Genomic DNA, 144179 nt, shown 5'->3' on the forward strand with positions numbered 1-144179 from the left:
TATAACTGGTATCATGGTACACCAACTGATTCCATTCTCATTTTCACCTCAAGGTCTTTCCACTGCAGCACAAAAGTAGCCACAACTGAAGTGTCAGTCCGATGAGGGGACAAATTCTGCATATTAGCATGTGGTATCAAGGGATAAGGGATTATTCCCCCAAGCTAGACTTCGATACATCATACAGCCCTCCTAAGGTTACAAGAGAGTGCTACCCCTCCCAACAAAGGCAGCTGCCCAGGCAAGGCATGAACTCTTGATCTTGCAATCTTGAGTCCAATGCTCTACCACTGAGCCACCCCATACCCCATGTGGTATCAAGCACTCCTCTTGAGGGATCACTTTACTTAACCTTTAAATACCTTTATTCAGCCAAGGAAAGCTTCCCATTCATAATGTATTTCAGTATATTGTGAAAGCAGGACTGAAAATATTTGCTGATATTTCCTCAATTGTTTGCATCAAGCAATAGTCATCTGTTTGTATTGTCTCCTGTTGTGTTCAGTGCTGCTAGGATGTGAAACTATTTCATTTCTTGTCATGATCAGTGCACCAGGCAGCAAGTGGAAGTTCCACATTCCAACAGCAGTAGACATAATAAACAGTATGAGCATATGTGTATCTGTATTTATGAATGTGGCAATAGCTTCCTATAACTACAGTCTGTTTTTTCCTTGGTCGGCCTGCAGGACAATATTCTTACATGATTACATTCGTAGTTAATGATAAAACAACAGCAAGTGAAAAAAGTTTATTTTTCCAAGGCCTTGATGTTAGACTCTTGAAGCACGGGGAAGAACACAAAACTTCCAGCCACTCACAGTTGTAACACTTTACTAAGTAACCTTCATTGACTGTTCTCTCTCGTGCTTCCACCACCTACCACCAAACTTTCTCAAGCATACAGCACATTACATTTATCAACAAGACATACATGAAAACTTTGGGAAAACAAGTACTATGTTTATGCTTGAGCAAAGTATTATGTTCCTGAGCAGGTGCCCATCTGCCTATAAAGGGAACATAAATTTGGGTCTTGGCATTAAGGAATGTTGGTGTAAAAAATCTGGAAACAAAAGACACTTCTTGGTTTTTACTGATTAGACCATAACCATATTCCTGAGGGCTCGAGAGGTTCCCCAGAATCTCTTCCATACCATTTTATTTTTCCATATGGCACAGTCATGCTCTCCCTTGTATTTATGCAAACTACATCAACATTAAAAAGGAAATCAGCATGCAGGAGAGCAGTAAGGTGCAATATGTCAAGATACATCACTAGGAAGCCTCCCAAGCTCAGAAGAATACTGGCCCAAATCAGTTAGGCAACAAATACACGTTGATAACTGCATTTACAAAAACACCCGACAATACAGAACAAAAGCTTCAAACTCGTCTGAATTATCAGCATGAATAAAAGTGGGGAAAACAATGGAAAACTGTCTTTTGGGGATTAAATAATATGGAAGTAATAAAATAACTGAGGCTGTGTTTATCTGGTAGAAGCTGATGCCAAGATTAACTTCAGTGTATAACCCACAAACTTCAGCTGGCAACAATGTTAACCTCTTCAATCTGGTGATGTACACTCCATTTCATTCTTTATACCCCAGACAATTATATTCAACTTAATTACCCCATCTTCTGCATGGGCAAAAGGGATGGGATGATGAAGACTTCCCATACTTAGAGGCTGATGATGGCTAATGTAGTGGTGTATGGTACGTAGGAGGACTACTAGGCCTTGGGAGTAGGCTGTGAAGCCTTTGCCCAGTCAGACACATAAAAAAAATAAATAAATAAATAATAATAATAATAATAACCTTTCTAGTTCAAAAAGCCTCTCGCAAGATAACACTGTCTGCAGGTGGCAAGAGTAAAATAAGTTCGGTCATCAGCACGGAGTGGTTGCAAGTTTTCCATCAAAAATTTGATTTTGTAACCATAACATAGATTAATGTGGATTCCTTTCTTTTAGGCTTAATCTGTTTATATTAACCTAATCCACAGTTGCCAGGATAACATTAAAATCCACTAAAAGTACAGTATTTCAGAACTGTAATTATTCAACACTTAACAGAATCCACATTTATCACGATAACATGAAAAAATCACTAAATGTACAGTATTTCAGAACTAAAATTCTTTTCCACATCTACATATTTTATTCAAGCAAAGGCCAAATGATCACTCTGCTAAGAGAAAACCAGGCAATCAAAGGCATAATAATGGCCATGCTTAATTTTTAAACTCCTGTGGGTGCACCTGGATATTTAATACCTGATTATTGTATTTTCTGTATTCTGATTATCTAAAACAAATCTAACAAGGGGAAACTGGCAATTCAGATTCTTGGTGGAGAGCCACCTGAAGTTAAAACCCTTGAATCTATATGACATGTTTTTGCTTTATTCTTGTTGCACCCAGACGATTTAATTCAGAATAAAATTTTGAGTAGACTCTGAACTATAGGTGTTAGATACAGCCTTCATAAACCCTGCAATATGAGAGGCCTTTCTTAAGCCGAATAAAAATTTCTGGAGTAGGAGAATAAACCCAAAAGGACATTATGTACTTTCAAGGGACTAAGGGTTATGTTTATGAGCGTGACCAGTGACTGAAATCCACTTAGTACGAATCTCAGCGTCCTAGTGATCTCTACCACAGTTCCCCGTCCTTCTCCTTGGCGGGCACCTCGATGACCCGGGGTTTGTCGATGATGCGGGCTGTCCGGTTGCCTTTCTCCACAATGCCAATGATCCACGCCTGGTACCCCTCCTGCTTCTCAATGTCCTTGCAGTACGCCGCCGCCTGCTCCCGTGGTAGGCAGATCAGCAGGCCACCAGATGTTTCAGCACTCAGCCCCTGAAGTTACAAAGAAATGTTAAGACTCATTACCACCATCATCTCATCTTTCCCATACACACACAAGTTAGCTACTGGAATATTTCATAACCATTAACAGACCTCTCAGTAAATCTGGGCCACACATCCATTCACTCACTGTTCATCATCATAAGCAACATAAACTTTTTTCCACCTAATGACAGGGTGGGGTAGGATCAGAAACAAGGAAAACAGAACATACAACTCAGGATGAACTACCAACAGCAAAACCATTGACACTGGCCACATTATCACCCAAACACCATTCAAGCTCCTGCAGTCCTGGCTCTACCTCGCAGGTCAAATCATCTGCACATTTTTCCCCCCCTCCTAAATGCAAGTTACATACACCTCTCAGATAGATTTCTTCAACTCTCAAGCTAACAAAGGGTTACCAAATCACTGTTCATACTCTGACACATGGATACTAGGGTGGGTCGAAAAACTAAACAAGGATATTTTGAAGCCCAGAACACCATATTCACATAATTTAACTGTATTATTGAAAATCTGCCCATGCTCCTCCAGTAACTTAGTACAGTGTATGCTTGCACTGAATGAGCGCAGTAATAACTTTACGATAAAACTAACTTTGGCAGCTTTGACAGTGACGATGCTGATTTTGACGGCTTTGCTCCCAGTTACACAAATGAGTTGTGCTTGTCAGTTGCTAGTTTTTTTTTTTTTTTTTGCATTCATTTATACCCTGTCTTGGAATGATGGCTACCTGCAGCACGAGGGAAAAGGTCAAAGATTCCGTATTTGGTTTACCTCGTAGTCTTCCAGTGCATCAGCTACCTACATGCTAAGATGTCATTAGAGAATATTTGGAACACAAAATGACAGATCCATTATCAAGAACGCAAGCCCACACTGAAACTATTGCTGACCAAGTAGCAGAAATATATGAGAAGGCATCGGTTCCTATAAACAGCATTGTCATCCATGTGAAATGCTTGATAACAAAAGCTCAGGAGGTAAGAAAATACTCTGCAAAAAACAAGATTTCAAGCACCTACTTGGAGAAGTTGACCAGCTGTGAAGTACTATTGGACACCTGCTGCTGTAAATGCTACAAAAATGTTGATGCTCTAGAGAGGTGTAAGTGTTGTTGTGCCAGGGCTTCCAAGATACCTCCTGAAGAGTGGCCTTTTTGGGTGGACCAAAACAGTTGTAGGAATATGTACACTGGCAAAGTAAACATGCAAAAGGCAGCAAAAAATGAACTTGACGCAAAGAGACAAATGAAAAGAAAGCTTCAAGTCAGTTCAGGATGCCATGCATGATGAAGATGTAAGAACAGCATGTAGGGATGATATCAATGATTCTAGTTGTATCAGATGATCAATATTATGTTGATGGTGCTGCACAAGCAGAGAGAGGCAAGCTGGGTCAGAAAAGACTGGAATATCCTGAACTATGTTGTGTATCAGACCAATATCAAATGAGCAACAGAGATATATGCTCCACAGCAAATGCTGCACTGAAGGACATGAGTATTCTTGCTGAGGAAAACAAACTTGATCCTAGCAAACTTCGGTGTCAAAGATGATACTGGAGGGATATTGCTGTTCAACAGCATCAAAGTGCCATGACAAAGATAGTTTGTCTGGGTTTTGGCAGTAAAATTGACAAGACTGAGTAAAACCCCTCCTGGAGAGAGGGTCATCATCAAGGAAGACCACTACTCAGTAACTGGCTTCCCTGATGCTGCTTAAATAGATCATGTCTCCCCTGAAAGTGGAAAAGCAGCGGATATGCCAAGGAGATCATGTCAGTTGTCCATGAGACCGATTCAGCAGAATCACTGCAAGCTATTGTTTGCAATGGCACGAACATAAACACTAGCAAGGAGAATGGGGTGATTCATGTGCTGGAAACCCAGCTGGAAAGACCATTACCATGGCTTGTCTGCTTGTTACATCTCATCAAAGCAGCTTTCAGACGGTATTTTGAAGCCAACGACGGTGCAACGATGGGTCCAACTGGCTCCAGAGGGGAAGTGGGTATAGTCTCACCAATCTAAAACCAAGGTTTGGGTGGAGTCCAGCCGGGGATTTCCCAGTGTACAGCGCTGCCTTGTTTCCTATACTCTGATTGGCTAGTGGCTGACCTGACACCGTTAGAGCTTGCCGCTCACATCTCGCCACCTGGCCTGACATGACTTCACCCACTTCTGTGTGTGTGTGTGTTTGTGTATGTGTGTGTGTGTAAAGACAAACTGATTTAAGTTATAAATATAACCAAAACAATGAATTTAAAAATCGCATTCTCTCTCATATAATTTATGATTCCTAGTATGGGCCCGGATGTTGCCGCTTGTGAGTGTTTTAACTTATTTATTTCTATTAAGATAATAGCGTATGTTTTACCGATTCCTTCAAATTATATTATAAACGTAATTGTTACATTACTTACCCAACTTAGAACTACCATGAAAGTCGGTAAAAGTAACTACATTTTTTCAGCAACACTGTAAAATATGTATGCCACGTTTCTTTATTGATGTACAAGAGCCATATGCATTACAAGTTTACCTTCCTTTGATATGCTAGAATACTTACGTTTATATTGTATTAGTATGTGTGTACCTATCTGTGATGCCTATTACATATATAACAGAATCTACTCATCGCTCGTTTAGGAAGTATGGCATGGCTGCACCCAGCGCCAGACCCCACCCAAACCTTGGTTTTAGATTGGTGAGACTATAGATCCCTTGAGTTCGATCCAAAGGGTCTGACAATTGTAGACTATGAATGGGTCTGTGAAAAAACTTGCACTCTACCAGATGAAGTAGAGAAGGATCTCAGCAAAGATCAGCGATACTGCACTGCACATGTGTGTCATTGCAAATCGGAGGAGCCGAAGGAGTGGTTTTGAAACCACCTGTGCACCCAGGGCCACTGGGCCATGCCAAATGGCTAACTAATGCCAACCGTATACTGCGGCTCTACATGTCATCAGAAGAGCCATCTCCAGTATTGAAATTACTTGTTTCATTCATTCTCAGTTTTTACACGCCAGCTTGGTTCAAAGTGAGAGTGAACAGTTCATGTCAGGATGGTGTCAAGAATTTCTTCTATATGGTGGAACTGTTGTGAGAACTGCCACCAGAAGATCAGGTTATCATTCGCCCAATACTCAACATTAACAGTTACTTGTCACCCTGAAAATATCCTGCTGCTGGCTGTTGCTAATGAAGATCCACATGTTATGTTGCATGGTTGCTGTACTCATTCAGCAAGCGCGGGAGAATGACAGCGACGATGTCAGAGTGTTTGACAAATCTGCTTTGAAGATAGATTTCGAGGCCAAGAACTACACCGAGCTGATGCAGCTACACAAATCACCCACCACAATCCCTTGACTTTTGAAGAACATCACAATGGACGAGAGCCAACCCACAATCTTGGACCAGCGTTACCCTTGTCACTCTCAAGGTGTGGAGCGTTGTGTCAAAGTTGAAACATCGACCACGCAAAAAGTCTACGGGCACCAGGTGTGACATGGCATGCCTCAGCAATGTAAGGGTTTTGCAGAGATTTCCCGAAGCATGAGAGTAAAAAAGATTTCTGATCAGAACACACGTGCCCGGTTCATGATTATGTTTCTTAATGAAATAGATCGGGAATGTGTTAAGTTGTTTGTCACTGTTTGGTGTTTCATATGCATGTGTGATTTGTATTTTGTTTATATTGGCAGAATACTGTTTGTATGTATTGAATACAGGCAAGCAGATGATTTCAAGGTTCGTTCAAAGCTAAATCGTGTGAGAAATCCTCTAACATGTATCATTGAAATTCTTCCCTTTTGTCATAATTTTCTTGATTTTGGAGTGAAAGTTGCTGGAGTAAGCGTACATAATATAACGAAAACGTTTGCGCAGTGGCATAGAGACTGTGAAGGAGCATCATTTCCACCATGTTTCAATCTAGCAACTCTAAGTTCACAGGAATTTGACCCACCCTAATGGATGCATGTAATTCATCTGCCTATTGCTAAACACTACCTAACCCCACAGTTCATTTGTGATAGGTTGAGTAGATGGATGAGCAGCTTTACCTGTAGTAGATGGAACATATTGCCACAGGCCTTGGCTACTGCGGCCATCTTGGCAATGATGGGGAGGTTGTGGATGACAAACGACACTTCATTCTTCTGGTTCTTGGCCAGGTTCTGTGCGTGGCCGAGAAGTCCGAAGCCTGTGACATCAGTAGCACCGTGAGCGTTGTATTTGTGCATCAGTCTGGCAGCTGAAATACAACAAAAAAGGTTATGCGTCATCATGGCAAAAAAAAAAATAATAATAATAATAAAATAAAAATAAAATAAAAATAACTAATTGGTTGATAACTTTTCCAAGGTGACCTATATTGATTACAAATGCTAACATGTCTAATTCTTGGTTGCCAGATACTATTCAACCTCTGACTAGTTCCCTTATCCTGGGGTTTTTATGTAATATGTATCTCACTCCATATCTTTTATTCCTGCTTATCTTTGTTCTGCAACTATGGACTCTGCCTCCAACATTAATATCCCAATCCTCTTGTGTAATTAGCCTCTTCCATTCCCTAATGACCTGATAGACTGCTGATGTATACCGTATGCATTATAATACCAATACACTCTATACTGAGCTATTCCTTACCACAGTTTCCTATAATGTCAGAAATGGGTGGGAATGATGAGTGCTGTGACTACTATACAGTACTGAGTTACATGATAGAATAAGGCAAGGGCAAGTACTCTTTATAAATTACTGTACTTACCAACACAAGGGACTCTGAGCTAAATAAAATAATCAAGTAGAAGCTAGAACAAACCAATTAAGATGATACCAGTACTACACTCTCTCTACAGTCTTCAGGCATTAATAACCTCCCTGCATTCATGTATAAAAAATCCAGTAAAGTATAATACATTTGCTAACCTGTCCTATTAAGCCGGGCCATAGAGTCCATGGCCCTCTGGTAAGCCTTGCGTACATCATCCTCGGACACCACCAGCTTGATGCGGTTCCACCTCTCGGGTTGGTCCAGCCACTGGTGGGCGTTGACGGCCACCTGCGTCCCCAGGGGTTTGGTCAGCACCAGGACATCACCCACCACTGCACAGTCTGGCCTGGTGGGGGTATGGCAGAGATATTTATCTCACACAGGAAATATTTTGCTTCCCATGCACAATGTTATTTCACCTGCCATATTTACAAGTCTCATGAAATGTATTATAAAGTTCTGGGGTCAGCTTTCACATTCTTCAAACACATATCATTATCATGATCATCTTACAGATCTCTTTTCCTACCTAAGGATGGGGTGAGGCAGGCCAGAGAGCAATAATCACACACATACACAAACAGACACATGACACACATACACAACTTACACAATAAATTCGTTAGGCTGACATACAGTAGTGGCCACACCACCAATGGTACACCAAGGGTTCATCACAGTCTGTCCTCCGGTTACTGACGTGTTGGCCTCCAGAGCAGCATCCTGAAACAAAAACAAATAGCATCATCATCATCAACCAGATCTCCTTTCCCATCCTAGGGCAGGATGAGAAGCAGCAGTGTCCAGACAGCCCAAGTTTGCCCAGTTCAATTGGCCACACTTCCATGCACTCATCATTCAAGCTCAAGGAATCCTGGCTCCGTCTGACAGGCCAAAAGGTTTCCGCTACGTACCGTCACTTTACATACACCTAACCGATTAAGTCAAAATAAATAAAAATAAAGTAATAATAAGACTAAGAATAAATAAATAAATACATGACAATTTTTTACTTCTTGAATCAGCTTATGCCTTTGTCGGCTGTCCTTGCTACAATCAGATTAGCCTACATTCAACTCTAGAAAGACCTCTCAAACTTTGGTGGGTAATTAAATCTAAATCTAAATTTCCTAAACTAAATCTAACTCTTTCTATGCTATACCTAACTCCTCCTAAGCCAAACAAGTCTGAAGAAGCTAGAAAAAAATAAATAAATAAATAAAAAGGGTTAACCAGTATTATTATTTGGGGTAAATTAGTTATCACCCTTATCGATGGCAATGTATATTTTAATAGGCAGTTTTTTAAATTTATTGAGGATTTAACAGCATCATCTCTTCTTTAGTGATTTATTTTTGGATACGGCTGGTTTATATCCTTCTGTACATTACTTATGCAGAGAATGGTGATTTTCAAGGGATTTATATAACATGGAAAAGGATGAGAAGGTATAATATGCAGAATAAATCAGTTAGGAAGATGTGTTAGGGAGCTTCCTTTACTGACGAGTATCCTGGCCCAAGCAGTTACCTCCATGATTAGATCCCCCATATTTCGGTGTTATTTTACAAGTTCCCAATGTGTGGTTCAGGGATATTACCACCATAAATGTGTAGTATGATATCAAACTCTAAAGTAAGCATTCTGCTGCAGCAGGTTAGGTTAGGTTAGGTCCAGAAAAATATACTGCACAACCTAGGGGGTATAGTGGCAACTTGTAAAAATTGACCCATATTCCACACCTAACTGGAGCGCCTTAACCCACTAGACCACTATTCATCACACAACGAGCTGGACGGCGTACCTTAAAACCACGCATCATGAGGGGAATCACCACATCCCGCTCCTTCTCGGTCATCTTGGTGGAGACGCCCAGCAGCATCAGCATGTTGTCACAGTCGGTCACACCCATGGCAAACAGATCGCTCAGGACGTTGGCACACGCTATCTTGCCTGGGTCAGAAATGTAACACCATCAGTCACCAAGAACAACAAGATCTGGGCTATCTGAACTTGGTGACATTTGATATTAGCTATTTTTATCTGTAGAGGCCACGGTTCTTTATAAACTATGAAATGCCTGAAATGAGTGCACAGTTGTCCCAATATTAGATCCTAACGAATGAATACCATGCACAGTATCAATACATATGTTACAGCAAAGAATGGAAAAGTATTATGAGTTAGGGTCATGTAAATAGGTGACAGAGCAACCTGATTACAGAGGACAGGATGAAACAAAGGGTTTTCTTTGATGGCATTCTTGTAAATTAGGTATCTGGCTACTGAGATATTACATAATAAAAATATTTTCTGTACTGAGAGCTTACCAGTGAAGTCATCAATACACTGTAAATACTGTACTTTATCTTGACCACAATATTTACATCCGATAACATTAACTTTTCTGACAGTCAGGAATTATCCACAAGGGGTTGATCTAGTCTATAATCTGCACAAGTAATAGGCAAGAAATCTCTAGTTTGAACCAACAATATATACACATGATACAGGCTAATACTCACCCATCATATAGGGGTCATCCACAAGGGGGTAAAAGAAATCCGTTGTCTGTACCAGAGATAGTCCACCGTGTCGTAGAGGCGTGACACTTGCATCCATACCAATACCTACAAAATTGGGCAATATTAAAGTCCAGTGATATAACTTTACAATATCATAACCACTGCAGGACCAATTTCTTCACTGCAGAGTTTATTCTGGTTGAGTATGTACAGTAATCAGATATGGATTTTTTTTTTTTAATTTGTTTTTCCTTCCTGTTCATCTATATAAAAAAAAAGTATTAATAATGGTAAGACTCTGTGGGAAAATCTTGAACTTTAATTACTGGATAAATGACTTGAAACTCTTAAATACCTGACATCACTGCAATGCTAAATAAGAAAATGACCCTATTTTTAACTGAAATATTGATTTATATTGTGACTGAGATACTGATGCTCAATTATAAAAGAAGAAGGCAAATACTGCACTAATTACACAATAATAAGGTTAACTTGGTATAATATGCACTAATGGCTAATATACTGTTGGACACTACTGCATTGCAATGAAAATACTGATGCTATTTAAAGAGAAGTAACTCCAGGGCTAATTATACAAAAAGGAGGTTAATCTTGTATACTGATGCACTGATGCCATATAAACTGCTGTATATTTGTCCTGACAGTAGCTATGAAAATTACCCTATGCAAAAATCAAACTTCAGGACCTAACTTATGTATATTAGTCTAGTTCAGTGATTATTTGACATATCTTGCTATACTGTACTACATTAACTATCACTGGTACAAGACATTAAAATTATATGATGCTGATGTGGTTAGTTACAATTGTTTACCCAAAAATACTTATGCAAATTCAACTTATAGTATTAAACTGAGGGAAATGTTATACTACTTTATTTTTTTGCCAAGATTGTAATGATTTTTAATAATGAAAAGGAAAACGTATCAATTGAAAAACTAATTTCCATATATACTGCTTAAATGAAGTATTTTCCCAGCTAAAAGGTGAGAAAGACAATAAACAAGTTAATACGGTGCTAATGTTGCAAAAGCTGGGGTAATTATTCTCACATTTGGCAACTCATCCCACGTGGATTATCGGCCCCGCTATATGGAACAATAAAACAATCAGGAACTAATAATTTAAACCAGTGATATATATTCCTTTTCAAAACTGACACCTAGCATGGATTTTGAAGAGAAAATACGTACATAAAACGAAAATACATTACTACAAAACTACGTAAATACTGCGACGCTAGTAACTAAATTATCGTAAATACAAAACATTCTTTTAATTTAACGTCATAAACATGCAACTTGTGAAACTAATCGGAACTGATGGAGTTAATATTACGTAAAGTTACGGTAGTTACTCTGATATATGTAAAGTTGTAACTGAACAATAGGCCTAACTCAAAAGCTTGACGCACGTGGGCATCTTGCATGTACACAAAATTACTTGCAATTAATCAAACCAACTTCAAAATATGGTAAAACGAGTCAATACACCATAAAAACAAAGCCAAATGATTTCATTAGGCCGTATTAATTGCCACACGCTATAAACTGGGCACATAAGCTCAAATATGGGAATATTTAGCGGATACGTTAAAATATGGATACAAAATTTGAAGTACGCCAAAACAGGGCTACCCAATTTCGATTCCTGCAGAAAGCTCACATGCTAAATTTCCAAATGGCATGCAAAAACTGGCTAAAGATCAGTAGAATTACGTGAAAAATTAGCAGCTACACATTGCTACGGGGTGAAGGAAGGTAAAATGTGACCGGCACAGTTGCATGACAAAGTACTTACCAATTCGAGTGATCGGCATGTGCATGAAATGGGCGTGTTCATGTTCATGCCCCGATCCGTCATCTTGCAGCCCCTCCAGGAGACGCGTGAGCACCTCCTGAGGGACCTTACACCCTCATCCTTTCAAATCGGCGAACCTCGTGAGTCGGAAATTAGCATCCAACTCGTGGGCTACAGGATTGAATGGTCGACGAATGGTTAAGGTTTGTGGCGTCCCCCCTAGTTCTAGCTGTGCTGCTGCGGCCAGGGCGTCCTGTGGCACCTGTGTGGGTTCTATATACACCTCCATGTCTATCGCACGTGATGCCCTTTGGCGGATGAGCGAGCTTGGAGTCTGGAGTCGAGCCGGCACCCCTACAGGTTCTCAGAGAGCCTCAAAATGGCGACTCCCCGACCACCGGATTCCGCAAGGTCCCGGATGATGCGCACCCCAATGGCGGCCCCTGATTGGCTCCCGGGGCCTGTGACGTCACTGCGGGGAGCGGCTCGTTTTAGTCTGGGGAGCACGGAGAGCAGGCGCCACTGCAGGGGTGGGGAAGCCAGACCCTCTCACACCCTCACTCATTTAAACACTTTCTCATGCACCTACTCCTATCTTATCTCATCTGCTTAGGGTGATGATAAATGAAAGCCCTAATCTACCTGTGGCGGTAGGATACATCCTCCTCCGTTTACTGAAAGATTACCTATAACTGCAAATAGTTTTACAACTCACAGCCATACCTTCGGGAAACTAGACAGGATTGCACACACCTTTCATCTTTTACACTCTTGCCTACCAAAATACTGCTAATCTTATCATATTATGACTATGCTAATTATCATCTATAGGGACGTATATTCGAACAATACTGGGAAATATTTCTCTGGTTGACTTGAGAATTAAAAACCTTAGTGTACTGTGTGAAAGGACGTTTCTGGGATTTCATTATTTGTTGTTTGATATGTCAGTAATGATTGTTGTGATGGGATAGTATGTAAATATTTTGAATATACTGTAGTCCCTGATAGGCTATACGAAGAAAATTTAGTCGGAATGTCACAGGAATGCATGATCACGACCATAATATGCGACATGATAACATTTGTTCATTTCATATGTGTGATGCAAAGTCTGTCTTCCTTAACTTCTATAACAAATTTCGTAGTTAGTGCTGATGATATTTTATTAAACACTATTGTTGGGATGTACAGTATTTCTTGTTAGAACCAATGGCTATTTACGGAACGAGAGGACATTTTTCAAATATTCGCGGGCTGAGCGTAGGTATGGCCGCGTTCCCGTTGCCATAGAGACGGTGTTTGTTTAGTCTCGATCAGATCCCTTGCTGGGGCAAACATTTTTCTTCTTATAGTGTTTGTTTTAAGTGAATAGCAACAAAGAAAGTGTATATTGCTAATTGTTAAGTTGTTGGGCACATGGTAAAGAGGAACATGATCAAGAGGAATACGGGAAATCTGAAATATTCGAAGTTTAAGTCAAGGTCGCTTTGTGGTTGCGAAGGCAATGTTTATGGTTGTCATGTGAAGGAGCGCGTTGTTCGGACAAGCAGCCATTGCGCAGGTCTTTCACTGAGAATTCAACAGGCGGGCATTGTGTTTGGTGCAGAACAGTCCGGGGCCTGAGAGGGTCACCATACCTGCCATTTGTGTAAGCTTGTGAAGGCGACCCAGCTCTAGATTAAGCCCTGTAAGTATTGATAATTTAACCTTCCTTACCATATGAGGATAACTATGCAGTCATTTCGATTAAACCTATCCATCATTTTTTTTTTTTTAAGTTGTAGAGCATGTAGATATTTCGTAATCATACGAATATTATAACTATTGTATGTCAGTTTGACTAGATAAGCGCGAGAGAAAATTTGGTGTAGAGATGTGATAAATTGTGCCTTTTGGGTCTACTTGAATTTCAGACATGTCACTTCCTCCTCCGTATACATGCATATTAAAGCTCTTATTCCAAGGATTTCCCTCATCAGAAGAAAATCGTCCTACATAAGCCTGAATAAAGATCCTTCAGGGACGTCCATACAAGTGAAAACGAAGATCAAGGTAGTTTTTAGTTACCCTTTGATTCAGGCTTTCTTATAGCCAAACAAAAACGCCTTGTGTTGAATAGTAAAGCATTAAGTGCATCAAAACAATCACGAGTGTTAAAGTGTGCGATAATAAATAGTTCTCTATTTACTTTATTTATTATGTGGACTGATTTTAAACTGACAGAGCACGAAGTATATTGTATTTGATGTTTTTAAAAGTTGTATCAGATATCCAGTAACTTGCTCTATGTTTGCTATAGCCTACTAGACTCTTGTCCATACTCGTTAGTTAAGGAAGCTCCCAAACACCTCTTCCTCAATGATTTATTTTAAGATATTGGTAGTCAGGAGACTTTTGTGTTTTATGTATGCAGTCTAAAGCGATGTTTGAAGGATTTATGTAACACAGAATAGGACAGTAAAGTGCAATAAGCAAAATAAATCGTGTAGGAAAAGGTGTTAGGGAGATTCTTTGTTGACGGGCTTTAATATCAGAGTTCATCTAGGGATTATTACCAGAATCTCTGCAGACTTCACCAGGAGATAAACCCTCTCCAAGCCATCCTCCCACGTGTATTAATTAATTAGATACTGAAGTGAAATATAGATAAAAATTTCATAAGTACAAAGTTGAAAGTATCTGAATGTCCGTCTTTACATTTTGACACTAGATGAAGCATTTTGTAAAGAATCTCCAGTGACCACAAATGAGGATGCGTTTTTCTTTTCTTTTTGTTCTTAGTACATCAGCTTAAAGAGAGAGAAGTTTTTGATCGAGTTCTTGTGTTGCCTAAACGTTATAATCCCATTTTTCATTCCGTTTGACAGCGGAGGCCCATTGTATTGGCCGTGTTGTTTGGTGTGTTAATTTTGTGCAGTATCCATAAGGTGAGAAAAAAGGCGGAATGATAATAATGATCTTCGTATCAGGATCGTGCCTCACATGATTTGCTAGCGGGGATTATGTCAGATTATGAAAATTATTTAAGTTGATGGTGGAAAATTATAGTAGTTTGTTGTTAAAATGATGATTGTAATGGTGGCTGTAGTGACTAGCCTATACTTTTTTTTCTCTTTCTCACCCAAACTTGGCCTAGATCTTCGTCCTTTGCAGCCTAATTCACGCAGCTCCATGGCAGAAAATGCTACGGCCCTACATCCTCTCCATAGCACTTGTGTTTGGCATCATAATCGTGTTAATCTGTTATAACTCATCATTCAAAGGGGAGAAATGTGAATTTTTGGCCAAGTTTGAGTAATAGGAGTTTAGTGGTAGTTGTGATGTAGATATACTGTTTTTACTCTTTGTTCAGATATTCGTCTTTCTAAGGATTTGTTTCACGTACGTCAGTGGCAGAAAAAGGCATTGCTACTGCTCTGCATCCTTTTCATAGCACTTGCATGACTAGCATCATATTCAAACGTTAGTCTGCTACCACAGTTCAGATTTTGGGGTGGAGAGATGGCAATGTTAGGCCAAGTCAGCGTAAAAGCAGTACCGATATAGTTAATAGTTATAAGAGTTGTGAGATGGGATCAAGTTTTGAAGCCTTGAATGGTTGTGTGGTTCATCTTACTCGGCGTGTTGTTTAATTAGTTTTCGTAGTTTTGTGCATTATCTTTAGTCATGTAACTGTAAGCTTTTTCATGCCACGTATGACGAAGTGCTGTTGCTCTCCCACGGTTGTCTTCAAAAGCAGGGAAGTTCGATTGACTGAGTGATGGTAAATCGCCGTTGGTTGATCCATGAGAAAGACTAGATTATTCTAATGTGGGGTAATATTTTGTAATCGTGGCAAAGTGTAGTAGCTTATTGTATAGAGTCTAATTATTATAAAACACTGTCTTGGCAGTAAATTTGCGCCATTGATCGATTAGTGAGAAAAATTGCTCGAACTTCCCGCCGATGAGACGCTTTCCCCTGATACCAGTATTATTTCGCCACAAAACACGAGGCGTCATGCGGTGCTGGCTCCAGTAGGATGCAAGAGTTTATTCATCAGCAGAGGAGTAATTGAGGTACGGTATGCTTACTTTGGAGTTTCTGGGATACTTAGGTTTGTTTAAACGAATGAAACATCATCAAGGTTATATCAGTGGGTTATCCTTGACCAGGGATGATGACAGTTACGCAAGATTCAAAACTCCATCCGCCAGGAGAAATTCAGACTAAGCTTATTTTTTGGAGTTTGTAGGATAAAATAAGGGTTAGCTGAGTAGTTTAAGATGCAAGAGCAGGCTGTTTGATGGATTTTTTTTTTTTTTTCATTTTTTAAGCCTTGTTGCCTATGGGGAATCTCGAATTTCTGTCGGGTTCTTGAAGTTTCGGGATGATTGATGGGTTATTCTTAAGTTGTGGGGATTGCCAGAGAGTTTTCTGGAGCAATTAAAGTTTTGGGATTGCATTTGACATTGGCACGAGATTATTTCGGCTCGTATTCTCGGCAGTTTATCGAACTGTTACTTTAGGGTGTGAGGGATTATTATTATTTATTTTTTTAGCTTAACGATAATCGGCAAGGTACAAGAAAGAACCTATTGATGCAGAAAAATATTATGTAATTTATGTGTTGAGATGGCAGTAACCTAATTAAAAAGACATCGTAGTTTAGCGGTTAATACAGTGAACAACAACAACAAAGGGAACACGAAATTAACTTTTTTTTTTTTTTTTATAACTTTTAGGAAAGGATATTATGTTTGGTGACAGGCAAGTTTAAATTATAGCGAACAAGCGTTCAATCTTCACCCCTTCAGTACCATGACGACTTTTCATTTTTCAGTTTTTATTTTATTACTGCCACTCGATTGTTTCACCTTTTCTGTTTTAATTAGCGAGAATCATGATGACAGTTGGACCAGTAACGGTTTTATTTATGTATGTATTTATGCTCATTTTTGTCACTTGACGGACTGAAGCTAACAAATTGACAAGAATATTTAAAAGTTTGGTAACGGTCAAGGTTAGGTTTACGTGAGAACTGAATCGGTTAGGTTACGTAAGGTTTGAGATGGTTCGGGTGATTTGGTTAGGTTTGAATGTTAGGTTGATTTTTGTAGTTAGGTGAAATTTGTATGCGCTACATTTGCGTTAGATTAGGTAAAGAAATAGGGTAACTGGCTGATATTTGTCACGAAGGAGAGAGCTGGAAGGAGTAAAGGGAGGCTTATTGCGAGTAGAGTGGGTAAGAGGAGTAGTAGACGAAACAGAGTATATATATACTGTATATATATGAGAGAGAGAGAGAGAGAGAGAGAGAGAGAGAGAGAGATTACTTACATTTTTCCTGACGACACACAACCACCTCTGATCTTCTCTGCGCGAATAAGTGACCAGATGGAGTAAACACCCTATCTCAATCTAATCAGTGTTTTGTAACGTGAAACTGGATAAAGGGTAGTGTATGTGAGGGAGGGGGGCTTGGATTGGGACGACCGGGTGGTGATAATGACAACCCCTTCACTGCGAGGATGCCCTGTTACTTTAGAAAGGGTTTTTGTCATTTTTGCAGCTTATTTTGTGATTTCGTGCAAAATAAGTGATACGGCCTTGCATCTCATAGCACTTCTTCGTGACTATTTTGCTGCCTCTTACAGCTCATGTTCTTTAACTAGGTAGAGGGTTTCGTCATTTTTGCAGCTTAAAATATGATCTCAAGTCGAATAATACTGCTACGCCTCTACACCCTTCTCAACATTAGTGACTAGTACCATATTCTAGTGTTTATATATCTTTTTAATGTAACTCAGGGTTAAGATGGAGGGATGACAGTTTTACGCCCGGTTAAAATGAAGTCTCTGTCTTGCCAGATGCCATAATCCCGTAAGGGGTGACCACAAACAAATCGCCTCCATGTCGCCCTGTCCCCCGCCATTTCATTGCCCTGCTCCCAGCTTACACCCCCCTCAATGACCGTCCTTTTCCCGTTTATTTCCCATGCGTTCAGTGCATCATTTCCTTAGCACTTCTTTGTGACTACCACCGTATTGTAGTGTTAATAGCGTTCAAAATGACGGATGGCAATTTTACGCCCGGTTAAGGTGAACAGAGTATAGGTAATCCATTCAGCTAGAGTGGCTTTGGGAAATGGAGGGGTTAGAAAAAAAAAAGGTTTTGTTTACGTACACATGCACATAGACACACGTACACTCTCGCAATAAAGTATGGGCACCGTTGGCTGCGATAGTTGTGAAAATGAGCAACGTCTGCAGACACACGAGTCAATAAATGTGGTGCCTCAAAACATGTACTACCCAGTAAGTGAATCATTGTGCAAGTTTGAGTTCTAATCATTACGAAATTTAATATGTGCACTAATAATTACAGGATGCCCCATATACCACAATGCTTCATCCATGTTTCAGAATGATACGTGTTGTAAGAGTGCCGAAACTTTTTTGAGCGTACATATATACATACACGCACACATACATACATACATACACGCACATACATACATAGGCTACACGTTTGCGGAGAGAGAGAGAGAGAGAGAGAGAGAGAGAGATACCATTAAGGATTTTTATAGCCCCTGAGTGTTTCGATAAGGCATTTGTTATCACACAGTTGAGATAGTGCAGTAGAACATCCGATTTCCACACGGGACCATCCCACCTACGCTGCTATGGAGGTAGTGTGGTGTTTTCTGATTGGACTGTACTTAATGTCTGATTGTTTTGTTAATGATGGTTCAGAGCGAGTGAAGGTATTTGACGAGGAGGGTGAATGTGGATGAGGTGGAAGGAGAGGAAGGCCGAGGATGAGGTGGAAAGATGGAATAGATAATGAGTGTTTAGGTACCGGAGTGGAGGGGTGGAAAGAGAAAGACCGAGGATGAGGTGGATAGAGAGTGGATAGGTACCGAAGTGGAGGGGTGGAAAGAGAAAGACCGAGGATGAGGTGGAAAGATGGAGTTGACAGGTACCGGAGTGGAGAGGTGAAAAGAGAGAGAAAGACCGAGGATGAGGTGGATAGAGAGTGGATAGGTACCGAAGTGGAGGGGTGGAAAGGGAGAGAAAGACCGAGGATGAGGTGGATAGAGAGTGGATAGGTACCGGAGTGGAGGGGTGGAAAGGGAGAGGAAGGCCGAGGATGAGGTGGACAGTGGAGAGGAAGACCGAGGATGAAGTGGATAGAGAGTGGATAGGTACTGGAATGGAGAGGTGATTGGTGAGGGATGGAGGGAGGGACGCCTGATGGTGGAGGCGATGTGTTCATAACCACCCCTTCTGGGATTAAGGATTCTGGCCACAGATAGATAGATTCCGTCAATAGATAGATTTACAGATTATCCTGAAAATCCATCGGACATCATTAATCTATTGAATTTTATATCCAGCCTCTTATATATGAAGGAAGAGACTGACTAGGAGAATGGTTGGGAGGAGGAGACTAAAAACGAGACGAAGGTAACAGGAAATGCAAGAGTATGTAAAGAAGGATGGTGTGTGTGTGATGAGAAGAGGGATCGTTACTGAGTAGGGACCAAAACATCCGTAGGTTCCTATTTTGTGACCGATCCTTCACGAAATGCGGCATCAGGCAAGGAGATTGATTTATTGTTTTTGATGTTTCTTTTTTTTCTTCTGGCAGTAAATATGTAGATTAAAAAATAAGAAACTGCAAAATTCACAAATAAAATAAAACAACGGGCACTTTTGATAGCGCACTCATCCAAGCGGTATTGTAAGGGGAAAGAATTATGAACAGGGGATGGGTGACTCCGCGGGGATTCACCCCTGGCTAAAATCCGGTCTGGGTGAAGGTCTGCCCCTGTTTAAAACGTGTTCCAAGGTTAAAAGAGAGAGAGAGAGAAAAAAAAAATGTCGCCTCCACCCTGTAGCTGCCTGAAGGTTGATGAGGTTTATCCCAGTAAGTATTTTTGCCCCACAGTATCGACGTAGGGAAGGTGTCCAGCTCCGTAAGTGATCTGGAAATAATAATTGTCTTAAATACCATTAGGGCTGATGACTTTACCAGTTTGTACAGTTGGCTACACATGAACCGGGGATGGTGTGTGTGTGTGTGTGTGTGTGTGTGTGTGAAGTGGAGGTCTAGCAACAGATTCTAACGTTCATGCATCACAGTTACTTCAGGTTACTTTACTATTTGACACCGTTTCTTCATGTCAGTGCCACCGACAAACATGTGATTATGTCAGGTTTGTCGAGTGTGCCAAAAGCTAGAGCTGTACAACACATTGATGCTGTCCTAGGTTCCTATGGTGCCAGCTGTGTGTGTGTGTGTGTGTGTGTGTGTGTGTGTGTGTTATAATACCACCAGGGCTAATGACTCAACCAGTATTTCTTCTTCCCACAAGGACTAATGACTCGCAGCCAGTATCAGTGACTCTCAACCAGTATCTCATCTTCCCACCAGGACTAATGACTCAACCAGTATCAATGACTCTCAACCATTATCAGTGACTCTCAACCAGTATCAGTCACTCAACCAGTATTTCATCTTCCCACAAGGACTAATGACTCAACCAGTATCAGTGACTCTTAACCAGTGACTCATCTGCCCACAAGGACTAATGACTCAACCAGTATCAGTGACTTAACCAGTGACTCATCTGCCCACAAGGACTAATGACAACCAGTATTAGTGACAACCAGTATCAGTGACTCAACCAGTGACTCATCTGCCCACAAGGACTAATGACTCTTAACCAGTATCAGTGACTCAACCAGCATCTCATCTTCCCACAAGGACTAATGACTCAACCAGTATCTCATCTTTCCACAAGGACTAATGACTCTTAACCAGTATCAATGACTCTCAACCAGTGTCTCATCTTCCCACAAGGACTAATGACTCAGCCAGTATCAGTGACTCTTAACCAGTATCAATGACTCAACCAGTATCAGTGACTCAACCAGTATCTCATCTCCCCACAAGGACTAGTGACTCTTAACCAGTATCAATGACTCTCAACCAGTATCTCATCTCCCCACAAGGACTAATGACTCAACCAGTATCAGTGACTCAACCAGTATCTCATCTTCCCACAAGGACTAGTGACTCAACCAGTATTAGTGACTCTTAACCAGTATCTCATCTTCCCACAAGGACTAATGACTCAGCCAGTATCAGTGACTCAACCAGTATCAATGACTCTCAACCAGTATCAGTGACTCTCAACCAGTAACTCATCTTCCCACAAGGACTAATGACTCAACCAGTATCAATGACTCAACCAGTATCGGTGACTCTCAACCAGTATCTCATCTTCCCACAAGGACTAATGACTTACCCAGTATCAGTGACTCAACCAGTATCAATGACTCAACCAGTATCTCATCTTCCCACAATGACTAGTGACTCAACCAGTATCAGTGACTCTTAACCAGTATCAATGACTCCCAACCAGTATCTCATCTTCCCACAAGGACTAATGACTCATAACCAGTATCAATGACTCAACCAGTATCAATGACTCTCAACCAGTATTAGTGACTCAACCAGTATCTCATCTTCCCACAAAGACTAGTGACTCAACCAGTAGTAGTGACTCTTAACCAGTATCTCATCTCCCCACAAGGACTAATGACTCTTAACCAGTATCAGTGACTCAACCAGTATCAATGACTCAACCAGTATCAGTGACTCAGCCAGTATCTCATCTTCCCACAAGGACTAATGACTCAACCAGTATCAATGACTCATAACCAGTATCATTGACTCAACCAGTATCAGTGACTCTTAACCAGTATCAGTGACTCAACCAGTATAAGTGACTCAACCAGTATCAATGACTCAACCAGAATAAGTGACTTAACCAGTATCAATGACTCAACCAGTATAAGTGACTCAACCAGTATCTCATCTTCCCACAAGGACTAGTGACTCTTAACCAGTATCAGTGACTCAACCAGTATCAGTGACTCTCAACCAGTCTCATCTTTCCACAAGGACTAATGACTCAACCAGTATCAGTGACTCTTAACCAGTATCAATGACTCAACCAGTATCAGTGACTCTCAACCAGTAACTCATCTTCCCACAAGGACTAGTGACTCTTAACCAGTATCAGTGACTCTTAACCAGTATCAGTGACTCAACCAGTATCAGTGACTCTTAACCAGTATCAGTGACTCAACCAGTATCAGTGACTCTCAACCAGTGTCTCATCTTTCCACAAGGACTAATGACTCAACCAATATCAGTGACTCTTAACCAGTATCAGTGACTCTCAACCAGTATCAGTGACCCTTAACCAATATCAGTGACTCAACCAGTGACTCATCTTCCCACAAGGACTAGTGACTCACCCAGTACCTCATCTTCCCCACAGGAGCCAGGCGGGGAACATGTCGAACCCCGTGAGTGATCTGGACCGCCCCGCCGCTCAGGCCTGGGGCGGCGGGGGCAGTACCGTGGGCGCCCCTGGCATGTCCGGGGTGAGGCCTCGAGGTGCGGACGGCCTCGACACCTACGAGGTCGACAACAGCGAGGCCATCAGGTCAGTGTGGTTCTCTCTGTCCCCTTGTTAAGCAGCACAGTTAGGGACCTTGGTGTAAACATGATGGTTGAGGGTCATTTTCTTGAAGATTGTGGCTCTAGGATAATGGATAACATGGAGAGGATGGGGAGCGAGAGATTGGCTAGGAGAGGGTACATGTGAGGTGGAGGAGGGGAGAGGGAGGGGGAGACCGAGGATGAGATGGAGGGATGGAGTGGAGAGGTATATGAGGGAGGGGGGTGTGAGCTGGGGGAAGGACACGGAAGTGGCAGGGGACAGGACGAAATGGAGACGTTAATATCGCCTCCATGTCGCCCTTTCTCCTGCTGTTTCGCTGCCCTCTCCCCAACTCACACACTTCTCTTTCATTCTTCACTCCAGACCTCCATCATCCTCTGTCCTCCCTTCCTCCCTCCACCTCACTCCTGGTTAGTCTCTCGCTCTCCATCCTTTCCACACGGCCAGACCACCTCAGTGTATTTCTCCTAACGCTTTCAGTCACATCCACTCCACAACGCTCCTTCACTTCCTCGTTAGTCAGTGTGTCTCTCCATTTAACTCCACATTCTCCTCTCAAGTAACTAAATTCCACTGCCTTATAGAGTTTCATGCAACAACTGGAGAGAAAACTAATCCATCTGCCTTTCCACAGGACCAAGGGATGCTGGTACAAGTTCACCACCTGTCTCTCACGTAAGTACACGATTTCGTCTAATTTGGCGAATGTAATGAATATAGGGTTGTCCATACATTACGCAGCCCAGGTCTCGTGTCTTGGGCTGTTACTACTGTCCACCTACACAATATTCTACTTCCCATAATCCTGTTCATGCCTCTCCCTGTCTGTCTGTCTGTCTGTCTCTCTCTCTCTCTCTCTCTCTCTCTCTCTCTCTCTCTCTCTCTCTCTCTCTCTCTCTCTCTCTCTCAGTTTTTCATAATATCCTTCACATATACTACCAAACCTACTCTCTCTCTCTCTCTCTCTCTCTCTCTCTCTCTCTCTCTCTCTCTCTCTCTCTCTCATAATATTCTTCACACACTACCATACCTCCTCTCTCTCTCTCTCTCTCTCTCTCTCTCTCTCTCTCATAATATTCTTCACATACACTACCATACCTCCTCTCTCTCTCTCTCTCTCTCTCATCCTTCACATACACTACCATGCCTCCTCTCTCTCTCTCTCTCTCTTTCTGTCTCTCTCTCTCTCTCTCTCTCTCTCTCTCTCTCTCTCTCTCTCTCTCTCTCTCTCTCTCTCTCTCTCTCTCTTAAATTTAAATACTTTGACTTTGGGAATGCTCCGAGTCTCCTTGGTTATGAGTAAATATTTGTAGATTTTGGATATGTCTCTATTATTGGATTTTCTTTAAAATTACTTTGGATTTGCTTTGGGTTTCTTTGGATATTCTTAGATTGTGTGTGTGTGTGTGTGTGTGTGTGTGTGTGTGTGTGTGTGTGTGTGTGTGTGTGTGTGTGTGTGTGTGTGTGTGTGTGTGTGTGTGTTTGAGTAGTTCTAAGCCCTAAGGATTTTCCATTTAAATTGGGTCTGGTTATATTTAGGTTTTAAGTTGGGGGAGAGAGAGAGAGAGAGAGTTTAGTAGGGATATATCTAACCCCTTCAGATCAATAGTCTCCCCCATGGTGAAGAAAATGTGTGTGTGTGTGTGTGTGTGTGTGTGTGTGTGTGTGTGTGTGTGTGTGTGTGTGAGAGAGAGGGAGAGAGAGAGAGAGAGAGAGAGAGAGAGAATGGTACGCTTTATATATATGTTTTTTTTTTATTTAGGTTCATACCGTGGATTAATTTGTAAGACCAATAAACTGTTATATATAAAACTAAAAAAATAAAAAAAAGTGAGGGTTTAAATCCGTTTTCTTTGGGCGTCATGTTTGTTGTGGTACTTGGGTATTCTGAACGTGAACCCAGTGCACTAGAGGCTGAGGTTGCCATTCTTCCACAGTTCACCATCCACCTTTCGGGGCATAGGGAGGGAACTGAGGGACGTTTGTATAATTGTATAAACGTAGTGTAATGTGTGATGTGGTGTGGTTTGGGAAAGAGAAGGGATGAGGATGTGTGTGGTGTGGTTTGGGGAGGGGAAGGGATGAGGGATGTTTGTGTGGTGTGGTGTGGTGTGGTATGATGTGTGGTTTGAGAAGGGGAAGGGATGAGGGATGTATGTGTGGTGTGGTGTGGTGTGGTATGATGTGTGGTTTGAGAAGGGGAAGGGATGAGGGATGTGTGTGTTTGGTGTGGTGTGGTGTGGTGTGTGGTATGGTGTGGTGTGTGGTATGGTATGATGTGTGGTTTGGGAAGGGGAAGGGATGGGGGATGTATGTGTGGTGTGGCGTGGTGTGTGGTGTGGTATGGTATGATGTGTGGTTTGAGACGGGGAAGAGATGAAGGATGTATGATGTGGTATGGTATGGGGAAGGGACGGGGAGACGGATATTTGCAATACATTGGTGGGGTATGGTATAGTGTGGTATGATGTGGTGTGGTGGTGTAGGAGGGGGAAAGTAGAAGAGAAATGTGTTGGTATGGGAAGAATGTGAAGAAGGATTTGGTGTGGTGGTGTTGTGTGGTGTGATGTGGTTAGTATGGTGGTGTGGTGGTCTAGGAGGGGGAAGACAGAGAGAGAGAGAGAGAATGTGGTCGTGTGGGAAGGATGTGAAGAAGGATTTGGTGTGGTGGTGTGTGGTGTGGTAAGATGTGGTTAGGCTGTATGGGAGTGTGGTGTGGTGGTGTATGAAGGGGAAGATGTGAGAGAAATAATGTGATGGTGTGGTGTGGGGAGAGGAGGGTGTGAAGTATGTGTCTGGTATATGGTGGTGTGGTATGATGTGGTGTGGGGATGGGAATGTGTGAGAGAAATGGTGTGATGTGGTGGTGTGGGGAGGATGTGACGAGTGTAATTGGTATGCTGGTGTGGTGTGGTGTGGTGTGTGGTGAGGTAGTAGGATTGTGTAGGTATGGTAGTGGTATGGTGTGGTGTGATAAGACAGTGCGGTGATAGGGGTAAGGGAAGGGGCGTAACCTGTGTGATATAGTGCAGTGGTGTGGTATAGTGTGGTACGGTGTGGTATGGTATGGTGTGGTGTTATGGTGTGAACTGGTGTGGGTAGGGAATATTCTGGAATAGGGATAAGGAACGAGGGCTGTACAATATGGCTGGTATGAGAAGGCAAGAATTATAATTATCTGGTGTGATGGTGTGGTATGACAGTAGGCCTAAGGAGGGGGGCCTGGTGTGGCGTGTGGAGGGAAAGAGGGCAGGCTGTGGATCTATTCTGCCTTTAATATTTCGTGACAACTCCTCTTTAGTGATTTATCCCCCATATTCTATCTATCTATCTATTGCCAGACGCCATAATCCCATAAGGGGTGGCCATTTGACATTGAGTTATTTGTTTTACGGGGAGGGGCACTAACCCTCCACCAACCCATTTATTGACACGTAGGGAGCACGTATGGTTTGGTTATATGGTTACCACCCAGCGTTGTAAATAGTTTCTTGGCTTACACGAAACCATTTGGCTTGTCACTCAATGTAAAGCCACCTGTAAAGGAAAGAAAAGCAATAAAAGGTGACAGGAAAGATGGGAGAAATAGGAAGAGAGGAGGGCAGGCACAGAAAAAGAATGATAAAGACTAAGGAAGAAGTAGGCAGCACTACATCAAGTGAGTGGATGATGATTCCCCATATTACGTCTCTATATCCACTTATATTTTACGTGCAAACTGTGTTGATATTAAAACTAGATAAATAAAAGGCAGGACTAAATAATTCGCCAACATAAGGTGTTAAGAAGCTCCCGTGTCATTTAGAAACCCGTATGTGATTTGGCAGGGAGGAAATGGAGAGAGAGAGAGAGGAATGTGTAGTAATCTGGTGTGGTGTGGTGTAGAATAGGTGCTGTGTGGTGATCGTGTAAGTGTGGTGTGTTGTGTGGTAGTGTGGCGTTGTATGTAGGCCTAGGAGTGTTGTGGAAGGCGGTATAGTGTGTAAGTGTGATGGTGTGTAGTGTGTAAGTGTGATGGTGTGATGTGTGTAGACCTGAGTGTCTAGAGCAGTATGTAAGTGTGATGTTAAGTGTTGTGGTGTGAATGAGAGGAGTAGTGTAATGTATGGTATGTTGGTCTGGAGTGGTATATAAGTGTGGTATGTCTAGTATGAGTATAGTATAGCGTAGTATGTAAGTATAGGATGTGTTGGTATATAAGTGTGGTTATTAGTGTGACGTATGTAGGCTCAGATGTGATGTAGTAGTGATAATATGATGTAGTGTGGTAGTGTGACGTGTAGGCCTAAGTGTGGTGGTGTGGTGTGGTAATGTGACGTGTGTAGGCCTTAGAGTGGTGTAGAATGTAAGTGTGGTGGTGTGGTGTGGTAGTGTGGCACGTAGTGGTTGTTAGGTTACAGTTTGCTTGTGTTAGTATTGTTAGGGGCAACACACCTAGCCAGTCTCTCTCTCTCTCTCTCTCTCTCTCTCTCTCTCTCTCTCTCTCTCTCTCTCTCTCTCTCTCTCTCTCTCTCTCACACACACACACACACACACACACACACACACACACACACACACAATTAATTTAGTATATAAGTTTTCATTTGTTAATTGAATATGTTTTATAATTTTTATCAGTTTAGCCTATCGTAGCTCTCTCTCTCTCTCTCTCTCTCTCTCCTCCATTTTTATTAAGTTCAGGGGTGATGTGTCGAGCTGAGGTAGTTAGATATAGCCTTAACAAACCAGATTGACACGGGAGAGCTTTTTTTTAAGCAGAATTTAAAAAAAGAAGAAAATATGGAAGATAGAGAAGTAGCTTGCCTAAATAAAAATCCGGGTATATATTATCCATCTGTCTATCTATCTATCTGTCTATTGCCAGACGCCATAATCCCGTAAAGGGTGGCCATTTGACACTGAGTTAGTTGTTTTACGGGGAGGGGCACCAACCCTCCACCAACCCACTTGTTGACACGTAGGGAGCACGTATGGTTTGGTTATATGGTTACCACCCAGCGTTGTAAATGGTTTCTTGGCTTACAGGAAACCATTTGGCTTGTCACTCAATGTAAAGCCACCTGTAAAGGAAAGAAGAGCAATAAGAAATGACAGGAAAGATGGGAGAAATAGGAAGAGACGAGGGCAGGCACAGAAAAAGAATGATAGAGGCTAAGCAAGAAGTAGGCAGCACTACATCAAGTGAGTGGATGATGGTCGCCACCACCTACCACTATGTTCACTTTAACTTGGCCCAAAATTTCGTCTTTGTGGCTCAGTGGTAGAAAAAGACAGTGCTGTGGCCTTCATCCTTTTTATATCACTTCTTCGTGACTAGCATCGCATTCTGGTGTTAATGTGTTGTTACAACTCAGCATTGAAGAAGGGACGATAATATTAGGCTAAAGTAACAGTATTTTGCCCGAGGGTGGGAAAGGAGGTCCGGATGATAATGAATGATGAATTTAATACAAGTGAATATTAACGTTCTGTAAATAATCATATGCATAAATGAATTGACAAAAATTGGATGTCAGGGAGGAATGATATAGGCCAGTAGTGCAATTATGACAACAGAGGCGATGATTGGTGTAGAAATTAAAGAAAATGCAAGAAAATAATATAATAGCAATAGTGAATACAAGGTGAATATTAAAGTACTATAGATATCCGTAAATAAGTCGGCAAAAATAGGGTGTTAGGGAGAAAGAGAATAGGCCAGTAGTTCAAGGATGTCAACAAAGGCCGTGATTGGTGGAGCGGGGTTTGTTGTGGGCCAGTCACCAGGTAGCATCACCGTGACGTCACTGGAGTGGTTGGATACGGTTGGGATGGAGGAGGGAGGGAATGAGGCGGAGAAAGGGGTTGGAGGAGAAAGGAAGAGAAAAAGGGTTGGGTGGAGAAAAAAGGGGTTGAGAGGAAGAGAAAAAGGGAGGGTGGGGGAGAGGACGAGAGAGAAAGAGAGTTGAAAGGATGGAAGAGGAAAAAGTGGATTGAGAGGAAGAGGGAGGAGGAGAGAAAGTGGAGGGGAAGAGGATGGAAGGAGGGAAGGTTGAGAGATGGAGAGGGGGGTTTGTGTGGGGAGAGAGAGGTAGAGAAGAGGAGAGGTTGAGGAAAGAGGTGGAGAGAAGGGAGGTTTAAGGAAAGGGGATGAGAGGGGAGAATTTGAGGGGTAGGGGAAAGGGGGTTTACAGGGGGTGGAGACTGTCGGAGGAAAGGGAGGGAGGGATGAAGGAAAAGTTGAAGGGGAAGGGGGTTGAGGAAGGGGAGGTTGAAGTGTGTGTGTGTGTGTGTGTGTGTGTGTGTGTGTGTGTGTGTGTGTGTGTGTGTGTGTGAGCAAAAATCCAACCTGATACCATGAACTACTTTTTTCTATAGGTGGTTGTGGTGGTGATGATAATAATGATGATATGATGATGATGGTGGTGGTGGTGATGATATTGGTGATAATTTTGATGATCTAAAAGAAAGTGTATTTACAGATATAGATTTTAGTTCTACCTTTAACTACGGTATTGGTACAGAAATGCCAATGGGCTAACAATGGTATTATTTGCTTTTCCTATGAACCTCAAGATCCACTTATTTTATTTATTTATTTATATACTGCAGTGCTGTTTAGTAGGGCTACGAAATTTTGGTGTGCTCGCCTCCGATTCTTTACCATTTTCACTTTAACTTGGCCCAGATTTTCGCTCTTTTACCGCTTATTTCACATAGCTTAGTGAAAAATACATGACACTACAGCTCCTCATCCTTTCCACAGCACTTCTTCCTGACTAGCGTAATATTCTAATCTATTACAACTCAGCATTCAAGGTGGAGAGACGGCAATTTGACGCCAAGAGAGTAAAAAGGATATTGTCTGTTTTATTTAAGTTATAGATGGAAATAGTTCTTGGTATTTCCAGTGGATGAGAAATTTGAGATAATTAAAGTCGCTTCAAGGTGGGTAGAATTAATGACGTCACGATACTGAAAAGGGTATTATTATTATTATTATTATTATTATTTTACCTCTCCACGTCTCTCTTTTCTCTCTCTCTCTCTCTCTCTCTCTCTCTCTCTCTCTCTTGACATTACGATACTGAAAAGGGTATTGTTTTTTTCTTTTTTTTTAACGCTCCAAATCTCTCTCTCTCTCTCTCTCTCTCTCTCTCTCTCTCTCTCTCTCTCTCTCTCTCTCTCTCTCTCTCTCTCTCGTGACGCAATAGTGGTATAATAGCGAAGGTCAGTAAGATAAGGAAGGAGCGAGAGAGAGGGGGGGTGAGAGAAAGTGGAGAGGGGGGAGGAGGAGGGAAAAAGTGGGGAGGGGGAGGGGAAGGAAGAGTAACTGATTTATTAATAACTTCGTGACGGTCCCTTCTTTATTAGCCTTCTATCATTACTGGTTTATTATTATTATTATTATTATTATGACCACTGTATTTAACTACACTGCTACAACTACTACTGCTACTACTACTACTACTATAACTATTACTACTACTACTGTTACTGCTACTACTACTACTGCTACTACATTATTCCATATCACTGCTTTGTATGTAGCACCATATTCTAGAGGTAATTTCCTTTTATAACTCAGTATTTTGGATGGTGAGAGGGTAGTTTTTCGCCTAGTTATGGAGAGAGCAAGCGGAGAATTTTATTGTGATAGTGATGCTTGAGAGTGATACAGAATGGTGACGGAGAGCCAGAAGAGTCTATGAGAGAAGAGTAGAGGTGAAGCTTTAACCCAGCGTTTAAGAAAGTTGCATGATGTGACCCCTATCTCTCTCTCTCTCTCTCTCTCTCTCAAGCAGTAATGGAACTTTATAAGACAAGGAAAGTTAATATCTACCTTTTAGTATTTTTGGCGGGAAATTCTGACAAGGCGTTGCCCCTTTTTACTTTCCAGTAGTAGCAGTAGTAGTAATTTAAAATATAAAAAGACGCAATGTATCATCATGGCTCGCAGTGTAAGATCTTGGCGGGAATTTCAAATATTACCGCTGCGCTGTATTTTATTCCAATTCCCCTGCTTGCTATTGTGGGAGTAATAGTAATAAATGGCAGTAGTAGGAATTTATAACAGAAAACAGTTTAGTAGTAGTAATAGTGGTAGTAGGAGGAGGAGGGGGGAATGGTAATTTTCGGCGGGAAGTTCAAATATTAGCGCAATCCGATTTCCCTTTCGCTTTCTTCACCTCCGTACTATGTTTTTTGCCCCTCCTCTCTTATCTGCCAGCCACACCACCACACACGCACGCAATGGCGGTCAGGCACGAACAGATTAACCCTTGCCCGTTATTCTTGTCCTTAATTCCCCTCCTACGCACACGGAATTAGCCAGTCTTTTGTTAATCCGCCATGTTCTTCCTTGTACTGTTTTTCCAGAACTCGTAATCTGCTACCCACTTTATATAAAACAAGGATCGATATTCTCGTCGGATATTGAAGCTCCCTAACGCCTTTTCGTATGCAGTTTACTTTGTTTATTAATAAACCTTCTTACCTTCATCGATGTTCTAAATCCTTCCAGTATCGCCATACCCCATAAGTTACGTACAAAAGTATATTAACCAGCCAAATCCGAAAATAAATCGTTAAGGAAGAGGTGTTAGGGAGCTTCCTTAACCGGCAGGAATACAGGTTAAGATATTCAATTCATAATCGATGTAGTGCTTCCTTCAGGTGACTCTACACTGAATGTCAAGCGTTTAAATTCGAGAGGCTGTTGGGTTGTACTGCTCACGTAATGTCGATCAGGGGCGAGGGACCGCTCACTCAAACCTTCAACTTCTGTACTGATTAGCCTAGCCCTGGACCCCTACGCCCCTGATCAAGCAATAAAGGAGTAGGTGATGTACACATGAAAATTATGAAAAGCTTTATTCACTTTCGTAATGAATAAACTAAAGATTGATAAGTAGTAGTATTTTAGTGTCCTCATCTGATAGCGTATTTTAAAATTTTGTCGGCTACGTAACGCCTTCTTCTTAGTGACTTTTTCTGGACATTTCACTTCAGTATCCTCTTTTATTGATGCAAACTTTGTCAGTACTGAAAATAGTTTGATAAAATGCAGTGGCAGAGTGTATGATAAATCGCTGAGATGTATGTGTTAGGAACCTACAGTGACACTCGAATAGTTCTTGAATTTGGCTCTCGTATCTTTTTTTTCTTCTTGGAAACAATTTACAGGCTCCTGGCCTTTGGTTCCTTGCATTAAAAAAAGAACACAGGCTTTAGCGTTAAAAATGGTCCTAGGAGTGAGAGAGAGAGAGAGAGAGAGAGAGAGAGAGAGAGAGAGAGAGAGAGAGAAATAGTTTTATGTAAAATATATATACTTGTGTGTTTTGTACGTGTTTGATAAATATATTGAGAGAGAGAGAGAGAGAGAGAGAGAGTCACTTCCAGGATTGTCATCTAATATTGCAACCCATGAGAGAGACAGAGACAGACAGACAGACAGAGAATATTGCAACTCATGAGAGAGAGAGAGAGAGAGAGAGAGAGAGAGAGAGAGAGAGAGAGACAGACAGACAGACAGACAGACAGAGAATATTGCAACTCATGAGAGAGAGAGAGAGACAGACAGACAGACAGAATATTGCAACTCATGAGAGAGAGAGAGAGAGAGAGACAGACAGACAGAGAATATTGCAACTCATGAAAGAGAGTGTGTGTCCAGGATTTTCACCTAGTATTCCAAACCGTAAAAACCAACTAAATTATTCAAAAACTGGCTGATGGTTGGTGGGTAGAAGTATTATGTGGTTTTTCTTTTCTTTCCCCCTTTTTTTTCCATTTTTTTTTTTTTTCACAGCAGGAGAAAATGTGATTGTTGTTGACCTTCCAAAATGTGTGTGTGTGTGTGATTGTATTTTTGTGTGTATTTGTGTACGGTTTGTGTGTGTGTGTGTGTGTGTTTAATGTGTGTGTGTGTGTGTGTTTAATGTGTGTGTACTGTATATTTGTGTAGTGCATGTGTGTATTTGCTGTATTTGTATGTATATTGTGTGTGTGTGTGTGTGTGTGTGTGTGTGTGTGTGTGTGTGTGTGTGTTTACTGTGTATGTGTTTATGTATTTGTGTAGTGCATGTCTGTATTTATGTGTTTGTATATGTATTGTGTGTGTGTGTGCCGTATATGTGTGTGTGTGTGTCTGTATTTATGTACGGTAGTGTTTGTATGTGTACCGTGTGTGTGTGTATGTATGTGTGTTTGCTCAGCACGGGGGTGGGAACGGACACTCAGCAATTTACGTGCCGAAGTTACACGTGTTATGCATTCACCCGCTTCCACGTAAATGCCACACCACCGACTCTACTGATCACCGCTTTATTACGTATCTTATTACTTTTATTACCTTCCTTTATTATTCTTTATTTTCGCTGCCTCTGGACGACTTTACTCAGCTTTAATATGGATTTTTGTTGTTGTTGTAGAGGCCACTGAAGGCTTTATTAACCCCCCCCTATTTCGAAACTTTCCTCCCCCTATTTCGAAACTTTCTTACTCCCATTTCGAAACTCCTCCCACCCCATTTCCAACCTCCTCCCACCCCATTTCCAACCTCCTCCCACCCCATTTCGAAACTCCTCCCACCCCATTTCGAAACTCCTCCCACCCCATTTCCAAACTCCTCCCACCCCATTTCGAAACTCCTCCCACCCCATTTCGAAACTCCTCCCATCCCATTTTGGAACTCCTCCCATCCCATTTTGAAACTCCTCCCCCGCAATTTGACATAAATCGTCTGGATATGGCAATAGACGGGTTTTTGTGGGATTTTTTTTATTTTTTATGAGCGTTCGGCGTGCTTAGTTTGCATTCCACGGTACGTCCAGGGAGGGAGGAATGGAGTGTTTTGCCCCCGTGTGTGTGTGTGTGTGTGTGTGTGTGTGTTTGTTTGTGGGTGTGTTTGTGTGTGTGCGTACGTGTGTGTGTGTGTGTGTTTCTACGTTTGAGTTTGTGTGAATGTGTAGGTTTGTGTGTGTGTGTGTGTTCAGGCATGGATTTGAAGGGGGGGGGCTTTGCAGGGCGTACACCCCCCTATGTCCGGCAAAATAATGATAATAACAACTTGCAACAAAAGCATTATTATTTAACCAAGATACATACAATAAATATCGCACCTGCATTTACCTTAATTATTTTATTACTGTGATTATAACAGGTAAAAATAAAAGTGATATTTGATGTTTGGTTAAATGGATTGAGTAGTAAGGTAATTATACTGTTAATCACGCCCCCCCCTGTTTTTTTTTTGTGCTGGATCCGCCCCTGATGTTTGTGTTTGTGTGCTTTATGTGTGTGTGTGTGTATGTATGTATGTATGTATTTGTTCATTGTGTGTATGTATGTATGTATGTATTTGTTCATTGTGTGTATGTATGTATGTATGTATTTGTTCATTGTGTGTATGTATGTATTCTTTTTGTGCTTGCTTTTCTGTGTATATGTGTATGTATCTATTTATATGTGTTTGTGTGTATGTATGTATGTATGTATTTGGGCTTGTGTGTATGTATGTATTCATTTATTTGTGCATGCTTTTTATGTGTATGTGTATGTATGTATTTGCTTGTGTGTATGTATGTATTCATTTATTTGTGCTTGCTTGTATGTGTATGTATTTTTATGTATGTATGTGTTTCCATGTATGTATGTATTCATTTATTTGTGCATGCTTGTATGTGTATATGTGTATGTATGTATGTATGTATTTGTGCTTGTATGTATGTATGTATGTATTTGTGCTTGTATGTATGTATGTATTCATTTATTTGTGCTTGCTTGTATGTGTATGTATGTATGTATTTGTGCTTGTGTATGTATGTATGTATGTATTCATTTATTTGTGCTTGCTTGTATATGTACGTATGTGTATGTATTTATGTATTTGCTTATGTGTATGTATGTATTCATTTATTTGTGCTTGCTTGTATGTGTATGTGTTTGTGTGTATGTATGTATGTATTCATTTATTTGTGCTTGCTTGTATGTGTGTATGTATGTATTTGTGCGTGTGTATGTATGTATTCATTTATTTGTGCAATCTTGTATGTATATGTATGTGTGTATGTATGTGCGTGTGGGTGCGTATGTGCGACCTTGAACAGACAACAGGTGCCGTGACTTTCCATAGCAATGGTGGTAGTTGTGGTAGTTAGGGATTGTGGTAGTTGTGGTTGTTAGGGATGATTGTGGTTGTTAGGGATGGTGGTAGTTGTGGTTGTTAGGGATGGTGGTAGTTGTGGTTGTTAGGGATGGTGGTAGTTGTGGTTGTTAGGGATGGTGGTAGTTGTGGTTGTTAGGGATGGTGGTAGTTGTGGTTGTTAGGGATGATTGTGGTTGTTAGGGATGGTGGTAGTTGTGGTTGTTAGGGATGGTGGTAGTTGTGGTTGTTAGGAATGGTGGTAGTCGTGGTTGTTAGGGATGGTGGTAGTCGTGGTTGTTAGGGATGGTGGTAGTCGTGGTTGTTAGGGATGGTGGTAGTATTGGTTGTTAGGAATGGTGGTAGTTGTGGTTGTTAGGGATTATGGTAGTTGTGGTTGTTAGGGATGGTGGTAGTTGTGGTTGTTAGGGATGGTGGTAGTTGTGGTTGTTAGGGATGGTGGTAGTTGTGGTTGTTAGGAATGGTGGTAGTTGTGGTTGTTAGGAATGGTGGTAGTTGTGGTTAGGAATGGTGGTAGTTGTGGTTGTTAGGGATGGTGGTAGTTGTGGTTGTTAGGAATGGTGGTAGTTGTGGTTGTTAGGGATGGTGGTAGTTGTGGTTGTTAGGGATGGTGGTAGTTGTGGTTGTTAGGGATGGTGGTAGTTGTGGTTGTTAGGGATGGTGGTAGTTGTGGTTGTTAGGGATGATTGTGGTTGTTAGGGATGGTGGTAGTTGTTTTTCGGGATGGTGGTAGTTGTGGTTGTTAGGGATGATGGTAGTTGTGGTTGTTAGGGATGGTGGTAGTTGTGGTTGTTAGGGATGGTGGTAGTTGTGGTTGTTAGGGATGGTGGTAGTTGTGGTTGTTAGGGATGGTGGTAGTTGTGGTTGTTAGGGATGGTGGTAGTTGTGGTTGTTAGGGATGGTGGTAGTTGTGGTTGTTAGGGATGGTGGTAGTTGTGGTTATTAGGGATGGTGGTAGTTGTGGTTGTTAGGGATGGTGGTAGTTGTGGTTGTTAGGGATGGTGGTAGTTGTGGTTGTTAGGGATGGTGGTAGTTGTGATCAGGGATGGTGGTAGTTGTGGTTGTTAGGAATGGTGGTAGTTGTGGTTGTTAGAGATGATGGTAGTTGTGGTTATGGTATTAGTGGTTGTTAGGGACGATTGTAGTAGTTGCGGTTGTGAGGGACCATTGTAGTAGTTGCGGTTGTTAGGGACCATTGTGGTAGTTGTGGGTGTTAGGGACGATTGTAGTAGTTGTGGTTGTGAGGGACGATTGTGGTAGTTGTGGTTGTGAGGGACAATTGTGGTTAGGGATGATGGTAGTTGTGGTTGTTAGAAATGGTAGTACTGTAATTGTGGTTGTGTGTTAGTTGTGGTTCTTAAAAATGGTAGTAGTTGTGGTTGAAAATGGTAATAGTTGTGGTTGTGTGGTAGATGTTATTAGAAATAGTGGTAGTTGTGGTTGTATGTTTGCGGTTAGGGATTGTGGTGGTTGTGGTTGCTCTTCCATCCTTTTATTTCAATTTCCCTTCCATTCTCCTTCCCTTGTCCTGTGTTCTCTTCATTTCCCTTCCCTTCCCTTCCCTTCCTATCCCTTCCCTTCCCTTCCCTTCCCTTCTCCTTCCTTCCTTTCCTCTCCTACCCTCCCCTTCCCTTCCCTTCCCTTCCCTTTTTCTTCATTTCCCTTCTTTCCATCCTCGTATCTTCTTTCTCTTCCCTTCCTTCTTTCCCTTCCCTGCCTGTCTCTTCTCTTTCTTCCCCTCTGCCTCCCTTGTCTCCTTTCCCTTCCCCTTCCCTTCCCTTCCCTTCTCTTCTCTTCCCCTCCCTTCCCTTCCCTTCCCTTCCCTTCCCTTCCCTTCCCTTCCCTTCTCTTCCCCTCCCTTCCCTTCCCTTCCCATCCTGTCCCTTCCCTTCCCATTCCATCCCATCCCATCCCTTCCCATCCTGTCCCTTCCCTTCCCATCCTGTCCCTTCTCTTCCCTTCCCATCCTGTCCCTTCCCTTCCCTTCCCATCCTGTCCCTTCCCTTCCCTTCCCATCCTGTCCCTTCCCTTCCCTTCCCATCCTGTCCCTTCCCTTCCCTTCCCATCCTGTCCCTTCCCATCCTGTCCCTTCCCTTCCCTTCCCATCCTGTCCCTTCCCTTCCCTTCCCATCCTGTCCCTTCCCTTCCCTTCCCTTCCCATCCTGTCCCTTCCCTTCCCATCCTGTCCCTTCCCTTCCCTTCCCATCCTGTCCCTTCCCTTCCCTTCCCTTCCTGTCCCTTCCCTTCCCTTCCTGTCCCTTCCCTTCCCTTCCCTCCCTTCCCTTCCCTTCCCTTCCCTTCCTGTCCCTTCCCTTCCCTTCCCTTCCCATCCTGTCCCTTCCCTTCCCTTCCCTTCCCTTCCCTTCCCATCCTGTCCCTTCCCTTCCCATCCTGTCCCTTCCCTTCCCTTCCCATCCTGTCCCTTCCCTTCCCTTCCCTTCCCTTCCCATCCCATCCTGTCCCTTCCCTTCCCTTCCCTTCCCATCCCATCCTTTCCCTTCCCTTCCCTTCCCTTTCCTTCCCATCCCATCCTGTCCCTTCCCTTCCCTTTCCTTCCCATCCCATCCTGTCCCTTCCCTTCCCTTCCCTTCCCTTCCCATCCTGTCCCTTCCCTTCCCTTCCCCTCCATAACACCTTTAGTACACAAGCATGCACGTACTGTAGACCCTTCCCTCCCTCCCACTATCTCCCCTCCTCCCCTCCTTTCCCTCTCTCTTCTCTCCTCTCCTTCCCTCCCTCCCTCTTGTCTCCAATGCAACCACATAAACATTTCATACTCCCCCCTTCTCTCTCTCTCTCTCTAATCCTGAATCACTACCACCATCACTACCACAGTTATCACGAGTCATGCAACCACCACCATCATTACCACAATCAACCATAACTACCAGTCAACCACAACTACCACAATTGTTACTACCAGTCAGCCAGACTACCACCTTCATAACTATCACAATCAACCATAGCTACCACCTTAACTACCAGTCAACCATAACTACCAGTCAGCCATAACTACCACAATTGGCCATAACTACCACAATTGGCCATAACTACCAGTCAGCCATAACTACCACAATCAACGATAACTACTTCATAACTGCCTCAGTCAGCCATAACTCCAACAACCATAACTACCACAATCAGTCATAACTACCACCTTCATAACTACCAGTCAGTCGTAACTACCACCTTTATATCTACCACAATCAGCCATAACTACCACAATCAGCCATAACTTCCACCTTCATTACCAGTCAACCATAACTACCACAATCTAGCAGCATAACTACCACCTATCACCACCAGCCGTAACTACCACAATTTACCACAGCAACCTCCTCCATAACTATTTTTTTTTTATACCACAGTCACACCATTAACATCAACCATACGCTCAGTCATCATACCACCTTCTACGTAATATTTGCTACAAGACGATTTAATTGAAAGTAGGCAAATCCCCCCAACAGAGAGAGGGATTAATGAACGCAGTATCTAAACCCTTCCAGTTCAAAGAAGTCTCCCCAAATTTGAAAAAAAAGAAAAAAGAAGAAAAATATTGGAGCTTTCAAAATACCGTTAAATATGACATGCGTGCGCGAATTGAGTTGACGGGCATTAATTTTAGCGTACGCCACAGTAATGTAAGTTTAATAGGTGTTATTTTCACGTTCACTGGATTATTTTATAAAGTTAAATTCTCAGGTTAATATGGTTGATTTTGAAGGTCTGGATTATCAATGTGGAATTAGCCTCAACCAGTCTAATGTTTGTTTGGATATTGCATAGTGAAATCAGATTATTATTATTATTATTATTATTATTATTATTGTTATTATTATTATTATTATTATTATTATTATTATTGTTGTTGTTGATATTACTGTTATTATTATTATTATTATTAGTTGTAGTCGTAGTAGTAGTATTGTGCTGCTACTGCTCTTACTATTTATGATTCTGGTACTACTGTTGTTATTGCTGTTATTGAACCCTAGATAAACATTAATTCTTTCAGATTTAGGACGTCTTGCATACTTTTCCTTACTACTAACAACTTTATTAAGCTTAGGAAGGACTGCTATTGGTGTGAAGATTAGTGAAAGGTATACAGGTAGTATTCAATATGGACGGTGGGAGTTAGCGCCGAAGTGGTGACATGTAGAGAGGTGTATGGTATGTAGGAGGACTACTGGGCCTTGAGAGCAGGCTGTGAAGCCTATGCCCAGAGTCGGACACATTAAAAAAAAAAAAAAAAAAAAAAAAAAAAGTTATGGAAGAACAATTGGTGTGAAGGTTAGTGAAAGCTGTATTTAACCCCAATCAGTCGCCGAAAGTCTCTCAGGCTGAATAAAATCGTGTGGTAATATGAATAAAGCATAATAGAAGTAATCGGATGGAAGGGGTAGATTCATCCTCCTCTTTAACCCTCCTTAGGCACACGTGGGTCTGACAGACCCGGGCAATTGTTTCGATGGTGTAGTTCAGTAACTTATAGATGCCTGGGATCCCTGTCCTTCTCAATAGCTTCTTAACTTTTCGTGCCCATGCAGGGTGTAGGGGGGTTACTTTCGTCTCTATGTTTTTGCAAATATATCACTCAGAATTGCATGTCTGGTCTGTGAGACCCAGATGTATCTGAGGAGGGGGGATAGTTTTTCACTATGATTTTGCAAGTTGATTTTATGTCGTGTGGGAACCACAACGCCCATAATGAAGGTCTTCCATCCCTCAAGTTGTGACACAAGTGCTAGGCTCATTGAGTTCTTTGTTTTTCGTGTATGGTGACTAAAAAAAATAGTTTGGCATTTTTTCATAATTAAAAAATATATATATGTAGAAATCAATGAATTAAAACTTATTCACATAGTTTTGTAACTGACAAGACATAATACATTATAGGATATTCAGGAATTCATTATATAAAACATGTGTGACATTAAACATTACTTTAAAGTTGGGTCTGGCAGACCCAGGTGTACCGAAGTTGTAAGCGAAATTAGGTCTACCTGAGGAGCGTTACGGTGGCGTCTTTTTGTTCTTACTGACTCTAGTCGATTTTATTTAACTTCCTTAAAAGATCTCATACCGAATAGGTTAGTGAAGCTGCGTGTAACCCCTCCAGCTGGAAAAGTCTCTCCCAGGCTGAAGAAAATCGTTGAGGTGTTGGGAGTTAACTGCTATAAATGTCATTGGAATCGTTGGATGTTATTGTTGCCGGTACTGCTGTTGTTGCTGCTGCTTAATCCTGGTCTGTGTGCCACCACTTCCCGGCTTCGTCAGCGCCACGTCACGGGAGTACAGTAGTTACAAAAATAGATCACCGTACCCTTACCTGGATATCACGTGAACATATCACCATTATTTATACTGTTTTCACGTAGATTCGAAGCCTCATCATCCACGTGAGAGATGCCTTTTTGTTTGTAGTACCATTCAGCCACAAAGAAACGTGATCTACCGTTTGCAGGGTGTACTCCCCCCGTGTTTTAGCGCCTTGCCCCCTGACCATTGTGTTGTATTAGCACAGTATCACAGGCGGTGTTAGGGAGCGTGAGTACAACTATTATATTTATTGTTGTGTAACGTATCATTATGGAGGGGAGGGGAGAGGAAAGAAGGGGAGGGGAATGAAGAGGAAGGAAGGGAAGAAGAGGAGGATGGGAGAGAAGAGGAAAGGAGGGGAGGGGAATGAAGAGGAAGGGAGGGAAGAAGAGGAGGACGGGAGAGAAGAGGTAGAGGAAGGGAGGAGGAAAGAAAGGGAGAGGAATGAAGAGGAAGGGAGGGAAGAAGAGGAGGATGGGAGAGAAGAGGTAGAGGAAGGGAGGAGGAAAGAAGGAGAGAGGAATAAAGAGGAAGGGAGGGGAGAAGAGGAGGATGGGAGAGAAGAGGTAGAGAAAGGGAGGGAAGAGGAGGAGATATGAAAAGAAGGAAGGAGGGAAATGAAGTGGAGAAAAGTGGAAGGGAAAAAGGAAGATGAAGGAAAGGGAAATGGAGGAGGGGAGAGAAGGGAGGGAAAATACATGGAAGGGAAAAGGAAAGGTATATATGACTATGGAAGGGGAAGAAGTGTGTGTGTGTGTGTGTGTGTGTGTGTGTGTGAGAGAGAGAGAGAGAGATTTAACCGAGTGGAATCAAAATTTTCGTATCATCATCCATCCTGTCACTCTGTTCCTTCACTCTAAAAGCCCCCCTCCCCTCTTAATGGCAGGCATGCAACACCCGTCTATTCACACAGCCTAATCCCTTTCCTCTATACCTCTAATGCAGAAATTAATTGCGAGTCACCTGTGGATTGTGTGTGTGTGTGTGTCGTGACTTGCACACCCCAATTACCATGCGATCATGCAAAGCCAACTGGTCATGCGATGGTCATGTAAGTACTGTAGGTATGTCTGTAGGTAGGTATGTAAGTATGATGGTATGCAGGTATTAGCTCTTTTGGATGAATGGTTGATGGATAAGTTTGTGGGTAGTGTGTGTGTGTGTGTGTGATTGGTATGTAAGGAGGTAGGTCGGTAGTATATGTAGGTAGCAAGGTGGATTGGTTGGTAAGTATGTTAGTAGGAAGGTAGAGAAGTGTGTTCCTTGTTGGGTATGCTGGTAGGTAGGTAGGTAAGTATATTGGTAGGAAGGTGAGTTAATTGGTAAGTAGGTATATGTTGGAAATTTGATAGGAAAGTGTGTGTAATTCACCGGGTCGGTCAGGATTACTTGATGGTCGTGATCGTCAGCTTTTACCCTCCCGGAAGGGAGCTGAGAGCTCATATAGTCCGATCTAAGGGCAAGGCTGTAACCTTCACACACGCACACACCCTTCACCTTGCTCAAGGGGGACAGTAACCACACACTTCGTCAGTGAAACTTTTCGCAACCTGAGCGAGGCGCGAACTCCCGTCCACCAGTTGGCAAGCGAGAACGTTACCACTGCACCAACGAGCGGTGTGTGTGTGTGTGTGTGTGTGTTAGTATAAAAAGCGCACACATTATATAACTAATAAGCGACAAGGATAACAGGGATAGATAACAGCGATACAGGAATTATACAGGATTATGTCGTGTCCTTGGAGGCATTTGCAGAGCTCTGGCGGGCTGCTACGACCCTTCTTCGTAGTTAATCTCTCTCTCTCTCTCTCTCTCTCTCTCTCTCTCTCTCTCTCTCAAGGAATAAATGGATTAGCTTACCTTTGTTTAATCTTTGGCGGGTACAATTTTCGCGAACTTTCTTTTTGTTGCTTTGGAGCGAGAGAGAGAGAGAGAGAGAGAGATAGAATGGGTGTAGGTAAATAAAACCGTCTTCCCAAGTTAACCCACTAGCGCCCAGTGTCTTCAGTATAGGACGGAACTGGGCATTTTCAAAACCGAATAAAGAAGGGAACCCCGGGGAAGGGACCTATGAGCTTCGCGACTATGAGCCGACAGGCGGAGGGCGGTACGGCCAGCACCCTTCCAGCAAAAGCCCTCACACAGGCACTCTGGGAGCCAGTGGGTTAAATAAAATCGTCTTCCTACTTTAAATACAATCGTCTTCCTAAATTAAAATCGTCTTCCTAAAGTGAATAAAATCGTCTTCCTACGTTAAATAAAATCGTCTTCCTAAATTAAATAAAATCGTCTTCCTAAATTACATATATTTGTCTTCTTAAACAATATCGTCTTCCTAAGGTCAGTAAATCGTCCTCCTAAGGTCAGTAAATCGTCCTCCTAAACAATATAAAATCGTCTTCCTGAGTTAAAATCGTCTTCCAGAGTTATATAAAATCGTCTTCCCAATTTAAATAAAATCGTCTTCCTAAAATAAGTAAAATCGTCTTCCTGAGTTATATAAAATCGTCTTCCTAAAATAAGTAAAATCGTCTTCCTAAAATAAGTAAAATCGTCTTCCTAAAATAAGTAAAATCGTCTTCCTAAAATAAGAAAAATCGTCTTCTTAAAATAAATAAAATCGTCTTCCTAAATGAAATAAAATCGTCTTCCTAAAATAAGTAAAATCGTATGGAGCTGACAAGAACAGACTAGACTCCCTTTTTTTCATCTAACGGAACTGGACAACTCTCACAACTTTAGGACTATGTCGTGGGTACGTGAAACTGTGAACCTTAAATTTCAGTCTGGCAGTAGATAGGTAGATAGATAGAAATTTCATAGGTAGGGATGAGACTCCTTGGTTACTATCTATTGAAACTCTAACTTGGCCCGTATTATCATCGTTTTGCAGATTATACGTAACTCAATGGCAGAAAAAGGCAATACCACGTCTTTACATTCTTTCCAAAGCATTTCTTCGTGACTAGCATTATGTTTCAGTGCTATTGTCTTGTAATAACACAGCATTCATGATGGAAATGGGAGTTTTAAGCCAAGTTAGCGTGAAGGGAGTATACCCCCAACAACCTTCCAATCTGACTACAGTTAAACATAAGCCGAGCTGATGTTGGGTGAAAACTGAGTCGACTGCAATGATGTTATAATCCTAAAATGGCTGGGCTGCGGGTTCAGGATTGTATTTTTTTTTTAAGAGAATGAAGGGAGGAAGGAAAACCAAAGGAAATAAAAAAATATAAAGATACTATTTTTGACGATAACTGTAATAGATGCCATAATTTTTTTTTTTTCCAGTTTTTTATTCTGATGTGATTGTGATGTGTGTGGCAGCTGTGCGATAGAATGTAGAATTATAAGCAAGCCATCTTCTGCCCAACTTTGGCTGATTAATCTTTATAAATATGGGCATTGGTGCATGAGTTATTATTCCACCTTTACTTCTTGGGTCATTTACCTTTATCATTACTGCTGTCATTTTTGCGTCAGACATTAGCAATAGGTGACTAGTATGATATATTGTTGTTGCCTAACCCAGTCCGCGTGGCCGAGTAGACCCGTCGATGACAGGTAAGCAGCTTCTGTGAGACTTTCATACTGGTACAGTAAATTCGCCGTGCTGGGGACGGTGCCCCTTTGTGGGCAGACAACGCCCCGCCAGGGCCGGATCATGTTCCTTCCCACAGCGAGGTGCAGGGAAATATAGAGATTTGGTTCCCGTGTGGACGCCGCAGCTGCTCCACCCAGGGTCATTATGCCGCCACGTGTAGGCTCCTCTTCAGCCCCATGATAAGACATTCAACCCCTAAAGCAAGCCTAATCCAAGAATTAATTTTTTATCTTAAGACGAAGAGGTAGAGCGAGAATAGTTGTTTTTTTTTGTGTGTGCGTGTGCATGAGGGAGGGTGGTGTGTCGTGGGAAAGGGTCGTTACTGAGTAGAGACAGGTTTGGAGGTCAGTTTTGAGAGGCTTGGATGATGATGATGATGATTATGATGATGACGCGTGGTGGTGGTGGTGAAGATTATGATGGTGCAGGTGGTGGTGATGCTTATGATGATGCAAGTGGTGGTGGTAGTGATTATGATGATGAAAGTGGTGGTGGTGGTGGTGGTGGTGCTGCTGGTGGTAATGATTATGGCGATCCAAGTGGTGGTGGTGGTGATGATGGTGATGAAGGTTATTAATGATGATTGTGATAATGAGTATGGTGGTGATGATTACGATGAGATTGATGGCAATGATCAAACTACTCTTGCAATATGAGAAATTGGATGACGATGATTGATGATTGATAACGATGAAGATGATGATGATGGTGGTGGTGGTGATGACAAGTAATGGCGGTGGTGCGGGTGATGATCAAACAGCTGTGATAAATAGGATGATGATGATGATGATAATAATAATAATAATAATAATAATAATAATAATAATAATAATGATGATGATGACAGTAGCAGGTTACATTTCGTGATAATTTTAGGCATGAAGGTAGAATTAAAGGCAGTTTGTTATGCTGTGTGACTTAAACTGTTCCTTTGTCTGGCTTAAGGTATGTATAACTGTTCTGGCCAAGCGGTTTATGTCATTAAATCTAGTATGACGTCAGTGAGAGAGAGAGAGAGTGAGTGAGTGAGTGTGTGTTTGAGAGAGAGAGAGAGAGAGAGAGAGAGAGAGAGAGAGAGAGAGAGAGAGAGAGGAGGGGAGTTACAAGTAGTAATTCTAAGGTGTTATAACCTGTACTGAGGAGGTGGAGTTAAAGAGTTTGTGTCTGTGTGTGTCAGAGAGAGAGAGAGAGTAATTACCCTTTCCCTTAATTACAGGTATGTGGGCGACCAGACAGTTGACCAAGAACGAAGACCGTGATTTGTACGTACGAACCACCTTGAGGGAGCTGGTTGTTTATATAATCTTTTTGACTATTCTCTGCATCAGTAAGTATCTAACCTAATAATTCAGCTCATTTCCTACCTGACACAACCTAATCAAACCTAACCTGACCCAATCTAACCCAACCTAGCCTGACCTAACCTGACCCAATCTAATCTAACCTAACCTGACCCAAACTAACCTTATCTAACCTAACAGGACTTAACCTAACCTAACCTGACCTAATCTAACCTAAACTGACCTAATCTGACCTTACCTTACCTAACCTGACCTAATCTAACCTAAGCTAGCCTAACCTAATCTGGCCTTACCTTACCTAACCTGACCTAATCTAACCTAATCTGACCAAACCGTACCAAACCTAATCCAACTCAGTCTAACCAAACCAAACCTGATCTGATCTAACCTAGCCTAACCAGACATGGCCTGACTTTACCTGATGTAACAACGTAATCTTACCTAACCCAACACCGTTCATATCTGATTCAGTCTAATCTAGTATAGCCTAACCTAGTAGTACTCATTGTGTGGCAGATGAGTACAAACCATCCCCTTTTCAGCTGTTAGTAAAAAGAAAAAAGAAAAAGTTATATATAAGAATACCTGTACTATTTTTTTCTTTAACAGTAGCAGTGTTTCTAATAATTTTCCTGCAAAACTCATCATACCATTTAGTAACTTTTCTCACTAATAAATAAAGTTTACATAGTGACTATTACTGGAGTTTGTGTGTGTGTGTGAATACCATAATTATGTGAGCGTACAATCTGTTTACATTATCTACCTGTGGACAGACGCCTCAATCCCATAAGGGGTGGCCACAGACCAATCTCATCCATGTCACCCTGTCCCCTGTCATTTTGCTGCCCATTCCCCAACTTACACCCCTCTCTCTCATACACCCCTCCCTCCATCCATTATATTGTATGAGCAGTAGAACCGTTTAATGTACAGCAGATGTATAGTATCCTTACATATATGCTTCATACAGCGTCAGTACCACCTCAGCTGCTGTCCACGTCCATCTTTTCAACAGCTGTGATTAAAGTATATACAGTATATTGTACGTTAATTCCTTGCTTATGAAAGAACTTCATGGCCATTTCAGTTTACTCTAAGTTACAAAATTACTACCGAAGCTACTTGCTTACGTATAAAGTTTGATTTAATATATTCTTTAGTTTACAGTATCAGTGTATTGAACAAGCATTGATACAGTATATATAGAAGAACAGCTCCACAGATACATATAGATTTTGTATAGGTAGGCAGGTTGATAGGCCAGCAGGCAGATAATTATAGTGTGTAGGTAGATGAGTAGGTATTCAGGTAGGTAGGTAGGTATATTAGTAAGTAGATTGGTAGGTAATCAGGTAGGTAGGTATATTAGTACATAGATTGGTAGGTAATCAGGTAGGTATATTAGTAGGTAATCAGGTAGGTGGGTAGGTATATTAGTAGGTAGATTGGTAGGTAATCAGGTAGGTAGGTAGGTAGGTATATTAGTAGGTAGATTGGTAGGTAATCAGGTAGGTATATTAATAGGTAGATTGGTAGGTAATCAGGTAGGTAGGTATATTAGTAGGTAGATTGGTAGGCAGACAGGAAGGTACATACAGTAGGAAACTAGGCAGATAAGTGCAATATACAGGTCGGTTGGTAAGTTGAGATATATGCATAGGTCAGTATATATTTAGATAGGTAGGTAAAAAGTTTGATAGGCAGCTAGATTGCAGGGTAAACGTAAATATGGATAAGTACGTATATAAATAGGTACGATAAGATGCTGTATTTAAGTAGGTTTGTACATAAGTCGATAGGCAGGTAGACACAAGGTAGATGGATGTGGGTGGATTCATATGTGTTCCAGACTCTGTTTATACCAACCCAGTGCTATTGATTCTGTTGCTAGTGCTGCCTTGTACCCATAGCCTTGTCCCTGCCCCCCAACACACTGCGCTGAGTTATGCAGGCTGATGCTGAGTTTGTTTAAATTTGGAGAAAAATAATAGTGACTGACATTGATTTAGGGAAGAAACGTTGATAAATACTCCAAGATGGTTTGGCCACGTGGAGAGGATGGAGACTGAGAGACTCCCCCCCCCCCTTCTATCATAGATTTTTGCCCTCCATCCTTCCATCTCATCCTTGGTCTCCCCCTCCTCCTCTCCTCTTGCACCTCACTCTCATACACACTTCTGGTCAGTCTCTCATTGTCCATCATCTGCACATGGTCACACCTGGTGCTAGCAAAAATAAAATATAAAATAATGTCATTGGATTAAAGGGGTTAAGTACTGTAGTTAAACACCAAGCAGTTTTCCTGAGCCAAGAGAAGTCATCGCAGTTGTTGTTGTTGTTGAGCTGAGAGAAGTCCTTGCAGTTGTTGTTGTTGTTGCTGTTGTTATGGTCTCGGGCACATCGAAAAGATGAACCAGTGTCTCATGCTGTAGTTGCCACCTGCAGTCCACCATCTCCCTTCAGCACAAGAGGCCTTTTCTGTGTTGCATAGAATTGTCAGGGAGTAGAAAAAAAGAAAATAAATTCACAGGGTTAACCTTTCAGTCCAGTGACATTTTTTCCATTTTATTTTTGCATGAGGGGAAAAAAAAATGCTGAAAAGGGGTTAATAGCAAAGAATAGTGTCCCGAAGTGCAACTTACAATGCGGATTTACTGTATTCTCCCTCACTCTCGCATTCATGTTCAGTATGACATCCCAGGTAACTTACAACCACCACTAATCATACTCACCTTCACCCTCTCTCCCCCCCAGTCACCTTCGCCATGACCTCTCAGACAATGTACTATTATACGAAGGTGCTCAGTGACCTCTTCTTGGATGCCCCCTTCCCGGATACCAAGAACACCTTTAGGGGGTCAACGCAGGTCCTGGATTTTTGGCGGGTAAGTAGAAATGTGTGGAATTATTGTGTGGCATATTTAACTGGAGAGATTGATAAATGCTGAAATAAAGGTGCATTGTGGTGTTGATGTGGATGTGATTGAAAGTGGTAAGAGAAATACTTTGAGGTGGTTTGGTCATGTGGAGAGGATGGTGAGTGACTAACTAGAAGGGTGTATGTGATTAAGGAAGAGGGGGAGACCAAGGATGAGATGGAGGGATGGAGTGGAAAGATAATGAGAGAAAGAGGTGTGAGTTGGAAGGAGAGCAACAGTACAACAGAGGACAGGGTGATGTGGGGGCATTTTATGTGTGGCCACCCATTATGGGATTGAAAGACCTGAGAATAGATAGATAGATAATTTTTCAGTTCACATGCTGTGTGTAGTTCTCCCACATTGGTACTTTTCTTGCATTGTTTCTAGGTCCTATTTCACATCATTGCAAGGTAGGAAAAAGAATTGTGATTGTGAGAGAACAGCATAGATTGAAAAGAAAGAGACAGTATGAGACAATGTGTATGTGTATTTTCTTACCCAGTTTTATTTTGATGGGGCTGAAATTTTGGTTTGAACTGATTCCACTGTTTAGAAAATCATAATTATATGTCGCCTCATTTACATTCTCTTGCTGTAAAATCTACAGTAATTTACACAAAGATACACTGCTACCTGTCAGAGTGATTTATAGTTCCCCCAGTTTACATTACAGTACCATATTACTGTACTGTATATGGGAAAAGTTACAATATTTTGAAACACATCAGCAACATAGTACAAGGATTGGCAGTATATATTTCCCACTGAACCCATTCACATCGGTGGTTTATTAGTTAAGGTGATTCCTGTTTCCTCGGTGATTTCATTCAGCTTTATCTAGCAATGAAGGGGTTTTTGAAGGCTATATCTAACTCTTACAGTTTGAGAAATCACCTTTCTTGAATAAAATTGGAGATTGCAAGCATAAAATTAAAAATACTGTTAGTTTGGATTCGTAGTGTTGGATAATCGCCTTTTCCCCAGTTCTCAGAAAATGTGCTACTGGATGGTCTGTATTGGGAGTACTGGTATGATGAGAAGAAGACAGAGATGGGGGAGGACGACCGGAATATATTGTACGAGAACCGCTTGCTTGGGGTACCACGCTTGAGACAGGTAAAAAGATGGTACTGTATTTTTCTCTTCTCTTCACCTCATCCTTTCTCCGTTCTCTCTCTCTCAAAAATGCTAAATAAATAAGAGTGAACAGTTGATTAGAAAAATGTAGAATGTGCATTGTGACAGAATTAGGCTTTACTAACCTGTCATAACCTAACCCGGTTGAATCCAGCCTAACCTGATCTGACCTAACTGTGACTATAGCATGGTATAATCCAGCCTATCCTAACCCGTCCTAGCCTTCTAACCTGTCCCAGTCCATGTTATCCTACTAAGCAGACCTGATTCATCGTTACCAAAGTTAGTTTTGTGTAATCTAATGTAACCATGTGTAGCCTAACCCAGGATTGTGTAACCCAGCCCTGTCACACCTAACCCAGCAACCTTAACCCATTGTAACCCCATCCAGTCCAGTCTAACCCAGCCTCTCCCAGCCCAACTTAGCCAGCCCTAACCCAGCTCAGTCAAAACAGTCCTGAACACAGCTCAGCCCAAGAGAACTCAGGAAAAACAAACCACAACCCAACACCAACCCAATCAACCTCAGGCTGACCCAATCCAGTCCAGTCAAACCAAACCTCAACCCAATCTAACATAACCTCCTCTCACCTGACCCAGCCCAACTCAACTCAAACCAAACCAGATCAAACCAAACCAAACCAAACCACTCTAAACCTAACCCAACACAACCCGGCCTAAATTAACCACCTAACCCAACTGAACCCAACCCAACCTAATTCATCCCCCCCGCACACACACAGTTACGAGTGAAGGACAAGTCATGCACCATCCCGGCGGAGTTCTCAGGGAGCATCAAGCAGTGTTATGCGCAGTACTCAAAGGGTGTCGAGGATACCGAACCTTTTGGCAATGGGGACAATTCTTCTGCGTAAGTGTGGGTGTTTTTTTATCAACCCAAAGAAACCCTCACATGTACGTATCGGTTGTTTTTCTCATCCCAGTGAATTCCTCCATGTACGTATCTTTTTTTCCCTACTACCCATGAATATTTCCGTGTATGCATCTCTTTTTTTTTTTTCTTTCTTTTTTTCTGTGAATCCTTCCATGTATGTTATTAGTCTTTTTTCATAACCCAGTGCATCCTTCCATGTATTTGTTAGCCTTTTTTCCTTCGCCCAGTTATTTCTTCCATGTATGTATTGGTCTGTTTTCATAACCCAGTGAATCCTGCCATGTATTTATCAGCCTTCTTTTTTTTCTTCTTCTTCACCCAATGAAATCTTCCATGAACGCATCACTTTTTTTTTTTTTCTTAACCCCCATGAATATTTTTCACTTTATTTTTCTTTAATTTTGTTGCTGGCAGACTATTTTATTGATCTCTCATATTGATGGGGCTCATTGATGCTGTGGCTAAGTCTTCATTTTGTTTTGTTTCATTTATAAAGACTCCAACATGCTTGCATGCATTGGCCTTAGTCACCTTATGGCGGCTGTCCATGCTGCGCGATCTCTAGCAGCCTCCTTATTCAGTCCCTTATCCTTGAGGTCACACTCTATGACCTTGTCCCAGGTTTTTTTTCTGTCTGCCTCTCTCAGCCTTACCCCCAGTGGTAACACTTCTTACTTTCTGCGCCTAGTTGTCATCCTCCATCCTCTCCACATGGCCAAACCGTTTCACTGTACCTCTCCTCATCACAGCTCCAATACACTCCAGTCCCATCCTTCCTCTCAACTCTTCCATCATAAACTTAGCCCCCCAAGGCCTTGCACTCAAGGACGCACTGCACATCCACCTAATCACTGTCATTTCTGTACATTGAAGCCTGTGAATATCCTCTTCCTTTACTGCCCAGGTTTCATTACCATACAGCAATACACTTCTAACACATGCCATATACAAAGATCCTGTAGCATGGAAGAAGAGTCCCTCTCAGTGTCAGGAGAGGCAGTGCTGTAGCTCTGAACTTCTTCCAACTACTCATCACCCTAGCCACAGAACTAGCTTCAGCCTCACCTCCAGCTTGTAACATGTCTCCTAAGTAACAAAACTCTTCTACACGCTTGAGACACTCACCAGCAAGATCAGTCCTTTCATGCCTGACAGTCTCCACATGCTTTCCCTGACACATTGAATATATTCATCAGGAGATAGCAAGAATAGAATGAGTAGAACATCTCCAGTCACTGTCTATCTGTTTGTCAGTCTATCTCCAGTCTCGAGGAGTAAAATTCACTGTCTAACTGTTATAAGTAATGGATATATTTACCTGATTGCTTGGCCTTTTGCTGTTTATTTCACATAGCTCAGTGGCAGCTGATACAATGGACATTCTTTCCATAGCACTTCTTCATGACTAGCATAAGTTAATCTATTATTGCAGCTCAATAGTAGAAAAAGACAATACTTAGCTCTACATCATTTTCACAACACTTCTTTGTGAATAGTATCATAAGCTAATCTATAGTTAAAGTTTAGCACTGAAGATAAGGATAAGTAAAATGAAAAGAATAAATTATAGCGTTAATTTATATATACAACTGAGCAGACAAGATAAAGAGAGATGGTAATATTTGGCCAAGTTGAAGCAGAGAGTGTGATTTTTTTATTTTTCACTTATTTATTTATTTTTCTACAGGTGGGTCTATCATTCTGAAGAGGCGTTGGATGGGTCGAGCCACTGGGGAAAACTCACTACATATTCTGGTGCTGGTAGTGTTCAGGTACGATGATGGTGGTGGTGATGATGATGATGTTAACTGTTGTCTTGTGCTGGTAGTGTTCAAGTACGATGATGGTGGTGGTGATGATGATGATGATGTTAACTGTTGTCTCTGTCTGTCTGTTTACCTGTCTTGGATATGGCTGGGTAATAGTCTTTTGTGCATTGTTTATGCTGATTGTCAATTTTGGAAGAATTTAAGTAACACAGAAGAGGGGAGTAAGGTGTAATAAGCAAAGTAAATTGATTAGGAAAAGGTGTTAGGGAGCTTCCTCATTTGACAAGAATACAGGCCTTTCTCCCATTGCCTTCCTCCTACCCCCCTCCCTCACCCTCCACACTCTTGGACAGGAACTGGGTCTGAACAGGAGTGAGACCCAAAGCATTCTGGCAGACCTGAGGAAGAACCTTTGGATTCAGCGAGCCACCAGGGCAATCTTCATCGACTTCACTGTGTATAATGCAAACATCAACCTGTTCTGTGTCATCAAGTGAGTACAGTACAACATAGTCATCAACTATAATTTACTCAGCTATGATGATGGCTCTTCTTCATTTATTTCTTTTGCTATTAGGCAGTTTAATTCATCTTTGGAGAGCCTCCTGTTTATGAAGTGGTTAATGAAGGCCATAGCTATCAGTCTCTTGTGGCTGAATCAGTAGAAAGGTGGCCTGCAGTCTTAATGGACCCAGGTTTGAATCCCAACTGGGGCAGGGAACAGTGTAAGGATTTGAATTTCATAAAATCAGACTTTACTGATCTGCCAGAAGACCAGCAGACCTGTCATAAAAATACTTCCACTAATACCAATACACCAGTCCTGTATGAGACAGCCTTAGCATGTATTCAATATGGATTGTGGTTGTTAGTGCTGAAGTGGTGACATATAGAAGTATATGGTATGAAGGAGGACTACTAGGCCTTGGTAGCAGGCTGTGAAATCTATGCCCAGAGTCAGACACAAAACAAAAATAAATAAAATAAAATAAATAGAGTAGGCCATTTATAGTCCACTTTCAGTCCTTATGCACTTTACTGTGATGGCATTTGTAGTTTATTGTTGCTGCTGCCAGGCAGTTTTGTTCAGCTGCAAACATCAGTCTCTTCTGCATCATAAAGTAACTACAGCAAGGCCTTGTTATATATGCCTTACTTACTGTTATCATTATTATTGTTTTATTTATTTATTTGGTTGAAGTAATAGTAGTACATGTATTTGTAGCCCCAGATTTGTCTGAAGGTGAACCTAGTGGACTGCATGCTGAAGCTGTCGTCCTGCTACAGTTCACCATCCTCCTTTTAGGAGTCAGAGAGGGAGTTGAGGGATGTATTTGTTTAGGGTAAAGTGAGATCCAGAAAGTTTAAAATTCAGGAAGAGTTTACGATCCAGAAACAATTTAAAATCAAGAAACAATTTACTCGCAGGCTGGTGTTCGAGTTCCCCCCAACTGGCGGAGTCATCCCGTCGTGGTCCTTCCGCACGGTCAAGCTCCTCCGCTACGTCACCCCAACCGACTACTTCGTCATGGCCTGTGAACTCATCTACGGGTTCTACATCCTATACTACATCATTGAAGAATCACTGGAAATTAAAGCTCTCAAATGCCAGTACTTCAAGAGCTTTTGGAATATTCTTGATCTACTTGTTATTGGGGTGAGTTGTGTGTGTGTTGGTGTGGATGTGTGGGTTAGTTTGTGTGGGTGTGGATGTGGGTGTTGGTGTGTAGGTGTGTTTGTGTGCTTGGGTGGGATTTCGTATATGTGTATTTTTGCAGCGTGTGTGTACAGTATATTTGAAGGTGGACATACGAAATGAAACATATGAGGGAGGGAGGTTAGGAGTAGTAACAGGAGGCTCACAGCAGTGACAGAGAGACTTTTAGTAAGGGGATGGAGTGGTGATAGAGGCTTGGAGTGATTGGGGAAGTTTGTCATTGAGAGGCTTGGAGAAGTGATAGAGAGGCTGGAAGTTGTTGTTGAGTAATCCCAGTAATAGCAGCACAGTAGAATTGAAGTAACTCCTGTCACTTTGGTCAAGCCGACCCATCAGCTGACATTCTTTTTGGTTGACAGCACCGTACTATAGCTATGAACAGGGAAGTGTGTGGAGACTGTGTTCCTAGATAGAGGCCCCATTTGTGTCAACACCCAGTGAAGAGGGACACCATAGTAGGCCCCACATCACCCTGCTATTTGGTTATATGGGTACCACCAAGCATTGTAAATGGTTTTCAAGGTTACAGGGAACTATTAGGCCTGCCACTCAGTGTGGAACAACCTGAAGTGGAAAGACAAGTAATAACAAATGACAGGAAGGATGGGAAAAATTGGAAGAGAGCGGGCAGACACTAAAAAAAAATGCTAAAGGTGAAGGAAGAAGCAGTCAGCACATCAAGTGAGTGGATGATAGAGGCGTGGAATAATGGAAGGGAGTGGAGATAAGCTTGGAATATTCGTGAGTGTTGAAAGAAAAATCCGTGGAAAGAAAAGGGAGAACAGGATGGAAAAATAAAGGAATAAATAAATGAAAACTAATGACACCTACCCTGTATTTTCAGCTGTCCCTGTCATGTATTGGCTTTCAAGTGTACACATTCCTGACCATAACTGACACGCTGGAAACCCTCCTTAACAATCGCAACAAATTCGCCGACTTTGAGAGGCTGGGTTACTGGCAGACGCAGTTTAACAGTGTGGTGGCTGTGTGTGTCTTCTTGGCCTGGTTTAAGCTCTTCAAGTACATTTCCTTCAACAAGACAATGACGCAGCTTTCATCTACACTTTCAAGGGTATGTACTTCCTCTGTTGCTCAGTTGCTTTCTGTATTTTTCATATGGTCAGAGATTTTCAGGTATATGTGTTTAGTTTTCATTGATGGTGATATAGTTAGGTATATCTGCATGAGTATGGTTAGGCAGTGATTTGTACTGGTAATAACTGTTCCTTGTTCCTTCCACAGTGTGCCAAGGATGTAGCTGGCTTTGCCATTATGTTCTTCATTGTGTTCTTCGCCTTTGCTCAGCTTGGGTATCTACTATTTGGAACACAGGTGAATGTTTTCCAAGTATTTTTTCACCACTGTAGATAATCATCCCACAGCAACTGCCCTTCCCAGAGTGAGCTGAGTTCACCCTACCACTGTACAGTGTGGTCATTACATACCTCATATCAAGACTCACCAACATTGTACTCTCCTCTCACTATAATGCAGCCCCTCACATTACATCACATATTCTCAACTCATTTATAGTCAAGGACCAAAGTTCATCTACTATATAATTCACCTCATCTGCTTTACACTTTACCACTTCTCTCTAATATCACTAAGAAAGACTTGGTACGTTTCTTAGCTTTTGGATGATTCTTTTTTAACGTGCGTCAGGGAGGGAAGTGACGGACATAGCCTAAGTGTGAAATAGAAACAGTGGAATGATAGAGGAACTTTACTGTATCTCATTCACTACAGCACAGTCCAAAAATAACATAACCTGACTGGATATCAAGTGCCAGGGTGACATGGCTGTAATTTCACACAATCAGCTTCACGTCCTCATTTGATAGTGGCCACATCAGTAATTGTACTTTCATTTCTTTAAGTTTGGATATCTTTATTTGCAGTGGGTCTGTGTTGTCATCTTTTCAGGGAGATGAGGTACAACTTGTGATTGAATTATTGGCAGTGGGTACCAATTTTATATGTGGGAGGGTGGCCTGGGATGGATGAGGGATGGGGTTGTGGAGTATATGTGGGAGGGTGGCATGGGATGGATGAGGGACAGGGTTGTGGAGTATATGTGGGAGGGTGGCTTGGAATGGATAAGGGACAGGGTTGTGGAGTATATGTGGGAGGGTGGCTTGGGATGGATGAGGAACGGGGGATAGGAGTAAATGTGGGAGGGTGGCATGGGATGGATGAGGGACAGGGGATGGGAGTATATGTGGGAGGGTGGCATGGGAAGAATGAGGGACAAGGAAAGTAGCGTGGAATGGAGTGAAGAACAGAGTAAGGAATATACAGCATGTGGGAAGGTGATTGGAGCAGAGTGCATGTTTGTATAAGTTTGTGATTGTTCTTTACCCACAAAATACTGACCACACGATGGGTTAAGCACTAACGCTTGTTCCATTCCCAGAAAATCACATCCTTACCAATGACTACATCCTCTGTCTCTCCTGACTTAGCAGCGAGGTTTGTATTTGTGTCGGTTAAGGAAGCTCCCAAACACCTCTTTGTAAGCAATATATTTATTACACCTTACTGTCCTCTTCTGTGTTACATATATCCTTACAATATTACCATACGCAGCATAAATAACATACAAATTGATATTAACCATTATATCCAGAAGTAAATTCCTAAGGAAGAGATGTTAGGGAGCTTCTATAACCAAAGAGAATAGAGCACCCAGGCCTCACTACATATTCATGCTTTCCTTGTCAGTCATGCAGATGGAGTGAGGGCTGTGGTTAGGTGGTTGGGATGGAATGAAAGGCCCTGTTAATGAGTTGTTGTGTCCCCAGTCTTGTTTGGAGATGGACCAGGTGGACTGTGGCTGTGAAGCTGAAGCTGCTCTTTTTATGCAGCCTATTATCCCCCTTCTTGGGAGATGAGGAGGGAGTTTAGGGAAGTTTGGATAACCAGACTGTGGAACTTTCCGATTAAAAACATACCACAAGAAGGCAGTGGGATAGGTTAAAGGATTATGCAGTGTGTGGGAGGGTGCTGTGGGATGTTATGGCATAGGTTAAAGGAGTATGCAGTGTGTGGGAGGGTGCTGTGGGATGTAGTGGCATAGTTTAGAGGGATATGCAGTGTGTGGGAGGGTGCTTTGGGATGTAATGAAAAACTAAACCACTGCTGAACATCCCAACAGGTGGCAGACTTCAACAACTTCTACAATGCGGTGTTCACTCTCCTCCGAACCATTCTGGGAGACTTCAACTTCTATGAGATCGAGGCAGCCAATCGAATCCTGGGTCCCATCTTCTTCCTGTGCTACGTGTTCTTTGTCTTCTTTGTCCTGCTGGTAAGGTTTTGCAGGTCTGGTGGGTTGGGGAGAAATTTTTGTGTTGCTGTCCTGTTCGTAAGCACAGCAGTTTTATTTATTTGTTTGTGTCACTACTGTACCCTGTTCACAACCATTTACATCCATTTTTTTTTTTTTTTTTTTTTTTTTTTTTTTTTTTTACTGTCTGATTCTCATCCGCTTCTTTTTCTGACATCAGATAATTTATTCAGCTTAATACATGGGACTACTTTCTCCCTTTATTCATGTCCCTAGACAGTAACAGTGGAAGTTTTCCAAGACAGGGGGGAGGGGGCAAAAGTACAGCCAGTGTGAGTTTAAGTACAGATTGTACTGTATATATGAAAGTAAAACTCCAGGTGAAGGAGTAAGAGGGATATCCAGTATGCTGGAAGGAATGAGGTGAAAAATTCATGAAGAGATGGAACAGAGGGAGGATGCTTATATTATGGTGTGAAATGCCACCCCTTGAAAGTTCTCAGAGGGAACGACACATCAGACGTAGAAATAGAAAGTAATTATGCTACCTCCATATCACCTTTGTATTTGAGATTTTTTCCCATGTAAATAGTGGTTATCTTAAAACTAACATATTGTCCTCATTTATTTTGGCTGGAGAGATTGTGATATGATCAAGCCTTTGTGAAGAATAACATGCCATAGCATATGTATTCAGATTTCTTGTTAGTGTTGCTTAGCATATTTGTAATGAGTTTAGAATGAGATGTGGGGAAGGGACAAAAACCTCCATTTGCCCCTGTACAAAAAATTCAGGGGAACATCTGTCCCCTTAGCCCCTGCACTTTGAGCACCCATGTCCCCAGAGATCAAAATCTTGTTCTGGATCCTGTCTACCCGTTTTGATCACAACGTATGGTGTTATTATGCTGATGATGACGATATCGTAGAGCACTGTAAACCCTTGATTTTTTTGTTCAAAGTCAGCAGTTAATTCCAGAAAAATTACCTATTAATCGCTGATTTGACAGATACTGTACATAAGTACATAGAAGAAGCTTATCATTGTGGTTCATATTCCTTATGTGTGATAACTGGGTCTCTTAGGTTTCCCTCCACTTATCTGTTCCACCTCACTCTTGGTGTCTTCTCATGTTCTCCACTTAACCTTTCCACTTCAGTCTTGGTGTCCTTATGTTCTCCACTTAACCCATCCACCTCAGTGTAGGTCACTCTCATGTTTTCCTCCACTCAGCCCATCCATCTCAGTCTTAGTCTCTCATTTTTCCTCCACTTAACCCTTCCATCTTAGTCTTAATTTATTTTTCCAACACTTAACCCTTCCACCTCAGTTTTGGTCTCTCATGTTCTCCTCCACATAACTCTTCCACTTAATTTTTTTCTTCCTCTCTTCATTCATCAGTCAGTCTGATATAATTCATCCACTTCAGCTTGGCGTTTTTAAAATATTTCCCTTAGCTCATTGGCAGAATAAGACAATACTACAGCTCTACCTCCTTTCCATAGAACTTCTTCATGACTAGCATCATATTCTCCTGTAAATTTCTTGTAATCCCTCAGCCTTCAAGTTGGAGAGATGGCAATTTTAGACGAAGTTAAAGGAAGTAGAGTATAGTAGTGTATTCTTGTTTCCTATTGATTTAACTGTTCTCCATTCATCTTAATTTGTCCCAAATTTTCATTCCTGTACAACTTATTTCATTTGGCTGTGTGACAGAATAGGACAGTACTATGGCTCTACATCCTTTCCATAGGATTTCTTCATGACTGGTATTATATTCTTGTGTCAGATTCTCAAAAAATTTAGCATTCAAGATGGAGAGATGGCAATTTTGGGCCAACTTAAAGTAAAAAGAGTATAACTTACTTCACCTCTTTCCAGAATATGTTTTTGGCCATCATCAACGACACATACGCAGAAGTGAAAGCGGAGATTGCCAGCCAGCGGAATGAGTTTGAGATTGCCGACTACTTCAAGCGCGGCTACAACAACATGATGGGGAAACTGGGCAAGCGTGACAAGCTGATTGACATCCAGAATGCACTGAAGTTGTCCGACACCAACTGTGATGGACTCCTTACCTTTGATGAAATTAGAGTCAACCTGAAGAAGTATGTCTGCCGTATCTATCTGTTTGTAGCCAGATGCCTCAATCCCATAAGGGGTGACCACAAACAAAATGCCTCCATGTCACCCTGTCCCTTGCCATTTTGCTGCCCTCCCCCCAGCTAACACCTCTCTCTCTCATATACCTCTCCATTTCATCCTCAGTCCCCCCCCCCTCCCTCTCCCCCCTGTACTTCACTCATGTACATGTGCAGTATCCTCATTAATCTCTCGCTCTCTGTCCTCTCCACGTGAATGCTTGAATAATCGAGATATGGTTTCCGATGAACAGGTTAACTGATGAAAGATAGGAATGTATGGTTTGGTTGAAGTGTTTATGGAGGTGTATAGTGCACACAGAAAGAGTCCTTACTTTTTAAAATTTAAATTGTTATGGAGTGAGTGAAATTCTGAAACTATTCTCTGGTCTTCTTTATATTTGTGTATACTCTGTCTACTAATACAGCATAAAGGTATTTACATGAAAAATGCTGAATATCTAGAAATCTTGGTTTTATGAAAAATTACAAACTGCAGCAACACTGATTTTCTTTCTTTTTTTTTTTTTTCTTTTCTTTTCTTTCTTTTTCTTTTTTTTTTTTTTTTAACCACAGTTGAAAAAATGGTTACAGCTTTGAGTCACTGTGGAGCTCATTTTTGTGTGGGTCATTTAGCCTATGAAATGCACCTTGGAATTTAAAGGCTCGAATAATGAGTGAATGGATATGTGACCCACTATTCTTCAGCTTGACTACTCTCCTCATGTTACTGGAACCCTTCCACCTGATCTGTTAATGGGAAAGGTTAGAATGATGATGATTCTAATCCTTGCAACCTGAAGTGACTGACCTTTGCTGAACTTATTGCCTATAGCCAGATTAAAGTACTGTACATCTTACATACTCAGGCTGAAGAGGTTAACCTAGATAATTTCTAAACCTTTCATTTCTGTTCTCCTCAGTGCAAGAAAATTGTCACCCATGGGCAACAAGATCTGGGTTTTTGTAATTTTTAGTTTACCTTAATTCTTTCAGTCTGTATCGAGGATGAATTGTATTATAAGGGCTGTGTCAGTTGTATACCTTTCTCCTTGTGTCATATAGTTCTTTGGGTTGAGGGCAAATTTTTCTGTGTATAATAGGGCCTTAAACGGGTAAAATATATATATGAATACATAAATATATCCCTTCCCACAGATGTAACTTCTCTGACATGGAGATTGAGATGTTCTTTGCTCGGTACGACACGGACGGGAATCGCCTTCTTGAACAGGATGAGGTTATGCGAATGCTAGCAGACCTTGAAGGGCAGAAGGTTGAGTTGGAAAGTAAGTTTGTCCTCTTATTCTCTTGGTGTGATGTCATAAAGCAGATGGATGTGCATAGGGTAGATTTAGTTGTGTCTGTTACCTTTATTTTTTTCTCATCTTTGATTCATAGGAGACACTTAGATATTTACCCATTTTATGACCCACTACCAGCATTTTGTGGGGTCTGGGTGATTTACCTTAGATATAAAAAGGCTGAGGCTCAGGTAGTCACTACGCCAGGTGGTAACTATATAACCAGATTATGGCGCCTGGTAGTTTAGTGGGAAATTATGGTGCTCCAGTCGGATTGAGCCAATGCAGGTTCATATTCAAGAGATGGTTGGGGTTTATTGCTCACATAATGCAACTCAGGGATGAGTGAGGCTGGTCACTTATCATAAATGTCAGGACCAATTTACCTAACCCTGGGCTGCTACGCTCCTCATGGGGCAACATGGATTAGATGATGAAGGAATGAATTGTCTACATGTCTTACACTTTAAGACCATTTTTGGTTTTATTTACTTATTTAAGCATTCTTAGGGAAGGGTTGGGCTCATGATGAAAATATCCAAATGTGCAAGTACTGTACTGTAATCCCAATGACTTGTACTGTGTTTGTTCATTAGAAATTCATCCATACAAACATGGTAATATGGCTGATTTGGAGGCACCCTTTACTCTGGTGCCCAGCCTAAGGAATGACATTCTTCTCACCACATCATCCTGTGTAACCATATAAGCATAGAAATAGCTCACATAGGAGATAGTATGACATCCTGGTCATCTCTGTCAAGAATGTCACAGCATTGTGGGAATCGCTAGGGTACTGGGGGATTACAGTGCAGACATTTCATTACAAATCATGGGGCAGGTTTCTGTTTTTTAGGCATTGCCAGTAACATGAGTAGTGTGAGATGAGTCACCTCCACTCCACAAATTATCAGCAGTGGAATGTGACCTGGGTAAACCAGTATTCCTTGCTGGTGCCTCCATCTTTCATAATGCAGGAGAAACTTAGGTTTTTGGCCATATGTGTATGTTGTCTGTAATAACAGAAAAATATTATAAATGAAAATTTAGACTGTAAAAAGTGTGGAACTATAAATAGTAAAACCAAAGTAAAATAATAATTGAACCATACGTTAAAAAAAATTAATATGAATGCCAAATAAAAAAATAAAAGAAAAAATGAAAACTACCAGAAATATAGGTAGACATACTGTAGTGAACTTTCCGTGACTTTAAAAAAGAAATTCAATCTTTGAACTCATTAACTTCCTTCCTTACAGACAAACCAGATGAGCAGCGTAGTAAGTCTAAACTCTGATATAAGTTTTCATGTTAATAAATGTGGTAGCTTAGTATGGTACTGGCTTATTGGCTTCCTTTTTTGGTTTTCTGATGCAGTCATATACAGTAGTTGCTGCTGTTTGCTTTTGCCAATATAAACTAATGCAGGAACTCTACCCTGATACGGCTTAAGTTATCCATCCTAATCTAGCCTAATTTATTCTCTTCTTACCTTACTTAACCAAACATATTCTGTCCCTATCTATGTGACCTAACCTGTTCTATCCTAACCTAACCTGACCAACCTTATTCTATCCTAACCTCGCCTATACTTACCTAACCTGACCTGACCTATGCTAACCTGTCTTATCCTGTCCTGATCTTATTAACTAACCTGTCCTGCTGACTCTGTCCTAACATATCCTATTGTTTCCTGTTTTAACCTAACATATCTTAAGCTGTCTGACCTTATCCGCTCTTCTTTTGACTATACAGCTATGCCGAACTCTTTCAAAAATATAACTGTCAATTGTTACTATGGTTTTGTAACATTTCTCCTCTTCCTTGAGATGGATACAGGTCTTTATAGGAAGCTGGGTCAACATGGATTACAGCCATTTATTTCCTTTTAGCAGCTGTTTTGGGGAATTGCAATACTCTAGCAAACAAGTGTAATAAATCTAGCAAAAATTAATGAAAAGTACACCTAACTGAAGGGATTTAGGTCAGTTTCCTACCAAGTGCCATACCCAACTCAAGGAAGGAGAGGAAATAAATTTTGGGCTTCACAAGTTGATATATGTATTGTTGTGTTCATTTTGGCGGATTAATTCGCTTCCATATTATGTTAAATAGAGCTGAACCCATTTAGACAAGGGATATCTTTTGCCTTAAACTCTTGCCATCTCATTTATTTATTTGTGTATTTTATTATTATTATTATTTTTATTTTTTATTTTTGCATCACTTTGAACTGTAGTTTTAGATATTGCCTAAATAAACCCATTTAGTATGAGGGGCCGAACCCAAACAAAATTGTCTGGTAGCAACAGGAATAAAGGTGGTGGAGAGGAATGCCTTCATGTGGTGGCACCAATACACTGGGTGACTCCACTGCCAAGTTACAGTATACAAATGTCTATCAGTTCCCTCCCTATCCCTTAAAAGAAGAATAGTGGACTGTAGCATGGAAGTTTCATCTTGCAGTTCACTGGGTTCACATTCAGATGAGCTGAGGGCCACAACAAGAGTACAAAGAAGCTAAAAAAGAAAGCCAGGAATCAAGGGGTCAAATTATATTCAAAGTATGTTCAAGTCTTTGTCTTGGTATTTTAATTAATTTATTTGTTTATTTTTATTATTATTATTATTTTTTGCTAGACAGTGCTGAAGATATATTTGTTTACATGTTGGGCAAAATGTTCTGCTTATCATATTGTGTTTACTGTAGTTGTAACATATGTACCTTATATTAAAACAAAGCTGTTGAGACCCCATTCTACCCCTGTTGTACAGTGGCAATGACTTCTGTTGTTAAGCTGCCATGGTCTTTTTATTGTAATCAGTCAATCAGTCCATTTTTTCTTTACTTATTCTGTGGCTTTAGTATGCATATGCAGTCCACTTCAGAAGCTTTGCTCCTCCTCTTGACTTTCAGTAACCCATAACATCATAACAGTTTAATCCTTTAACCGCGGGTGTCATCCCAGAATGACATTGCAAAAACTGGACCATACCGCGGGTGTCATTCTCAAATGTTTGTGAATATTTTGAATACCGCGTGGTTTTTCCGTGCGCCAATTGTTTCAAGGGAGAGTAGTTATTAAGTTCTTTCACTCCAGCCGACCCCCACCTCCCTCCTCCCACCCCCCGGGCCCCACACCCCACCCCTGACCAAACACGCATCAGTATCTGTCCAGCTGTGTGAGTGACAACACTGCTGATGTGGCAGTGAAGTGCGGGCAATTACAGTGCCTTTTACCTGCCTCAGTGAACACAGATTGGGTGTTTATCGTATGTGCAGTGTTCATATATGTTATAGAAGTATTATCAGAATGAGGTTGGCATTTGGTAATGGTGTGTGAGCGAAAAATAGTGATTACAACACCGCTGATGTGGCAGTGAAGTGCGGGCAATTACAGTGCCTTTTACCTGCCTCAGTGAACACAGATTGGGTGTTTATCGTATGTGCAGTGTTCATATATGTTTATAGTATTATTATCAGAATGAGGTTGGCATTTGGTAATGGTGTGTGAGCGAAAAATAGTGATTACAACACCGCTGATGTGGCAGTGAAGTGCGGGCAATTACAGTGCCTTTTACCTGCCTCAGTGAACACAGAGTGGGTGTTTATCGTATGTGCAGTGTTCATATATGTTTATAGTATTATTATCAGAATGAAGTTGGCATTTGGTAATGGTGTGTGAGCGAAGGTAATGGCGTGTGAGCGAAAAATAGTGATTTTAGATCGCTCACTTCTAATGGCACTGCCCATCCAGTGATAGTCAATGAAATCATGAAACCCACATCATTGCAAAGCCGAAGGTTAGTACTTTCTAATGGTACCTTATTTTTCGCGCTAGATTTATTCTGTGCAGAGTTATAAAGGTTTAAAGTTTGTTTACATTTTGGCTGGAACCCCCATGGGAGAGGCCAGTCGGGGCAAAACAATGCCCGCGGTTAAAGGGTTAAGTAGAGTTGTCTGCAGTCATTGTGATCTGTTTGGTTTGTTAAATGCTTATGTAAAACTAACCCTTTCTTTTAACTGCCAAATCTTATACAGTGTTACAAACTACTGGTGGAAAGCAAGGGGAATGGAACTTTTGCAGGCAACCGTACATGCCCATTATTATTGTCTGTTTTTTTGTATGCTTCCCCCCCCCCCTTTCCATCAGAGGACTTAGAACTGCAATTACACTGTCTTAGCCTGTGTATCTCCCCCTTCTTTTCTGTAGATGTTGGATGCATATGGACAAATGCCAGTATTATTTTACGTCTGGAATTATCACATCTTAATTAAAATATTAATTTGTTTGCCTGAGTATTGTAAATGCAGTGCATCCATATCAGTGAAAGATGAAAGTTAGGGAGAGAGAGAGAGCGTCCATATCAGTGAAAGATGAAAGTTAGGGAGAGAGAGAGGGAGAAAAAAAAAAAAAGTTCAAATCTAATGTAATTTTTGGATCAGTTCTCTAATTTACTCATCAGTATGCTCGTTTTACATTAACTTGCCCTAAAATTGCCATCTTTCCACCTTGACTACCGAGCTGCAAAAAGAGAGGAATCCTCAAATGTGATGCACGTCATGAAGAAGTGCTGTGGAAAGGATGTAGAGCCACAGTCTGATCTTATTGCTGAAAAAGAACAACTAACTGGGCCAAATTAAGGTGAAACGACTATAGCTAATGCCTGACCTTGACTTTAACAATGCCAACAGAACAAATCAAGCACGAGGAGCGTCCCGGCAGTGCGTCACGTAAGGGCGGCAGTGAGACCAACACACGCCCCACTTCAGCTGCTTCCTCTGGCCATGGCTCCATTGCTTCTGTGTCCTTTGAGGAGTTCTCTGTGTAAGTGCTATTTTCTCTCTCTCTCTCTCTCTCTCACCATTTTCTTACCCTACCATCCCTCTTTACATGACCAAAAGTAGATGATTGACTACCATTGATTCTTGAAGTACCCCCATGAGAGTGAAATGTGGGTACAAGCTTGGCAACTACCCACACAATCACCACACATAGGCAAGAAGCTCAAGTATAGGAAAACAGAGTCAATGTCCTAGTTGAGACCAGCATATTATTACAGACCTTACTTCACAGTCAGAAATTTTCCTCCCCAATGGTTTCCAGTAGCTGTTAGGAGGTAATAAGTGGTTTTGGCTCTTGGTTTAGCTCCCTTTCCATGCTAGAAACTACTGGGAAGTAATTAGCAGGTTTAGGCACTTAGTTTAGCTCTCTGTCCTTGCTAGAAACTACACATGCTTTGCTTTCTGTCCGATGGATTTGACCCTTCTCACAATTTTAAAACTGTCATAGTTGCATGAATTTTGACGAACCTTAGTTATGGGGTAGGAATGAGTCTTCCTGGTTACTTTACTTATTTTACACTAATTTGGCCCAGTTTTTTCCCTTTTGCGGCTTATTTCACATAGCTTAGTGGCAGAATAAGGCAACACTGCTCGTCTGCATCCTTTTCATGACTAGCATCATATTCTGGGGTTAATATCTCGTTACAAGCCAGCATTCAAGATGGAGGGATGGCAGTTTTAGGCCAAGTTAGAGTAAAAAGGTTATAGCCACATTCATCCTCCGATCTGACTGCACTAGGACATCAACTGGGCCAAAAAAGGGGGTAACAGATTTTTATCAAAGTAAACGTCTATCCGTCTATCCATCTCTATGGCCTGAAGCCCTAATCCCCCAAAGGGTGGCTGCAGACAGAACACACTGGAGTCACTCTGTCACCCACCATTTGACTGCCCTCCCCCCAGCTAACTCTCCCCTCCCTCTCCCTCCCTCCACTTCACCTACATACACCCTCTTAGTCAGTCTGTAATATAAAATTGGTGTAGTCTGCAGCGGCGTGTGGACCGGCTCGAGCACAGCATCGGCAGCATCGTGAGCAAGATTGACGCTGTGTTGGTGAAGCTGGACACCATGGAGAAGGCCAAGACCAAGCGGCGCGAGACTATGAGCAAGATGTTGGACACCATCACCGAGAATGATGGCAGTGAGTTACCTGTATTGCACTTGTTGCCTGTTGTAGATCTGGTTAATATATTCATCACCATATTTTCATTGCTGTACATCATCATCATCATCATCAAGAGTCATCAGTATCATCATCATCATCATTCATCGTCATCATGTCATCATCGTCATCTGTCATCAACATCCAATATATTCCTGTGTACAAAACAGGTTTCTCTCTTCAGTCAACATCATTCATCATTATCAATCATCCTAACTTATTTCCACCCACAGGGGAAAAGATAGCATGGGGTAAGATCCAGACATAAGGAAAGAAATAGCCTGAAAGTGGGAGAACCATCAGTTTACCCGGGGAAATGATATGATTAATTTTATTCATGGTGCCCTGCAGATGATTTTATTCAGTTTTGGAATGATTTTTGTATTGTAGGAGTCAGTGACTGTTGTAGCTAACCCCTTCCAGTTCAAAAAGTTCCTTCTAACTGGAATAAAACTGTCTTGTGCTTGTAGGAACAGAGTACAAAATAAGTCATCACCGTAATAGTAGTAATATTAGTAGCTGTAGCCTCAGGTTCAACTGAAACATGAAGCTGGTGAACTGTAGACTGAATATAATCATCTCTGGCAGTTCACCATCCAGCTTTTGTGGGATAGGGAAGGAGGTGAGGGATGTTTGTATACTCAGGCAGGTCCATTGCCTGGGTATATTGGTGCCACCACATGAAGGTGTCCCTCTCCAGCACCAAATCATCATAGGGAAGTGATTAATCCATAATGTCCATACTCCTTGTTTGGTACTCATTTTCTGTTCCCATTTCCACAGTGGATGACACAACCAAGAGGAAGCACATGGAGAAGATGGTGCGAGACGAACTGGAGAAATGGGATGGTGATGGTAGCCCGTCCATGGTAAGTTAACATTACTTGTTTGGCTTACAAAATTATTACAAGTGAGCAAGCAATGTTTACTCTCAGTTAAATTTGGAAATGAGCAGTGCGGCCCGACCCGACCGCCATGCCAAGCAGAAGCTAATAACTATATTCATGTTAAGTGGAGTTAAAAATCTTTCTGCATGTGATACACTCATTGAATAAATTTTGTTATCAACTAAAAACTCACCCATTATGGCATAGGGACCCCTCAAATCTCTAATTTTCCAAGGGAGTGTTCAGCTCTAATCATGTGTGTGTGTGTGTGTGTGTGTGTGTGTGTGTGTGTGTGTGTGTGTGTGTGTGTGTGTGTGTGTGTGTGTGTGTGTGTGTGTGTGTGTGTGTGTGTGTGTGTGTGTGTGTGTGTTTTTACCTAGTTGTGACATACAGGAAATGAGCTACGCTCGTGGGGTCCCGTCTTTCTCATTGAGTCAAATTTTGCTTTGAACTCGTTTAAATTTTTAGACTAGACGATCTCTTTGTCCAGGCTGTTCCACAGGTCTGTGCATCTGTGTGTGTGTGTGCGTGCATGAGAGAATGTCTTTTGTTCCAGTATATTTTTCATTGTTCAGCTACCATCATGAATAAGTAATATATCAGAAGGAAATTGTGATAGCATGACACTTGCTCGCTCGTCACACGGTCACAACGCGCACTTTACTGTAGGTAGTTAAGAGATGTGCATATGGTGAGGCACACAAGATGGAGCCAGGAGTGTAGGGGATTGAATGAAGGTCTGGCCCATTTCACTGGTCATGCTGTTTAGAGTTCTGCCATTTTTATACATTCCTTGTCTGGATCCTGCCTCACCCCATCATTAGCTGGGAAGAAAGATCAGGATGATGATGATGATGATTGAAAAACACAGCCAGGCTCATAATTATATTCTTCAAGGTGTATGGGAGTCTAGCCAGTAAGAGACTGACTGAAGTATTCAGAAAACCATTTATTGTACTAGGCAAGGCAGTCACTCCACTTTAGGCTTTGACCACCAGATCATCATATATGTTTGACTCTTTATAGTGTTTACAAAATCAGTGATACTGCAGTCAGAATAACTGATTTACCTGTACACCTAAGACCATCCATACAAAACTGTTCCCAAGATCTTTTGAATTATAGATGTTATTTCTAGGAACTATTTTCACCAGCTTCATTGCCTCTGTAGCACTTCCTCCTTGCTGGTTGATTTCTGCAGGACATTATTTTTTCCCATATGTTGAAAGGTATACGAGGGAGGGGGGGAGTGAGCTGGGGGGAGGGCAGTCAAATGGTGGGTGACAGAGCAACTTGGAGGCGTTTTGTCTGCAGCCACTATTTGCAGGATTAGGGTGTCGGGCTATAGATAGATAGATAGTTAGATAGATGTTATTTATGTAAATGCTGACCACATTAAAAGACCTAAATAACCTACTGGTACAAAAGAATACCAGGATGTTACACGAGGTGCTACCCAAAAGTTCCTATAATTTGAATATTGTAGAAAAATAAGTTTCATTACCTCCCAGTTCTCACCGTCGCCTTCGAAGTAGTCTCCTTGGGCATGTATACAGTGGTCCCAGCGTTTTTTCCATGAGTCCATGCATCCCTGGAAGGCTTCAGGCGTGACGATCTTGAGCACCTCCTGCGATTGTCTGGATCTCCTCAATTGAGTCAAATTAACACCCTTTCAGTCGTAATTTCAGTTTGGGAAACAGGAAAAAGTTGCAGGGGGCAAAGTCAGGTGAATAGGGTGGGTGGGGAATGACTACCATGTTAGTGGAAGCCAGGAACTGCCAGACAACAATTGATGTGTGGGCAGGGGCATTGTCATGATGCAGGACTCAGTCCTTGTTCTTCCACTGTTCATGACGTTTGCAGCGGATGTTCTCCCTCAGACGCTGCAAAACTTCACAGTAAAACTTTCCACTGACAGATAGACCAGGTGGCATGAATTCCTTGTGAACAATCCCTTGGATATCGAGGAAAATGATCAACATCGACTTGACATTGCTGGGAACTTGACGTGCTTTTTTCGGCCTCGATGAATTGGGAGAATTCCATTGCAATGATGCTTTGTCTCCAGGTCATAACCATAAACCCATGATTCATCACCAGTTATGACCTTGGAGATGAAGGTGGCATCATCTCTGACCTGATTCTTGAGCTTCCTGCAAACTGCAACGATATGCCTTCTGCTCGTCTCTCAGCAGTCTTGGCACAAATTTTGCAGCAATGCGTCTCATGCCCAACATGTCCGACAAAATGCGTTGCACGCTTCTGTACAACAATCCAGCGATATCACAAACATCATGGATTGTTCATCTACGATCTGCAAGGATTGCCAGACGAACATTTTCGATGTTTTCTGGTGTTGTTACCGTTGACGGTCATCCAGAACGGTCATCGTCTTCGACGGTTGTTTGTCCATCCTTGAAATGCATGTACCAGAAAAATATTCTGCTTTGGGACATGGCATTGTCACCAAACGCTTGCTGAAGCAACCGGTGAGTTTCTGCAGCCGTCTTGTTGATCTTGAAGCAGAACTTGATGCAGGTTCTTTGTTCCATGAGGTCCGCCATTGCAAAACCGCCAAACCACCCACACACCTAGTGACAATAGTAAGCGTAGTTCAACAACATGTCCGCTCACAGACATGGCTGGGGCCACACTGACGCCCAAGGGGTGCTCCTGACTCCTTCTAGCGGCAAAAGGCAAAACTGCAAACGGTTGGCTCCTCTGTTCAAATTACTGGAACTTTTGGGTAGCACCTTGTATACTAAACAGTTTGCCAAGGATCAGGTACTAGGGAGTCTCTCAACCTCTTCAGTCCAAAGATAGCTTTATTCTGGCTGCCTCAGGACTTTTATTAAACTTAGGAGAAAATATTTCAACTGGAGAGATTTAATGTAGCTTTAATTAACCCCTGCTATACTCTTCACTTTACCTTGGCCTGAAATTGCCATCCCTCCATCTTTTAATGCAGAATTGTAGCTATAGGTTAACATTAGAAAATGATGGCAGTCATGAAGAAGTGCTACTGTAAGAATGTAGAGGCACAGTATTGTGTTTTTCCACCACTGAGCTCTGTGAAATAAGCTGCAAATGGATGAAAAGTTGGGCCTAGTTAAAGTGAACGATCTGCAGGATCTCCTAAGCTGAATAAAATCACATGGTAAAACTGACGTGTTAAATTTGGAAAATGATTTTTCTGCACACTATGGGAAAGTAGGAAATCCTAATGACACAATTTATGAGTTACGGAAGAGGTGTTATAAAGCATCCTAAGCTGATGACGATCTCTGTTTTAAAATAAACAGTGGTAATGAGAGTTGATGTAAAAATTCTTAACTTCTCAGTGAATGTATACTTCTTCTGAAGGTAAAGTTCTTAGTTTACTTTCTAAAGATTCTTAAAGTTTACCACACCAAAAAGAATAATTATCATATGAAAACAAAATAACCTGATGTGTAACTGTGGCTGAGTCAGCTTTAATGTCCAGTACTGTACAGTCAGCCCTCACAGTAAGTCAGTGATGTCTTCCATAATATCACAGCCTTCTCCAAGTAAATGGCAAATCAGCTGTACAAGTAGTAAGTAGCAGTGGACCTTACTGAAAAGTCATCTGTCTGTAATTTATGTGAACTTAGTATCGGTAATAAAGAATGCAAAACAACATGACTTTACTAGGGCTTACTGATTTACTGGTATACTTCTTATATATTTATTTTAATTAAATAGAAATGCTTTATTTAACTCAAGCCATACTCAAAACACTGCTTACTGATATTTGTTGCACTTCCACAGGCAAGGAAGTAGATGAGGCCAGCTTGAAGCAGACACCTGAAAGATGAAGTTCAAGATGCATCACTAATACTGATATACTCATGTGTGGCATTGGTTTGAAACACAGTTATAGGATTACAAAGCAGTTTATAGAGTGCAGGGAGTTAAAGAGAGATTTAAGACATATGAATTATTTTACTGTAGATAATTATATGAAATGGTATGATTTATATTTATTTTTATTAGCAAGGTGGTTAGTAGGAGGATGTATTTTATGTAGTGTGCAAAAGGTACAATTTAACACAAGTATCATTTATAGAAATTATTCAGTCCATAAACAAACAAGGTACATAATTCCCAAAATCAGTGCATTTTCTTTAAAAGCACCAAGTTCAATAATTACCAAGTTATGTAATTAATTTTAATGCTAGATTACTAAATTCAGCATACTTGTGTGATGGGAATTTACATTATTTAATTAGTTTACATAGTTTTTATTTTTATTTACTGTTTTTTTGAATTTGCTAGGTGGCCTAGTGTAGCAAGGGATGATGTGAAGTTCAGGATATATCAACCAGTGTATTTGTTAACAGAACCAGTGATGGCCTTGTTAGGATGCAGTAAGGCTCTCCTCCCTGACCAGGTTGTAATGAGCGGATTGGCAGAGGTACGTCTCGAGGTGCAAATACTAATGTGCCACTTTGTCCTCGCTTGCCTGATCTGAATGTCTTATGTCTCAAATGTACAAATAGAAAGTAATCCAGCCAGAGCACATGCAGACATTTAGATCAGCCTACTCATATATTGTCATTCGCGGTACTGAAATAAATGATGTTGAAATAATGGAAGGTTCATTGCAACTGCCAGCAATCAGAGAGGAAAGCTGTTTGTAGAATGGCAGATAACCAGTGTTTGTATATTCTTTTCCTGAGGTCTTATTATATTTTAGTTCAATTCCTGTACCGCAGTGCTTTGATACTGCTGGCATATTTGATAACATTATATGAATATCAACATGGCTCAGTATTAATTTAATGAACAACCTTCTGTGGAAGTGCTCATGTAATTCACAATGTTTATTTCAGTCATTACTTGTTATACCCGTTTTACTTTACCTTGGTCCAAAATTGCCATCTCTCCTTCTTCAATGCCAAGTTATAGCAAGAATATTAATCATGAAGTAGTGCAGTGGAAAAGACATAGAGCTGTAGCACTGATTTTTTCTGCCACTCAGTCACGTGAAATGAGCTGCAAAAAGCATGAATGTCTGGGCCAAGTTAAGGTAAAAATGGTTCAGTCCTGTTTAAGATACACAGCAATAATTTATGTTCAGAATACAAATCACCAGAGAGGATATTCCTGTGAGGTTGGTTTTGAGGTTCTTGGCATATCCTCCAGGCAGTTTTTATGTTACTTATATATTTCCAGTGTAAAAGACAAGTAAAGAATATGAAAGCATGATGTAGGTATATTCATCATCATCATCATCATCCGGACCTCCTTTCCCACCTTAGGGCAGGGTGAGGAGTAGCAGTGTCCAGAGAGATGTAAAGAGGAGTATATGCTATGGAGCCTCCCAAGTCTAAAAGAACACTGCCCCTGGTCCACTACTTTGTACTACCCTGTTTACTCTTTTGCTCTAACTTGGCTTAAAATTGCTATCTTCCATCCATTAATGCCGAGCTGTAATGACAGATTAGCTTAAGAATATGGAGCTAGTCATGGTTAAGTGCCATGGAAAGAATGCATGAGCCTTAGTCTGCCATTGAGCTACATGAAAAGAAGCTGTAAGAGGACGAAAAACTGGGCCAAGTTATGGTAGAAAAAGTAGTGATACCAAATCCCACTGATTTTTTTTTTCTTCTTCTTCTTCTTTTTTTAACTGAACAGAGGAAGGAAAAACAAATGAATAAAAATATTTCCTGTAGCTTAGTTAATTACTGTTAGGTTAGAATAGTTATTTATTTTGTGTAATATAATTTGGAGGAGTTATGTTTTATGAATATTTTTACACTGTGATACAAAATATGCCATAGTCAACAGTAGTAAGTATGATGTTATTGCCAGATGCAGAAAGTCAAAGAGTTCTTAGTTGTTATTATCATGGGAGGGAGGGCAATGGCATTAAGAAACGTTGCAACATGTTGAAGTCATAGCTTGTCCTGTAAACCAAGCCAGTTTCACCATGACTGAGCTCAATAAAGTGGTCTGCCTGAACCTTGATAAACCCCAAGCTGCATCCATAGAAACGATAGGGATAAGTGCAGACCAGACCTAATGTGAAAAATATGAGTTTCTCTGTGAACTCAATATACTAGTGTGCAAGAACCTGGATAAACCTCTAAGTGCATCCATACAATCAAATGGGGGTAAATTAGGTGCAGATCTGAGAGTTAATGTGAAAAATATGCATATAATGAGTTTTTGGTTGAAGTATGGTGTTAAATTAACATCCATAGAGACCTTCCCTAATTACTGTAAAATTGATACTGGATGCTGTATCTTCTTATGAATTCTTTGTGTTGAAGGTTTTGTGGTTTGAGAGGTTAAAGTGAGTAGTTACAACATAATCACTGTCAGTACATTTATATAAACTGACTGACTGTCCGGGGTGATTAAAAAAAAAAAAAAAGGTTTAACACTTTGGATAATATTGGGTATGGTTATCCTGTTCATTATGATGATGTTGTAATTACTTAGTTTATTCTTCCAACTCCAGACAAATCCCCTACATTCAACTCACATGAGACCTTTTGTAGATAGTTAGTGAAATCTACAGTATATCTAACCACTTTAGTTCAAGTCTCCCATATGAGATTAATTATCCCTGGCCACCAAGTACTGACTCTCATGTCCCTTATAAACAACCATGAAAAGAAAATGCTTTAGTTATGCTGGAGGTACTGAATTTAACTTCATTTAAGTGTTAAATCTTTTTTTAATTGCAGTATTATTCCCAAACTTATATTCGTATAAAGAGTGAGTTAGTGTGCGAAACAAATGTGATTTACACAAAACAAGTACTGTACCCATCCCAAGCTGTGTTAGTGAAGATTTCGAGTCAGTTTATCCAGGTCAATAATTATACAGTAAACTCAGTTATCTGGCATAATTCAGCCAAGCCCTACACAGACACTGCAAAATGGCGGATATTGCATAGTACCCCCCCCCCCCATCAGCTTAGTATACAGCACCGAGCCAGTTATTGCATTATTATCCATCTCAACCCTCTGTCCTAAAAACTCTCCCAAGAGCAAAAGATGAAAATTAAGCATAAAATACAATAAAGTAATGATAAAATTCAGTAATACAGCACCAGCTGGCTACCATTTACAAGCTGGTTGATACACCTCAATGCTGGATATTGCATAGAACCACCAGCTACATCCCGTTTCAATGCCGGATATTACATAATTTCACCAGATATTGCCAAGCCAGCAGCACCAGACATTGCGTTGGGCTGGATTTTGTGACAATAGATAATTGAAAGTTTACTGTATACAGATACAGTTATTGTTGAAATGTAGACATGATGGTGTATCCAAAATAAAGATTTTAATTTTTCCAATGTATAATGTTCCCATTTCCAATATTCTGCATTCCATTTCATATTTGTAGATCCCATTTCACTGAAACAGGCATAAATTGGGTTATGACAGACCTACTTGATTATTAAACTCTTGTCTGCCTACGTTATACTAAGGCTGCTGAGCTCTTAACTGCTTTAGTCAGATAATTCTCTCTCTCTCTCTCTACACGGTGTCCCCTTGTCATGGTTCACCTCCACCATATGAATTTTCGTGTGTGGTGGGAACGGCTCGGTTGATGTTGTCAGTATCTACCCTGCATCATTTACCTATTTCCCAGTTCCACTGCTACAGTCACACCCACACCAGCAGACTGAGCTACCCCTGCAACACATAAGGCATTGCCATATGTTTCCAGTGAAGCTCTGTTTGCAATCCACTCTGTACATTCTTGCTACTCCCAGATGATGTACAGTACTCAGTTTAGGAATGTGCACAACTATACCCTTTTTACTTTGACCTGGCTTAAAATTGCCATCTCTCCATCTTAAATGCCGAGGTATAACAAGTGATTAGTGCTAGAATATGATGCCAGTCATGAAGTGCTACAGAAACGATGTAGAGTCACAGTACACTATACTGTTATTTCCTGCCACTGAACTATGTGCTATATGCTGCATAAGGATGAATATTTGGGCCAAGTTAAAGTGAGTGAACTATAGTGATGGGGTTAGTGAAGGCTGTACCAAATTCTTCCAATCTGAAAACTTCCTCTTTTGCAGAATAAAAAAATTTGGAGGTAACATGACAAAGAAATATGTCATCATTATTGGCGTTTAACTATCCCCGGCGACTTGCACATCACTGCTGTAGCACAAATGAATACTCTCAATGGTAGCTGTTACGTGTGACGTAGCCAATCCCCATTCTTTACTACAGTTCCAGTGTACTCGTAAACTGCAATATGCAACGCACACTGTCCTCTCTGTTTTCATCCCATACACCATAATAAACATGTAAGTGTATTAAATATATATATTCAGATTGGGAAAATTTTGGAATTAAGGGATTATGAATTATATAGTCTTTATTAACAACTTGGTGGTGGAGGGGGCTTAATTGTCCATTTATATAACTGCCTTCAACTACCTCCGTTAGCAGAAAGTGTGGATGAAAGGGAAGGGGGAGGTGACAGATGGATATTATCATTATCACGTATCAAAAGGAGCTTCAGATACGCATATAGTAGTTAGAGAAGGTTTGTGTATATTTATGAAACCTACAAAATAACAGATTTATCTTAGATAAACGTTTTTCCAAAAATATTTAATGTAGAAGAGCAATGATGCAGGGAGGAACGAGGGTGATGGAACAGCGTCGATAATGAGCGGGAGGAGACGCTCTTGCTCCGTGGGATTATAGGTTTGTATTTTACTGTCATTAGTTATGTTGTGGGGGTATAATATTTGGGATGATGTAGAAGGTATTAACAAGTAAATGAAGGGCACTCTGATGAGAGATCATGTTGTTGTTCATCATTATCTTGATGCTATCCTTCGAGGTTTCAAAGCTCCGAGCCTCCGCGAATCCAAGACCCATATACGGATGTTGCCCCAACCATTCTCCACACTTGCTGCAACTAGTCAAAAATAGTCGGTTTGTTTTCACCTTTATTAAGCTCAGTTGATGGTCAGGATCAGATTGGAGGATAAATTTGAATAGTAACCAAGGAGACTTCCAAATCGAAATCTCATCGAATTTCATGCTGCCATGGCTTAATTCAGAGAGGACTAGTTTTGTCAGATGAAACCACCGGCCTTAGGAATGTTACGAAGACCAGTACAAAGATTCGAATTGAAGAGGTGGTCAGACTGGCAAGGTTTGATTCCATGTGCTCCTCTTCACCCCAAATAATGCAACAAATGGGGACGTGGATAGAAATTTGTTTGTTGCAGAACATTTTCTGTAGGGAGATGAAACTTGAGATATGGTCGGAGAACTTTTTGCAGTAGGTATTATTATTATTATTACTTTTATTATTACAACTACTACTACTGAAATACCAGCACCAGGAAGACCAGCACCAAGGGGAAACCACAAGGAGGCACGGAAAGGGCCCGAGCCAAACGGACTTACGTCCCGTCACCAGACACCCCTCTTCCCCTCAACGAAGCCCGTGGGGAGTACACCACAAAGCCGCACTACACTCTGGCCAGGCCAGCACTCACTAGGATCAGTGTAGGAATTGCTCGTGGAGAGTCCCAGGTAGAACCACGACGACGGCCACCGTCCACGTCAGGGAGAAGACGGCCACCGTACGCTTCTCTTCTACCATCCCCTGCAGGATCGCGGCGACGGCCACCGTCTGCACTGGGAAGGGAACGGCAACCATCATTCTTTCATCTGCTGTCCCAGGGCAAGGCAGAACCGTGGCGATGGCCACCATCTGGGCCAGGGAGGGAACAGCCACCGACTGTCCCTCATCTGCCGCCACCACAGAGAGCAGGATCGCGACGATGGCCACTGTCCGTGCCGGGGAGGGAACGGCCGCCGTCCTTCTCTCATCTGCTATCCCAGGGTAAAGTGGAACCCCGGCGGCGTCCCGTGCCTGTCAGGGAGGGAACGGCCACCGTCCATCTCTCATCCACTACCCCTGTGACACCCCTCAAGGGTGGCATCCCTTGCTTGTCTCATCCCTCTAGGGACCGAGTGGGACACCCTCTTGCTCTCCCCACAGAGCCAGCCCCTTAGCAGAGTTGCAGCTGGAAAGGATCTGCAACAGTGCTGTAGTGAGTCTGGGGATACACTCCCTGCAGCCAGCACCCCTACGTCGCCCCTCGTTGTCGGACTCCCAGAGGAAGAGACGCCGCAGGCAGCCCCTGATAGCCTCTCGACCCGAGCGAGGCCACAGCCCCCAGCTACACAGGGGCGTCCCCAGGACTCTCGGCCAAGACCTCCCCAGCCCCATCACCGAGCAGTCCTCCCCCAGGAACAGGCACAAGGAAGTGCACCTGCTTGCCCTGTTCAGCCCCAGTCCTGAGGGCCGACCTACCCACCAAGGCCCCACCAGAGAAAGGCCTTCCTGTACACCGCCCAGCAGCCCACCTCAGACGACCCTGCCCCTGACGGTGGTCCGGTGTCTACTGCGGAAGAGCAAGCCTGACGGGACCCCTCCCACATCCTCTGGACCCGGTCTTGAAGGGAACCCCAGACCAAATGCTTGTGCACAAAGAGCAAGGAGTTGAACTCTGAACACGTAGCATAACACTGGTGGCTAGCGGTAATTCTTCATCCGGTCAGACAGCAACAAGGAATGAAGGGAAAGTTTAACAAAATGGCGACCAAACCGCACACACAACTGCCAAAATTCGACCCCGAACAATGCGACATAAACACATACATGTGCATGATTAAACCACAACTGGACATCGGATTCAACCACGACAGGGAGAAAATAACATTCACTCTATCACACTTGGGAAAAGTGGTGTCAAGCATCGCCACGAAGATCGCCCCGGAGCTGACATGGGTGCAGTTCACGCAAATCGTGACCCAAGGAGTCATGCAATCTCTAGGGAAAGACGTCGCCTTATCTCAGCTCGACACCCATACCTATGATGGCAACCTGGATGACACACTTATCCGGCCCGGCGACTCGTCACCGCCGTTTACCCGGAGACCGACACAGCCAACTGAGAGCAGAATATCTTCAATACTCTGTTGAGGATGCTCCCCTGCACCATAAGGGAACATTTCACAATATATGACCCGACATGAGACCTCGACAAAGATGTCCAGCTGGTTAGGTGGCTTCTAGCTGCTCGCTACACCCCACAGCACATCAGTGCAGTCTGCAAATTCCCAACGCACAGGGCACCACCCCCCACCCATGCAAGCCCTTCAACAACACCCACTACACCCAGGGCACACTCTATCAAAAGATGCCTCACCCCTAGGGAAAATACTAACCACATTTCTATCAACCCATGGGAATTCTCCGCCTGTAGTCACTGATGCCCTATTCACATACATGAACAGCTAAAAGCTGCCCAGCACAGACCAACCACCCTAGGGCGCTGCAAAAGTCTCCTCTCTAGTTGATGAGGGTGCCGAGGACAACGCCTCACCCGCCGACAACACCGATCCCGGGGAAGTGGAGCCCGAAGAAGAAGATGCCCCACAACAGCTGGATTTTTAGGACCACCCCTGCACCTCCCCACAGTGACTGGGGCCACCTTACAAAAATACCGCCCCCCACTCTACAACAAGATAAGACTGAATGGAGTAAAAGCGGGGCTACTGATCAACATGGGAGCAGCCAGATCCTGCCTCTACAGTCACTTCTACTCCCACCATGCCTCAGCTTTCAGCCCGCTTCTTCTCACTTCAGCTCACCTTGTAGACGCAAGGGATGGCTCCCTGCCAATACGTGGGGAAACCTGGGCCCTGCATGCCAATACCCACAGCAAGTATCCTATCTATCTATCTATCTGTATACCTAGGCTGCTTCCCCCAAGGAAAGGGAGGTAGCCGAGACCGGACAACACACTCCCCATTTACTCATCCATTCAAACACATTCATTCACATCTTAGCCCCAAAGGGGAGAACGGACAGATCCTCACTGCACCACACCGCACAAGGGTCAACTGCGCAATGCAATCAGTGACATCCGCAGCAGGGCCCGACAGCAGAGCTGGTTTACCCCTGCCACATCATAACAGACCCATCCCCTTACCCGCACCTGACCTGACTAGCTGATTAGACCAAATGCGGGAGAATATCCCCTCAGGGCTGCGTCATCATTTATTCATTCACAATTTCTCTCCATTTATTTCTGTCACGCACAGCCACTCTTCCTTGCTCAACAGACATCCCTCTTGCATCCAGCGCTCTCTTCACACTGTCCATCCATCCTATTTGTGGTCTTCCTCTCAGCCTTACACCTCTCACATCAGATCTAGTTATCTTTTTCACTGATCGCTCATTATCCATTCTCTCCATATGCCCAAACTATCGCAACACCCTCTGCTCAACTCTACCAGCCATCTCCCGAACAATTCCAGTTCTCCTTCACACTTCATTATTTCACACTCGATCCACCCAGCACAAATTCATCATCTATGACTCAACCTGCCATGCCTACGATAGCTACTTAGGGCTGGACCTCCTCCAGAAGTTACATACCAACACTGACTGTCACAAGTGATGTCTCCGCTTCCAGAAGCCTCCAGACCCCTCCCCCTCCCAGCCCCTCTGCACCTGCACACCTCCACCTTCTCCCTTTCCCTGTCCCCCCCACCATGTCCTCTACCTTGCCCCCTATCCCCCTACCCCTCCCGCACCTCCACACACCACTTTCAACACTACCATCGCCTCCACCCTTACTATTCCCCCTCATGAGGCCTGGCTTTACCTGAACAGGCCCACCAGAACCTCCATCCTGTTCACTCCTAACCTGCCTTCCGGAACCATCTCCTGTTTGCTGTCCCCCACCTTCCACCCCCCTCACCTCAGGGTGGTATGCATCACCAACATCACCACCACCCACCTCATCCTCCCCAGAGGATTAGTGGTCGGTGAAATGGAAGATGAACCGTGCACACACACCCCTCCTCTCCTGCCACCCTACCCCCCTTACCAGAACACCTCTTGCCACACCAGGCTGACAGCCTCCAATGCCTCCTCCTGGACCTCCAAGACCTCTTCTCATCAGAACTGGCAGACATCGGCCAAACCACATTCCTGGCGCACGAAATCCACACCACAGGACCACCCACTCGTCAACCATCACGGTGGAAAAACCCCAAGCAACAGGTCAAGACCGGCAGATCCTGGAAATGCTCAATGCCAGCGTCATATCTCCATCCACCAGCCCTTGGTCCTCTCTAGTCATCCTAGTTAAAAAAAAAAAAGGACGGCACCATACACTTCTGTGTGGATTACCGACAACTAAACGACGTGACCACGAAAGATGCCACCCCCTACCCAGGATAGAAGACTTCCTCGACTCTCTGTACGGAGCATCCTGGTTTTCCACCTTCGATCTCCAATCAGGGTACTGGCAAGTTCCTGTGCACCCGAGGACAGGGGGAAAACAGCCTTCTCGACCAGGAATGCGAAGCACAATGAATTCAACGTCCTCCCCTTTGGACTTTGCAACACCCCCACTACATTTTCCTGGCTAATGGAGTCAGGTCTCAGTGGCCTCACCTGGGAAATCTGCCTGGCGTACCTGGATGATGTCATCATTTTCAGCCAGACATGGGCCGACCACCTCCAGCAAGTCTTTATTCGCATTCAACTGGCGGGACTTAAGCTCAGGCTGTCAAAATGCATCCTGGCTGAATGGTCCGTCTCCTTCCTAGGACACGTCATCTCTAAGGAAGGCATAGCACCCAACCCTGACAAACTGCATGCTATCACAGACCTCCCCCTACCACAAGATGTCCACAAAGTCCGCACCTTTATTGGGCTCACGACCTACTACCGGCACTTTGTGAAAGGGTTCGCAAACATTGCAAAGCCCCTCCATGACATGACGAAAAAGGGTGAACCTTTCACCTGGACCAACAATCGCATTACAGCATTTCACACCCTCAAGACCAAGCTCATCACCATTCCGATCGCTGCATTCCCCAACTACACCCTGCTCTTTCGCCTATAGACCGATGTATCCCTAGTGGCGATCGGCGCCGTCCTTGCCCAGGTCCAAAAGGGGCGAGAGCACATAATTGCCTGCGCCATTTGTACCCTCAACCAGGCAGAGAAAAACTACACCGCCACCAGACGAGAATGCCTAGGCATCATCTGGGCTTTGGACCACTTCTGAGCCTATGTCAGGCATCCACGTCACCATCATAACTGACCACCAGTTCTTGCAATGGCTATGCCAGTCCCAGACCCACAATGCCCAGCTTATCAAGTGGAGAGAAACTCTTGAAGAGTTTAACTTCAAGATTGCCAACCGGCCTGGCCAGTTATACATCAATGCCAATGCCTTGTCCTGACTGCCCATCAACTCCGTCAGTGCTGCCACCAACCTCCTACCCCCAACTGGATACCACCCCAAGTAAAAGCTCCACCAGCATGGCGACCACCTATTCACCCAGTTCATACACATAGTGCTCGACCCTGACACTGCCCTTGATGCAATGACCCACCTACACTCGGATGACAGCATTCATCTCAGCACCAAAAAACTACTACAGGTATTTAATGACATGTACTGGACACTCAGCCCCTCCAATCTGGCCAAACAAGCCATTCAGGCCTGCCGGGCCTGTGCGCTAGGCAAAGATATTGCACGAACGCCTGGCCCTTCGGGAAACACCACCATCCACAAACCATGGCAATTGCTGTCTGTACACTTAGTTGGCTCCAAACCACCTAAAGCCGGCTACAAATACATAATTATCTTCATGGCCACATATTCAAAATTCCTCATCACCTGCCCAGCCAAAGAACACCACGCCATTGCTGTGGTCAACGCCCTTGTCTGCCACGTCTTCCCTACTTCAGCATTCCCCAAGCCCTTCACTCAGACAATGCCCCGGAATTTACCAGCAAAATATGAAAGATGCTCGCCACCATCTTCGGATACCAGCTCTCCCAATCCTCTCCCTACTGGCCCCAAGGGAACGGGATATGCAAGAGAAGCCACCACTCCCTCCTCTACCAGGTGCAGGCTAGAATAGAAGAAACAAGAAACGAGGACTGGCCAGCATACGTAAAAAAATTTTTACAGTGGGGAATGAACACCTGCCCCCGAGAAGATGACGTTATTCCTCACGAATGAGTGTTCAGAGAAACCCCCCTCCTCCTACCCCTCCAACACCACCTCCAGCTCCCCTGCGCGTCCGACTCCTTTCACCACCTCAAGAGCTGACTGCATCACCTACGAAAACACTAAGACCTCCAACCTGACATCGCCCCCTCCAATCCCAACATATCTTCTGTAACCCTAAGGATACATCTGGTGCAGTGGAAAATTCCCACGGCCAAGCCCACCAAAGCAAGGATTAGCACCTGTCTCCAGCGACCTCATAAAACCCAGGTTGTCTCACCCGTCTCCAGCATTCAGCCAGGAGTCACCATCCACTCATCACGCTCCATACCTCCAGAGATGAAGATCTGACGGGTGACCTGGACCCATGCCCAGGGGAAGCACCACCGTCTCCAGGGAACCTCACCTCCTCTGCCTCCTGGGAAGGATCCCGCAGACCTCCACCCTCCACACAGCCTATGATCCACACCAAGAACCAAACCTACCTACCCATCATTAGACAGCCCTCCTCCACCAGCTAACGTTGACCTACCGAACTGCTACCGCCAACACCTACCACCTCCAACCACAGGAAGGCGTGGAAAGGGCCCGAGCCAAATGGGCATACGTCCCGTCACCAGTCGCCCCTTTCCTCTCAACTGAGCCCGCGGGGAGTACGCCACCCTGCACACTACACTCTGGCCAGGCCAGCACTCGCCAGGATCGGTGTGGGACTTGCTCCTTGACAGTCTCAGGTAGGACAGCGATGATGGCCACTGTCCACGTTGGGGAGAAGACGGCCACCGTATGCTTCTCTTCTACCACCCCCTGCAGGATTGTGGCGACAGCCACCGTCCGTGCCGGGGAGGGAACGGCCACCGTCCTTCCCTCACCAGCAGCCTCCATTGGGAGCAAAACCACAGTGACGGCCACCGTCTCTGCCGGGGAGAGAACGACCACCGTCCTTCTCTCATCTGCTGTCCCAGGGCAAGGCAGAACCATGGCGACGGCCACCGTCCACGCCAGGGAGATAATGGCCACCGTCCCTCTCTCACCTGCTGTCCCAGGGCAAGGCAGAACTTCGGCGATAGCCACCATCTGTGCCGGTGAAGGAACGGCCACCGTCTGTCCCTCATCTGCCACCTCCACAGGGAGCAGGACCGCAGCGAGGGCCACTGTCCGCGCCAGGGAGAGAATAAACGGCCACTGTCCGCGCCAGGGAGAGAATAAACGGCCACTGTCCGTCTCTCACCTGCTGTCCCAGGATCAAGTGGAACCACGGCGAGTGGGACACCCCTCTTGCACTCCCCACAAAGCCAGCGCCCCCAGTGGAGTTGCAGCTGGATAGGATCTGGAGTGGCCCCGTAGTAAGTCTGGGGATACGCTCCTGCAGCCAGCACCCCTACGTCGCTCCTCACTGTCAGACTCCCAGAGGAAGAGACACCGCAGGCAGCCCCTGACGGCCTCTTGACCCAAGCGAGGCCACAGCCACCAGCCACACAGGGGCGTCCCCAGGGCTCCCAGCTGAGACCTCCCCACCCCTGTCAACGAGCAGTCCTCCCCCAGGAAGAGGCGCAAGGAAGCGCGCCAGCTCGCCCTGTTCGGCCCCAGTCCTGAGGGCCGACCTACCCACCAAGGCCCCACCAGGGAAAGGCCTTCCTCTAAACCGCCCAGCAGCCCACCTCGGATGACCCAGCCCCTGACGGTGGTCCCGTGTCTCCTGCGGGAGAGCAAGCCTGACGGGAGACCCCTCCCACATCTGGTTGACAACTGCAGCCGCCCAGTCACCGGTAGCCCAACCCGAGTCCTCCATGTCCCAGAGAGGTGTAATTAATCTGTACGTTGTGTTGTGTTTAGTATTGTGTATCTTTATGACAATATACGTGTAAGGTTGCTTGACCCAAGTTTTTATGCCCTGTTCCTCTAATTGCATGCTCTAGACACGGTCTTGAAGGGAACCCCAGACCAAATGCTTGTGCACAGAGAGCAAGGAGTTGAGCTCTGAACAAGTAGCATAACACTTCCTATACTGAATATAATTATGAGTAAACTGATCCCCTGGTTATCATGCATAATTTATACCGAACATGGCGGACGATAACGGAATTGCGTGATAAATACACAGAACCTACGATATTTATCTTACTAGGTACCAGGCACCCTAAACTGCACCCCCCCAAATTTTCCCTTTTACGACAGTTTAGACCCACAAAATTCATACATACCGGTACTGTTATGGTAATTACCAGACACATGCAGGCAGTTTTTAGTCTACTACAAAGGAATGAAAAGAGTACAATAAGGATGAAATATGTACTTAAAGAGAGAGCCCTGAAGGTAGAGTTAGTGGTCTGCACCATAATGGGATTAACTCCTCGAGTTGGGGCTCATCTCTGAATCTCTCAAGACCATTATAAATTTATATATAACATTACGTTCCAGTCTTATATGAATGTGGCTGACTATGAGGGAATCATGGACTGCAGGCACCTATAGCTAATGTTTCTTTCATGATTTTTCTATTCTGCCAAGCCATCCCAACTACCCACGTCTTTTGAATGCCTTTGTATGAGAAATATAGTTTCAGGAATCAGACATTTCACTCCCAGGGCTAACACACTGAGGGCTTTTTCAACCTGTTCTTAATGATACTCAGTATATACATAAATAAATAAAATACCCATGTTCATCCAAAGTTAAGGACTTTCACGAGACCGTACATCGACTGAAACACAAACATGCAGCAAGACTTCATGGCCTTAAGAGTTAACTTTATCCTTACCGGCTTGATCAACTGCCCAATCACGTGACACAGAACCACAGTTATTATTTAACAAATATCCAGTCAAACATGCAATCTCAATTCACTACCATTACTGCAAATAACGTGAGCAATCACCCACCTGGTCAATTATGAAGCAGGTTATCGAAACCACATCCTTCCTTCTCTGGCTGTGCTGTTAACAGTTAACACAAAGCTCTGGAGTCTCTCCCTCTGACTCCCCAGAACGTCTGGAATAGATGGGATGTGTCTCAGCATCAGCAATAACGTATCTCTTCGGCTTTTGAGAGAAAGTAGTAGCACTGACATCTCAAGTTCACAACGCAAGCTCCGAGCTTTTATGGCGGTCGCCGGCGACGAGCCTATTGATATCTCGACTCTCGAGTTTCCTTTTTTTTTTTTTTTTTTTTTAAATCCAAGAATACCATAAAAAAGTTTTCGTCATTCTCATTATCTATATTTTTACGGTTATGCAGCACAGCACAAAGCCATATGATGTTGTGACCTTAATGAACGAAGCCTCCACTACCTCCAAAATTCCAATGGAATATTATAAAATGTACAGGTGACAATGGAAGCTGCAGGTATAAAAAACAGTGAAAATCACTGTCTCTTCCACTTCTTGGCCGTGTCATCCCCCCAACACCGAACCCCTATGCTGAAATTAGGCTGGAGGATGCCAGTGCAGCAGCCCCTCGACCCCAAGTCTCTGATTTTGGTTGTAATCTCTAATCTGTCCCTCATAAGGTTACCAAAATAATGTCATCATCCTTGGCAGCATCCCTTCTTTGTCGTAGTCCCAGCCTCCAAACTTCTCTCCTTGTGTTGATGACATAGGCATAGGCCTAGCTGATATCCACCTCCTCCAGTCATCATATCCTTACTCGCGGACACCCTCATTCCCTTCATTATCCATTCATCCCATCACCTACTGTTCACACATGTTCAACTCATCACATACATAACCTTCAGCCATGGGGTGAACACTGACGTGATCTCACCCATTACCCTGCACCCAATCTCCTTGGTTTCCCCCTTCCACCAGTACTGAGTAATACTCCTCTGATCATACTCCTGACTTGCATTCATTTGCATCCCTTTAATCTCCCTTTGTTTCTCAGCACATCAGATGCACCGAAACTGATCTCCCTCATTAGTCATAACCAATGAATATCTTCTTCAGTTTGTTTTTCATTTGCCTTCTATCTCCCCAGGTGAGGATTAAGCTCCTATTTTTTTTTTTTCCATGTATTCAGTTCATATATCTTTGTCATGCTGTTGGGATCATCAATATCAATCACTCTCTCTCTCCACATAGTGTGTGGTTTCTCTCCCCCTTACTGTATCTGCTTGGATCCTGCTGTTGTAGCTTTGCGAGAAAATTACACACTACACCGATGTGAATGTACGCTGCCGTATGTGGCCGTACCCATGCACCAAGCTTTTTCACACTTCATATTCTGCAGTCCCTTCTCTTCCTCATTTTCATTCTATCACACTGACATCCTATCTATACCGACTCAAACTTTTCTACCAGTGCCAGTGTCATCTTGTACTCATGTGCATTTGAAAGATTTCAGTATACTCACTGCATCTCTTTTTCATCATATTTTTATTCACTCCCCTAACTGTATACCATTTATCTCTTTAGCCTTCTAATCCAGTGACGAAAAGAATCCAGACAAGCAGATAAAAACCTGCTAATAGCCATATAAATAAAGGAAAATTAACAGTTAATGACAATTAAAAACAAAGATGAATACAGTATTGATAATGGGATATTAAAACCAGTCGAGTATATCATTGTGATCTTTATTGGGTTTTGAAATAATTTAAATAGGTCACTGGACTTTTCAATAAATTTTCTGACCAAAGAAGCTTTCTAAACAACTGAGGATCACAGCCTAAAAGTTTATTTAGACCCTATATACAAACGCCTCAGACACTCCAATATCTCGTATGCAACACTTAACAAATACACTTACACTTAAAACACTTTCACATTCTCAATCTGTACATTAAAAAATATATTTGCCACATTATACATAATATTAATAAAGTGAAAATAGAATTCCGCTAACTCCTTGAGCAAACATACAACAGTGACTTCTGCTGGGAAACAAAAGTGGTGCAGAAACAAAGCAATTTTTTTCTTTTCCTTCTTTAACTAGACCAAAATCGATTTACACTTCCAAAAAACCTAACAGGGGGCAGTGTGGCGAAAGACTCCTCCACCACACTCAAGTCTTACTATATGAGAATCTTAGACACCTTAAAAAGTTATCTGACAGGGAGGCAAGAGAGGGTCACAGGCAATCCTCACTTCAAAGATACCTGGTGGATGAGAGAGAGAGAGAGAGAGAGAATGATATACTCTTCCACCACATTAGTCGAGAATTAAACAAAAATCATATCTTGTGAATAAGAACTAAAAATTCAATTATTTATAAAAACTAAAAAATAATTCATCTCAGATTGAAAACTAATTTTGTTGTGAATCATGAGGCAACTTTAGGCAAAAAATAAAAGTAAATTTTCCCATAATGTAAAGTGAAGAGAGCCTGTGTGTTTTGAGGGAGAGGTGTTGTCTAGTGTGCGGAAGGGGTTGAAAGCTACCGAGAATCAAAACAAAGTACATTCTCAGGCTGGTATTGTTGTGGGGTTGGGAGGCTTCCTAGCATGTCTTCCTTGGCGATTTACCTTGCCTCTTGACACATTAATATCCCCTTTGTGTGCTATTTGCCACTAACAATAATAATAATGTGCCATATGCATAAATGAATCGGTAAAGAAGAGTGTGTTTAGGCTTCCCACCCCGCCCAACAATACAACCCCCCCAAGTCAATAACTCCTTTACACCGTCTCAGAGCTTTGCAGAAACTTGACCCAGATTCTTAACCCTTTCACTCCCATGATGTACTTTCTCATTCATTCTGGCTACCAAACTGATAATTTTACTCAGTTAAAGGGAGACCTTCTGTACCAAAGGAATTTATGAAAGCAGTGTGATTCCTGAAGTTCAGATACCTCTCCTACCCTGAGTAAAAGAGTCAGACAGTAGCAAGAATTAAAGTGCACATCCCTGGGTTCAAAGAGTTAAGATATCTTGGCAGCTAAATAAAAAATAATCAAAGGCATTGGAATCCTGTTTTGGTCTTTAGAACTCTGGACGTGCAAGGAGTTATTGTCTTCAAATGTACCACCTGGAAAAAAAAGAAAAAAAAAGAAAGAAAAAAAAAAAAGGGGTCCTTGGTCACAGCATAATTTACAGAGGAGCACAAGGCAGACACACACTGGAGACCTTATGGTACACAGGGATGGGATTTCTTCTGTAATTTCAGTGCATTTGTCACTTATCTACTGAAAACGCTTAATTCCTTCAACAGGTATGACTGGCTGATGCCGATTAGGAAATACGTATACTCAAAACTAGTCATGTCAGTTACAAGTATTACCAAGACTTCCCTGTGCTTCTACCTAGCCATACAAAGCACTTGAAGGTCTATTACAGTATTTAATTCTTGCAAACTCATGATTATTCTACTTAACTTTAGGCAAACTTTCCACTGTGCAGGGGTAAAAAAAAAACTTCCTTGGAACTCCTTAACTATGGAAGAGATTTCTCCAAAGCTGAATAAAAATCAAGTGGAAGCAAAAATAACATTAAAAAGACACCCTCTAGCTGAAGGGGGTTAAGTGTTTACAAATAGCTTGAAGGGTGATGAATGCAACAACATGGTTGAGGTTGCCCCATCTCTGTTTACAATGGGTCTCCAACACACACAACACAGGATGCAGTTTCTGCGTGTAGGTGAAGGTTCCTGAGGTGTGCTTTCGACAGGACCAAGCGCAGGCTACAAGAGAATGTGCTTTTATACGCAATACACAATACAAGGTGTGTGGCTGCGTGTGTAGGGAAGGAAGCAGAGTTTCTTTTATGAGGGGGAGTATGCATGAGATGTGTGAATGATTATGAACAAGATGACTGGTAATAAATAAGTCAGGGTGTCTCCATGCATAGATCTGTACACACAATAACAACATGTTGCACACAGCCACCCTGAGCGCTGTGTGCACGCATGAATAACACCAAACGCGTACACATGCTGACCACTCCAGGTCAGCATGTGTGCGCATCTGTGATCATATTGGTGGATGTGGCAGCTTCTCTTTTAAGTACAATCCCACCAAAATGAATAGTAAAAAAGAATTACTCTACAATCATATTATTTACAATCTATACAGTACTGTATATCTAACACCAGAGGCGGCTTAGGGGCACCATTGGGCCCAGGGCTGTTAAGCCACAAAACTTGTGGTTTTGCTTAATGTACACAACACTCACTCATCGGTCTTTGTAATGTCATGTTATTATTTATTTGGTACATCCTGGGTGGCACAGGTCAGTGTCCGCGGCGGCACGGCTGCCCCGCCCGGTGGCACGATACCGCAGGATTGGGGCCGGTATTATCACAAGCTAAGGAGGCTTCCTAATACCCTTTCCTTACTAGTTTATTTCTGCAAACTGCTTGTTAATATTATCTTGTATATTATTTATGCAATCTATACCAAATATTACACTAACATACATAATAAACAAGTAAATATTAAGGTCTAAAATGCAAAATAAATTGCTAAGGAATACAAGGTAGAGAGCCTCCTTAACCCACAAAAATAAGACCCCAGGAACATCTGACGCTGACGCTGCCACCAAACAGTGTAACACAACACTGACACTTCACTCTACTGTCTCTTACACCTTTTATAAATGCTTTAAAATTTTATACATATATATATAAAAAAATCACCTTCAGTAAGGCATCAATGTTTTTAACATAATTTATTTTAGATGTATTTATATTTATATATATATATATTTATATATATCCAAGTCATCTGGAGAGAAGGGTACCTTATCAACACCATGATGAGTTTTAGTAGGCAATTCTGGTCACCATTAGGTTCAACATAAGGTAAAGTCACGGGTTAAAGTCACTTCAATTATCTACGTGCACTGCTAAACCTCCAACAGCACACGTTTAAGACTTGTTGAGATCCCCATTAACTGTGATACAATTCTTGGCTGGTTGGATCAGACTGGGGATCTTGTCTCACTTAAAAAATCACTCTTTTTCATTTCATATTCATTGCTAAACTTGTTCAACATTACACATTTCAACTTCACAAAATTTATCAAAAACAATTCACTACATTTTATTTTACTGGTTAAAGCATGGGTCTGACATGTCGTCGTTCCTAATTTTTACACAGTTAAATTTTCCACATTTCGCTTTTAATTTTTTTCACATTAACAAAATTCACGGTTTTCATCACTGTCAAGTTTGGGATGGGGTCATATAATGTGTATGTGGTCACTTCATGTCATATACTCACTTTAGTTTATCATTCATCATTTCAGTTTATTTCTCCTCCACGTTGCCATGTAATTAAGCTACACATTTTCTATATGCAACTGGAAATTCTCACATATCACCTTCCTATGATATTTATTTTCCATCTCTTTTAAAAAATAATTTAACAGCAGTTGCAGGTTTACCATACATTTCAAAACAATGTAACTACTGTATTTGCGAGCATTCAATATTCTAACCCACTTACCCAAAATATCCATGGGTTGGCAGAGATAATAACTTGGAAATAAAAAAGAGAAACAATAAACAAATTTTTCTTTACAAAATAATAAACTTAAATTACAAGTTCCTATCAAACACTATAAACATATTAAACTGCAAAACATTAATTAGTAACTTCATCACCATCATCATCATCCTTACCCAACTTTCTGTAATTCAATGGCTGGGTAGGATCCAAAAATCAGAAAAACACTGAAGCAAAAGACATCAACAAGTAAGCCAGTAAAAACATCCATATTATTTTACGATGCAGTTCTCGAGCTCTGACAGTTTCATAACACACTCATGGTTGGGACAGCTCAAGTTATTCCTTTTTAGATTGACAAACTTTTTTTTTTTTTTAATCAGTCAAGAGTCAGTTGTAGGAGCCTGAGGATTTCCCATTCTTGCATCTGGTTGAGATTTAAAGTACTATTACAGTGCAATATTCCATCAGCATCAGGCACCACCACCACAATCATATTTTTTTTTTTTTTCCCCTCACTCTTAAAGATGTGGTGAGGTTGTAAGGAATATGATTATTATTATAATTATTATTATTATTATTACTAGACTCAGCAGGTGGTAGTATTAAGGTGCCACTGTGGAACCATTTCGTAACATGACTAATTACAACCTTTAAGGGGGATTACAAAGCAGTATGATTTTCCAGAGCTGGTTTGGAGCCAGAACCATTTATCCCAGCATGTAGTGACGACCATACAAGGGCTAGGAGGGACAACACGAAGCAGTATGATCTCCCTGGGCTGGTTTGGCAATAGAAATGTTTATCTTAGCAGGTACAGTTGTGATGACCATACAAAGGTGGGAAGTGATGACACGAACAAGTATGATTTTCCAAGGCTGCTTTGGTAACGGAAATATTTATCTTGGCAAATAGCGATGACAATATGAAGGTTGGGGGGGGGGGGCAATGCTGTATGATCTTCCACAGCTGGTTTAATGATAGTAATGTTTATCTTAGCAGGTGGCGATGACAACGAGGAGGTAGGACACCTCAGCCACACGATGCAGCAGATCCGGGGAGATTCTGGCGAGGTTTTCATTGGCAAAGTCACAGGGAGGGAAGATGTGCACCACATATGCTGGCTGTTAATAATGAGATATTTAGTGAGGATTAGAGGATTAATACATGATCATTGTTATTATAATCATCATCACCATCAACATTCAAAATACTCATCATTGTTATTTTGATCCTCAACATCATCACCAGTCATCATTATCAATATTCGTCACCATATCCCTGTCATTGTCACCATTACCATCATCATTACCATAATCATCATCATCACTAATCATCATCATCAATGATCTGGCCTGTCATTCAGTTGCAAGTCAATATCTACTTTCATGATCATCATCATCATCATTCTGACACCTCTTTTCCCACCCTGGGATGGGGTGGTTAAAGGAGGAAAAAAAAAAAAAAAATAACAGGAAAAACTAACCAGTCTCTCCAAATGAATAAGCAACCCTCCCATTCACTCACCAATCAAGGCCATGACACCTTACTCCACCCCACACACCAAAAAATGTACACCAGAACAACTGTACTGACCTGCTGAGTGCCAGGAGCAGACACGTTAACAATCCCGGCTGCTTGTTTGACCACCAGGTAGTTAATGATGCCGTTGCGGAGACTGTTTTGTTGCTGAATGAAATCGTACGAGTCTCGCCCATGAGGGAGAGCCAGGAGCATGCAGTGTTCTGCCTCCATCTGTAAAGACAAAGGTGACAGTTATATGGGTTGGCTGTCTATCAACTGAACTAACAAGCAGAATCTCTCTAGCTCTCTCTCTCTCTCTCAACCACTCAACTTCCCACACCTGCTCTATCTAGCAATGGAAGCTAACTGTTTCTACCCTTCTGGCTAACCTTCAATCACTCCCTTTCCATGCCCACTTCCTCTCACCTGTACTTCTCTCTCTCTTTCTCTCTCTCTCTCACACACACACACACACACACACACACACTCACTCACTCTCACACACACACACACACACACACACACACACACACACTCACTCACTCTCACACTCACTCACTCTCACACTCACTCACTCTCACACACACACACACACACACACACACACACACACACACACACACACACACACACACACACACTCACTCACACACACACACCTGTATTTTCCTTGCCACACCCTCCAGCTGCGTCTGTTCAAGCCTCATGCGCTGCCCGATCCTTATGGTGGACGTTGTGCCATCGGGATTCAGTCTCAGCGCGCCCCTTGCCACGTCGCTGCTCCCGGACACGTAGAACATCTGAACTGCCGCATGGTCTTGTTTCAGCCCCAACAGGCCCACCCATGGCACATCTGAACCCTGAAATACACAAGTACGTTAATGGTTACACTGCACGCCCGTTGGATGGCTTGGAAAATGGTCATCACTATTACCACCACCACCACCACCACAATCATCATCTCTATGTCACTTCTACACACTTAATAATGGGGCAGAAACATATATAATAATAAGGCCGAGAACACATCCTGGAACAGACACGTAGTGATACTGGCAGGTCAGGACGGGCCAAACAAGGAAAACGAGGAACAACAGAGCAGCCAGAGCCCAACCCAAGACACACACGCCACAAGAAGTGTATATGAGACATTGTTTTTTTTCCTATTCATTCCTCTAATATGTCCTTAGAGATGAAACAAAGGGAATAGAAGCTATGTGGCTCTCACGTCTCACTGCCTTTGCTATTATACATAACCCTCATTGCTATGGCTCTACATCCTTTCCAAAGCACTTTTTTCTTACCACCACACTCGTGTTAGTCTACTGCTACAGTTTGGATTTCAGAGTGGAGAGGTGGGGTCAAGCTTGTGTAAAAAACTTGCTCCTGAGTGGCAAGCAATAAACTCAAACCACCTCTCTAATGTAATCCCCTACCAACCAAAATTCTGCAGGAGTGCCTTAACCCACTAAACCACCAGGTGTCAATATGGTTACTGTTTGCTTGCATGGTTTGAATAATATTAATGATGATATTGTAATACACCTGTAGAAGTTACTGAAACTGCTATGGTATCTGCAGTGCCTTAACACCCACTCAATCACAAAGTATTCACTTAGTTATGCGGTTCCGTAACCAACACAGATGATCATATAGCACACCTGCAGAAGTTGCTGGAGCTGCTGCGGTATTTGTGATGATAGCTGCAGTGTGTGGTGTGGGTCCGATGGTGCCATGGCGGGGTACACGTGTGGTGTGGCCGAAGGTGACGAGATGCGACTGCGAGCCTCGTGTTCAGATGTCCCTGGTGCACCGGGCGTCCCAGCGCGCCCCGGGTAGAAGTAACGGTCGTAACGCGTGTACACCATCGCTACCTGAAAGGCAAGGAGTTGTCTTTGGGTTATTTTCTACTATTACATCCATCTTCATCGTAACCTCTTTTTTCCCTACCTTGAGACAGGGTGAAGTAGGATCCAGAGAGCAAACTCGCCCTTCTATCCAGCTTTCTAATACAAGTTACCATACTCTTAGTCCTCAGATGTTTTCAACATGTTTTCAATTGTCTTCCTGTCTATATTTTATTCTGCCTTTGAAATCCAGTTTTTTAACCTGCCATGTACCAGCCAACTTGGGGCCTTCATGGAGCCATTTTTGTGTGTGTGTGTGTGTGTGTGTGTGTGTGTGTGTGTGTGTGTTTTTTATGTGTCCGACTCTGGGCAAAGGCTCAGGGCCTATTTCTTGGGGGCAGTTGCCTATCCCAAGGCCCAGTAGTCCTCCTACACCTCCACATGTCACCACTTCGGCGCTAACACCCACCGTCCATATTGAATACATGCTAGGGCTGTCTCATACAGGACTGGTGTATTGGTATTAGCGGGGGTACTTTTACGACATGTCGGCGGGTCATCTGGTAGATCAGGAAATGTGTGTGTGTGTGTGTGTGTGTGTGTGTGTGTGTGTGTGTGTGTGTGCTAGATAGGATAGGAATGATGAGAAAACATGGAAAACAACCATAAAAGTACTCACAGAAGCCTAAAGGGTTGACTCTGAGGCTGATTAGTTCTCGGCTGTCACCTGAAATGTTCGGTCTAAAACCACAGACTTCATTGGCTGCCTGTGACACCCAGTTAGTTGAGGTACGAGACTGGTGTTTTCTCCTTGTTACCTATCCCAAATGACCCAGGGACACTCAAGGAAGGTACACAGATGATGTGGGAACTGCCCCAAGCATAAAGATGTGCAGGGATGCATTATGACATGTGTGTGAGTGGCATTTATTATGTTTGTAATTTTGCAGTTAGTATTTTGCACATGTAAACACATATATACTTTACATTTGCATCTTTTTTTGCACAAAGCACAAACATTTCAAATTCTTCTTGCACACTGTAGTGGTGGTGGTGGTACAGGGTGATAGCCAGCCATGTGGTAAAGCCATATATATCACCTTTCTTGGCGATGGAACCTCCTCCTCACTGCATAATTCTGTGGTTGGACATAGTCTTTATCAGCAACATCAACATCAACTGGTGAATCACTTTCACCAGCAATGGGGACCGCCAGGAGATCGTCAATCTCACACTGGGAGAGACCTAGGTGAGACATGATGCTCACTCACTCACAGTCAAGACTGAGGATGCGGCTCCCCGCACAGCGTGGGGGAGGTGTTGGGGAGTCTCTGCGCACACACGACAGGCCATAATAATACGGCTGTGGCACACAGCTGGTTAAGCACAATGTGTCCAAATATCTCATAAAGAACAATGCTGCCCCCCACCCCCCCGTTTTATTTTCCTGTTGCAGGGAACAATTTTATGGGGTTTTAGTTTTTGGTTTCTTCTTCCTAATTAAAACAGATATCCATCATCCTCTAAACTTGTGCTGCTCCATGAGGAGTGTGGGAGCCCAAGGCTAGGCAAGGTGGTCCTGACATTTTAGATGTGAGTAACCAGCCTCACTCATCTCAGAGTGGCATTACGTGGGCAATACATCCCAACCACCCCTTGGATATAAACCAACACAGGCTCAATCCGGTTGGAGTGCCTTAATTATCCACTAAACCACCAGGCACCATGGTTTGGATATATGGTTACCACCCAGGGTAGTAAATGGTTTCCTGGTGTAATACTCAAGAAAAGAGGAAACATCATGCAGGGAAAACTAACCAACATCAAGACCAAAGAAATGGGCCACACATTAACATCTTGTCATCTGGTGGTATCAGAAGCAGTCTAATATAAAAACTATTATGCTGTAGTGGTAGGTGGTGGTGACCATCATCCACCCACTTGATATAGTGCTGCCTGCTTCTTCATTAGCCTTTATCATTCTTTTTCTGTGCCTGCCCTCCTCTCTTCCTATTTCTCCCATCTTTCCTGTCACTTCTTACTGCTTTTCTTTCCTTTACAGGTGGCATTAGATTGAGTGACAAGCCAAATGGTTTCCTGTAAGCCAAGAAACCATTTACAATGCTGGGTGGTAACCATATAACCAAACCATACATGCTCCCTATGTGTCAGCAGGTGGGTTGGTGGAGGGTTAGTGCCCCTCCCTGTAAAACAAATAACTCAAAGTCAAATGGCCACCCCTTACGGGATTATGGCATCTGGCAATAGACAGATAGAAAGAGAGGATAACAGTGATAGCCAATTAGTCACTAAATAAGGCCTTCCATTACATTCATATTACTGAAGATCTTGGCCACACATGCAGATGTGGCCATTTTTTCACTCTCTAATGGGCATCATGCAGCTCCAGCCATAACACTAGGCTGACTGCAGGAGGGATGAAGTACAGCACAATGTATCATACACCTGGGCCAGTACAGCAAGAGCGGCAAAGTTCTTGTTAAGGTTCTTCATGCTGTTATTTTTACTACTGGATTATGACTTTGTTGTTCTTACCGTTAGCTACTCATACTGTTGTTCATGGTGTGTTTTGTTTTTACTCATGTTTTCACTGCTTTATTATTACTGTTCTTTTGTTATTCTTCTTCTTGTTGTTTGTGGCATCCTGATTTTTTTTTTTTTACTGCTGTTTTTGTTTTATTATTACTGCTGTTCTTGTATTTCTTGTTATTATTACTGTTTTTCTATTGTTATTGACTCCAGGCTGGTGTGGACAAGGTGAAACACAGAAATACTCTACTGCAATTCTTACCTGTGGGGAGTCTGTGGATCGGTCATGGTGTGGTGATGCCAGGACATGTGGTGATGACTGTCCACGCGGCGCCAGTGTGGTAGCTGTGCCGCCAGGTCGGGCAGCAAAGTCAGGAGTACACGTGCCAGACCCGGGCTGCTCGTGTTTGTCACCTTCGCCCTTCTCTAGCTTCATGTCCAGGGGCAGTGGGGTCATCAACTTTTCTCCACCTGATATGCACAAACACATTAGACATTATTACTAATTTATTTTATCCCATCCACTTTACACAACCACCAGTTACATGCAACTATCCCATCCACTTTACACAACCCACACATATCCATGATCATCCAATTTCCACAGCACTCTTTATTCAAACTCCTGCCACTCTACTCTCACACCCTATGAGGTGCTGTGGGTGGGGTAAAGCAGCTACAGTGTCTACCCAGTAGTCACACCTCCTTATATTTCCCTGCACCTTGCCATTGCCATGGGGAAAAGCTCTAGTCCAACTCTGGTGAGGCACTGTCTATTACAAGGGGGCACCATGTTCCGGCAGAGTATAATTATGTACTACACTGTACTTATAGGGCAATCCCATGGAAGCAATTGCCTGCCTGTGGCTGACAGGTTTCCTCTACCATACAGACCTGGTTTAAGACAATAACAACAACACTCATACATTGATGAAGACTCTAGCATACCTTCAATGCAGCCATCTTGTTTCCTCCTTACTCAGTTCTCTGTATTGTGTCAAGGTCTTCACAGAACAGGTCACTTTTCTTCCTTGAGCCACTACACTTTCTACTCCCTTTAGCACTTAACTATCTTTTCTATCACTAAACAAAGGTACAGCACTTAAAAACCATTCACCAATTCAGATCTCTCTAAATTTACCAATACATCACACACAGTCACCTTCTCTCTCAACAAGCTCCTTACTCTTATAATCTTTTGTCCCTGTATCAAGGTAAAATCCATCAACTAAGGTCCAGTCATCTTTCCTGCTTTTCTGTCTATGGTCTTTTGAAAACTGGTCCCTTGAATCCAAACCAAATGACACAGATGACAAAGATCTATGGTCAAACAATGTAATCAGTGTCAGCTGCTGTAGAATCAAGAAACAGATTTTCAAAGCCCATGGAGAAGTATGACAGGTGACGACTTTTGTTGCCAAGTGAATTTTCTTTTATGGCCTACCCTCTTGAAACTGTCAGAACTAAAGAATTGGGGGGGGGTTGAAATTTTCTTCTAGTTCAATACTGCAACTGTGTGAAGGAATTCTTGACTGTGCCTCTAAGTAAAATCTACATAAGGCTACAACAAAGGCTGTATTCTCACCAGCCTAAGGAGGTTTCTCAAACCTCTTCCTTACTGATTTATTCTGTATCCTACACCCTTCTATTCCTCTTATATTTATGTCTTATTAACCCTTTCATGTAAGTTTTTGGGCAGGTGAGTCTGTACGCAATGCTCTCCAGGCCACTGGAGTGGTTTGTCTTCAATCAATTTTGTTTATTCCAGGTTCTGCGATGCAATTCCAGTTAAAATGCAACTTCAAGAGGAAAGCTCTGCAACTAAGAAAACTAAGCTAATTTGCCAATTTAAGAGTTATTTCTCCTGGTGCAATTTGTGTTGCTGTTCATTTTGGGGAGGTAGATAATTTTGGTGATATGCATCCAGTCACGATGTGCAAAAGGGTTACTACTGACAGAACTGTATGTGACCTCAGAGATTAGGGACCACACAGAGAGGCTGCTAGAGATCGAGCAGTGTGAAGAGTTGCCAATAGATGAACAAGGGTGATGCACGCACGTTGAAGCCTTAACGAACAAATGAATGCACTGATAATATACATGAGGAGTGCTGTACTAGATACTAAAATAAAATGGTAAAGAAGAGGCGCTAGGGAACCTTCTTGAGCAATGAGAAATCAGTCCAAAGCCACGTTTAAAAGTAACTCACCGTAGATGCCGTAGTACTGGGCCTGGTAGACGTGCTGCAGGTACGAGGGGGGCACCGAACGCAATTCACTCTGAAAAATGAAAAAAAATCACTATGAAACTAAAATTCTAAAACTCTCAACCATACTCCTCAAAATCAATAAAATCATTTCAAAATCATCATATTTTAAACTATAATTTTTGAAATCAACAAAATCTTCAAATTCACACAATTCACTGCATTTACTGTAGGTTACTTTTTATATAATTTTCTTCCAAGTATGATTCTACATTCCAAATATCCCTTGTTCCATAAAGTCTTTGGAACCAGGCATTTCAGATTTGAGAGTTTTTGTACTGTATTAGTATGATGCATGTAACTGTGGATGTGTATGCCTGTGAGGTGGGGTTAGGATTCCAGGGGACTGAATGGTGAGTGAGTCAGTAAGTGGCCCTTTCACCTGGGCAGACTTTAGGTTAGTTTTTTCTTATCCTGAATCAGGGTTTGTTCTTGCTCCCTGGACCCAACCTCACTCCATCCTTAGGTGGGAAAAAGGGGCCTTGATGCTGATGGTGATGGTGGTGATGGTGATGGTGGCTATGATTATTCTCCTTATTCTTCTTCTTATATTATTATTATTAATGTATTATTATCCTTACCATTATTATTATCATTATTACTGTATTATCATTATTATTATATTACTACAGTACTATACCATTAATAAAACCACCACTCCAATCAAGCATCATTCGAACCTTCAAACCATTAAATCAGAAGTACAGCTGTGAGCAAAAATCTGCTGTAAGTTCCCTGTCAACATTGCATCCTGCCTTCCATACTTTTCATTTACTGTATTTCCTAACTACAGAGAGTATTCTTCCTTCTAGCACTCCTTTGCTGTATGCTTTGCATTACTATTATACATGTACAGTACATGATGTGGCCATGTGGAGAGGATGGAGAATGAGACTCTGACTAAGCTGTTGTATGTGTGAGGTAAAGTGGGAGGAGGAGGAGGGAGACCAGGGATGTGTGTGTGTGTGTGTTGTGTGTGTGTGTGTGTTGTGTGTGTGTGTGTGTGTGTGTGTGTGTGTGTGTGTGTGTGTGTGTGTGTGTGTGTGTGTGTGTGTGTGTGTGTGTGTGTGTGTGTGTGTGTGTGTGTGTGTGTGTGTGTGTGTGTGTGTGTGTGTGTGTGTGAGAGAGAGAGAGAGAGAGAGAGGTGCAAGTTGGGAGGAAGGGCAGCCACATAAGAGGAGAGAGTAAAATGGAGGTGATTTGGCTGTGGACACCTCTTACAGGATTAAAACATCCAGGAACAGATGGACAGATGGATAAAAATTGTTCAAGTAACGCCTTCCATTACCACAGCTGGCAAGTGATGTGAAGGCGAACTTTTGCTCACAGCTGTGCATATGAGGTGTGTAAGTGTGGATGTAATTCTAATGGCCATCAATTCTGGGACTGTCACTACCAGGCCGTCACTCCTACCACAGCACTTAAACTACTTGACCACCACGCACCAAAAGTGTACATGTGGGTGTAACACACACTAAATCCTCATCATAAGTGGCCAGTTCTGACCTTCCTTCCCCCCCCCCTTTAAATTCCTTATTAAATTGGAGTACAGAAACCTTGCCAATTGGCCACTTGTGAGTTTTGGGCTGCAAGAGAGTTGAAAATACTAACAATCATAATTATCACAGTATTAGCACAAATTGTATTTCATACAGAAAAACATCCTTTAAAAACAGATTTTACATAATACAGTACTGAGTACTTGCTGAACAATGTTAAGCTGTGACCTAACTGTTCATAAGGAAAGTAGAATATCAGAGATTGTTCATCTTTTCAGTGGTTAAGAAACTGCTTCTTATATTCCTTATACCAAAACAAAAGTATAAAACTGTCTAGTGAGTACTTTAATATTATGTCAAAGCTATCTTCACAAAATATTTTTCTCTATTTAATGTCATCTGTACTATTACTGCATTACAAAAATTATCAACGTTGATATTTTCAGCTTCCTTGTAGCCCAAACTCACAAGTGGCCAATTAGAGTTCAGCTTTTAGTTAGAAATCCAATTTCCTAGTCTTCCCCATTTTACCAGCAGTTATGGGAAAATATAACTGATCCACTGAGCCAAGAGGATGATTTCGGTGGGAGGGAGACACAGGAGAGAGCTCAGTTTCTTTTATGTTTGGGGGATCTGCAAAGTCTGCAGCATTTGAGAAACAAATCAAGCTCTATCTGCACATCTAATAGGAGGCAGGGGTGCTCACCATCCACTCACTTGATGTAGTGCTGCTCTTGGGTGGAAGCCCTTTCCTTTTTTCCTTCCATTTCCCTGTCCTTCCTTCCTCTTCTGCCTTTCTTTCTTTCTGCAATTCTTTTCCCTTCCTCCTGTATAAGGTTGACAAGCCAAATGGTTTCCTGTACACCAGGACACCAATTGCTATGCTGGGTGGTAACCATATAACCAAATTGTATTGCCTGGTGGTTCAGTGGGAAGTTAAGGTGCTCCAATCTGATTGAGCCTGTGCAGGTTTATATCCAAGGGATGGTTGAGGTTTATTGCTCACATAATGCCACTCAGGGGTGAGTGTGGCTGGTCACTCATCTTAAATGTCAGGGCCAACTTGCCTAGCCTCAGGCTCCTACACTCCTCATGGGGCAACACAGGATTAGACGATGGATGGAAGGATCTGTGTATCTCTATGGTTTTGGGATTGTATGTCACCCAAATGTTAGGGAAAATCAAAAACTCAAGCTCTATCCGTGTACTAAATTTCTAACTTTTCAGGGTTCTGTGTGAAACATCAGAAAATTAAAGCTGAAATTTACGAGTTCTGTGTGAAACAAGGGAAAAATGAAGCTGAGCTTTATCCTGCATATCTAACATTTCAGGGATCTGTGTAGCCCAAACATTAGCGATGATAACTAACCTGAGTTTTATCCTATGCATCCCTCCCCCCTTCAATGGAAAATGCAGTGACAGTTTAAAGACATCCCAGACTAAGAAGGGTGTGTGTAATGCAGTGCTAACCTGTAGTGTGTGTTGGTGGGCAGGGGGCGGGGTGTTGTGGGTGGAGGGAGGGGTGGAGAGTGGTGGGGAGGTGAGGTAGCGCTCCCCACCACTGCCACCGCCACCGTTCCCACCACCACCGCCACCGCCATTACCGCCACCGGTAGGATGTGGGTGATGTATGGACGGCACGGTTGTCTGGTACTCCCCGACATCAGTTCCGTGGAAGTAATGGGTGAGTCCCCCCTTGTTACCCGGGGGTACCGAGGAAGCGGGCATGGGGGCAGGGGCGGTGTGACCGTGTGCAGCAGCAACATGCTGAAAACACCACATCCCGAGTTAGTACCAGCAGAGGCAAGCAACACATGCATCAGGGCTTAGCTGGGGCGGCACGGGGCTCAACACAAGACGAGGGGAAGATGGAAACATAATAAGAATGCAGGATGAAAACAGATGGAGAAAACTAAGGATGGGGGGAGGTAAGTGGTGGAAGAAAAAAAAAAAAAAAGTGGAGGGATTGTTCCTGGGCTTCCTCTCTTCATTCTCTCAAACTTCCAAGTCATGCTTTTCCAAAACATACATTAAGTTTAAAATAAATAATCTCTTGTTATAAACCCTGAGGAAGAGAAAGGAGGGAGGGAGAGTGGGAAGAAATAAAAATGGACAGAAGGGAAGGAAGGTAAAAATCAAGGAAGCATGGAAGAAGCAAATGAAGGCAAGGAGGGAAAAATTAACCCATGGATTGTGAGCCACAGCTCAGGCTGTGCTGGCCGTGCATCACCGTAAACAACTAAATCCCTACGCAAACTTACACATGGCGCTACGCAAAGACGAAGAGAGAGAGATTTTTTTTTTCTTTTCACCAGATGATGCCCTGGATGTTTATCTTGAAGTTAAAACAAAAACAAAAAAATGATTTTTTTTTTTTTCACTATATGTAAACTTACGCATGGCCCTCAGCAAATACAGAGAGAGAGATTTCTTCTTTTCACCATATGATGCCCTGGATGTTTATCTTCAAGTTTATAATACACAAAAACTAAAAAAAATTTCTTTCATTTTTTGCACTCCACGGGAAAGGAAAAAAAAAAAAAAAAGGTACTGTACTTGAGCAATCCACAGAGGGAAGAAGGAAGGAAGTATCAATGAAGGAAAAAAGTGGGGTGGGAGGAGGGGAGTGGAGGAAGAGGAAAAAAATCATCATCATCATAAGCAACATACTCACAACATGCACAGAAACAGAACAAAAATGTCAGTTTTCATTATTCACTCAAGCCTGCAATTCACGGAAACTTGAATGATGGAATGTTGGAATTTTTAGCAAACTGGAATGCTGGAATTTTTAAAAGACTGGAATTATGAATTTTTAAAGACTGGAATGATGAAATTTCTAGACCTGAATAATGGAACATTAGTTCTGAAGACTGAATTAATGCTGTGCTAGTTTTGAAGACTGGAATGATAGAATCTGGAACTGTATTATGAAGAGTTTGAATACTGGAATTGTGAGGCTGGAATAGGAGAATACTACAGTAAACCCTCTCTAATTCGAACCCGAATAATTCGGAAATTGGTTAATTCAGGTCTTTTTTTTACCACCAGACAAATAATTTTAATTCGGAGAGAAATTCAAATTAAGTGAGACATGTCCGAAAAGCGTTCCAGTAATAAGTGGACGTGAACAGTTTTTGTAGTGATAAATGTAGTAATAAATGCAATGTTTAAGAACTGTACAGTACCCTTGGTACAGTTAAGTGTACTGTACTCTACTTCTGTGTTGCCACACTTCATTACCAAGGTTTAACACTCTATTTATTGTACTGTGCACTCTGAGTATAAAGTAATAATATACTGTACTGTTCGATGTTTTTGTGAAAAAGCCATGTTTCAGTGAGTGTAGGTGTGATTTGGGGATAGGGGCAAGCATGAGCTCCAATAATTCGGATTTTTGGATAATCTGACCTAGGGTTCCCCCCAATTAATCCGAATTATAGAGGGATTACTGTATACTGTACTGGACTTCTGAAAGGCGGGAATGATAAACTAACTTGATTTTGAAATGCAACAACCAATTACACTTAACTACTGTATCGACAACTGGCTATAATACAACTAGTTTTTCTATCAACTTAACCCTATTTCACACTACTGTTTGAGGTGGGAAGGATAGAGAGAGAGAGAGAGAGAGAAAGTGCATCCACTCACTTATCATTCAAGCCTTTAAAAATTTGTGCAGTAATTCCAATCTTTTAAAATTACACCCTTCAGTGTACATGACAATCTTATTTTCTTCTTGATACCTTCGGTTAATTCAGCTTAGGATCAAGTTCTTGTATTGGAGACGTAAGCAAAGGCAAAATCTAACCACTACTTTCGAAAATCTCTTCTGTATGTAACCTCTGTTCTGCCTCTTTTATATCTAACTTCTCTGTAAGTCTCCACTTTCTTACTTCTTTGTTCAGTCTCTTCAATACCTAACCTCTCCATTCAAAGTTTATATCTAGCCTCTCTGTTCAAAGTTTATATCTAGCCTCTCTGTTCAAAGTTTATATCTAGCCTCTCTGTTCAAAGTTTATACTTAGCCTCCCTGTTCAAAGTTTATGTCTAGCCTCCCTGTTCAAAGTTTATACTTAGCCTCTCTGTTCAAAGTTTATGTCTAGCCTCTCTGTTTATATCTAATTTCTGTTCAAAACTCTCCTATATCTAACCTCTGTTCAAACTCCCTGCTAAAAAATAAAAAAATAAAAAAATGCAAGAACAAAATAAACGTATTAGTACACTGAAAGGGCCAATTATCACTTGGGATGATTAAGTTATTATTTTTAACAAACTGACAAATCCACTGGTTAAATGACATGCTAAAGCAAAAACACCTGATATTTAGTGAAGTGTGTGCATACTTACTGGCACCATGTCGTAACCGGAGATGGTGGAGTGGTGGCCAGGTGGATGTCCAGGTGTGTGGGCAGGTGGATGACTTGGCGCATGGGCAGGTGGGTGGGCTGTGGAGTGGGCTGGAGGATGTGTGGGTGGGTGGGTAGGGGTGTGAGCAGGCGGGTGAGCTGGAGTGTGAGTAGACGAGTGTGTGGGTGGGTGGTTGGACTGGTGTGTGGTTGGGTGTGCAGTTTGGTGGGTGGGTGGATGTGCAGACTGGTGAGCAGGTTGATGTGTGGGTTGGTGTCCATCCGTCTCAATTGACCGCCCAGCTGGTGATGGCGTTGAAGGCGACGACCCCGAGATCCTGGCCACCTCAATACGGGGCGGCTCCAGGAACCGTTGATTGGGGTAGCGCGGGTGTACCGGCATGCCTATGTATTCCCCGTGAACTGTCCGCTGGTCCTCTATGAATACCCTGTGGTGCGCCTCGTCAATGCCACTCACAGGAACGACCCGATGTGTCCCCTCGTACGACGTTGCCGGACTGGATATATGCTCAGCTTGACTGCTAACAGTGATGGTCTTGCTGGGTATGCTTGATCGACTAACAGGCTGACTCATGGTGACACTCTGTGTTGACGTGAGGGTCTTGGGTGGGTAGTATGGGGTGGCAGAGGTTGCGACGCTGCCCTTACGTACGTGGTTGCCAATAGATATCACTGCTGCAGCAGACGACGCCACAGGTACAGTCTTCACACCACCAGGCTGAAACACACAAGAGTAAAGCTAAATCATCATCACAATCCTGATCCTTTTTTTTTTTTTTTTTTTTCCCCCCCAATTGAGAATTTAGGTGAGGTAGGGTCCAGATGGCAAGGAAAAAACATGACAGGGAAAGCAAAACAGCTGCATGCCCAGCAGATCTGAGTCACATACACACATTACCTGTTTGTCTGCAACTACTGGCAGATGCATTAATCATGTAAAGATGGTCACAAACAAACAGCCCTGTCCTCTGTCACATGGGTGCCCTCCCTCTAACTCATTCCCCCTCCTTCATATAACTCTCCATCTCATCCTTGTTATCCCCCTCCACCTCATTCCCATACTCTCCTAGGCAGCTTCTCATTCTCCATTCTCTTCACATGACTGGCCACACCCACATCCCCCCCTCCCCCACACACACACATCCCAACCCACCCTACACACAAACACCCACACCCACATCCCCACCCACCCCACACAAACCCACACCTAAACCCCACCCACACTCAAATAACTGCCCCATGCAAGTTGTATGGGTCCATCACTATGCTACTGCTATCACTTTTTCACCCACATTAACCTTTTTTCTCAATGTCAGACAAATATAAGTGTTTAACAAAGAACACAACACATCCAAAATAATATAAACAAGCATAGTTACTCCTATCTTAAATTACACCGTGGTAATTTTGATATATGGGGAACTACCAGACGGACTGGAGGTGCACGATTAAATTAATAAAGTGCGAGTGGAAAAACTTGATGAAAATATTACATACATAAAAAAGTACTGTGTGTAATCATATGAAAACAAGTCTTAGAATGAAGTACTGCATCAAATAACAAAAACAAGCCTCAGAACCATGTCATACCTTAACCTGGGTCTGTGGCTGTGGTGGTGGTGGCGGCGGCTGGGATGTTTGCTGGGGTGGCATGGGGCCCTGCTTTTGCTGTAACCGTTGCTGTGATATTATTTGTTGCTGTGACACCTGCTGCTGCTGCTGGACTGGCTTCTGGACTGGCTTGGTGATGTAGACTGGAGCTGCACCAACTGGTCGTGAAACTCCTGCCACGGTTACGACCGGAATGGCCGAGCGGATGGGAGGACCTTGTGTTGGTGCAATGGTGGTGTTGGGCGGTGCTATGGTTGCTGACATAACAGGCATCATGGGAACTGCTGGGGAGAGCTTGGGGGATGAGGGGAGTGCTGGCCGAACTCTTGGTAACAGCTCCACACTCACCTCCTTCTCACGACTGGCTGTTACCATGGAAACGGCCACATTGCTGTTACTAACAATTGTCATGGTCACCCCGGGGCGACAGCGGCTGGTGACTGTAAGGGCGTGTGATGTGTCTATTACAGAGACTTCACTACTCATACTCTGGCCTACTGTGGTGGTTGTGGCAGTTGGTGCAATTACCGCAACAGACCTCGCTATGTCCTCCGTGCGTGGTAGCTGATGGGATGTCTGGGGTGCAGCCGAGTCCCCGCTGTCTGTGACATACTGCCCTTCTTCACAAACCTTTACCCTTGTCACTACGCCAGTTACTGGATCCACTAATTCTGCTTCTGATTTGCGTTCTTCTGCAGATGACACTACTGTGGTTGGTGCACTGGTTGTTGGAATGTTGTCAATAATCACAGGAGGATTTGTTACAGTGGTCATACATGTGGAAGATGGAGTGGGAACAGAAATGGAAACAGATGAAGGTGATTTCTCAATTTCAACGGAGATTTCTGGGCGACTTCTACTCCGAGGGCTCTTGCGAATTGATATATCCTCCTCCACATCAATAACACCTTTGACGTCAACCTCCCGCTGCTTTCCTCGGCCACGCCCTCGTACCATCGTCACCGGAACAGCAGTTATGGCACTGGGGAGTGTGGTGGTGGTAGTGATGGTTGTGGTTGTGGTGTTGGGCTGTACAGAGGCGGTGCTCTCTAGTATCACCACTGGTTCACTGCTGCTGCTGCCTTCCTCATTATCCACAGCCACTTGATCTTCCTCCGGTGCCTTGTCTCGCAGCCGGCCAGACCGTCTGGTCACTGGTGCGCTACTGCGGTTCTCATCAGTTTCAGACTTTCTAATTTCTTCCACTTCTGGTTTGGTGGGACTCCTATTCACAGTGCGGGCAGTGTCCTTCTTTGCCTTGGTCTTGGCCAGGCCCAGTTTGATGTCCTCGTCCTCAGACTCGTGGAAGTCATAGACATCCGATGCGGCAGGTGTGGGGTGTGGTCGTGCCTCCTCTGAGTGTGGTGTGCGAGCACCTCGGCCACGGCGCCGCCGTCCACTGGTCTCCTCATGATCCACCATATCAGGGTGGCGGCGTGCCCGTTTAGGCCGGCTGCTGCGCCGTGGCTCAGGCAGCACCTTCTCCACAGTGACACTCGCACCTGTCTCACCTGGTACATCCTCCTTCTGGCTTTCACTGTTCCTAGTCTGCCTGCCACGGCCACGACCTTTTCCACGGGCAGCCGCACCGGAACGTGTTACCGGAAGTGCCGCCACCTTTACCACAAGAGGAGTGCGCCAATTGCCACGACGTCCACGCCCACGGCCACGGCCACGAGGGGCTGCCACACTCACCTCCTCCACCTTATCATCATCTGGCACAACTGCCTCTGCCAAAGTATCTGGTTTGGGGGACTTTACATCCTGTGCAAGGTTCTCATTTTGGTTCTGAATCTCTGAACACACCTGCTCAAGCCTGGCCAGGTCATCCTGCGGCCGTGGTGGCGAGTCTGGCCTCACTGGGACTGGGTCTGCTTCAGCCTCCTGCTTCATAAACAGAGATGCTTCTTCCTTGCCTGGCTGAGAGGCTGCCTCCAAGTCAGGCTTGGTAGCAGTTTCGCTGACAATGGTCTGTAGGCTGGCCAGTGCACTGTGCACAGACACAGAGTGACCTGCCTCTTCCACTGTTCCACCCTCTAGTGCTGAGGAATCACAGAACTTCTCTTCTGGTGCTGGAGCTGGGGATGGCACCACCTTGGGGGCTGCACCCTCCTTCACACCCATCACACCCTCTACTTTACTGGCCAGACTGACTGGTTTCTGTGACTCCACCACACTGGTCTTCATGTCCCCTAGGGTGGTGGAGGTGTCAGAGGTGATGGTTGGGGAATCCGTCAGGGTTGTGTCTTGCCCAGTGAATGGCTTGGTCTCTCCATCAGGCTCGACCTTCACTTCATCTTTGGTCTTGTTCAGCAGCAGTTTGGTGTCAATGATCTCGGCAGGCTCAGTGGCAGTCTTTGGTTCCTTCACCGACACCGGGACGGACGGGGGGACTGGCCCCGTGACTGGCACTGGCACCAAAGTGGAACTGGGAAGGGAGGTGGGCACTGTTGCAGTGCTGGTGGGTATAATGGAAGAAATAGGCACTTGGGAGGCATTTGTGGCCAAGGTCTGAGTGGGTGCAGCAGACAAAGATGGCAAGGATACGGCAGAACTAATGCATGAGGCGCTGGACACACTGGCTACGGTGAGGACTGGGGTTGCAGAAGTGGTCAACGTGATGGCTTGAGTATTTACTGGTGACAACATGGAGGTGGAGGAATGAATGGACGCTGGCACAGACTTAGCAGCTGAGGGAGATACTGACGACACTGATACTGGTAACACTGACACCGTGGAACTTGCAACAGGAAGAGGTTGACATGGTATTCGATTACTTGACACTGGAGTTACCGTGGTGCTTAGTTTTAATCCAGGCACAGTCATGTATGATGAAGAGGTGACGGTTCCAGATGTTGTTGACAAAGACCAAACAGCCGAGGAATTGACCATTGTTAGAGATGTGGTGGTGGAGGTTGTGCTACTGGTACCAGTGGATTCCAGTTTTGAGTGCTCAGAAGTGTGTGATTGGCTTGTGATCAATGCTGTCTTTGATGGCTCCAGTACAAGGTGAGATGGAGGAGGTGGGAAGGTGGAGGAGGGTGATCCAGTGGTAGAGGAAGGAGGCAAGGTGGTGCAAGAGAGAGAGAGTGTAGTGGATGGAGGAAGGACAGTAGTTGAAGAGGGAGGCAGGGTGGTAGAGGGGGGGAGAGTACTGGAGGAGGGTGGTATGGTGGTGGAGGTGAGGGGTACAGAAGTGGATGAGGGAGGAAGACTAGTGGATGAGGGAGGCAAGGTGGTTGAAGTGGGAGGGAGAATGGAAGTAGACAAAGGCAGGATGGAAGTTGAGGGCGGGAGGGTGGAGGGCAGAAGTGGTATGGAGGTGGTAGTGGTTGTTAAACGACCTGATGAGGGTAGTGACGTGGAAGAGAGTGAAGGTGATATCAATGTGGAAGAGGGTGGCAGGGTGGTGGAAGAGGGTGGCAGGGTGGTGGAATGAGGTGGTAATGGGGTGGAGAAAGGTGGCCGGGAGGATGATGGGGTTGTTATACGAGGTGAAGGAGGTATGGACGTGGAAGAGGGTGGTAGGGAAGTGGAAGAGACCGCAGGAGAAGAGGAAGTTGAAGAGGGTGGTAAGGATGTGGAAGAGGATGACAGGGTGATGGAAGAGGGTGGCAAGGTGGTGGAAGAGGCTGGCAAGGTGGTGGAAAAGGGTGGCAAGTTGGTGGAAGAGGCTGGCAAAGTGGTGGAAGAGGGTGGCAGGGTGAAGGAGGAGGGTGGAAGGGAGGAGGAATGGGGTGGAAGGGAGGAGGAATGGGGTGGAAGGGAGGAGGAATGGGGTGGAAGGGAGGAGGAATGGGGTGGAAGAGATGAGGAATGGGGTGGCAGGTGAACTGAATGTGGTAGGGAGGTAGAATGAGTTGGCAGGGATGCAGAGGAGGTTGGAAGGGTGGTGGTAGGAGTTGATAAGGAAGTGGTAACAGTTGGTCGAGGGGTAGAGGTTGGTACTGACGTGGTGGTTGGTAGTGAAGTGGATGAAGCTGGCAGTGAGGTGGAGGGAGTTGGTCGCAAGGTGGAGGAGGTTGGCTGTGCAAGGGTTGACAGACTTGTGGTGGGTGTTGCTAGGGAGGAGGAGGAGGTTGGCAAGGAGGTGAGAGGGGATGGCAGAGAGGTAGAGGAAGTTGGCAGGAAGGTCGAAGAGGTTGATAAGAAAGTAGAAGAGGCTTTCAGAGAGGGAGAAGAGGTTGACAGGGGTGTGGCTGAATGAGGCGACGGTGGTATGGGGGTGATGGGCGAAGTGAGGATGGGTGACTGTTTGGACTGAGCCACAGAGTATATTGTTGATGCATCAGTCACAAGGCCACTCACACTTCTCGGCGAGTCTTTTGAGGATGCGCTGGAACTTGACAGGTCTAAGCTACCCTTTTCCAAGACAGGTGAAGCCTTAGATGAGGGTGTGGTACAAGTTGTGGCTATGGACTTGTATGGGGTCACTGGGATGTGCTTCTTGGTAACCTCTAGCGACTGTGGTAACGTATAGTTGCCGATCACTGTCTGGGTTGTGCTGGTCATTGGAGGTGCTTTTGAAGATACAGGCACAGATGCACTTTCTCTCCCCTTACTGTCTACATCCCGAGCACCATCTGTTGATGCACTGACACGTATGGAGCCGTCTAGTTTGGTGTAGTCAGGTTTTACAGGTTCTGTTTCTGCTTCTTTCCGAGTGACTTCATCTGGGAAATCATCAGTATTTGTTCTGTCTGGTGTGGAGGAAGACTGTGTAGTGTTGACTGGGGTAGAATCAGACCAGGTGTTCTCTTTATTTGCTTTAACTTTCTCCTCAGTGGCCGGCAGTTGATCTTCCGCCTCCTCAGCCGTCAAGGTCGAGGAATCCAAGTCATCCACTGGGTCTGGCTGGTCCTCATCAATCTGCAGTTCCGGTTCAGACTGCATTGATGCTGGGCTGTCGGGTGGAATTTCGGAGAACCTGGCTTCCACTGTTTCTGCCTCCACCTCCTCCGGTGCCAGGATGGATTGTGGTACATCTGGTTCTTCGGTGACCTTGACTGGGGTGGTGGGGGTGCTATGAGGCTGTGGCTGTGTCCATCCATCTTCCCTCTCCCCCGGCATCTCACTCTGCAGCATCTGGGCAGCCTTCTGAGCCTCCTCATATGCCTCTTCACCCACTGCTGAGTTCTCGGGTGCCATTAAAGTGTCTTCGACTGGTTGGGCAACAGCATCATCACTGTATTCGTCGTAACATGCCAGTAGGCCAGCTACAGCATTCAGGGTCTCCTCCTGTGATATAACTGCACGTGAGGCTTTACTAGAAGCATTTGCAGTAGCCACAGCGTTAGAATCACCAGATGTCTCAGGGGCACTAAGATTGGAGGCTTCAGTAATATCCTCAAAAACTGGTTCATGTGTTCGTGCAGGTGAGGGTGTTGGGGCATGTGTTGCAAGGCTTTGTACGGCAGATTCCGCTGCATCCGGCGGTAGGGTGGTGAGGGGATGAGGACTCCTTCCTTCCTTAACGTCCAAACTTTCCCCACTTTCCCTCGAGTCCACTGATGCTCTGGAATCGTGGGAGATGGTACGAGGCGGGGGGCTCTGAAGGGGTGGTGGTTCTGGGGGTGTGCGAGGCGATGATGTCAATACAGAGTTGCAGTGTGGCAGGGTAGGGGGCAGCTTAGGACTATGAGGACTTACTGGGCCAGATTTGCTCTTATCCACCTTATCCTGTGGGCTAAGCAAACAGGGAGAGGATAGTGGATGCGGACTTTTTGCAGAAACTGTATCAATATGTAGCATTGTGTGTTCACTGCCATGGTGGTCGGTGGAGTGTTCGGCGCATTCGTTACCAAAGTGGCGATGGTGCCGCCGACCCCTGTTGCCTTCCTTCTCTCGTTTCTGCCGCTTTTTCCGCTTCTTGTCCTTCCGCTGGTCCCTCTGTTCGCTGTGGTCATCCTCGGTGGTGTGAAATGCATCCATTGTCACGCTGGCTTCAGAGTCCTGGTAATCTGGCTCATCCTTCACTTTGGCCTGGTGTATGTCCGGCTGTGTGTGGTCGTCCCGTGGGCTGCAGCTGTTTGTAATGGCACTAGCAGCTGTCACCACACTGGGTATGCTGTTGGTGATGCTTGTCTTTTCTAGATCCACTAATGGCTTTATATCCGGGAGGTGGGATTCACGTCGTGATCGGTCCTTTTTCATGTTACGCCGATCGTCTATCCTGGTCTCTGGCTTAACCTTGTTTTCAGTTTTACACTCAACTTTAGGGTCAATCCACACTGGCTCCTGCGGCACCGGCTTGCCCCTGACGTGGCTGTGTTTGGAAGAGTTGGATGTAGGAGGCAATTGGGTGTCGTCTGAATCAGTGTCATAGACTTCCCCAACTGTGAGTCTTGTTGGTGCAGGAGATAGCAATGGCGGGGCAGTTGAGGCGCCGGATGATGCCGAGCCTTTCCGTTTGGTTGTGGCGGATGCCGGACAAGCACTGGTCAAACTGGGCGTGGCATCGGAGTCGTCAGACATGTGGCCAAAGATTATTTCCATCCTTTCATCTTTCTTAGAGGGAACCCTATCACGCTGGGGTGCCGTCTCACCCGTGCGCTTCCGCTCACGCTGGGGCTGGGACCCAATTTTGTCTGGCCTCACCTCAACAGGCTCAGCTTTGACTTTGGGCCTGACAAGGCGAGAGTCCTCCAGGTGAACACCGGCATCACTGTCGTCAGAGGTGGTGATCATTTCTTTGCTCACACTCAGGCCTTTCTTTGGCTTCTCTCTAATACGGCTTGGTTTTCGCTCCTTGTCACGGGCTTTGACTCGTGCCGCTGGCTTGGGTGGCTTGGTATGTGAGGCAACATCAGAAACCTCACTCTCGGACTCCAGCTGACGCAGAGGTCTATTTGATCTCTTCACATGTACGTCACTCTCTGTGTCGGAATCATTAAAGAGGCTCTTGCCATGATTCCGCCCCAAGTCAACGGTCTCGGGAGGATCGTGAATACTATTAGGTCTAATTGTTGGCGTATACTTCGGTGAATTCAAGGCAACTTCGTCATCCGTGGTGACGTCAGACACAATATTCTTCACCTTGTGTTTTGACTCCTTCTTAAGCCCAGGAAGTGGTGGGGCAGGTTTCTTGTCTGGTCTCAAACACAAGTCATCATCAGACTCATCAGAGGAGAGTTGAGTGGATCGGCGCTTGCGGATGCCATCGTCATCAGAACTACCCGGCCTGAAGTGCCGCCGCTTCTGTCCTTGCAAGCGGATATCCCCGTCTTCCGAGTCGGATATGTCGGAATGCATGGGCTGTAAGGGGGTGGATTTCTTCTCCTTTCGTGCCATTTGGTGCTGCCGGTACTTCTGCATCTGTAGCTGCTTGATCTTCTGCTGCCTTCTCTCGTCTTCCTGCTTCTGCTGTAACTTTAGTCTCCTCGCCTTGACCTTATCATACATGTCAAACTTGCCATCATCTGCTGGGATGTCAAAGATGGAATGTTTCTTCGGGACTTCTTCCTCCCCATCTTCTGCCTCTCCTCCTGATCCAGTGAGGCTGCCACCAGAGTCACTTTCAGGGTCAAATATGGACTTGGTTTTGTTGCCATGCTTAGTCTTCTGATTAGCAGTGACCCCTGCCCTCACTTGTGGCTGGTTCTGTTTGTTGCTGGTGCTGTTTCGTCTCTGCGTCACTGCTCCCTTCCCTCGTACTGTCTCCTCTTCGGAAGTCACAATGTCAGCTGAAGGTGGTGGTGGGTCACTACTTTCCGTTCGGCCTTTGGTTCGGACTGGCTGAGGTGGAGTAACCTTTGCCCGACTTGTGGTCTTTGTCCGTGCTTCCGTGTCACTCTTGTCACTCTTCCCAGAATCATGTTTTCTTCGCCGGTTATCCCTCATACGGTCACCTCTCCTCTCCTCAGACTCTCGCCCATCCATTTTGTCCATACAGTGGATGGGCTCGTCCATCCGAGAGATGCAGGTGTCATGATTGGGCATCGACGCGTCCTCACTGCTGGAATAGTGTGCGGGAGTGATCTTACTAAGCTCTGGCATTTCTTCCTCGTCCGTTTCAATGAGCCGTGATTTCCGAGGCTTGTGTTTGAGGTTTTCGGTATTTTCCGTGACATCGTAAGTCCTGTGGTGATGCCTGATTGACGTCTCGTGCCTGCTGTCCCTCCGTTTGTCGCCGTGACGATCATTGTTATGGCGGCTATCTCGTCTTCCATCATTCCTCTCATTGACGTCTCTGTGGTTGACCCTCCCTGTTCTATCTTTGTCTCGTTCCCGGGACCGCTCATTACTTCTGAACTTTTCTCTCTCTTTATCCCTTTCACGGTCTCTCTCTTTTTCCTGCACTTTGTCTCTCTCCTTCTCTAAAACTTTCTCCTTTTCCACTGGCTTTTCTCTTTCTTTTTCACTCACTTTTCGTCTTTCCTTTTCCACTGCTTTGTCTCTCTCCTTATCAAGAGATTTGTTTTCTCTCTCAATCACCTTTTCTCTTTCCCACTCAACAGCCTTTTCCCTTTCTCTGTCTCTTTCTATTACTTTCTCTTTCTCTCTCTCAGACTTTTCTCTCTCTAACTTTTCCTTCTCCAATGCTCTTTCTCTTTCCTTCTCAGCAATCTTTTCCTTTTCAAGTACCTTCTCAATTTCCTTTTCCTTTTCAACAGCCACCCTTTCTCTCTCTTTTTCACGTTCCTTCTCCAAAGCCTTCTCTCGTTCCTCCTCTTTTTCACGGTCTCTCTCTTTTTCCTTCTCTCTTTCCCGTTCCTTCTCTCTCGCTCTCTCTTTCTCGGCCTCCTTCTCATACCGTGATGCTGAGGAGCTCTTGAGCCTTTCCTTCCCTTTCTCTTTTCTCTCCTTGTGCTTTTGGTCACGTACATCTGATTTCTTTTCTTCACAATGTCTCCTCTTTTCCAATTCGTTCTTTACCCTCTCTTCCTTCCTATCCTCCTTTCGGTCTTCATGCTTGTCCTCTTTCTTTTCTTCACGGCGTTCTTCCTTCTTTTCCTCTTTCTTGTCTTCCCTTCGTATATCCCTTTTATCCTCACTTTTCCTTTCACACAATTTATCAACCACTCTAGTTTCCACTTTTTCCGGCACCTTTTCCTCAATTTTCTCTTTCCGTTTGTCTTTCTTGCTCTCCTCTTTCTTGTGGCTTTCCTCTCTCTTCTCCTCCACCTTGCTATCACACTGTTTCCGTTTTTGTTTTGCCTCCACGACCTCCATCTGATGGTTAATTTTTTCATCATGGTTTTCCTGGACTTCCTCCCTCCTTCCACCCCTTCCCCTTCTCTCCCTTTCACTCCTCTTCCCGTCCCTACTGTCTCTAGAATCTCTCCGTTCTTTGCCCACCTTTTCCCGGAGCAATTTTTCCCTCTCGCTCTCTGGACTGACTTTTTCATGTATGGCTGGAGTTTCGTAACGAGGTCTTTTAGCATCGGGCTCGGGCGGCCTACTGTCGAGTTTAAACCGGGGGTCACTGTCAATGCTACTGTGTCTGCGTTTATGGTTGTTCGTCACGTCCTTACTGTTCACCTCACACTTCACGCTCTCCAGCTTCACATTCTCAATTTTCACCGGATCCAACTTTACAGGTTCACTTTTTATGGGTTCAACTTTAACAGGTTCTGCCTTTATAGTCTCTATCTGTAAAGGCTCTGTCTTTATATGTGAAGCCACTGTCTCTGCCACAACGGGTAGAACTGCTTCCTTACACTCAATAGCGTCCCTCACACACTCTTTGGTTAACGTATCGGCTAATCTGGCTTGATCACTCTTATTAACTCTTTGTATGAGAGGATCACCTGGGTCCTCCACAGGTGGCTCCTCCTTTATCACTAGTGGGAGGGCATGACTGCCACTCCTCTCAGGTACATGGTGTGGGCGGGGGGAGGGGGTGGTCACCGATTGTGGCAGGCTGGTGGTGGTGGTCAGCACAGTCTTACCGCTTGACACTGACTGTGTTACCGACACCACGCCTGTCACGCGTGTGTCCGCCACCACTGTCACCACACCCCCTGCTGCCCCGTCCCCTGGGGCATCCCCAGAGCTGCCCGTGACTCCTGGTAGGTCAGGAGGCAGTAGGCGAGACAGGATGGGGCGGCGGGGCGGAGCAGCAGCTGAGGTAGTGGTGGCAGCCGCGGTGATGGAAGAGGTGGTGGTGAGGGGCGGGGCAGGGCTGACAGGAGTGACAGGGGACATGTGGGGTGGCGGGTGGGCTGGACTGACCCCCGGACTAACCCCAGGGCTGAGGCCAGGACTGGACGCAGGAGGGCGCGTCACCGACGGGACCACCGCAGGCCGGTGCAACGGAGACATTCCCTGAGACTTGCTGGCCTGTGACGCGGACACCACCACCCTAGGAACTTGTGAAGGACTCGACGTGACCGGCTGGGGCAGCTGCTGCGGCTGGCTGGACAGTCTCACACCCGGCAGGCTGCTGATGGGGGTGGCAGAAGGGACCGCTGAGGCCAGGGGAGTGGCTGGGGACCGGGACACACACACCAGTGGGGGGCTCGGCACCAGGCTGCCCGCCCGGCTGGTGCGTGGAGCTGCGCTGAATGGTTTTGGTTCATATTTATCACCGACGTTTTCTAAGCGTTTGCTGTCCTCATCAAAGACTGACCGCTTGGAAAGTAATGATTTAACAATATCGGACGGCTGAGACCGCAGCTCCTCCAGGTCTAATATTCTGGGTAACCTTGTGTTCTTCCCAATGCCAACACTCGTTGTCCCGCCACCTTCCCCGGCAGTCTCGCTCCCCGTCGAGGCCAGGCCGCCTCCCACCACCCGAGATGAGCCCGACCACTTCTCGTACTTTTCATCCAGCGCTCGGATCCGCTGCTCCAGATCCATAGAAGGACTGCAGGGCGAGGGCCGGGGGGATTCCTCAGAATCTGAAGGGCTGTCCCGAGGTCCTGGGGACAGAGGGGTGTCCATCACATCACTGCCAGCATCCCTCGTGTCCCCTCGCACACTTGCACTCTGCCCTGCACCGCCACTGAATGGGGGAGACCGCAGCAAACTGGCACCTTTGGGAGACGTTGATGCCGCGCGGGGCGACAGGTGCGCCCTCACGTGCTGCGCAAACCTGGGCAGTGGGAGGGACAGCGGCAAATTATGGTAGCGGTCACGGTGGTGATGGTGGTGGTGGTTGTGGTGGTGGTGATGGTGGTGGTGGTGGTGATGGTGTGAGGAGTGCCGCAGAGGGTCTGAGTCGTCCCGCTCGTCCCGAACTGGTGTGCCGGGTGGACTGGCATCGCTGTGGTCCGCAGAGGCATCACAAGAGGACGACACATGGATGCCGTCGCGCCGCCAGTGTGTGTCGTCCACATCTGACACTGAGGCGCGGCGGTAGCGAGGATCGTGGACCTCCTCGGAATGGCGTGGGGGATGTGGTAGGGAGTCTCCTCCACGTCGCACCAGCCGGCTCTCACGCCGCGCATCATGTGGCCGCCTGAAGTTGGCCACTGTGTCACTACTGTCTGCCAGCCGCTTGACACTGACCATTTTGTCATAGCTGGTGTCATTGTAGCGTGGCTTCTTGGCTGGCCGTTCGGGCTCCCCGGTCCGCTCATCACCAGAGGACTGTGGATCCTCTGGGACCCTACGACTGAGGCGGGGATCCTGCGGGCCACTAGCACCCCCACTGCTGCTGCTGACCACATCCTCCCCATCCTCAGTGTGGGCACCCCGGTGCAGCCTATGGGACCCCGAGCGGTGTGGTGATTCTGCTGGGGCTCCCGGTGGCCGCCGCACGTCACTCACCCGCACCACCAGGTCCTTCAGCTCACTGGTGCGGCGCCTGTAGTCCCTGGGATCTGGTAGTGACCGGTCCTCTAACAGGGTCACCTCACGAGAGGGCGAGGCTGCAATGGGCGTGCCCGGGGAGCGGGGTGGGGCCAGGCGAGATGACATGCTGCTGCTGCCCTTGGTAGGGCGAGGGGGTGGAGGTGGGGAGGCTGCTCGTGACCCTGGGGGGGACTGGCTGTGGAAGCTATCATGGTCACTGGTGGAGCGGCGTGTGGTGCGGCGGGTGGTGCCATCGCCGTCCTCATACGCCCCACGGGCTGGGGGGCTCAGGCTGCTGCGGTCCCTGGAATGGGCACGCTGGGACCCTGGGGAGGGGTCATCCCGGCGCCGGGCAGGGCTGAAGCTGTGTCGTCGCCCCGCCCCGGCCGTCCCCGTGGACCCTGCCCCAGTTCCAACCACGCCGTCACTGTATCGCTGACTTCCGGCGTATTCCCGCAGTTCACGCTCATAAGAATCTTCATATGATGCACCGCTGCCCTGGCTGAACTCGTCATAGCTCCTCCTGTATCAGAAATTCACCATTAGTAAACACACTCAGTAACCACCACACTATATCTAACACCACCAGGCACAAGTTTTTCACTTTCTGGCCAAAAATTTGGATTTGAAAATGATAACCCCTTCAGCAAGAGTACATATTTTCCATTATATTCTTGGTACCTACCAATGATCTTATTTAGATATTTTTCAACCACTTCACTATGCAAGATCTTTCCCACACTGAATAAAATTGTCTGGAGATAAGAAAAAAAGAAAATAATAATTCATCCATCAGCTATTACTGTGTTGCCCCATAAGATGCGAAGGAGCCCCAGGCTAGGCAAGTTGGTCCCGAGATTTATGATGAGTGAATATAATAATTATAATAAAACATTCAAGTGAAGGTGTTAAACAGTAATATCCAGGTCATACTACCATCCTCTCTTCACCTTAACCTGGCCCAGATCTTTGTCCTTTTGCAGCCTAATTCATGCAGCTCAGTGGCAGGAAAAGACAATGCAACAGCTCTACATCCTTTACATAGCCCTTCCTTCTCAACATCAATGCATTTCATTGTTAATCTATTGCTATAATTTGGCATTCAAGATGGAGAGATGGCAGTGGTAAACCAAGTAAAGAGAAAAGAGTATACCAGTGGAGTAAGGGGCTGAGGAAAGGCTATCACAGATCAACAAGTATGCTGGTCAGTTATCTACCCATTAATATTATACAGACTAAGGCAGACTAGTCTCAGGTCCCTGATTTTCACAATATGTAATACAGAAGTTTATTTACTTATTTTTAATTTCATTAGTGATGGGGGCGCTCACCATCCACTCGCTCGATGTAGTGCTGCTTTCGGCTGTCTGCCCTTTCCTCACCTTCACCCTTCTTTCCTTCCATCCCCTTCTCTCTTTCTTTCCTTCATTCTTTCCTTGTCCTTCTACCTACGGGTGACTTTACACTCCCTCTTCTGTCTTTCTTTCCTTCATTCTTTCCTCTTCCTTCTGCCTGTGGGTGACTCTACACTAAGTGACATGCCAAATAGTTTCCTGTACACCAGGAAACCATTTACTACGCTGGGTGATAACCATATAACCAAATTTTGGCACCTGGTGGTTTCATGGGTAATTACGGCGCTCCAATTGGACTGAACTGATGAAGGTTTATAACTAAGGAGTGGTTGGGGTTTACTGCTCATGTAATGCCACTCAGGAATGAGTGAGGCTGGTCACTCTCATCTTAAATGTCAGGACCAACTTGCCCAGCCCTGGGCTTCTATGCTCCTCATAGGGCAACGTAGGATTGGATGATGGATGGATGTATTAATTTCATGAGGTAATATAGGACCAATTGCTTTTTCAATTTAACTTCACTAGATGTAATGAGACTTTTTTCTTCTTAAGTTCACAACAGGTCATTTGACAGATTTGGTTTTTCCTTCCCTTGTACCATGACCAAGTTTTTTTTTAAATCATGCCGATTCAGTGTCTATCAAAATACTGCCGTGCATACTTCCAAGAACATCGTCAATGGTGGGCAGCCTAGATTATGAATTCAAATCCAGTGCAGGAATAGAGAAAATGTAAATGTACTGGTGTTATAAATATCCTACTCAGCAAATCCATGCCAAACCAAATATTCCTCACTTAAAAGAAATACCGCAGTACTTATTATTAAAGAATTATTACCTCTTTCAGAACAAGTCATTCTTTTCATTTCCTTCCACCTAACACCAGACTATTCAATCCAGCCCAGAAGACCCTCCTCACACTGAGATGGGATTAAAAAAGGCTGTATCTAACCTAAAGGAAGGCTGTATCTAACCTAAAGGAAGGCTGTACCTAACCTAAAGGAAGGCTGTACCTAACCTAAAGGAAGGCTGTACCTAACCTAAAGGAAGGCTGTACCTAACCTAAAGGAAGGCAGTATCTAACCTAAAGGAAGGCTGTATCTAACCTAAAGGAAGGCTGTATCTAACCTAAAGGAAGGCAGTATCTAACCTAAAGGAAGGCTGTATCTAACCTAAAGGAAGGCAGTATCTAACCTAAAGGAAGGCTGTATCTAACCTAAAGGAAAGCTGTATCTAACCTAAAGGAAGGCTATATCTAACCTAAAGGAAGGCTGTATCTAACCTAAAGGAAGGCTGTATCTAACCTAAAGGAAGGCTGTATCTAACCTAAAGGCTGTATCTAACCTAAAGGAAGGCAGTATCTAGCCTAATCAGAATGAGTTGTTTAATTTTTATTTTCTTCCCCTTCAAACAATTATATTTCATCTCAGAACAGCCTTTCTAAACTTAAAGGGTTACATACGGCCTTAAAGAATTCCTTCAATGCAAGATGTCCTTCCTAAAACCAAATCAAATTGTCGAGATAGCAAAGAAAAATAAACAAGGGAATAAATAAATAAAAAAAAGTAAAAAATGCAAATAAATAAATCGGAGAAATAGTAGTACTGCAGTAGTTGTGGCACCAGGTTCATCTGATATGCAAACTCAGTGGCCAGTTGCCCTTCTGCAGTCCACCATCCTCCTTCCAGGGGATAAGGAGGGAGCTGAGGGACGTTTGTATAACCGGGCAGTGGAGCCGCCCAGTTTGGTGCCACCACATGAAGGCATCCCTCTCCAGCACCACCACAGAACTAAAGGGGGAAATAACAACTGTCTGTACTTAAGGGAGCCCCCGGCCCTCAAAATACGTAATTTTCTGACACATGGTCGAAAATCAGCAAAATATTTTTAAAAAGTGGTTGTGGTGGTGGCAACACTCAGACAAAGTTTTATCCTTATATCTCGTCTAAAACCAATGTTATAAATGTAAACAAATAAAAATATTGTGACCCTCGGCAACCTATGGTACGTAAAAATACTTTTGTAATGCTATATACACAAAAAATTACTACAAAAAGTTGTGGTTTGCAAAGCTATTTCGTCTCTCGGATATCTCTGGCATCTCCACTGAGAGAGGGAAGAGTCAGGGTCCCAGAGACCCAGGCAGAGAACATCAGTGCAAGCTAGACAGGTGAGAGGGGAGATGTGTCACTAGTCCCCTCTGCTCGTCCCCAGTACTCCCTCCATTTGCTGTGTTTTTATCCTTCGTATTTACTCTACACAGATGGGAGGCAAGGGAAAGCTCACGGACACAGTGATAAATAAACTAACAAAGTACTATGGAATTGCGGTGCGGAGACACATAAATGGGACCGTCAGTGACATGAGGAAGGAAATATTGTCTTCGTTCTTTCACTGTACTTCCACTGATGCAGCTCCACGTCATCATTTGTGCCCTAAATCAGTGGAGAGTTGGTGCTTCTACGAAAGAGCTGTGGCCAGAAATGAACCAATACCAAGTCATACAACAATGAAGGTGAATACGAGAGACTAACAAGTGATAAATTGCTAAATGCGTGTTTGTTGGGTAAAACCCAAAATCCTAACGAACACATGCATTCAAGAGTGTGGAGATACTGCTCCAAGTACTGTATATGAATGCAAATAAACAAATATTGGACTTTGCTTCAGCGCAGGCAATATTGGACTATAATGTGGGTTACGTGGAGGGACATTTGTATGATGAACTGAAATTTCCTATGAGTAAAATAACAATGTCCTTACTACAAGACCGAGACAGGAGAAGAGAAAGGCTGCAACAGAAGGTGAAGAAGAGGAGGGAGGTGGAAGACAAGTCATCGTACAGCGCTGGGGACTTTTAAGTTGTTAAATGGCCGCCCACGGGAGCGGGAGATTTAAAAATGGCTCTCCTGTAAAGTTTGTTTTTTTTAGTTTTGATTGAGTGTATCTCGGCCATTTTTCAATCGATTTTCACCATTTTTCTTTTTATTTGAAATATAGCTGTAAGGGCCAAAATCTGTGGAACCAAAATAAGAGAAATGTTTGAGTTCATTTTTTCGTTTAATATTTTTCCACCAAACTTTCAATTTTATGGAAATTATACTTTAAAAATTCATTGTCCTTATCATGGGAGGGATACCAAAATAATTTATGCACAAAAGTGTTACATAAGGCCACTCTTTTCATGGAGACTTAAGCAAAAGATTTTGGTAAGTTCGTTTCACTGATACACCATTTTGAACTGCATTAGAAATTTGCACATGATTCTTAGTTAACTATGGTATTATCGAATGGATGGAAGTGATACTACATACAACAATAGTTAATTAGAAATGGAAATGGTTTATAACTTTTCTGTGTCTGTAAACTAATTCGGTTGTACCAACCAAGAGTAACCATGGCGGGGTCTCCCTTAATACTTTACTATCAATTACAGCTCTTCAATCTGACAGCTTTATTAATTTCTTGCTACCTCCAGATTCTTTTCCTCAGTCTGGGAGAGATTTGTGTAACTTGACGGGTTAGATGTGTCTTTTACCATCAATTAACTCTACAATCAGACGTGTTCACTATCTAATTTTTGCTACCTCCAGATTATTTTACTAAGTCTGGGAGAGATTTGTGTAACTGGAGGGGTTAGATGTGGCTTTAATCAATCCCTAAATACAAGAGGACTTTCTGATGCTGAGTAAGTCTTAGGATCAAAAAGTCAAATCAACAAAACTCATATTTGGACAGAGAGTTTTACTCTGAAATGGTGGAGTGGTGAAGAGAAACTAATGCAGATGTCACAGAGAGAGAGAGAGAGAGAGAGAGAGAGAGAGAAAAGAGAGAGAGAGAGAAAAGAGAGAGAGAGAGAGAAAAGAGAGAGAGAGAGAGAGAAATTACCAAATCTCTCAATATATGCACTTAAAAAAATAACATCACAACCACACTTCAATTTAATCCCTTCACTACAATATCATCAACAAGTATCACATTTTAATTCTGCTGCTGGCTAACTATTTTTACAAGTCTTCCAACAGTGAAGGGAATGAAGGCTTGTTTACTATCCCTTCCATTAGAGACAGCCATCTTCCGAAACTGAATAAAATTGTCTTGGAGTGGCCCGAATAAAATAAAAGATGCCCCCTGGTTGAGCGGCTTAACTCCTTCGACCCAGTGGCTTAGTTTCCATGACAGTGTAAAGTTGCAGTAAGAGTGGAAATTTAGTGCTTCTTGTGCAAGTGCAGTACTTAATACTTTTGTGGGTACTGAAGTGCTGTGATATTCTACATAACATAATACCAATGCCTATGATACGGTAAATGCAGTACATTCAGGAACCTCCAACAAATCTTGAAGCTGAATTTCATTTTTAGTTTAATTTTATTTTGGAAGAACAAGTTCTGGAACCTCTAAAGCCTTGGGCTCTTTCTTTAAAAGAAAAGAAAAAATTATTATATATACTGTTCCACCATCAAGGCCACTTACTCTGCTTATGGACGCACTTCACTGTTAAATTCAAGACAATGCCACATGATTTTTGTTCATATGAGAAAAATTTTAGTCAATAACTCTACCAATATACAAACTTCAGTTCATGACAGTGGAAAGGGTACAAAAGGAAATTAATAATAATAATAATAATAACATACAGGAAAAAACTTTACCCTAAATCACAAGTAAAATCTCATTCAAAATAGGCATCAATTCATCCGCACTTCAATAATGACACCCCATATATCAACATCACTAACCTAAACCAACAGCCTATAACGTCAATGTGATGGATGGGATCCTGAGACTGTACCATGGTAGTCAACAGAAAAAACGATAACTTTGTCACTATGATACATGTCACCCACTGAGCTGCTATAAATGCGGATTCTTTGCAGTTTGTATGGCTGATTGAAAAACATGTGTGACTTACTAATGCCTGTGAAATATATGGATGGTTTAGCATATGTTTGGCTTAGTAATGCATGTTATTTGTATGGACGGTTTGAAGCACATTTGGCTTAGTAACGCTTGTGATGTTTAGCTGCATTCATAGGTAGGGTTACAAATATATACATGTTGGCTGCTGGAGTGAATGGTATGGCAGAATGTGTAACCATTTTTCACTAACCACCTGGTGCAGTGGAAGTGAACGAGTTCCGCATCCCACCAACATTATACACATCAGCAGACGAGAAAAGGTGCGTACCCTCATATACGAAGACAGTTGTATAAAGTTAGTTTAATCCCTTGACCACATTGTGCCTTTCAGATGGTTTTTCTGGTAGCCTGTTTTGTGCCTTTCAGAATCTTGTATAATTCAAAAAATTTTCCACAAAATTTTCCACATTTCCTTATGGCAACAAAGCATGTGTCTGATGAGTGACCATACATATGGTGATGTAACCTTCTCACACAATGGTGGTGATGGCTACTCTCCTCCCACCAGGACACTAGCTGACCAAAATATGCTCCAACAGCCCCCCAAATTGAATAAATAAATAAACTCTACTTGAACAGGGGCACCTAGTCTTTCAGTTAATTTTATTGGCAAGTAGAAAGATTAAGTTACTTATGTATGGATTTTTATTTATGTACAGGAATTGTTTGTAGAGAGATTTTTTAGGTGAACTGGGGTCAAGTCTTCCCATATTTCTTGCACCACAGGTGTCCCATCTGGCCAGCATGCTACAGTCTAGAGGGTTAAGCGCATGAATATCCTAGCAATGGTTCTAATTTATATTGCTGGTTTAAAGCACATGGATATCTTAGTACTGCTTAGGATCACAACCATCTATACAAATCACACAACTGGCCAATAATTTCAAGTGCTCAGTGGGTGACAGAAATACCACAATGACATAAGTTAGCCCATCTGTTAACTACGGTGTCTACCAGAACCCAGAAACAACTTCAAATACAATGTGACAATACATAAATGCAATAACCAATGGATGTTTATGGAATACAAACAGTGACAAGTAGCAACACTGTGTTAGTGGAATATCAACTGGTGTTTTACTCTGCAATACTGTGACAATGCACGAATAGGGTTGCTTGTGCAGTCATTGATGTCAAACTTTCGAGCTTCCACTTACACATGGTAGAACTCATCATAGATATATCTGCCACAAGACCTGCTGGTAGTGGTGGAATTGTAAGCAGCGCTGCGGCTGTTAGCTGCCGAACGGGCTGGGAACGAGGCTCCTTCTCGTCTGGTCCTCTCATAACGACTGTACCGTGGTGTTGTGCCCTCGTACCGCCCACTGTCCCTGTGGACGGAGGAATGCCTTACAAGGTGGAATGGCTTAGAATGTCATTATACAGGAGAGATCATATACTGCACATCCTAATTCTTGAGTATTGCGGGAAAGACACAGTACACAAATGTCAACCCAGCAACATTTTGTGCTTTTAATACTAGTGTCTGCTTTTTACATCCACTGATTGAACTAGTTGACTAATAAAATCACAAAGCATAAAAAATGTCTGCACTCATCACACCAGCAGACTAAATTATTCCCACAACAAGAGACAAAGATGCAATTCTAAAGCTCACCCTGTGGATGACAGTGGACTGGGATGGAATGATTCCCCCCCCCCCCTTCCATTAGCAGACTGTGTTGGCTCCATTCTGTACTGATCTTTGCCAACACTATGGTGCATCATACAGTCACACTTGATATGTGACAGAATTTCAAGGTTGTATCAGGGTAATATATAAAAGGGTTCTATTTTTTGGTGTTGGGGTGGCAGGGCCAACTACCCCCCAGCCTTATCTCCTTCGGGGTTGCAGCCAGAAGGAGCAATTTAACCCACCAGTGCCAGGCATCCACTTGCATGTTATAGGATTACCACCCTATGTAGAAAACTTTCCTGGCTTACAAGAATTATTTTACTCACTACTCAATCTACAGTATTTATCCAAATTATTTAATAAAAAAACAGGATTAAATAAACAAAACTCACTTCTCAATATCGCGTCGCTCCCAAGGCCTGTCAGCTGGAATGGGGTGGCCCTGCTTGGACAGATGCTCAAAGAAAGCCGCCTGACACTCCCGAGACGCAAAGTCTATCTGCAGCTTCCGGCCATTCAGCATCCTCCCTCGCATCTCCATCACAGCACTGGAGGCATACTTCTCCTGTTGGGGATGGAGAGGGTCAGCAGAGAGGCACACCACCATCATCATCAAGGGTACAGTACAGCAGTCATCATCATCATCATCATCATTGTGGAGGCAAACCAGGTAACACCATCATTAATCATAAATCATCATCACATACATCATCATCATGACTTTTTTCTCACCTATAACTGACGTAAGATACAATCCAAAAACTGAGAAACAGAATGTATTAAGTATAAGAAATATCTACACCATACCCTGTGATATTTTTTCCCTTCATTTATAAAGGCTCCAACGTTGCTTGTCGTCTAATGGCGGCTCTCCACACTACTTGACCTCTGGCAGCCTCTCTATTCAGTCACTTGTCCTTAAGGTCACACTACAATCTCATTCCAGGTCTTTTTCAGTCTGCCTCTTACAATTGTACCCTCAATGTTCACACCTCTCACTCTCTGCACCCAGTGGCCATCCTCCATCCTCTCCAAATGCCCACACCACCTCAATCTTCACCTCATCACAACACTAATACATTCATACAATCAGCCACACATTCAGGCCTACGGGAAAAAAAAAATAAATAAAAAGGTGAGAGAAAGAGAGAGAGAGAGAGAGTGTGCGTGTGTGTGTCAGAGGTACAGTTACTCACAGTCTCATAAAAGATAAGCGCATGCCCCTTCTCCTGGTCTATGAACGTGTCCATGACGGGTCCAAAGCGCGAGAACTGCTCATACAACTGCTTCTCCTTGATGGTTTCCGGCACCCCGTCGATCCACACACACCGCGTTGGCATGGACTTCCCAAACCCCAGCTTGATGCGGTTGGCCCCCAGGTGTTCTCCGTCCATCTGCCGCATCGCACGCACCACCGAACGGATGTCAGAATATTGGCAGAAGGCAAATGTTGAAACATTCTGCTTTTTTATATCAATTTCCTGAAAAGACAATTAAGATGCTTGTTAGGATGCTATTTCAATACTGTCACTTGAATGGCCACTGGTGTCACTACCACTATCTACTGCTTTTATCATAGCCACATCACTAATTCATTATCATCATAATTCATAACTATTACAATTGGTTTAATCCTCAAATCCCAGTCAACTTCCTATTACTGTATTTTAATCCATCCATCCATCATCCAATCCTGTGTCGCCCCATTAGGAGCATAGAAGCCTGGGGCTAGGCAAGTTGCTGCTGACATTTAAGATGAGAGTGATTAATAAGTTACTTGGGGGGGAAAAAACAAAAAAAAGTCAGAAAATAATCATACTTCCATTCACTGACAATGATCACCACTCCTTTAATGCCCATCAGGAGCACAGCACCACCTAAACCAATTTCCCACTATTGTAATGCATTTTTTTTTTTTTACAGAAAAACAGGATAATCAAATTAAATACAGAAAAAGAGTCCATGCAACAATGTGGCCACCAGCCAGACGAAAAAAATATATAAAAGTGGAGGAAACTATTATATTCCGTTACTGAAAACAATCATTACTGTAGGACAAAAAATAACAATGACAAGATGTGACAGGCGAACTCACAATGATCTCGCCAAACTGCTCAAAATGTTTCTTAAGGTCTTCGATGGTGACGTCCTTCTCCAGATTGCCAATGAAGAGCGTGCGAGTGGCGCGAGGATGATATTCGTCCACCTCGACATCGTATGCCCGACACTCGCTCTCGTCCAGCTCTACTCCCTCGTGCGGCGCCACCTGGGGAATGAAAGTGTCACCTGTACCGCCATCGTCATGCACCCCTCACCTGTCCAACACCTCTATGGTCATTTTACTCTAACATGGCCTAATCTAAGCTCCTTTTACTCTAACATGGCCTAATCTAAGCTCCTTTTACTCTAACATGGCCTAAATATGACATTTTTACTCTAGTAAGGTCTAATCTCTTTTTACTGTAAGCATGATCTGGTGGTACATGGGGGAACCCATCATCCACTCACTTGATTTAGTGCTGCCTATTACTTCCTTCATGCCTGTCATTCTTTCCTGTGTCTGTCCTCCTCTCTTTCTCTCATCCTATCTGTCACCATTAATTAGTCTTCTTTCCACTTGAGGTGACCCTATACTAAGTACAGTAGTAAGCCAAAGGGTTTCCTATAACTCAAGAAACCATTTACAATGCTGGGTGGTAACCATATAACCAAATACTGTACTGTAATGGGGTGACATGGAGCCTACTGTGATGCCCCCTGTTAACTGTATGGAAACAACTGGACCATCCACCCTGGAACCAAACCTTTACGCTAATCTCCATGCCTCAACGTGCGGGGTGCTGTCAGCTGCATGGGAACATCAGTTCACTAAATGGGACATCCCTGGATAAGGGGGTTGCTTGGCTGCACTTATCTGCCTTATTCTATCACTGTTCTTCCACACAGATTACACACACTTTTGTTTTTCCCCCTAAACTAGTTTTTGCACTCAACTTAGCTATCACAACCTTTTTCCACTTCAAGGATATAACTCAATATTCACTGAAGATTTCTAACGTATTTCCCATTTACAATTCAACTGCGATCAATTATGCTATCATTATCCCGACCCTAGTTTCCATTAAAAAAAATGAGGTGAATTACAATCCAGAAATGAAGGAAGATATTGTAGTATGAAATCTGTTGCTCTGGCACAAGGATCATCTGGATGTGAACCCAGTGGACTAAAGGCCGAAGACTTCCTCCTGCAGTTACCGATTTCCCTTTTGGGTGATAATGAGTGAGCAGACACACATCTGTATAACTGAACAGCAAAACTGCCTGGTTACAATGGTGCCTCAGTGCAAAGACAGCAAAAATGTAAACCTATCAAACACCATGACTAACAAATCAGACAACACAGTCCTTCAGACATCGCTGAAGTTCTCTGAAACTTTGATCCCACATCATTTATCATACACTGTGTAATAAAGGCTATAATTGAATAAAGTCAAAGAATATCAGGCATGAAAATTAAACTGATGAGGAAATGTTTGGGAGTCTCCTCAACCTATGAGACTATGGGTCATATCCTTAAAACTCAAACTGCAATGTGGAATGCAAGCCTCCAATTTCTGAATATAATTTTTTATGCAAGTGATCAAGATGCAAACTATCTGGCCTTCCTATACTGTTACTGAATGCACCCTTTATTGTGGGATGTAGGCTAACCATATCTATTGACCATAAGCATTCCCTAAATGACCATAAAAAACCAGGAGTTTGGACTCACTTTGCAATATAAGGTATATTACCCTTCAGCTCAAAATATGGTAAGTGTAATAGCTGAATTGGCTGGTATGAAGCAACACTGGCGACTAACAAAGCGCTAATTATAACAATATGATAATCACCAAAGCACTGCCTTTTTGTGAACAGAACATAATACAATCATTACTCTACTGACACTAACTTTAATAATAAAGCCTAAGTAGGTACAGAACATTTTATGACAAACGCTGAAGCCTTCGTAAGAGTGGTCAAAACAAATTTAGAAAAAAACATCATTTACGTAAATTTTTTTCTGTTATACATATTACTGATGAAACATTTAAAATTTTTCATGTACATGTGACTCCAATTGTTCATGTATAGTAAAAGTAATTCTGACTAAAATTAACCATTTCTCTCACTGATTTAAATTCCATCCACCATCCAATGCTACCTTGTCTCACAAGGAGCATAGGAGCCCAGGGTTAGGCAAGTTCCATCAATAACATCTGCTCATAATAACTTCTCTCTCACTAACTATATAATCCTTGTGCTTTTTAAATCATCCATAAAAATCACATGTATTATAAATCATCCTTAAAAATCACATGTATTATGAGGATATCTATGTGCTTTAAAACACCATGCACTTCACAAGATCACGTTTACTATGATTTGGTGAATGATACTACAATTATGGTAGCTGTTTCATCTCTGTTTACTATGGGAGTTATGCAAGCCAACAATGACAGCAAACAAAAACAACAACAACAGGGTCTTCTTAACAGGACATCAGCAAGCTTGTGGCAGATACTCACTTGAATCTTTACACCAAAAAAAAGCTTCTCTCGCGAGGCATCAAGAGCTTTCTCCGCATCCTCTGGTTTCTTAAAGCAGACAACAGCAAAGCGATCATTGCCCGACCCCAACAAGCGCACGGCCATTACCTTCCCATGTTTCTTGTAGTCGTGGAACAGACCCTCTCGTAAAGATGTTTCTGCGGGGAACAAAATATCATTAGTCTCACATTCATTTTTCATATCTGGTTTTGTGTCTATTTTTATGTGTAGCATTGGTCAGACTGGTTCTCTTGATAAAACTCCTCCATCTAGCTCTGCTGTACAACACCTCTCAAATCCAAAATGATTGGGTCCAAAGAATTTTTTGGACAAGGGAATGTTTTGGAAAGTAGAATTATAACAGCAACTTAAAGAAAATCATTAAAAATAGCCTACAGTACCATGAACAGTAAAGGCAATGAAGTATCCTGTATTACTCGCATCTCATCTGTTGCTAAACTTGTCCAGAAATCAAATTTGTCTTCACTGACTGTGTGAGAACTAATGATATAAAATTTTTTTTGACAGTGGAGGTTTTAGGAAATCAGGTGTTCGAATTTCTGATGTTGCATTATGCCTCCAGATCATACTTAACCTCCCATCCCACTGTCTCACAATCAAAGGGGTTGGTAGGATCTAAAAGCACAAATATGAAAGTGTATGACTAGAACTATAACATGAGTGTCCTGTAAAATGGGTCCATTGATTCACCACTCAAGATGTTTAAATTCCCAGCTCTTACCCTCATTTGAAAACCATACACACCATTCTGTAAAACTAATAATGGTCATAGTCCAGTGTAGTGAACCTACTGGTCTGAAGAAAGAGGAATTCATAGTTATCATTTATCTCTATGATAATGATGATAAAATGTAGATATCAATACAAGGAGTTATTGTCACTGTGCAGCACAAGACACTACCATGCCATGAACTGCCACACTACACATTGCCACTCCACACACCTCAAACAGCCACCACTCACAGTGCCACATATCATACCAACAATGTCATATTGCCACATGCTGACCCAAGCACTGCACACACAATGCCATATGCTGCACACTGTCCACAATGCCACACACTACACACTGCCCACACTACTCATTGGTAAACACCATACTGTCAAACACAACACACTGTCATACACCACACTATGCCACACACCACGCAGCAAATATCATACTCAAACTACACACTGTAACAAACCAAACAATACACATGAACATGCCAGACAATACACTTCCACACAGACTTCCTCCACATATCTCATACTGCACAGTGACTAGACCTCCTCTTGAGTAAGAAATCTTGCAGTTTATTTTCATTTGGCTGAAATAGGCTATTTTCACAACTTCAATACAAAGTTGTGACTGCATAAAATTCAATGAGCCGTAGTTATAAGGTAGCAAAGTGCCTCCTGGTTACTAGTCACATCCACTGTCTGATCTGGCAACACATGGCTATCAAATGGAGTTGAACAGTGTTATGGATCTTTGCTGGATGAAAGAACACCTACTATACTAGACTGTTTCACTCAGTTTAGTAGAAGTCATAATTCTGAAAGGGTTGAATCAAACTGACTCATTAATAAATTGGAACTGAGAACATTATCCCCGCTGACTAAGCACAGTACTCCTAAATTACAAATGTACCGCCATACTATGTAGTGACCCCATGTTTCTAATGTATGAGACCATTTATCATACAGTACCAGCAAATGACTACACTTTTTTTTCCTCTAATTTGGCACATATTTTCCTTCTCCTGCAACTTATTTCATGTAGTTCAGTGGCAGATAAAGACAATGCTACTGCTTTACATCCTTTCTAGAGGAAAGAACTTCTTTGTGACTAGCAGCATATTCTAATATTAATCTATTCCTATAACTCAGCACTGATGGTGGAGAGGTGGTTTTTTTTTTGGGGGGGAGGGGGGAGTACAGTATGCAAGACTGTTTTATGTAATCCAGTCACTGGACAGGTAAGTCTGTAACAGTCATGCTGAATGACAGAGCAGAGCATCAGAGAGCTCTTAAGGAGTACAGTAGTGCATACCTGTGGACCATGGTGGTAGGTTCCTGACACAGATAGCAAGGGGTCGCTTTTCGTCCTGTGGCGATGACAGTCCGCCAGTACTGGAGTTAATGAGCGTGCTGGAGGACAGGCCCGAGACGCTCACCCTGCGTGGTGATGGCGACCGAGAGCTGCTGGATGACGACCGACTACTGCTGCTGCTGCTGCTGCTACTGCTACTGCTGCGACTGCTGGATCGGGACTCTGAGCCGGACTGGCTGGCTGGACCGCGCCGCTTGGTCATCCCCCCACTGCCCCCACCGTGCACCGGCAGCCTCGAAGGGCGAGGGGCGGCGGGACGGGGCAGTGGGGGCGGGGAGGCCGAGGAGGGGGGTATGGCCCCCCGCCGCACCACCAGCTTCTCCTCCACATACGGGTCCTGGTGCAGGTAGCGGTACTGGCTGTTCCCCCACTGGTAGTCTGCCTGGTCGGCCCGGCCACCAGCATATGGTCGCGTGTACGGCCGCAGCCGCCCCCTGGTGGGGAAATCTTGGTCCCGGTCATTGGGATAGGTGCGGCGCATCACAGGTGGAACCACGCTGGGACCGTTGTACCCCAGACCCTCGTCCCGACGACCCTCGTAAAAGTGACTAGAGCGCTCATACCCACTGTGATCTTCCGCTAACCTGCAAAAACAAAGAATTGCTGCCATTACTACTGATAATATATGACCATATCATTACAATAACTATTACATAATGCTGATTTAAACATAAGATAACATCCAGTCCCACATCAACCAAACCACTGCATGGTACAGGGGCAAAGCTATCAAGGTTCACAACATTCAGGGCCAGGTGATGAGTCTATGCCCCTGGTAGCACTGTAAGAAAATTTTTTTATTATATTCCAACAAATTACTCATACATATTGTGAAAGGGTCAACAAATAAGACTACATATAATTAAAATTCCGGAATACCAGTATTACAGAAAGCAACATTATTATTGAAATACTGTAATTACAAAATCAACAACCATCTTCTCCTCCTATTCTTCCCCCCTCCTCCTCCTCTTCAATCTCTTCCTCCTGTTCCTCAACTTCCCCCTCTAACTCCTTCATCTCTTCCGCTTGCAACTCTTCTATCTCTTCCTTCCCCAACTCTTCAATCTTTGTCTTCCATCTCCCCTATCTCTCCCTCCTCCTCCTAATACATTTAACATCACCACCACAACATTTTCATCCAACTTTATACTGCATAAAATTAACTGGCATATCCAGTCCTTCATGTACATGACTGGTCAATTCTTTAAGTCTCCCTCGGTCTGCCTATGACCTCCCATCTTCCAACTGCATCTCAAAATACACTGGTATTAGTTTTCTTCTGACTTTCATTATGTCAGACTTATTACTCAGTGCTCCTAATCTTTAAAATTCAACACACACACACACATACACAAAGCATGCAAACAAAACCTGAAAACACAATTATTCATACACAAGATTCTCTCTCTGATCCCCTAAAAATATTCCAATGCTATCAACTATATTATCCACTGTTAGCACACTGTTTTAACTGGGCACCTGCAATTCATCCATCCCAAGCCACCCTCCCACATATACTCAACCCTGTCCCTCATTCCATCCCAAGCCACCCTCCCACACATATTCAACCCTGTCCCTCATTCCATCCCAAGCCACCCTCCCACATATACTCAACCCTGTCCCTCATTCCATCCCAAGCCACCCTCCCACACATACTCAACCCTGTCCCTCATTCCATCCCAAGCCACCCTCCCACATATACTCAACCCTGTCCCTCATTCCATCCCAAGCCACCCTCCCACACATACTCAACCCTGTCCCTCATTCCATCCCAAGCCACCCTCCCACATATACTCAACCCTGTCCCTCATTCCATCCCAAGCCACCCTCCCACATACAGTATACTCAACCCTGTCCCTCATTCCATCCCAAGCCACCCTCCCACATACACTCAACCCTGTCACTCACTGCATTCCATGCCAACCTCCCACATATACCCAACCCTGTCCCTCACTCCATTCCAAGCCACCCTCCCACATACACTCAGCCCTGTCCCTCACTCCATTCCAAGCCACCCTCCCACACATACTCAACCCTGTCCCTCATTCCATCCCAAGCCACCCTCCCACATATACCCAACCCTGTCCCTCATTCCATCCCAAGCCACCCTCCCACATATACCCAACCCTGTCCCTCACTCCATCCCAGGCCACCCTCCCACATAGAGGAGGCTATACTCCCACACCCTGTTTGAGATGGATGGAGGAAGAGGTCTACTGGAAACACATTAGGGTGACACAGTACTAACAGTGTAAATAAAAGTGTGTTGTGTTGTGGATGGAGTGGTCATTACTGAGTAGGGACAAGTATGCCTAAGGGGATCCCATCTAACAAAGTCACTCTTCACAGTATGCAGTTTCCGACATCAGATATATTGAAATGTGAGCAGAGCACTTAACCCCTTCACCACAATGATCTTTACCTCCGCCAATGAAGTTGGAGGTTATATATTCACCCTTGTTTGTGTATTTGTTTGTCTGTCCACTATAATACTGTATATCAAGAAGTTACTGATGGATTTCAATTAAGTTTTGTGTATACGTGGGTCATGGATCAGGGAAGGGTTTATTATATACATTTTGGTGGTTATTTGAGTTGTCTGGTATGGACGCTGGTGGAGGTATGCGTTCTCTGATGCACTTGTCTATTGTATTCTTGCTACTTTTGGAAGATTTTAAAACAGAAATATCTCTGGCAATGGAGAATATTTATGTTTTCAGTTACCCTTCCCTTCACTACAAATTCTTCCAAAGCTGACAAAAGAACTAACGAATAACAGCAAAAGTAAAAGATGCAGTATCATGCTGACATCAACATAATCTTGAACATACTGTATACCGTATCTCATGATCACTGACAACACTTTTCCAAATCATCATTACTTTTCAGTGTCATCACAATCACCAAAATCATCAACAACACAATTACCATCATGATCATCAACCTTTTCATAACCACCATCACCATAATAATCATAATTACTTTCATTATCATCAATACCGCAATCATCATCACAACTATCATCACTATCAAAACCTCACCACCATCATCATCATCACCACCAACACTATCATCATAATCACCACCATCATCATCATTATTAACAGTTTTAACGATGTAGTGCTGCCTGCTTCTTCCTTCACCTTTATCACTTTTTTCGTCTGCCCTCTCTCTTACTGTTTCTCCCATCTTTCCTATAACTTTTCATGACTCTTCTTTCCTTTTCAGGTATTATTACACTGAGTAACAAACTTAATGGTTTCCTGGTTTACAACACTCGGTGGTAACCATACAACCAACCCATACGTGTTCCCTAAGTGTCAACAAGTGGGATGGCAGAGGGTTAGTGACCCTCCCCATAAAACAACTAACTCAACGACACCCCTTACGGGATTATGGCATCTGGCGATAGAAACTATTTCCTCAGTTACACATTGCACACAGAAATGAGAAAACAGGAAAAGAAAAAGTTGTAGATCTAACGGAGTGACATGACAAATGGCTGAATCAACACCAACACCACCAATCATCAACACCGGCACCATTATCGTCACCACCACCGTCACCACCATCCTCATCATCCAGCAGCAGACACAGGAAAGGTCACTGTACTGTAACCAAAACAAAAAATATTTTAGGGCAAAATTCTTAAGAGTTCAAGGGTCATTATCTCTCTCTCTCTCTCTGTCTCCATTATATTCAGGCTAGGAGAAACTTTTCGAACTGATGAGATTAAATACAACCTTCACTAACCCTTTCAATGTCAAGTGGCTCCAAATTTAAAATAAATAAATAAATACAATAAGTATGTCAGAGGATTCAAGAGGTTTAAACAGTGAAATTCTAACATTCAAAAGCAAGATATAAATAAATTACAATAACGGCTGCCACAAGGAACCATTTCTTTTGTATTCGTAAACACTGGAACTTTCTTTACGCCTGCTGCACACAAAATGTTCAAACAAATTCTACCCAGAGAAATTCCAACATTCAAAAGTAAATATAAATAATTCATCATCATCATCATCACCCGGACCCCCTTTCCCACCCTAGGGCAGGGTGAGGAGTAGCAACGTCCAGACAGGCCAAGTTTGCCTACTCCAATGGGGCACGCTTCCATTCACTCATCATTCAAGCCCCCGGAATCCTGGCTCTATCTGATACGCCAAAAACTCTCACTACATTCTGTAGCTTAACGTATCCGATAGAGTCAATCCGAGAGCTGTCACGTTAAAAAAGGGTCAAGCACTTCTCACAACCTTCATCCAGCCAGCTCGATCTCTCGTCAGTCCCCTAGCCTTACCGACTTCCGTACCTCTTCCTCACATACTCATCCACCATATCCCTCCACCTTCTCCTTGGCCTACCTCGCCCCCTCCCTCCTTCAAATTCGCACAGATAAGCCTTTTTCACCACTCTATTGTCATCCATTCTCTCCACAAGACCATACCATCTCAGTACACAGACTTCCAATTCTAGTGTCCACCGACTTCCTCACTCCACATCTTTCACGAATCACATTATTTCGTATCCTATCCACCCTCTGTACTCCACATACATTCTTCTGCAGTCCCATCTCCACTGCTGTTACTCTTGACTTTTCCTTTTCATGCCACACCATAGTCTCACATCCATATGTTAAAGTTGGCACTAACACTCCTTCACGAAAGCCTCGAGCAGCTGCAACACTCAAGCCTCTCTCATCAAGGCCTTCATAGCACCAGCTACCTTCCTTCCTTGTGTCACTCCACTTTCCACTTCTTTTGCACATTTTCCTCTCTTTTCTATCACTGTACCCAGGTATTTGAACTCTCTCACCAATTCCAGCCTCTCTCTATTCACTGTAACATCATACAAGGAGTCACCTTCTCTCTCGATTGCCGTCACTTTACTCTTTTCTACATTTACTCTCAAGGCATGACGTTCACAGACATCAGCAAAAATCTGCGAAAGTCTACCAAGCTCTTGTCCGGCATTTGCAAGTAGCACTGCATCATCAGCTTACAACAAATTTGAGATATTCCATCCATCACCATTCACTACCAACACCATCCCTCTCTCCATTACTCGTGTTTTTTACTTTTATCACTCCATCCATATATACATACATAGAGAGAGAGAGAGAGAGAGAGAGAGAGAGAGAGAGAGAGAGAGAGAGAGAAACTGTCAAGAGGAACCCATTTTCTTATTCGTAAACACTCATTGGTTTTCTCTGCCTGGACCTGACGAATGTGTTGAAAAAACTTCTTTACTCCAAGGATATAATTTTGCTTCATTGTTGCTATCTCCAGACACTTTTATTCTGCTTAAGAGACTCATAACACACACACACACACACACACACACACACACCTTGGAGTTTTACTAAGGCAACGACCATACTTCCGTTATACTGAAATACTTTAATCCAAGAATCTGTTTTGCTTTGTTTGTTGGTTTGTTTTCATTTCAATCTGGTTATCTCGTGGCATTTTTTCTTTGTTTCAGGAAGCCTTCAGACTGCGGGGAATTAAATATAGCCTTCGGTGAACAGATTAGTGCTACTGGTCATCCTCAATTTGCGTTGGTTTGCTTGTGGTTTGATTTGAATGGAAAGTACGTTACTGGTGATAGTGGTTGTTCTTGTAGTTGTACAGTAGTAGTATGTGGCAGTAATTGTTGTTGTTGTGGTGGTGGTGGGGGTGGTAGTTATCGCAGTAGTAGTAGTAGCAGCAGTTGTCGTATGAGATGTACTGATTAACTGTAGTTGCTTAGTAACAGTTGTGAAGTATCAGTGGTGGTAGTAGTAGTAGTGTAACAGCAGTGTAGTTGTAGTTGCAGCCCCAGGTTCATCTTAAAGGTGAACCTGGTGGACTGCAGGCTGACGCTGACCTGCAGTCCACCATCCTCCTTTCGAGGGATGGGGAATAGAGTGAAATGGCTCATTATCTCCCTATGAACGTTTAAAATGACAAAAATGTACAGGAAGTGTAAAGGAATTATTGAACAGTGCTGTATCCAGGTACAAATGACAGCAGTTAAAGAGGATAGGGTGTGAGAGGGGAGGGGAGGGGAGGGGAGGGGAGGGGAGGGGAGGGGAGGGGAGAAGATGGAGAGGAGGGGGGAGGGGAGAAGATGGAGAGGAGGGGGGAGGGGAGAGGGGAGAGGAGGGGGGAGGAGAGGGGAGGGAGGGAGAAGATGGAGAGGAGGGGGGAGGGGAGAGGGGAGAGGAGGGGGGAGGAGAGGGGAGGGAGGGAGAAAATGGAGAGGAAGGGGAGGGAGAATAGTGAGGAATGGAGAGGAGAGGAGAGGCAGGGTTAGAGGAGGAGGAGAGGATATGGAGGAAGGGGAAGGACGTAGGAAGAGAAGACAGGGAGGGAAGGAATGTAGAGAGGAGAAGGGAGGAGAGTGAAGAGGGGGAGGGAGGGGGAGAGAAGAGAGGCAGGGTCAAAGAGGAAAGGAGAGTTGAGAGAGGAGGGAAAGAGGGACAGAGACAAGAGGGGAGGGAGGGAAGGAAGAGGGGAGGGGAGGGAGGGAGGGAGGGGAGAAGGTTTAGTGGGAGCAGACATCGGGGTAGCAAAGGTCAAAGTGCAGGGAGGGAGGGAGGGGGAAAGAGACAGGTGTGCTTGCATCATCACTACCACATCACCATCACTACAACGGCTAATATTACCATCATCATCACCACTACCTTAAAATCATCATCATCATCATTACAATCACTACTACCACCGCAACTACCACCCACACCTACGCGCACACGCGCGCACGCACGCACGCACACACACACACACACACACACACACACACACACACACACAAACAAACCACACACATACAGAGACAAGGCCAGAGAGTACACAGAGTACAGCTGCAGTCCTGGAGTACATTCAAAGTTTGCCCCTACTCATCACCGACACATTACAGGCACTTTGTACAGGACTCTCTGACAGGAGAGAGAGAGAGAGAGAGAGAGAGAGAGAGAGAGAGAGAGAGAGAGACCGTATATAGCAGGGGTGGGGAACGTCCGACGTCCGGCCTCCGGGCCGTATAAGGCCCGCACGACCACATGATCAGGGCCGCGAGGCAATTCATAAATGCAATTTCATAAACTCATGAACATATATATCTATCTATCTATCTATCTATATATATATATATATATATAATATATTACTGTATATACACATGTACATATATATACATTATATACACATGTACATATATATACATTATATACACATGTACACATATATACATTATATACATATGTACACACAATATATATATATATATTTGAAAATTTTGTGTGGCCTGCGAATGACGTTAAAAATATCCTAATGGGCCTTAATAGGAGAAAGGTTCCCACGCCTGGTATATAGTATCAGTAGCCATTAGTACTCATGTGGTGATTTGTGAGGTGAATATCACCCAGCGCGTCAAATGGGAGATAGCACCGTAGGTATTGGTGCCATAATGGTGACGTGCTTGACATATCCCTAGAGTATCACAACCGACTGAGTGAAGAGAAACCATAAACATCGGAATAAGAGAGATGGTGGGTTTTTAGTGACCAAGTGGTGAGATGGGAAGAAGGGGGAATGAGGAAATTATAAAGAAAAATCAGAAAAGGAAGGGAAGGGAAGGGAAAGGAAGGGAAGGGAAGGGATGAGGAGAGAAGAGAAGGGAAGGGAAGCGAAGGTGATAGGCGAAGGAAAGGGAAGAGAAGGGAAGGTGAGAGGTGATGGGAAGGGAAGGGAAGGGATGGGAAGGGAAGGGAAGGGAAGGGATGGGAAGGGAAGGGAAGGGAAGGGAAGGGATGGAAAGGGAAGGGAAGGGATGGGAAGGGAAGAGAAGGGAAGGGATGGGAAGGGAAGGGAAGGGATGGGAAGGGAAGGGATGGGAAGGGAAGGGATGGGAGGGGAAGGGATGGGAGGGGAAGGGAAGGGATGGGAAGAGAAGGGAAGGGAAGAGAAGGGATGGGAAGGGAAGGGAAGAGAAGGGAAGGGAAGAGAAGGGAAGGGAAGAGAAGGGAAGGGAAGAGAAGGGAAGGTGAGAGGTGATGGGAAGGGAAGGGAAGGGAAAATGAGAGGCGAAGGGAAGAGAAGAGAAGGGAAGGTGAGAGGCGAAGGGAAGGAAACCAGGAAGGAAGGGGGGACTGGAGCTGAGGGATGTTTGGAAGTCGCACACAAACTGGTATGTACTGGTAAAGGTTTAACTCCTACACACACACACACACACACACACAGCTGGTACATACTAGTATAAATGCAAGTACATTAAGCCACACACACACACACACACACACACACACACACACACACACACACAGCTGGTACATACTAGTATAAATGCAACTACATTAAGCCACACACACACACACACACACACACACACACACACACACAGCTGGTACATACTAGTATAAATGCAACTACATTAAGCCACACACACACACACACACACACATACGTACACAGACAAACACACGCTCCCAAACGCATATGCATCCCACACACGTACACAAATACATCCCACACACGTACACATATACACCCCACATGTACACACACACACCAAACAAGAACACATATACACCCCTACACATACACACTATAAAATCCCCCCCACAAACACATTGTATAAACTCACACACACACACACACTGTATAAACTCACACACACACACACACACTATAAACACACACACATACATACACACACTGTATAAACTCACACACACACACACACACACACACACACACACTATAAACTCCCACGCACACGCGCACACACAACCAGCACGACTACTTTCACTACCCAGACGTGCACACACCTCCGAATTTGGGACACACACCACACCATCTTACACCACACCACACACCACACTGGTCACATATCCAACAACACTCATCACACATCACATCACAACTACATCACACAGCAGGACACACATAACACACCCTACCACACACATAACACACCCTACCACACACATTACCACACATCACAGCTCTCACCTCATTTCACCACAGTACCACATCACACAATACCACACATTCCCTTCACACACCACACCTGACTCAAAGCTACACCACATACTTTACTTGGGCCTTTCACACCACACTGGTATATTTATAACCCCTTCACTCTCTCTCTCTCTCTCTCTCTCTCTCTCTCTCTCTCTCTCACACACACACACACACACACACACACACACACACACACACACACACACGAAGTCATAAAATATTCGAAACTAATTCTTCCGTAATTTCCTACAATATACTTCATCTAACCTATCCTAACAGACTACCCTAACCTATTCTAACATCCTATTGTAACCGATCCTAACGAACACTATCCTATCCTTCTAACCTGACCTAACTTATCCTAACATCCTAACCCATCCTACCTTTCTACCTTAATATCCTAACCTATCCTAACATTCTAACCTATCCTACCCAACACTAACTTACCCTCACCTAACACTACGATCAATCGACATTGCTGGTAATTAAATGGTCTAATACCGGAACAGTCTGCACCACTCCAGGTGTGTAATGTGGAGAGTAAACCGCTACGGAAAAGGCGTTACGTAAATTTACCGCTGAATATACTATCCTTTAGGTCATAGTCGTCATTAAATAATAATAATAATAACGGTAACAATAACAATAATGGTAACAATAACAATAATGGAACAACAACAATAACAATAATAATAATAACGGTAACAATAACAATAATGGTAACAATAATAAATAATAATAATAATAATAATAATAAAGGGAACAATAACAATAATGGTAACAATAAATAATAATAATAATAATAATAATAATAATAATAATAATAATCTCTTAATAACCTGGTTTCATTATTATTTGAATATTTCCACTATTCTCTGGCTATATAATTTTCCAGCACTTTTTCGTGACTAGCATCGCAATATAGCAGCAATCTCCCTCTGTACTAACGGCCCTGCATCAATTTCATAGCACTTCTTCGTGACTAGCATTGCAATTTAGCAGCAATTTCTTCTGGTCACCTCTTCAGTGGTGAGATCTGAAATTTTTGAGCTTACTGTACTGAGAGAGAGGATATGGAGGAAGAGGAAAGAGGGAAGGAGGGAAAGAGAAGGGAGCGAGGGAGGAAAGAGGAAGGTTGAGAGGGAGGAAAGAGGAAGGGAGAGGAAGGAGAGAGGAAGGGAGAGGAAGGAGAGAGGGAGGAAAGAGGAAGGAGAGAGGGAGGAAAGAGGAAGGAGAGAGGGAGGAAAGAGGAAGGAGAGAGGGAGGAAAGAGGAAGGGAGAGGGAGGAGAGAGGAAGGGAGAGGGAGGGAGACAAAGAAGGTTAGTTCCCCCTTAAGCTAGCCCCTCCCTTCCCTCCACTCACCCTCTTCCCCCTCCCTCCCCCCCCTCTTCCTCCGCTACCTCCTCCCTATCATTACCACCATCGCTTCCCTTCCCACACTACCCCTCTGTGTGTGTGTGTGTGTGTGTGTGTGTTCGCAGCTGAAATCGATCTAGAGAGAGAGAGAGAGAGAGAGAGAGAGAGGATGGAAAGGAGAGGGGAGGGGAGGGAAGAGAAAGGCAGGGCAGATCAGGGCAGGGATGGGAAGAGAAGAGAAGGGAAGGGAAGAGCAGGGATGGGCAGGGAAGGGAAGGGCAAAGATGGGAAGGGAAGTGGAGGGAAAGGAAGGGAAGGGAGGGGAAGGGAAGGGAAGGGAAGGGAAGGGAAGGGCAGGGATGGGAAGGGAAGGGAAGGGCAGGGATGGGAAGGGAAGGGAAGGGAAGTGGAGGGCAGGGATGGGAAGGGAAGGGAAGTGGAGGGCAGGGATGGGAAGAGGAGGGAAAGGAAGGGAAGAGAAGGAAAAGGAAAGGAAGGGAAGGGAAGGAAAAGGAAGAAAAAGGAAGGGAAGGGGTGGGAAGGGAAGGGAAGAGGTGGGAAGGGAACGGCAGGGAAGAGAAGTGGAGGGCAGGGATGGGAAGAGAAGGGGAAGGGAAGGGAAAGGAGAAGGGTGGAAAGGGCAGAGCAGAGCAGAGGACAACAAAGAATAAACAAGCGAAAGTGATGATACAGTTATCTGACCTTCACGGAGAGAGAGAGAGAGAGAGAGAGAGAGAGAGAGAGAGAGAGAGAGAGAATAATCGATTAAAATATATTCCGAGGTGGTCTAAAAAAGAAAAATCCCGGTATATCTATCCCTCCTCAGTAACGACTCATCCCCACACACACACACACACCACCCTCCTCCATATTCTACCTCACTTCGTTCTTGGTCTAACTCTTCTTCCACTGCCCCACTAAATTCATCTTGCTCTAATTCAACTTAATCCGACTAAATCTAACTCAACCTAAACTATCCTAACTTATTCTAACGCAGCCTAGACTATCCTAACTCACTCTAACCAAACCTAAACTATCCTAACTCATTCTACCCCATCCTAACTCATTCTACCACATCCTAAACTATCCTAACTCTAACCCAACCTTGACTACCCCAAACATAATTTACTCCATCCTACACTATCCTAACTCAGTCTAACCCAAACCCAGCCCTACCCCAACCCACACCAATCCTGCCTTCTATCCTTACCAGCCATTCTATACTCTATCCTAACCCAACCCAAGGCAACCCCGTCTTCTAACCTACCCTAACCTAACCCAAACCCACCAAAATCCAACCCTGCCCTACCCTAACTTCATGGCAAC

The 144179-nt window shown here is 43.5% G+C and overlaps 3 protein-coding genes across 3 annotated transcripts in view; 1 reads left to right on the forward strand and 2 right to left on the reverse strand.

The window, feature by feature from the left end:
- Positions 1-742: 742 nt before the first annotated feature.
- Sps1 (inactive selenide, water dikinase) lies at positions 743-12406 on the reverse strand. Its single transcript, XM_080267214.1, has 7 exons — positions 12018-12406; positions 10193-10297; positions 9472-9620; positions 8278-8390; positions 7823-8013; positions 6952-7142; positions 743-2865 (listed from the first exon to the last, which is right to left on the reverse strand). Exons 1-7 carry the CDS (start codon positions 12304-12306, stop codon positions 2659-2661), a joined length of 1245 nt encoding a protein of 414 aa, XP_080123340.1. The 5' UTR covers positions 12307-12406; the 3' UTR covers positions 743-2658.
- A 5817-nt stretch (positions 12407-18223) lies between these two features.
- On the forward strand, positions 18224-77542 carry LOC145392636 (polycystin-2-like protein 1). Its single transcript, XM_080266961.1, has 24 exons — positions 18224-18316; positions 20192-20220; positions 20439-20570; positions 21132-21206; positions 22357-22524; positions 23177-23217; positions 44839-44949; positions 47681-47811; positions 48832-48963; positions 49728-49855; positions 51567-51651; positions 52002-52141; positions 53077-53305; positions 54210-54440; positions 54611-54700; positions 56526-56678; positions 58540-58769; positions 59961-60091; positions 64803-64935; positions 65937-66094; positions 66899-66984; positions 73299-73321; positions 76642-76875; positions 77035-77542. Exons 1-24 carry the CDS (start codon positions 18224-18226, stop codon positions 77540-77542), a joined length of 3471 nt encoding a protein of 1156 aa, XP_080123087.1.
- A 13872-nt stretch (positions 77543-91414) lies between these two features.
- spen (spen family transcriptional repressor split ends) overlaps positions 91415-144179 on the reverse strand; it is a 183586-nt gene continuing 130821 nt past the window's right edge. Inside the window, exons 3-18 of the mRNA XM_080266962.1 lie at positions 132423-133066; positions 130346-130524; positions 127873-128043; positions 126974-127258; positions 126170-126342; positions 125299-125472; positions 110178-118390; positions 106111-109763; positions 104501-105238; positions 101618-101914; positions 98592-98661; positions 96645-96853; positions 93647-93859; positions 92645-92845; positions 92058-92216; positions 91415-91585 (exon numbers count right to left, since the gene is read on the reverse strand). Of these exons, the coding sequence (XP_080123088.1) occupies positions 91457-91585; positions 92058-92216; positions 92645-92845; positions 93647-93859; positions 96645-96853; positions 98592-98661; positions 101618-101914; positions 104501-105238; positions 106111-109763; positions 110178-118390; positions 125299-125472; positions 126170-126342; positions 126974-127258; positions 127873-128043; positions 130346-130524; positions 132423-133066 (15508 nt within the window). The 3' untranslated portion in view covers positions 91415-91456. The remainder of the gene's footprint in view (positions 91586-92057; positions 92217-92644; positions 92846-93646; positions 93860-96644; positions 96854-98591; positions 98662-101617; positions 101915-104500; positions 105239-106110; positions 109764-110177; positions 118391-125298; positions 125473-126169; positions 126343-126973; positions 127259-127872; positions 128044-130345; positions 130525-132422; positions 133067-144179) is intronic.

The sequence above is a fragment of the Coenobita brevimanus genome, chromosome 23, assembly GCF_032717465.1.
Source record: "Coenobita brevimanus isolate Jiangsu-jjx chromosome 23, ASM3271746v2, whole genome shotgun sequence".
Classification (NCBI taxonomy): domain Eukaryota; kingdom Metazoa; phylum Arthropoda; class Malacostraca; order Decapoda; family Coenobitidae; genus Coenobita; species Coenobita brevimanus.

Coding starts and splice junctions, on each gene's coding strand:
- LOC145392636 (XM_080266961.1), top strand. CDS start 18,224: ATGGGCACCGTTGGCTGCGATAGTTGTGAAAATGAGCAACGTCTGCAG. Junction 23,218..44,838: donor GTTCACCACCTGTCTCTCAC/GTAAGTACACGA, acceptor CCTTAATTACAG/GTATGTGGGCGACCAGACAG. Junction 48,964..49,727: donor GGGTACCACGCTTGAGACAG/GTAAAAAGATGG, acceptor GCACACACACAG/TTACGAGTGAAGGACAAGTC.